General features: G+C 47.5%; 9 protein-coding genes across 19 annotated transcripts; 5 read left to right on the top strand and 4 right to left on the bottom strand.

Moving 5' to 3' along the window:
* Positions 1–9: 9 nt before the first annotated feature.
* On the top strand, positions 10–1,203 carry LOC138614192 (cytolytic toxin-beta-like). The gene has a single exon (XM_069687477.1). It carries the CDS (start codon positions 92–94, stop codon positions 551–553), a length of 462 nt encoding a protein of 153 aa, XP_069543578.1. The 5' UTR covers positions 10–91; the 3' UTR covers positions 554–1,203.
* Positions 1,204–2,555: 1,352 nt separating this feature from the next.
* On the top strand, positions 2,556–6,674 carry allc (allantoicase). Its single transcript, XM_069687459.1, has 11 exons — positions 2,556–2,770; positions 3,265–3,315; positions 3,477–3,564; positions 4,405–4,524; positions 4,661–4,740; positions 4,905–5,037; positions 5,111–5,266; positions 5,374–5,447; positions 5,740–5,848; positions 5,930–6,048; positions 6,118–6,674. Exons 1-11 carry the CDS (start codon positions 2,693–2,695, stop codon positions 6,295–6,297), a joined length of 1,188 nt encoding a protein of 395 aa, XP_069543560.1. The 5' UTR covers positions 2,556–2,692; the 3' UTR covers positions 6,298–6,674.
* Positions 6,675–35,901: 29,227 nt separating this feature from the next.
* LOC138614185 (transcription factor SOX-11-like) lies at positions 35,902–38,555 on the top strand. Its single transcript, XM_069687460.1, has one exon. The coding sequence runs from the start codon at positions 36,022–36,024 to the stop codon at positions 37,225–37,227; it is 1,206 nt and encodes a 401-aa protein (XP_069543561.1). The 5' UTR covers positions 35,902–36,021; the 3' UTR covers positions 37,228–38,555.
* A 5,462-nt stretch (positions 38,556–44,017) lies between these two features.
* On the bottom strand, positions 44,018–60,715 carry kidins220b (kinase D-interacting substrate 220b). Of its 3 annotated transcripts, XM_069687464.1 has the most exons (30): positions 60,530–60,715; positions 59,092–59,247; positions 58,731–58,829; positions 58,469–58,567; positions 58,130–58,228; positions 57,871–57,972; positions 57,329–57,427; positions 56,801–56,998; positions 56,609–56,707; positions 56,074–56,172; positions 55,665–55,763; positions 55,287–55,464; positions 54,956–55,120; positions 54,688–54,867; positions 54,440–54,605; positions 54,212–54,363; positions 53,344–53,633; positions 53,127–53,267; positions 52,707–52,944; positions 52,536–52,624; positions 52,272–52,416; positions 51,986–52,148; positions 51,708–51,886; positions 51,377–51,612; positions 50,212–50,331; positions 49,136–49,165; positions 47,344–47,481; positions 47,163–47,261; positions 46,772–46,993; positions 44,018–46,688 (listed from the first exon to the last, which is right to left on the bottom strand). In XM_069687464.1, exons 2-30 carry the CDS (start codon positions 59,221–59,223, stop codon positions 45,498–45,500), a joined length of 5,247 nt encoding a protein of 1,748 aa, XP_069543565.1. In that variant the 5' UTR covers positions 59,224–59,247; positions 60,530–60,715; the 3' UTR covers positions 44,018–45,497. The 3 variants fall into 3 exon arrangements, with proteins under 3 accessions (XP_069543565.1, XP_069543566.1, XP_069543567.1); XM_069687465.1 differs by lacking the exon at positions 49,136–49,165; XM_069687466.1 differs by lacking the exons at positions 49,136–49,165; positions 50,212–50,331.
* A 475-nt stretch (positions 60,716–61,190) lies between these two features.
* Positions 61,191–70,273, bottom strand: mboat2b (membrane bound O-acyltransferase domain containing 2b). 3 transcript variants are annotated; one of them, XM_069687473.1, is made up of 13 exons: positions 70,026–70,273; positions 67,561–67,706; positions 66,982–67,059; positions 66,223–66,318; positions 66,068–66,123; positions 65,925–65,979; positions 65,062–65,245; positions 64,519–64,711; positions 64,306–64,409; positions 64,156–64,220; positions 63,895–64,027; positions 63,640–63,791; positions 61,191–62,970 (listed from the first exon to the last, which is right to left on the bottom strand). In XM_069687473.1, the coding sequence occupies exons 1-13, from the start codon at positions 70,113–70,115 to the stop codon at positions 62,814–62,816; spliced, it is 1,509 nt and encodes a 502-aa protein (XP_069543574.1). In that variant the 5' UTR covers positions 70,116–70,273; the 3' UTR covers positions 61,191–62,813. The 3 variants fall into 3 exon arrangements, with proteins under 3 accessions (XP_069543574.1, XP_069543575.1, XP_069543576.1); XM_069687474.1 differs by lacking the exon at positions 66,223–66,318; XM_069687475.1 differs by lacking the exons at positions 66,223–66,318; positions 66,982–67,059; positions 67,561–67,706.
* Positions 70,274–70,996: 723 nt separating this feature from the next.
* cep43 (centrosomal protein 43) lies at positions 70,997–82,067 on the top strand. 6 transcript variants are annotated; one of them, XM_069687467.1, is made up of 21 exons: positions 70,998–71,272; positions 71,940–71,993; positions 72,065–72,119; positions 72,252–72,340; positions 72,986–73,123; positions 73,656–73,682; positions 74,762–74,818; positions 74,908–74,978; positions 75,152–75,213; positions 75,501–75,562; positions 75,698–75,760; positions 75,950–76,003; positions 77,266–77,465; positions 77,757–77,804; positions 78,601–78,660; positions 79,954–80,013; positions 80,386–80,516; positions 80,856–80,921; positions 81,142–81,175; positions 81,326–81,413; positions 81,502–82,066. In XM_069687467.1, exons 1-21 carry the CDS (start codon positions 71,189–71,191, stop codon positions 81,580–81,582), a joined length of 1,584 nt encoding a protein of 527 aa, XP_069543568.1. In that variant the 5' UTR covers positions 70,998–71,188; the 3' UTR covers positions 81,583–82,066. The 6 variants fall into 6 exon arrangements, with proteins under 6 accessions (XP_069543572.1, XP_069543568.1, XP_069543571.1 ...); XM_069687469.1 differs by lacking the exon at positions 78,601–78,660 and having other exon boundaries at positions 70,999–71,272; XM_069687468.1 differs by lacking the exon at positions 75,950–76,003 and having other exon boundaries at positions 71,002–71,272; positions 81,502–82,064.
* Positions 82,068–82,197: 130 nt separating this feature from the next.
* On the top strand, positions 82,198–87,614 carry ccr6a (chemokine (C-C motif) receptor 6a). Its single transcript, XM_069687461.1, has 2 exons — positions 82,198–82,731; positions 85,719–87,614. Exon 2 carries the CDS (start codon positions 85,731–85,733, stop codon positions 86,847–86,849), a length of 1,119 nt encoding a protein of 372 aa, XP_069543562.1. The 5' UTR covers positions 82,198–82,731; positions 85,719–85,730; the 3' UTR covers positions 86,850–87,614.
* A 1,109-nt stretch (positions 87,615–88,723) lies between these two features.
* On the bottom strand, positions 88,724–90,821 carry LOC138614187 (kelch repeat and BTB domain-containing protein 11-like). Its single transcript, XM_069687463.1, has one exon. The coding sequence runs from the start codon at positions 90,343–90,345 to the stop codon at positions 89,179–89,181; it is 1,167 nt and encodes a 388-aa protein (XP_069543564.1). The 5' UTR covers positions 90,346–90,821; the 3' UTR covers positions 88,724–89,178.
* A 7,835-nt stretch (positions 90,822–98,656) lies between these two features.
* Positions 98,657–119,721, bottom strand: LOC138614182 (kinesin-like protein KIF26A). 2 transcript variants are annotated; one of them, XM_069687457.1, is made up of 13 exons: positions 117,855–119,721; positions 115,316–115,508; positions 113,383–113,595; positions 112,207–112,300; positions 111,856–112,124; positions 111,068–111,251; positions 109,343–109,499; positions 107,845–108,007; positions 103,657–106,786; positions 101,753–101,943; positions 101,119–101,139; positions 100,164–100,314; positions 98,657–99,997 (listed from the first exon to the last, which is right to left on the bottom strand). In XM_069687457.1, the coding sequence occupies exons 1-13, from the start codon at positions 117,869–117,871 to the stop codon at positions 99,813–99,815; spliced, it is 4,968 nt and encodes a 1,655-aa protein (XP_069543558.1). In that variant the 5' UTR covers positions 117,872–119,721; the 3' UTR covers positions 98,657–99,812. The 2 variants fall into 2 exon arrangements, with proteins under 2 accessions (XP_069543558.1, XP_069543559.1); XM_069687458.1 differs by lacking the exon at positions 101,119–101,139.
* Between the last annotated feature and the right edge of the window lie 15,632 nt (positions 119,722–135,353).

The following is a 135,353-nucleotide window of genomic DNA, read 5'->3' as shown; positions in this document are numbered from 1 at the left end:
TTTCTCTCCATCAGATTTCTGTGAACTTGAACTGGACACAAACTCAGTAAACAGAAAACTCAAACTGTCTGACAACAACAGGAAGGTGACGATGGTGGAAGAAGATCAGTCATATCCTGATCATCCAGACAGATTTGACTGGTGTCCTCAGCTGCTGTGTAGAACTGGTCTGACTGGTCGCTGTTACTGGGAGGTCGAGTGGAGAGGAGAGGTTGATATAGCAGTGAGTTACAGAGGAATCAGAAGGAGAGGAAACAGTAATGACTGCTGGTTTGGATGGAACGATCAGTCCTGGAGTCTGTTCTGCTATGATGATGGTCATTACTATGTCTGTCACAATAACAGAGAAACATCCTCCTCCTCCTCCTCCTCCTCCTCCTCCAACAGAGTAGCAGTGTATGTGGACTGTCCTGCTGGCACTCTGTCCTTCTACAGAATCTCCTCTGACACTCTGATCCACCTCCACACCTTCAACACCACATTCACTGAACATCTGTATCCTGGATTTAGGTTCTGGTCATTTGGTTCCTCAGTGTCTCTGTGTTCTCTGTAGGAGGAAGAGTCTGTGGAAGTGACAGCAGCTTTAAATGTTGATGGTGGATGAAGTTTCTCTTTGGTTCACCGTTGAATCACTGATTGTGATGTCACAATATGTTTTGTGTCAGAAGTAGTGAAATGATGTCCTCACCTCTGAACTTTGACCTTCACTTCCATGTGGACAGATGAAGGTCAACTATGTGATAAAAACAGCTGTAAAACACTTTAGTGATATTTCTTGAAGTTTAGAGTGTAAAAATGTTTCATATCATACAACAACAAAATACTTCCTCAATCACAAAGTTATTTTCCAGCTTTACAGCAAGTGATTTTTCAGATGATGCTACAATACAATATTCAGATGCACCATCGTAAAGTACATTTCCTGAAACTCGTTTGTTCAGATCTGTACCGATGTATTTCTCTGTTTTACTGATCAATCATACTTTTGTTTCGGTGATGTCTTTTTGATTTAATGTTGCCGAGGCGATAGTTGCTTTCCTCAGCAGATCATTCAATGTGTAAAAAGGTCGACAGATCCAAGTTGCGTTAAAAGTCATTTTTCTTTGGAAGCTTCTCTTGTGCACACTGAAGCTTATTCCATGTTGAGGAAATGTAAAACACGATGTAAACAACGCAATATTAAAGCATTGAGGACAAACTGTGTATCAGTGTCTGCATTCCAGCAGTGCATTACGACTGTTTTACTTGTTTACAAAGACACCACAAGGCCTCTTCTTTAGCAAGAACAATACCTCAGAGGTGCCCCGAGGGTGAAGGTGTGGGGGTTAGGTCATTGGTGATGTACCCTGAGGTATGCCATTTCCATTGGACACTGAGCCTGTGGTCTCACGGCATCGTAGGACTCGTGGGGTAATTGCAGATGTACGTTGAGGGTCGAGGTAAAGGTGTCGGCGTCGGGACAAATGGACATCCTCATCTCTTCCACGTTAAAGGAGGTTTTTATTTTTTATTCTTAACTAGTTGATATTCTGTCATTTGGTCTCCAGGAACGTGAATTTCACTCCTCAAACACCAGAGTTGAAGAGATACGAAGGTTGTCTTTTTTCCATACCCTCGGTCCTGTTAAAAGTTATTGGAATTGGACTCGTCTGTTTACGAGGACGTAAAGTGGGGCTGAGGGTACGGCAAACCGACCGCCTCATTTCTTCCCAGATAGAGGCGGTTCTTTACATTTTTGATGTTGAACTAGTTGATATTTTGTGAGCCGAAGAAGAACCCGCAAAATCTGAATCACTGGTCCGACCCACATCTCACTTTCATGTTGAGAGGACGTTTGGTCCACTAAATCCCCTCCAACTCCAAATCTAGTAGATGGCAGTAATGTTCAACAGGAACAATAATAATAACCGATCCGTGGGTTGCCCACTAACCCTAAAGTTTTGAATCCCCTGTCCACGTGCCGAACTATCCTCGGGCAAGACACCCCGAACCCAGAGTCGCTCCCGATGGCGGGCGAGCGCCTCGGACGGCATCTCGGCGTGAATGTCAGTGTGAATGGATGAATGGGAAAACGAAGCGCCTCGAGACCGCCGAGTTGACAAAACGCCACGTAAGCGTCGACCATTCGTCGCACCAAAACCCGCGTGAACCGGTCCAGGTAATCTTCTGCGTTACAAACATGTAATCTGCTCAAACGTGATACTGCACTCGGGGACGGCGGCTTCGTAGACAACCAGAAGGAGAACCAGAGCCGGTGCGACAGATGAGATGGGAGACTTCATCTCGGCACGTCGTTCTCACAGTTGTGCGGTTGAAGTGGACCATTGAGCCCGGTGGATGTTGGTGTTGGTGTGCAGACAGCAGGGATACGTCGGTGTTATGAACAGGGAGGTACATGAGTGACAGCATGGTGTTTTTTCAGACACAGGACGGAGGCTGTGTTTGCTGTGAGTTAGCACACACACACACACACACACACACACACACACACACACACACACACACACACACACACACACACACACACACACACACACACACACACACACACACACACACACACTCACTCTGAACAAACAGCTGCTGTCGGCGGCTGAGCGGCCGCTGAACTTGGATTATTGCAGGGTGGACGCTGTCGGATCGACGGGAACCATCTTCGAGCTCTCAGCAGGAAACTTTGGAGAACCTGAGGATGGCAGAGAGGAGGACGGCGGCAGAACCCGACTTCCTGCAGTTTAACGATCTGGCCTGTGAGACGGTCGGAGGGAAGGTGAGTCGCTCTGAGTGCTTTACGCCGACTTCCTGTCTGTCAACGCGCTCCTCTTTTCTGTTTGCCTCTTACTAAATCAAACAGTTCCTCATTTCTCTCTCTGCGCTGAAACTTTTACAGAAGAATTTCATATTTTAGAATTTCTATTTGTTCATTTTAACTTCTTTCTTTTAGCTGACATTTTGTCTTTTACGTTTGATGTTGATAAATAAACTTGCCCTGCCACGCTGCCATGTGCGTGACTATCCGTGGTGTTACGGTCCGGGTGCTCGGAGCGACCAAAAAAATGACCAAAAGAGACCCGACTTCACCAAACGGGTCATTTAATAGACCGAGAAGGTGGAGTGATATTCTAGTGATGAGCCGGGTGTGTTGTCATGGTGATTTGAACACGTTCCAAATGTTCAGTTGACCAATCAGATCTCTGGGTCGGAACTACTTGTTGTGTAATCATGAATAAACCCAGATGATGAAGTGCGTTGCTCTTCCTCCAGGTTGTTTTTGCCACAGACGAATGGTTTGCTCCGGCCAGCAACCTGCTGAAGGTACGAAAACTGAAATGAGAAAATATCACGTCAGAACAACACGAGCGGAAACATTTAAAACGTGTGTGTGTGTGTGTGTGTGTGTGTGTGTGTGTGTGTGTGTGTGTGTGTGTGTGTGTGTGTGTGTGTGTGTGTGTGTGTGTGTGTGTGTGTTCGTGCAGAGAGAGCCGCCTCAGTTCATCGTCTCGGCCTTCACCGAGTTTGGAAAGTGGATGGACGGATGGGAGACGAGGAGGAAGAGGATACCTGGTTCGTATTCGTATTTCCCACAATCCCTCCTGCTCTCTGCAGGTCACCCAAGTCGGACCACGGCACAGAAAGACGCTCTCATCTTCTGACTCTTTACTTTTTACACAATCAAGATTTCCAATATATAAACATAACATATTACATCCAGTGTTGTTTATGAGAGTTCATCGACCCCTGAAGGAGAATTCACGTCCAGCAGCATGTCGACGAGGCAAGAAATCTGTAGAGATGTAAAATTATTTAAATGAAGGACATAAAAAAGTAAAAAAGTTCAATAAACACATTGTAATAATTATAAATTAGTGATAATTATTAATTGCATAAAGGAAATGCGCTAGCTAAACACCACGTAAGCGTTCAGGATAAAGTGTGAATAGTAACATGTAACGTAATATAGTTCACGATGTTATACATGTGCGTTGTATGTAATATACAAAACTCTTAGAAAATAACAAAACATATTTGAACATACAACATAAAAATCTGTCTTTAATATCCTTTAATTTATTCATTAAATTTGGTTCCAAAGACACTTTCTCTCCGCTGTGGACTTCCCCTCAGTCACATGACATTAAATCTCCTCGCAACGTCAACAGCACCCTCTGGTGGACTGACGCCTCTATTACACGGGATCCTCACTTTCCAGTACGTCCACGAGTGCTCTGGAAATAACCGTGACATTTGAACGCATCTCCTGTGACGTATCTTTGATTATTTCACCGGGAAATCAACGTGTCTTCATTTCCTCTGTTATAAACGCGTTGATTCTTCTGTCCAGCGGCAGCGTGGTGCAACGCAGTGAAAAATAAAAACACAATGAGTATTTCTATTTTCCCGAAGGTCACGACTGGTGCGTCGTCCAGCTGGGAGTCCCGGGGCTGATCCACGGCTTCGATGTCGACACGTCCTTCTTCACCGGAAACCACTCGCCTCACGTCTCCATCCAGGCCGGCTGTCTGGGTACCAGCTGCTCCGTCTCATCACCACTTCCTGTTTTCTATGTTAAACCTACCTGTTGGGTTTGCGTCTCTCCGAGTAGCCTCTACATTTAAAGACCACTTCCTGTTTCAATGACCACTTCCTGTTCCTGTTCCAGACCTGCTGCCCACCGTCACCCTGGAAGGAGACCGAACTGGCACGGCCGCCTCCGACACTCAGATGGCTGCTGTCGCCAAGGTAACACTGACATCCGTGCGATCGCCAGGGTAACAGTGAGCGGGGGTCACCGTGGCGACACTCGGCCGTCTGCCGACAACTGCTAGCCACACGGCAGCGAGTCAGACGCCGCGACGACCCTCGCAAAAACGCGACTGACGGCCGACCCGTGGTTTGATTGACAGCTGGGTTCGGGGGCGTGGCCGGAGCTGGTGTGCGTGTCGCCGCTGAAGCCGGGATACGCAGACAGCTGCCACAACTACTTCAACGTCACCTTTAACGAGAGAGTCACACACCTGCGCCTCAACATGCACCCAGGTACACACACACACACACACACACACACACACACACACACACACAACATTACACAGTATGTGTGTGTCCTCAGATGGAGGGATAGCCAGACTGCGTGTGTACGGTGTCGGCCGGAGAGACTGGGCGTCGGTCTCCACCAATCAGCACGTGGACCTGCTGGCTCTGACCAACGGAGGAGTCTGCCTCGGCTACAGCAACGCCCACTTCGGCCATCCGCGCAACATGATTGGTCAAAATCATCACCTCTAAATATATCTCTCGTTAAGTTACTGATGTTCAGTGAGCGCTGAACGCTGACTGGAGGTGAACACCGGTGACAGCCGTCTGTCTCTGCAGGTCTCGGTCGAGCTGCCAACATGGCCGATGGATGGGAAACAGCCCGCAGACTGGACCGACCCAAAGAACTGCAGGTTTGAACTCATGTTCAACTCACTCGTTTTCCAACTTTAAAACAAAGTCCGTTTTCCTTTGACTAAAATGAACCACCGTCAGAAAAGCTTGTTCTAATATAATCTCCAAAATGTTTCTAAATTTGCGCTTGATTTCCAACAACTTCCCTAAAATCTTCTCACTTTTTAAAAATGTTCAGTGTCCTGAAATTATAAAAAAATAAATAATAAATGTCCATGTTGTCTTCCCGACTTCACAACGACAGTCTAACTCTGCCGGGCGTTAAGTGTCTCCCTGCTGCTCGTCTCGCAGGCGGACCAGCGGGGGATCCTGCAGGTGCCCGGCTGGGAGTGGGCGGTGTTTCGTCTCGGCCGTCCCGGACTGATCGGCGGCATCGAGGTCGACACCAACCACTTCAAAGGTGGAGACTCCGGCCGGCCGCCTCTCTTCGTCCCGTTTTCCCTCCCGAACGCGACCTCACATCCGGTGTGTTTCCGTCCAGGTAACTTCCCGGACTCCTGCCGGGTCGAGGCGTGCACCCTGACGGCCGAGGAGGAGGCTCAGGGCATCAGGACCCGGTGGACCTCCGGGAACTGGCAGGTCCTTCTCCCCCCTCAGAAAGTGAGTTTTCAGCACAACGTTTTCACCCGCGTGGCGATCGACCTTCTTCACCGCCGTCTTCCCTCTCAGCTCCGCCCACATCACAGGCATCACTACGGGGAGGCGGAGCTGACGCCGAGCCGCCCCGTCAGTCACGTCCGTCTCGTCATCGCCCCGGACGGAGGAGTCAGCCGCCTGCGGCTCTGGGGTCGACCCGTCCCCGTCGCCGCCGCTCCGGCCAATCGGAAGAGAGCGGCGTCCAAACTGTGACGCGGCGGACGAATCAAACGTGGAGTCTCTAAAGATGTCAGAAAAACGCTCATCACTCTTTTAAAAAGTTCATTTTGAGTATAAATGATGGGAAATAAAACAAACAGCAGTTGATTCTGTTTGCCTCCAATATTCAGTCACATAAACCATCTGCAGGACTCCTCCCACTCTTTACCGTGTCTGTAAGAACAACAACAACAACAACAACCTGCTGATTTACTCTTCATTATAGGAACCTCTCCTCTGGCTACAATTTACCCACAATCCCCTGTGTTTCTCATTTATCTAGATTTATAAGCTCATCGGCCGCCTCTCAGTCAGCTGAGCGTTTCCTCTCAATTAATAACCTGAAATAACCGATCCGGAGGAGGAGGATCGACGACGTCTCCACCTGCTTCTTCTTCTTCTTCTTCTTCTTCTTCTTCAGAAATTAGAGATTTAAAAAAAAAAAAAAATCAAATAGGCATCGATCTCCCGGCTCATTGATTTCCTTTAGTTTCAGCTCTCTTCCATCTGTCTGTGTTTTCTGCCTCTTTCTCGTTCCCTCAGGCTCAAGGTCGACTTTAATCAACCTCAGACCCCCCCCCCCCCCCCACCACACACACACACACACCACACACACACACACACACACACACACACACACACACACACACACACACACACACACACACACACCACTACACACACACACACACACACACACACACACACACACACACACACACACACACACACACACACACACACACACACACACACACACACACACACACACACACACACACACACACACACACACACACACACACACACACACACACACACACACACACACACACACACACACACCTCAGTGAAGACCTGAATTAGCTGCATCATTTCACCCAGTGGGACGAGTTTCTTATTGTATTTATACTCTATTACTATTATTATTATTATTATTATTATTATTATTATTATTATAAACAGAACCTGCTGAACATGCTGTCACGGATCTGAATGAATACGTGGATACATGAAGTCCTGCGTGTCCCCGAGAGGCCGGCGTCCCTCTGAAGAAAGACGTCTGTTCGCTGCTCGCTCACAGCGCCGAGCTCGGACCTGACCTTTGACCCCGCCTGGGCAGCCTCAGCGGTGAGGCGGACGCGCGTGTCAGCCGCTCAGAGCTGATCACATTACGGCAATCAGCCGCCCTGTGTGGCCTCGCCTCGCCTCGCTGTGTGTGTGTGTGTGTGTGTGTGTGTGTGTGTGTGTGTGTGTGTGTGTGTGTGTGTGTGTGTGTGTGTGTGTGTGTGTGTGTGTGTGTGTGTGTGTGTGTGTGTGTGTGTGTGTGTGTGTGTGTGTGTGTGTGTGTGTGTGTGTGTGTGTGTGTGTGTGTGTGTGTGTGTGTGTGTGTGTGTGTGTGTGTGTGTGTGTGTGTGTGTGTGTGTGTGTGTGTGTGTGTGTGTGTGTGTGTGTGTGTGTGTGTGTGTGTGTGGACAGAGTAGTGAAGGTTTTCAGGAAAATGTGTTTTTAACACAAGAATTTTTTTCGATTTTAAATAAAACAAAATTGGACAAAAGAAAAAATATATAAAAAATGTATGACTTTAATGGGCGAGGAGCGATTTACTTTCTGATAAGTGAATTTAGAATAAAGGTGAATTCTGTCTTTGAAAATAATATTTTCCCAGCGCGGCTCTGACCTGCCGGTTTGACGCCCGTGCTGCCGGCGTCTCCTCGAACCAGAGCTTGACCCTCCCGAACCGGTCTGACGTTAATAAAGACGAAGCACGGAGAGGAAATTAAAGGCCCGCTTCCCTCTTCTAATGAGATCATATCCATCATGCTCTGCTCTTTAACCTTTTCTACCCCCCCCCCCCACCACATACACACACACACTTCTGCCGCCATCTTCACCTGCTCAGTTTAAGACTGACAGACTTCCTGTTTCCTGAAACTGTCAAAACAAAACGTGACACAGATGCAGGAAATGAAGGAAATCCATCCCGCAGCTGTCGTTAGTCGTCAGCAGGGGGCGACAGGGACGCAGGCCGACTCCCCCCTGGATGGAAAGGGTCCCTGGGCTCGGCCCTGTGGAGATTATTGCTCCGTCTGAGGGGGCTGAGGATATTACTTTGCCTCAGGCAGCACCTCGCATGCTTATTTCCCCCGAGACTCCCTGAATCACATTTACAACGACCGAAATCTGGTGAAAAGCGTGTCGGTGCGAATCCCCCCGAGAGACACGGTTTCTTAGCATAACGCCGAGCAAATCAAAACCCAGCGGGGAGGCGGAGTCAGCTTTCACCTCCTCCTCCTCATCATCATCATCATCATCATCCCACCACGGAGGGTTAAAAACAGGCCGTCGAGGTAACTTTAAGAGCAGTTTGGGGTTAAAAAGACAAAGTGAAATAAAAACAACCCTAACTTCTGCTGGAAGAACCGCAGACTTTCAAAATAAAACTGACGACTGCTTTTGTCCTTTATGAAGACGCCCGGATTGATCGAGAACTTATTCAGATCGGGACCTTCGACATTCACGAGACGACGTGTTTCCGTCTCCGATGGCGACCGACCGACCGTTTGGAAGTTTTTTTCTGAGTGTTGCGCCTGCAGTCGCCACCAGGGGGAGCCGGCCGACCTGCTCCGTGACCATCTGTATGCAGAACACACTCCGCCCGCCGCCTCCTCTGCTCAGCTCTCCGTCATGCAAGGCTGCTCGGGTCTAGAACACACACACACACACACACACACACACACACACACACACACACACACACACACACACACACACACACACACACACACACACACACACACACACACACACACACACACACACAGAGGTGTGAAGGCAACGAGTTCACCAGGATCGACATCCTTAGAGGAACTGGATCGATTCAACACACACACACACACACACACACACACACACACACACACACACACACACACACACACACACACACACACACACACACACACATACGCAGGATGTGTTTCCTGACACATAAACACACTGATTCATTCACTCTTTACGCAGAAACTCTCCTCACAAAGTACCGTCATATGTGTGTGTGTGTGTGTGTGTGTGTGTGTGTGTGTGTGTGTGTGTGTGTGTGTGTGTGTGTGTGTGTGTGTGTGTGTGTACACTTTGACCTTTGACCCTCTTGGTCAGATCCATTAGACATTAGAAGTGTAAAAAAAGACACGATTTGGAACGAGCTTCCTTAATGCCTCATTTTCGTCGTCGTCATCTTTCGCGTCTTCATCGCTTTCTTTTTTGTTGTCTTCATCGTCCTCTTCATCGCCTTCATCATCGTCTTCTTCTTTGTCTTCATCGTCTTCTTCCTCATCGTCTTCTTCGTCGTCTTCTTTTTAATCGTCTTCATCTTCTTCCTCCTTTTGTGGGCGGAGCATCAGCGCTCAGTCTTCGGCTGCCGAGGATTGTGGGTCGGAGCAGCAGCAGACAGAAGCACTCGACTGCAGCTGCTGCTGTGGGTCAATCTGTGGCGCTCGGCTGAAATAAGGTCTCTTATCTTTAGATTTGTGCTCCATCATCCGTCACAAATGCACTTCAGTCTCCTGCTGAACCCAGATCACATTTCTGTTTGTTTTTCTCTGGGCGGGTCGCGGCGGTGTGGGGGTCAAAGGTCGATGAGGAGAGGGGCGGTGTGGGGGATGTGTGGTGGGTTCAAGGCCACCGGGAGAGTCTGGGGAGGACTTAACAAGTCGCAGGGCAGGAAGAAGACGGAGCGACGGAGGCCCAAAAACCTGACAGCGATTTAATTTGTCCGTCTGGAGGATTTCAAAATAAAAGGGAGTTTACTGAAGGGGGACGGGATGAAGTCTCAGCCAGGAAACAGGTCACGAACATCCACCACAACAACAAGTCAGACCGACTTCCATCAGCAGCAGAGACAGAAAAGTAGAAATAAAAACCTAAAACTGCTCAAAGCTTCGACTCTTATTCTCTCGTGTTTGTTCCAACTTTTTTTCACTTCATAAAACAGTAAAAAAAAAAACACTTCCTCCAACCGCTGATTTCACAAAGGGACATGTGTTCCCCGAGTTTGTCCTGAAGGATGGACACACACACACACACACACACACACACACACACACACACACACACACACACACACACACACACACACACACACACACACACACACACACACACACACACACACACACACACACACACACAAAGAGTGAACATGTTGCGACTTGCATTGCTGCAGTCATACAATATTAAACACCATCAGTCGATATTCTCACTGATCTGCAGGGACGCATCAGCACTTTTCTGCCTGACACGGCTACACACACACACACACACACACACACACACACACACACACACACACACACACACACACACACACACACACACACACACACACACACACACACACACACACACAGACATTGAGATTGAAGGCAGACGACAGGAAACAGGTTAAAACAGGAAATAAACAAAAACAAGAGCCACTAAAAAGTGCAAACAGGGTTTAAAAACCCTGCCGTGAAATAACACCATCTAACCGTGTTTAGAAACGTCCTGATGAGAGCCGACTACTGGATGTGACGATGTTAGTTTTGTTCGTTACTGTTAAACACGGTAATCGTGTGTCCTTCAAAATAAAAGCACTGCCTCAGAATTTGTAAAGACAACCGCAAAGACAACGACAACCGCAGCGGCGTCTCAAAAAAGAAAAACATGTTCATTCCTCAAACCGCGACGACCACAACGTGTCCAAGACGTTAGCCAATCGGAGCCCAGAGTGTGTAACCATGGTGATGGTAATGACAAGCTAAAGACGTAGACTGTTTATAGAAAAGCCAATGCAGAAATGTCTTAAAGTGTAATACCACTGAGATCCACTAGGGGCTCCAAAAAAACTCTATAAAAAGTCAGTAAATGTTTTCCACAAGTCATCATGGTGTCATTATAGAAATTGCTTTATCATCGAGCTCCTGTAGGGGGCAGCAAAGGTTCCCAAAGCTGTGGAAAGATCTGTTTTAAATGGAGCCCAGAAGAAGAAGAAGAAGAAGAAGCAGTCAGACGGGATTTGTCAGCGTCTACAGGTGAACTCGCAGGTGTATCGACAGCCAGACGAAGCTAATCATCAGGAGCAGGTGGATCCATACGTCTCCCGACACACTTCAGTCAGCTGATTACACCGAGCGGCAGACGCTAATTATCAGCCGGCGAGACGCTCCAAACGAGCCGTAATTAGCGGAGACACAAACGAGCCGAAGGACGGAGACGGATGTTTGTTCAGCTCAGATTCTCACAGACAAAACTGATGCAACTGCAGACCAACTTCAAACGTCCGCTTCAGGGGTCTCGAACCAGCTGTAGAGTTACAGGAGTCCGTTTGTCAGCTGTCCGTGTCCCTCCGTGTCAGTCCACTCGTGGAACATCTGCAGAGAAGACTTTGAAGGAAATTTGTCCCCCAAACAAAAAAATGTAAAATAGGATTCTGAGAGAACACCGAGTTGTTGCCGTGACAACAGACGACGCGTCTGAAACCAGTTTAAAACCCGTCCAAAACACCATCTAAAATGAGCCTAAAACCGGGTTTAACACCGGTTCAAACCCACGTCTGGAAGCAGTTTAAAACAAATCCAAAATCAGGCCCTAAGTCCTTAACCCTAAGTCCAAGACTAAGTCTTAAACCAGTTTAAAACAACTGCAAAGTCCATCAAAAATAATTCTAAAACAGGGTTCAAAACCACATCTTAAGCCAGTTTAGACTGAGTCCTAAACCAAGTTTTAAAACCAGTTTAAACCAAGTCCACCCAAGATTGGTGTCATTTTTATTCAAGCCCCAGCAGAGTGACGAGACTCTGCGTTTTGTTTTTTTTGTTTTTTTCCGGTCACAGAAATTTGTAAAATATTCGACTGGACGATGATGAACAGAAACATGATGATGTCACCGTGAAGGTGACCTTTGACCCGTGAGTTTGTTTAAACTTCCTGCGGAATCACAACGACATGGTGGACAGTTGCGTTTAAGGTTCGATGTCACCAATGATTCGATCACTGAGGTGAAACGCTGAATTTCATGATGTGAAATGTGAAGCTGTGACTCCCCCCCCCCCCCCCCCCGTGGAGTCGATCAGTATGCCGAGCAGGTGTCACCTGTTAAGAAGCCGGCTGATAATTATTGATTGTGTCTCTTCATGCATGAGACAGTTTGGGGACGTTCCCCATTTGCATGCAGTCAAGGGAGGATTCAGGTCTGCTGTAATCTCTGCAGGGAAGATTTAATATGTGACACGTTCCTACTTCCTGTCTGGGAGGCTCCCACACGGCGCCATCGTCTCCCGACACGCAGGAGGGACCTGATCTGATGAAGGGTCGGAAACGAACTTCAGGTTTGTAGATTTGTCGTCCAAAATAAAAACAAAAAATGAATGGAGGGTTTTAAACTGGGTCTTTAGAGCGCCACCCTGTGGCAGCATTTTGCATTGCAGTGAATCAGCCAGTCCAGGATTTCACTAATTTTCTTTTGTGATTGTTGTGATCAAAAATTATTGATTGTGCAGCGATCTTTCTCAACAGTTTCTAGTTTTAAGTGAGTTTTTTGCAGTAAAATTGCGGAAATTACAAAAAATTTGCAAGTCAGGGAAAAGAGCAATGTGCTGACTTCCTGTGATAATAATCCTGCTGCACATCACAGAAATATTTGACTGGCAATATGTTTTTCTTTTCTTTTGTTTTCTTTCCCATCATAAGACCACATTTCACACAAACCCCGTCACTTCCTGTTGTTCCGGTTAGCGAGCAGCAGTTTAAAAATTTTGCAAAATTGCAAGCTTGCGCAGATATTGCGGCGATTGCTTGAATTTGCATTGATTATTGCGACCGTGATTTCCTGTAAAGAACTGTAACCTCGTCCAGGTGACGAGCACCAGGCGCACCTGGGCGTCGGTTAATGAGCCTCTTCCACGTAAACAAACTGTAGACGCCGGCGTTGTCACACCAGGACACACGGGGGGTTAATTAAAAGTTCCTCGGGGAGAAATTCGATCCTGAACTCGTCATCTTTTCTTTTTAATAAGGCGCTCCAAAAAGCCTCCGGCTCCATAGACTCCCATTCAACTTCTCTCATCAAATCCAAAGTGAATAAAATGTGTCCATCAGTTATCTCGGTGTTGTTAGCTAAAGTCACTCCTTCTTCTTAGTTTTCTGGAGGTCCATCTGAAAATAATCCCTCATTCATTAGAAAAGAAGATTCAAGAAGACCTGTTTTGGGGGGCGTGTCTGTTTGATTGACAGGCCTGTGGTGCAGTCAGGTTACAGCTATCGGTGGGCGGGACGTAGTATCGTCAGGTTTCCGATCAGATCGGTCAGATCCACCGCTGGCTCCTCCCCCAGCTCGTCCAAATATGGTCACTTCCTGCTCCAAACTTCTCTGAACTAGCAAAGATGGTGACGGACAGAATCTGAACTGGAGGATTCATAACGTTCACAAACCAACGATGACATCATGTTTTGTAAGTAAAAACATTTCGATGAAGAAAACCTCCTTTATATTGATGTGTACAGTCTCTGCTGTTTACATGTAGGTCTGTTTGTTGTTGTTGTTCTCTTTCTATGCCCCTCGCCCCTCCCCCTTGTTTTTATTTTCCTTTTATTTTTTGGGGTGAAAACATAATAATAGAAGAAACGTAACTGAAGAGAAAGCAGTTATAAAAAAATACAACATACATGGACGTCTGCAGCTCCTCGCAAGACCTTCAGTGGTGGCTGGTTAAAAATGCATTACATACATTAACACACACACACACACACACACACACACACACACACACACACACACACACACACACACACACACACACACACACACACACACACACACACACACACACACACACACACACACACACACACACACACTCTCTCTCTCAGTGTAAGTGTGCTGTGATGGGTTTCATACCTGCTTTAAGTGGCGACAGACTCTTAACATGTCACAACTAATATGTCAGACTGAGATTTATCATTTATAATGCAGGACGTTCTCTCGCTTCACACTCCATTTAAATAAATGATCGTCAGTGAAGGCAACCTCCTCCTCCTCCCCCTCTTCATCTTCTCTAAGCAGATAGATAAAATAACTGGTTTTTTTGACGCCGTCTCCTAAAAAACATCCAGATTCAGCTATAAAGCTCCGAGCATCAGAGACAGAATCAGACATCCAGTCGGAGTCTTCGTCAGTAGGTCGGAGGAAGATCTGAAACACCTCTGCTCATTGAACGGACAGCTGTTCCTATTATTTAGGAAACCCGGTATCACGGCAAAGCGTGAAATAGACACGCAGGTCCACTACAGCGAAGAAACGTGAGATAGCCATGTGTTGCGCTGTCGTGGCGAAAAACAACTGAAACCTTGAAACAAACGAAAACAACTGAAACCTTTAAACAAACAAAAACAACTAAAACCTTTAAACAAACAAATAAACACAATCGAAACCTTTAAACAAACAAACAAACAAACAAACACAAGTAAAAATACCAAACAAACAAAACAACTAAAACCACCAAACAAACAAAAACAAATAAAATCTTCAAACAAACAAAATCAACTGAAACCTGTAAACAACTGAAAACAAATTTTAAAAAATTAAAAAATTAAACCTTCAAACAAATACAACTTAAAAAACGAACCGTTTTCATTGTTGGCTACATTTTCTGATTCATATTAAAACTCATCTAAATTATTGTCGAAGCTGCTGCTGCTTCTACAAAGTTCTGAATCAAAGTCCTGAATACTTTTATGAAAGACAGATTTAATACATTTTTTGCCTCGTGTGTTGAAAACGCAGCTCTTCGGCGTGAACGCGTCCGACAGCTTTCTGAAGAGTCCGTGTTCGTCCTCAGGCGAGCCGACCAATCGCAGATGAAGTCGTCACCGCCGTCTACGTCTGGACTGACGGAGTCCCGCCTGGGGCCTTTTTTTTTTCATTTCCAGCCGGTCCGTCACGTGACAGTTTCTGCTCCATCCAGAAGACAGAAGTCATTTTGTTGCTCTGAAATAGAATAAAGAATACATTATTCATGCCGGGAGCCCTGGAGGAGCTCATTAAACTCCACACAGCAAACGCAGGAGACAGCCTCGTATTAAATGTGTCTCTGCTCGCCGAGACGAGGCGTCCTCGCTTTGATGTGTCGGAGGGAAGACGAAAGAATCAAACTGCTCCGAGTTTGAAGTCAGCACTTCTACGGAGGACAAAACACGACTTTAACAGAAAGGAAGAGATTTTAATGTAGAAAAAAAAATTGACTTTGTTTTAGTTTTTTCTTTCTCGCCCTGTTTCATTGAGTCGTTCTTTATCCTTTCGCTCGCTCCTTTATTTGCAGCGCACTTTATTTCTGTATTGTCGTTTTTTTCTGTTAATCTACGGTCGTGTAATTATTACTATTTTTTTGCTATCTTAATCTTATTTCTGTACCATTTTCTGAAAGTTTGAAAATAAGAAAAAGATCCAGAAGAAAAATCAAGAAAATTCACGAAGGAAATCAAATAAATTCAGGATCTATTTGTAAATATATGACTTGCTTTTGGTTTTCTAAAAATTCAATTTCCGCATTTTACTTGCAACTTCGATCAATAATTAATAGTTGTACAAACTTCTTCGTGTTGTGTTTAATATTTACTTTAAAGATAGTAAATTTCAACTTTTTGTTCGTCTTTTATTGTAACTACAGAATTCGTTTAACATAAAACAGATCATGCTGAAATTTTATTTATTGATCATTTTTCCAAATATTTCCCGAAAACAAACTTTGAGGAATTATTGTTGCGACTTTATTTCATTATAATATAATCGTTCGACTTTACGTAGAAGTTATATTTTTCTAAACATTTCCTGTGTATGTTTTTCTCTTCAGGCAACTTCCATGGACACAAACTTGAGGTTCAGTGTCTTGCTGAAGGACACTTTGGTCAGTGGACAGGAGGAACCGGGGATTGAACCACCAACCTTGCTGCAAGTGGACATTTTCTGAATGGAAATAATTTTGGAAAACTAGCCCGTTAATCATGTAAGCACTATGAATGCATTCATTAGACACATTTAAATGGTACATTTTACACATTTGTATCGTCCCTTTAGTTCTCATGTTTTATGGACGCACCTTGTTTGTATGTTGTCAGATTCGATGACCTTTTTATTCACTCATTTATCTATTTGTGATGTCGTGTTTTGTCCTCCGTACCTCGCCGCCGAGTGACTTAGTGTTCGCGAGGTGGAAACCGCCGACGAGTCGAGGATCCCCCTGACAGCCGACTCGGGGATTCTCCGTTAGCTCGGGGGGGAGAGGGGAGAGAGGGGGTGAACGGGAAGTTCTGGCAGCGGCAGGAAACATCAAACGCCGACCTGCCGGTGAACTTCGGTGAACTCCGCCGCCCCAGCGGGGGATATGTTCCTCTTCCTAATTAAAAATGCAGCGGCGTTTGAAGTGCTGCTGCTGTGATGCTGAATGTTTCACGATGATGATCAGACGGAGAAGAAATCTGCTAACGAGACGTTCGAGCACCGAGACGGTAACGAACGCTCAGCGAGTCCCGTCGATCAATAAATAAAACCAGGATGTAAAATTACACTTCAGATGTAACTTTGCTTGAGTCCAGGTTGGGTTTTATTGGGTTTTATTGGGTTTCATTTTCCGAACTGTGTTCTACAGGTGGAAACCGAAAAACATCCGGTTCCGGCCGAGACGGTGAAGACGTCTTGTGTCCAAACTGAAGGACTGTTGCTCGCTGACGAGGATGAAAACGGACTTTTTACCTTCTGGTCAGACTGAATTTCATAAAAGAAAATATTGTTGCATGTCCGCTAATCTGTCGCAGACTTGTATCCAGAACTCAACTCCAGAACCGGGCTCCTAAACTCTTCTCCAGAACTTTTTTTTATTTTTGTTCTGCCGGTCCTAAAACCAAATCCTTTTCTGTCTTTAACAAGCAATAGTTCAGCGGTAGGACTTGAAAAGTTAAAGTCCTACTGCAGAACCAAAACCAAATCTAAAACCAGTCTGAAACCAGTCTGATAGAAAGTCCAGACCAAGTCCTAAATTCAGGACCAGGTCCAGAACCACTGCAAGCCAACTGTGTTTTATTATTCTTGTGCTGCCGGTCTTAAAAACCGAACCTGTTTCTGTCTTTAACAAACAAGAGTTCAGCGGTAGGACTTTAAAAAGACAGAGACGGAGATACCAAATGTCCCCACATCTGATGACACCGGAGGAGGAGGAGGAGGAGGAGGAGGAGGAGAAGGAGGAGGAGAAGGAAGAGGAGTCTGAGTGTCGTCTGGTTACCTGCCAAACACACGTCAATGAGCTAACTAACCGAGCAGCTGCAGTCACACTGAGCAGCATTTGGTTGGCTGATGGTGTTTATTCCCGGTACTCTCCGTCCTGTCTGTTCATTTGGCTGAAATCCTGGATAATGAACACGACGTCGCCGAGCCGCCGCACGGAGCCGCAGCTGCTGACCGGCAGAGCGGCCGCGGGGACCCTCGGCGATCAATGAGCCGATCAATAAATCAGCGGTGGCCGTCCATCAGCTCGGCTTCGGTTCACGTGGCTCCACGTTTTTTAACAGCAGTTTGATGGAGCGGGCGGGTCGTCCTGCGCTGGCAGCGGTATTGATCACGTCTATCAGTAATTACTGATCCGCCTCCGACTGAAACAAACAAAACGTCCAGCAGAGGATTCCTGGTTTTAAAGATCTGCAAGCTGAAAAAAAAATCTGCTCTGTAAAGTTTGTTTAGGAAATCTAAATAAACGACCACACGTGGGGAAATAATACTTTCAAATACAAATAAACATGGGTCAGAACCACGTTTTAATCTATGAAACATTCAAATTCACTTTGTAAAATTCAGCAGTTTGAATCAAAAAATATTTAAATAAACAAAAATAGAAACCAAATAAAACAGAAAAAAAGGCATGTTCAGGACATAGGTATCTGTCCTGGTCCTGAAACCAAGTCCAGAACCAATTCTAGAACTATTCCAAGATCACTGCAAAACCAGTCCAGAACCAGTCTGAAAGAAAATCCAAAACCAACTCTAACGAAGTCCAGAAAAGGTCCGAAACCAAATCTAAAACCAGCCAGAAACAAGTCCAGAAGCTGGTTCAGATCCAAACCAGAAACACAGCAAAACAAAATAAGAAATGGAGCTTCAGCGGGAGACGGACGAGCGCAGATGTCAGGATCAGCTGTCTGTAACGACCAATGAGAGGCCTCGTCACGGCCTCTGACCTCATCGGCAGCGAGGTCAGCGGCGCCTCCGGTCGGACCAGCTGAGGTCCGAGAGGTCGGAGGAAGGTAACAGTCAGAGATCTGATCCCGTCTCTAAAGGATAGTTTCACCCGACAGAGATAAATATCAAACAATAATAATAAAGATAATGAATAATTACTGGCTGTTAGAAAATCGTGCCATCGAATCAAACTCATCTGATTCTTTTATTTGGGTTCTTTCACGGAAGAAAACCAAAGTTCGCGAGCAATTTGAAAACAAATTCTCGGTGGTTCGGACCGTTCGAGTCCAGGGGGGGGCGCTGCCGGCACGCTAGCCCCGCCGTGTCTTCTGTTTTATTTCGAGAGCGGTGACCTCACCGGTGAGTCACAGATGACATCAGCGCCTCACCTGACGGGACGGCCGTTACTCACGCAGGTATGTGCAGCAGCTGAGCTGCGTGGCCGCCGGCTCGCTGAGTCAGCGTGCCGTCAGCGCTCGGCTGCACCCGAAGACGAGCGGAGACACGTCGCGTCCCACATCCGGCTGCTCGTTGCCTCCCAGCCGAAGACACGACAGAGACTTTCAAAGGTTGGTGCAAAAAAAAAAAAAAAATCAGAGGTCTTGTTGGAAATCAGGATGTTTTCAGCTCCATTCGTTCAGTAAATGTTCACTTCATCGGATTTTGAGGGAATCTAACTGTCTCAGTGAGATTAGCATCAAATATTGGGGTTATTTTTTATTTATTTTTTATCAATAAAAGCCCCGGGGGGAAACGTCTGTGGAGGAGATCCTCGGAGGATCTGCGGTGTTGTCAGATCTGCAGATCCTGTTTAATGATGCAGGTTTTTTTTTTTTGTGCTTTCTGACTCCTCTGAAGAGGCAATGCATCAAAGCGACAGGCCAATCAGCAGCGAGCCGCTCTTCATCCAACATGATTAACTGTAATTAATCTGCTCACCGTGTGAGGTGTGAAGCGTGCCGAGCCGCCTCGTTTATCTTCATTACGTTAACCCGCGGGAAGACGCCGAGTCGCCGTCCTGCTGCTCGGCCGACCCGAAACATTCATCCGAGCTGATTTAGTCTTTTATGTTTTCTCGGGAAACAGGAAGTGGACTCTGAGGAGAGAAGCTTCGTTGGACGTCCTTTAGCTTCCCGCGGTCGACACCTTCACGTCGTCTTGTATTTACGTGTAAATAAACTCACCTGACGTGAGGAACGTATTTCGTTAAATCCAGACTGAGATCTTTTGTGGTTTCGGGGATCTGAACCGGAAGAAAAACCGCTGCGTCTCTCATCCTGCGACGAGAACCGTGGTTACTTTAGAAACATTTACCAGAGTGGATCGAAAGCTTGGACGTGTTTGTTTGTCGGACTCTCGCAGCCCAGATGGCTGATGAGAAAGTGGTTTTGTCGAAGGAACTGTTGCCGCTGTGGTGTCGAAGCCTTCGGATCGGGAGGATTTGATGATCCTCGGAATAAAACTGTTTTCATGCCGTCAGCGTTCAACCTGTGCGACACACACACTCTCACACACTCACACACTCTCACACACACACACACACACACACACACACACACACACACACACACACACACACACACACACACACACACACACACACACACACACACACACACACTCAGCTGCAGCAGATATATGGTCGCTGTAATAAAAGTGGAAAATGCCAGATTAAGTGATTTTTTTTTTTTTTTTATAGGAAGTCGTTAATTTGAAGAAGGTCAGAAGAAAAATAATTTAAATCGGGGCAGAATGAGGAACAGAGAGGCAGTTAATAAAGGACCAGACGAATGTTTTTACACCTGAAAACTGCTCGAAACATCTCAAATCTTCTTCCCTCCTGTAACAAGCAGTTTCCTGCCTGTAAACAGCGTTAACGTCGACAGTCCGAGTTTTTGAAAGCGCCAATGTTTCCCGCCAAGCGCTAAAAAAGGAGTGTTTTTATTTATGTTGCCCCAAATCCCGACGTCTGAAGTCGCTTAAGACTGGAAGGAAAAACTCTTTCAACAGGAAGGAAAACCTCCAGCAGCAGGAAGGAAAAAAAGCCCTCCAGGCGTGAAATGATCGCGAAGACCTGATCCTCAGCTCCGAGAGGTCAGAGGTCACACAGAAAGGTCAAAAGGTCAGAACATCCATCCTCGGCTCCGACACGCTGCTTCAGAGCGACGGCGAAGGGTTTGAAATCTTTTCTGTTCCTTCTTTCCTCCTCGTCTTCCTCTTCTCGACGACGAAGAGAGACGTCAGAGGAAAGTCAGATTCACGATCGAGGAAAATAAACCGACACGTTTTCTGATTCTTCAAACTTCGGTAAAACAGATTATTTGGTGTGTTTTAAAACGAGCCGGAGACGTAGCGGTCCTTTCAAACTTCAGGTAGCAGCTCGGTGAGACACCACAAACAGGAAGTGACACGTCAGGGCTGAGGTCGATACCCGTCCGTCCGTCCGTCCGCCTTCATCTGCAGCAGAATCGTGGGAAAACCGCCTCGGATCATCTGAGCTTCAGACCGGAGAGCAACAGGAGTTCGGATGGCCGCAGTCCGGCCGCCTCGGGGATGTTGGAGGCCGAATAAATCTTTATGAATCGATAGTTCCAGTCCTGCAGACAGCAGGGACGAATAAACAGGAACACCAGCTCCGGCTCGTTAATGAAGGAAACAACAGCAGCTCCTTCAGATCGATGGGACGCTTCACGCTCCACACTTTACAAAAAAACAAAAAACAGAAAAACCTGCCGGAGACTCAGAGACACGTCCGAAGAGTCGCTTCAGTTCGGTTCAACGTCGGGATCAGACACGAGAAGCTGCTTCATCGGCTGATCATCAGATCACAGAGACGTTTGACACACAGAGAGACATTAAAGATGCTCGCATGTCCTCCGGTTAAAGGGACAGTCCCCCATTTTAGGAAAACACGCCCATTAGCAAACGTGTCATCAGTCACATTTTCCTCAGCGATATTTTCGTTCGGCAGTCGTGTATTCCTCAGCGACGTTTCCGTGGTTTTCTCCAGCTGTTTGAACAGACCGTCTCTCTCTCCGTCCGTCCTGCTCGCCCCATTAAATCCACTATTATCCTCCAAATGAAGTTGGAGATGCCACGGAACAGAATCAGGCCTCTGGTTAAGCTCACAGATGTGAAAGCATCCCTTGTTCGCCCTCCGAGCGGCCGATGATGTCGGTCGGTCGATCGCGACGGTAACGGCAGCAGATGGAGCCGACTGTAAAAACCGTCGCAGGGTGTCGGGACAGATGTTGCTGATGTCCATTGGGCCGATCCATTATCACAACACCCGCCTGTTTCAGTCTGCCGCTTGGAGGACGTCCGGGACCGCCGTCATCATCGGCCGAGGCCAGAACCGTTTCCCCCCGACGTCTTGAAATGCTGCTGAGGAAGTGTGTGGATGGATGAGGGAGCGGGGCGGCAGTGATGAAGACGAGCGCACTCTTCATTCAGACTCACCGCTATAAAACCAATATTTACTGTCTTTACGGGGAGGAGGAGGAAATCGGCCTGCAGACTCGGGAGTAAATGTTTCCGTTAACAACCAACTGTGTAACATATGGAAACACTGCAGCAACAATAACCTGTAGAAACACAGACCACGTTATTCTGCGTCAAGTTAAATTGATCAACATCAGCAACGGAGTTCCACACGTTTTTGTTTTTGAATTTGATTTTGGGGGACAGAAAATCTTCGACACAGCCAAGTGTTCCTGAGCCCATGCAGTGATTTCCACCGCAGAATTGTGAGAGCTCACAGCTGACCAATATTTTTGTTTTTTTTGGCCAAACTCTGGAAATCGTCAACAGAGACCATTTGACATTCTTCAGAAGGTCGGTGATGAACCGGGCGACCTGTTGGGTCTGATTTTGGAGAACAAAACATCTTCGACACGCCCGCTTAACAGCCGAGCGTTCCTGAGCCCATGCAGTGATTTCCACTACAGGAGTTTTGGCTGCAGGAAACTGTTTTACAAATTTGGTTACACAAATGTTCAAAATGATCATTTTAATGAAAGTAAAAAAAAACGCGTCATTTCCTGCAGCATGCTCGCTGCTAACACGTGACGCCGCGTCTTTAATAATAAGCGTGTTGATTATAGTCATTTTTTTTTCTAATCAAAAGCAGCAGGGGGTTCCACATCCTGACATTTCTCCTCTCCCGTCTGATTTCCATTTCCAAACACTTCAATCCTGCACTTAAAAAAAAAAAAAAAAAAAAAAAAAAAAGAGCATCATTACGAGCGGCGACACGTCAAAGACGAAGGCAGAACAAAGAGAATCGCTGAGCAGATCCTGAAGTGTGACTGAGTGGGAGAGAATACTCGGGAGTTTACGTCCTGCAGGAGAATCTAAATATTCATCTTTTTATTTTTTTGTATCTAAAGTGTCTTTTGAGTCCCAGCAGGAGGAGAAGAAGAAGAAGCTGCTGTTTACGCAACCTCATTAAAGCACAGAAGAAGAGATGAAGGGGAAGAGTCTGCAGGCCGCCTGCTGGGCGAGTCATCGGCCTATCAGCGGGGAGGATCAGACGATGACATCATCGCGCTGCAGGACCTGGCGTCACCTTCGGTCACGTCGGTTTGAGCCGGAGGTTTCTGGGATTCGCTCGAGCTGACGATGAAAAACGGGAAGAGAAATTTTAAAAACGTGTTTTTTACCCTATGATGTCACATGAAGACTCGTTGGTTTCTGAGACCGAGATCAGGACCCAGAATATTTTACTAGATTTTACTGCTGCTGCTTTCATGTTTTCTTTCTTTATTTGAATTTGTTCCTTTACTTTGTTTAATGTTTTTCCTTCACGGACCGCGACGTTCTAATTGATCATAATAATTTATGCGAATCCAAGCAAAACTGACTTTATTACAAAAAAATAAGCGTTCATTTCCAACCGGCGAGGGTTGAGAGCGCTGTTGTGTCCGTGTTAGCGGTTAGCTCGGCAGTTGCAGCGACGTTGCGTCTTTGCGTCATCAAACTTCCAGCTGTTTTCAGAGGATGAATATTTCCTTCCGCTTCTCAGTGGTTTTTCCCAAAAAAGGAAAAGTAGAAAAAACAACAACAACAACAATAGCACTCGAACTGAACTGCTGATGCCGTTTGTTTTTTTTAAACCCTCACGGGACAACGTGGTCTCCCGGCTCCGTGGAAAGCGTTTATCTCCAGAACATAATGAGCTGCTCATAAAACAAAGCTCTTAAACTTTTATTTAACACCTTTTGTGTTTTCTTTGTGCGGAGCTGAGACGGCGTCTGCGATGAAAGACGAGCCACATTATTCCTGAACGCTCGGCTGCTCTCCGCCACACAAAGACTCCTCTCCATTATAAATGACTCCGCCGATGTGTAATTACATGAAACCCGGGGCTGAGGGGCGGCGGGCGGACAAACAGCACGGCGGCAGACGTTATTATTTCACAATTAGTTTGTTCATTTTTACCGGTGTGAGGAGAATGTTTAATAACGCTGCCGTCTGAGGAGGGAAGAGGAGATAATGAACACAATGCTTCTCCTGAACGGGCTCTTAATTAACTCAATGAGAATCATTAACACGTTCGTTCAGGGCTGCACACGTGTGTTTCTGAGATAATAAAAAAAAAAAGAAAAATGAAACTGAATTAATGGTGTTTATGGAGGCAGAGGAGGGCGATGAAGAACAGGAGGACAACGGGAAGATGACATGACCTCATGGCTCGGCGTGTGGTGATCGAACAGCGGCTCCTCCAACCGGAAAAAAAATCACGACGGCGCGATCAATAACCTTCGTGAGGAAGTGTTCCAGTGTTCTTGATCGACATCAGCACCCGAACGTTCGCGATTTCACCGCAGACCTGAAACCTGAGTAGAGAAACGTCAGAAAATCTTCGGCATGCTCATTTACAGCTCAGTGTTCCTGAGCCCATGCGGTGATTTCCACTACAGAAGTGTATTGTATGTTTTTGAAGGAGCACCACCGGAGGGCCCAAAGAAGGAAGCCTCGTCCCGCTGCATCGACTTTTTGGGTCAAACCCTAGAAATTGAATGGTGTTTTTTTTTTGTACCAGGTCGTAAACACGTTTATTTGTGCTGTGAAGTTTTGGCCGACTGACTGCTGGAGCTTCTCGTGAGACATTTGAGAAACTGCATGTTTTCGCACTTCTGCATCGGCTTCCTCAAAATGTGGTGAAACGTACACAGACAGATGTTTTCAGATGTTCTTTAATGTCTAAAAACAGAAGCTACTTTCATCGATAAATGTTCGATATTCGCAGCCGATAAAGTCGTCAATGATCCTGAGAGCGGCGTTTGTATTGATACGGACTTCCGTTTAATGAGCGGCTTGTTTCCGTGGAAACCAACTGTAGACGCTGGTATCCACACAGCAGGAGGAGGGGGGGGGGGCCGCTGGTGCTCAGAGTTAGCTGAATTTAACAGTCTGGTTTTTAAATTATGTAATTTGATCCTGTTTTTGTTTTTTTAATTTTGTATTAAATCCATCAGTCATCGTGTGGAGGTTTTCTCCCTGCAGCCCTGACTCATCATCACCTCCAGACTTCAGCTGAATCATCTTCTAATCGTGTTCGATACCGACACTAATGGTCCAACAGGAAGTCCTGTCCTGATCCATATTCAGGTTTAATCCTCTCTCTGGTTAAAAGCTGCTCATTGATCCACGGTGGTCCCGCTGAGTTTTCTCCCCCTTGTCCTCTTCCTCCTCCTCCTCTTCCTCTCTGGTTCACAGTTTCCTCCAGAAAGCTTTAAGACTGAACTCTACTTGTAGAAAACAAATGAAATAAATAATCTGTATATTCAGATTTTACTTAAAACAGGAGTGAAAATCTGCACAATCCATAAAAATACTAAAAATAAAGTCATTGATTTGAACTTTTTGATTTGGAGCTCGGAAAAAGAAAGTTCTTTAAATCTTGAAATAATAATCGTAAAATATTAAATACATATTGATTTTTTTAAATGTTAATCAGCAGGATGTTTTTTTTTTGTCATTTCAGACCGACTCCCAGCTGTCATGTCACAGAGGAAAACAAAGATGATGGGAACCAAATGGGATATTCAGGTAAAGTGAATTAGCTTTAGCGACGGCTAGCTGTACGACGCTTTTACTTCAGTGAAATTTGACTTTTTTTTTTTTTTTTTTTCTGCGACTAAAACCTGAAGTCAAGTCTGACTTTAACGCTTCATCTGATTCTGGAGAAATCACAACATGACGCTTTGTGTTGGTGACAGAGAGGAAACCTTCAGGGACCATTACGCCACCCCCCCGACCCCCACCCCACCCACCCAACCACACCCCTCCTCTCTCTCTCCGGACCCTCGCCATCTGCCACAGCTGTCGCTCGCCCCAACCGCCACTCTAATTGACAATGAACCCAAAGGCGCGGTGATAATTACAGCCGGCCGCTTGGCAACTTCTCCGGGTTTCAATTCCTCCTTTTCAGGATTCATCAGGCCCCATCTGCCGGGACCCGAATCTGGCATCTGCCTCGCCCCCCCTCCTCCCCCTCGGCCTGCTGGGGGTTTTGTGTTGGTGCTTATTAGCGAGCCGGCCTGTAACCCTCGGAGGTGAAGCGGCCTCGAGCAGAAAGACCGGCTCTGTTTGTTCAGCCAGAGAAAGTCGCTCGCGGAGAAAAGGCTCCTTGTGGTTTTCTCGTTTTTCTTTCTCCGCCTTCTTTTCTTCTTCTGCTCTTTCTTCCTCTTTTCATGTTTCTCTGCTTGAAGAAACCAGAATCTGAACAGCTTTATTAGCACAGTGTGTCGCCAACAAAGAGCTCTCTGAAATGAGTAAAAAAAAAAAAAAAAAAATCCATTTAGGCTGCATAAAAAAATAAATAACATCATCTCACTTCGATCTGATGTTGAAGTTTTAAAACGTCTTTAAAGTCAAAAATTGCTGCGGCAGAATCGGAAAGATTTTTAATTTGAGAAAAATCGAACGAGAAATCATTTTGATGCCGTTTGGTGTCATTTGGAAGTGATTTTATTCGCCTCGTCTGTTTTTGTCGGCTTTTTAGTTTTCGGTCCTATTTGCACTTGTTGTTGTTTTTTTAATGAAGTTTTCTTGTGTTTCGTGTGTTAGCGTCTCTTTTCTGAGGCTGCAGTGTGTCGAGCGCATCACAAATTAACCTCGAGGTCTTTACAGTCTGTACAACGTAGTTATCACCTCTTTTATAGAAGAAGAAGAAGAAGAAGAAGAAGAAGAGATGACATGCAACGGATGCAAAAGAACAAATCAAAATATACCCGAACAAAAATGAAAGTTTCCTCGTTGTACTGGTAGAAAATCTGTTTTTTAAGTTTTAAAGTTCAACGTTTAAATACATTAAAAAAACAACAACAACAACAACAACGGGTCATTAATAAATCCTCGTCTCAGGATTAAAGCTGTAAATTAATCAATTCAGTTTCAGATTTTAGTTTGTGGGACCCCCCCCCCCCCCCCTCCTCCTCCCCTCCTCCTCCCCCTCTTGCAGCAGCAGAAGAAGAGAAGCGTGTCGTGTGTCGCGGCCCGTCGGGGGGTTTGCTTCGGAGGAAGGAGAGTGTTTTGTTTCCTAAAGCTTCCTTTCTTCTCTGCTGCAGGCTGCTCTGTGTGCGTTTGAAGCCGCCTGCTGTTTGCGAACGCAACGCAGAAATCTCAGTCTGAACCAAAGTGCAGGAAAAAAAAGAGAAGAAAAACCTGCAGCTTCACTTTTGTTCCTGTTTTACTTCGGTCCGAATCGTTCCCTCGTCTCTGAAGCACATCAGCTGATGTTGGATCTTTATATTGAAACCGAAGCGTCATTAAATCCTCAATCTTACTTCAGTGTCAGAACGCAGAACATCTATCGTCCCTCACTTTCCTCGTCGTTCTGTACATATTTTCTGAAGGTGACAGAAACGTGATGACGTCGCAGTGAAGGTGACCTTTGACCTTTTGGATATAAAAACATCATCAGTTCAGTTTTTGTCGCAACTAATTGAATGAATTTTGGAGTTACATCCACGAGCGTTTTTTTTTTTAGTTGACCTTTGACCCGCACGAGCTAATCTAATCAGGTCACCTCAGAGAGCGTCAGGTCACGACGACGCGACGAAGCAACAGAAACCAGAACGGCCGTCATAAATATATCAGGATTTTAGTTTTGATTTTATTAAATCAAAGTTTACGTAAACGCGTTACTGCGGAAACAGATCCGGGATTAAAACCGGGGATTAGATGTATCGGCTGTACGGAGACCACGGATTAAAAATAAGGCCTGGGATCAAACCAGGTTTGGGACTGGAGGTTCCTCACCTGCACGCAGCCGACCAATCACAGTGAGGTGATGGTCTGCCTATATATATATATATAGATATATATCTATATATCTATATATAGATATATATCTATATATAGGCAGACCATATAAAAAAAAATATATATATACATATATATATATTATTATATATTATAAAAGTTGTATTAATGTGGGTTTCGATGTGATTCAGGATTTTCCAGCAGCTGTTGTGTGTTTGACCTCCTGCTTTGGGGCTCCTGCTTCTCCCCCTGAACGGCCCTAATCCTGAGGAGGAGGAGGAGGAGGAGGAGGAGGAAGAGGAGGAGGAGGAGGGTGGTGGTGAAGGACAGCCTCTACCCCTCCCCCTCCTCTTTACCATAATGGAGAGATAGGGATGGGGGGTTGGGGGGATGCAGCTTGGTCTCATTTCGTGTCTTTAGAAAAACCAGCTGCTCTGCTCTCAGACTGAACTCGGCTTCAGTCTGGACTCCGTTAAATCACGACAAATCGGCCGCCTCATTGTGAGCTTTTCCTGACGGTGGCGCTGCAGCGGGGGTCGATGACATCGTCCTCAAATCCGTCTCACAGTCTGCAGTCCCGGGTTAATCCTGAGTCTCTCAGAGGTTAATCCCGAATCAGTGCGATCCCTGTCGGTCTCAGGTTAACTCCCGGTTTAACGTCAACCGGCGTAATCCCTGTTTTGGGGATTTTGTGTCCCGGTATGTAAATTAGAGACACAAACTCGTCCGCCTTTATTCTTCCCGTTGAAGCCGACATGTCATCGTCTGATTGGCGGTTAATCACGACGGCCTCCCCCGTCGTCAGCAGAAATAAAGTCCGACAGCCAAATCCATCAGCAGCTCGTCTTCGGAACCGGGACGCCGTCGCGTCTTTGACAGTTTCTGTTTGGAGGCTGTCGGGGCCGATCGTCCCGCCCTCAATCAGACGCCGACCGCCGGCGTCGTCCGCCTCATTCAAACAGACACATTTCTGATTATCTGCACAGACGCCTGGTTTTGCCGCCTGAATCTGAAGCGTGAAGGACATTTTACCGCCGCGGAGCCAAAGAAGACATCAAAGACATATCTCATCACGACGTACTGTTTATGATGACGTCTCATGGAGGCGTTTTATTTTGATGGGCTCGCGTACAACTATTGACGAGATGATCAGAATCGGAGTTCCCTGCTCTCCTCCGTGACATCACACGGGACACAAACACGATGACGTCCGTGCTTCAAAGCTCTGAATAAAGGTCCGGGCTCCGCGGGGGGTCACGGATGACGGGGGAGAGAGTGGGAGCAGGGGTGACTCCCCCGCTGTGGAGGAGGGGGCAAAAAGTGGCAGCTCTCCCAGCATGCCTTGGAAAGCCTCGTGACCTTTTTTTTTTCTTTTTTTTTTTTGGAGGAGCTCTGAAGGTTGCCGAGCGCCTCAGAGCTTCAAATCTTATAAACGTTTCTCGTAGCTTCTGGGTGTGAAAAATAAGCCCGATGCAGAGCTGCAATACCACTGAGGGCCACTAGGGGAGTGCTATGAAAAGCCTCTGGCTCCAATAGACTCCCATTCAAGTAAAAAAAATGAAAAAACGAGTTATCTCGGTGTTGTTAGCTAAAGTCACTCCTTCTTCTTAGTTTTCTGGAGGTCCATCTGAAAATAATCCCTCATTCATTAGAAAAGAAGATTCAAGAAGACCTGTTTTTGGGGGCGTGTCTGTTTGATTGACAGGCCTGTCAATCAGGCCAGCAGACACATATGGCTATAATATTTACACACATCACACCTGTTTACTTTTCAAAAACACACGTGTGTATGTATACAAACATATATATATAATGTATTTAGACAGAATAACATAACGTGTAAATAATGAAACACTCAATACAGAATACATTATTATTACATGTGTTGACCCACACGTACGTAATTATAAATAGGCTATAACCTACATATCCATATATGTATATGTAGTTATAAAAGTACATATACACGTATACATGCATGTACTTTAACACACGTAGCCCACGTCCACCCCCTACCCCCCACCACGCCCTGTCATCACCATCACTGGTGTTGAATTTCAATGATCATCCATAATGCATGACGGGGCCGTTGCCGTGACAACATAAATCCAAGGTTACACAACCCCCCCCCCTGCATCTGATCCCCCTCCCCCCACCCCCCAACCCGCCCTACCCACCCCCCTTCCCGTCCCGACACATAATTGGTCGTTGCGGAAACCGGGCTGCTCTGAATTCTCCTCGTGGAGGGGAGACATCCATCAGACCGCCTCCGCCGCTAATCAGCCCAGTGTGGTACTGGGAGGAGCAGGAGGAGCATGAGGAGGAGGAGGAGGATGAGGAGGAGGAGGAGGGAGGGTGGGGGGGGATTATTTCCTGATTTTCCTGCTTCATTATTTATTGTGTGAATTTTAATGCAGAAGCTTCTCCAGACGCTGCTGCAGATTCATCGATAAATAATAATAATAATAATAAAATGATTGAAATAGAAACTTTAAAAAATTATTGTGTGTGTGTGTGTGTGTGTGTGTGTGTGTGTGTGTGTGTGTGTGAGAGGTCAGCCACAGGTGAAGGTCGGTGAGTTTTACCTGCCGATCAGCTGATCAGGAGTATTGATCCGGTGTGACGGGACCTCAGTGACCCTCCTGCTGGTCGATCCTGTTCACAGTTCAGTGTTTGTAACAGCTGCAGGTGTTTCGGTTATTCTGTCCAGCCCCCACCGCGCCCTGTTTGACCTGAGGCTGCTGCAGAGGTCAGAGGTCACAGCCTTATTAGCCGTGCAGTAAACAGACCTGAGGTCAGACCAGGCAGGTAACACTCGGACTCACCTGAGCTCGGAATCCACATCGGATCGGCGGTGTGAAGTGAACAGAGGTAAGAAGTCACCTGTTCAGGTGTTACTGCCGTTTAATTCTTGTTTTCATTTTGTATCAATGATTTGTTGTTGTTTGTTTTGTGGAAGCCGGCGGTTGTTTACATGCTGTGTTGTTGGTGTCATGTGATCCCAAATTTAAATGAATCTTTTCGATGCGACACGAAAAACAGAAATCAAACCTACGAACTCTGATCTGTCACTTCCTGTTACACACACGCATTCTAGTTTTCATCACTTCTGAGGACATCCCACTGACTTCCATTACTCTCCCGCCGACTTTAACCTCAAACTACTTGAATGATTTACGTTATGAGGACTCGTCTTCGTCCGCAGTTGGGAGGCAAATCCCCACAATGTCAATATGTAAACAGATTTACCTGTAGGTCCCCACTACATGAGTAAAACAAACACACACACACACCATTTCAGCCAATCAGCTGTCAGCCTTCTTGTATGCGAGCTGCTGTTGATAACATCTGAGCTGCTTCCCTGCTGCTCTGCACACACACACACACACACACACACACACACACACACACACACACACACACACACACACACACACACACACACACACACACATACACACACACACACACAAGGACCGTCACACCTTCTAAACTGCTGCTACAGAACTAAAAACAAACACCTTAAAGGGTCCTTTCACCCAAATGACTTCCTCCCGTCCCATCCTGCCTGAATGCAAAACATTTTTCCTCCGTCGATCAGAATAAAATATGCTCAGACTCTCACCACACTAAAGTTAGAAACAGCAAATATTTAAAACTTTAGCTTTAAAAATGACTGAAATGAAGATCCGCTTTTATAAAAAACAGCTGCTGATGAAATTATCGTTGATAAACTGGTTGATCGATTGAACTGATCTCAGACTGGAAGACTTTTACAACATTTACAGTCAGTAAGAGTAAAACCGTTGCTCTCCACAAACTAAGAAAAACATGAAACATTTCGTAGAAAGAACTCGTCTTTTAATGTTGACATCATGTAAACAGAGAAGTTGTGTTCATTTGATTTGTTGAGTTACTTCAACTCAAAATATCTCGTTTTCGTGGTTGAGTTATTTTGAGCTGAATGAACCATTTAAAGAAAGTAAAAGGAGCCGGTGAGCAGACTTCCCAGCATGCATTGTTACGCACTCTAAACTTGCTGAGTCTGCAGAATAAAACCGAACCAGAGAAAACATCATTTTCTCCGGTCGCCTGAAGCTTCTCATGTTTTCCAGACAGATGTTCACCTTCAGGTCCAACATCTGCACGTCCAACTGTAACCAGCGTTACTCTTTTAAAAACAACTGTTTCAGCAGCCGCTTTCATTTCAAACACAAACTTTATTCATACGACAGCTTTCGAACAGCATTTAAAACCAACAAATAAGTTCAAGCAACAATAAAAGGAAACAAAGAGTCACGTGTAGAAAAAGCAGAACAAAGCGTCATGGCGGCCCTTTTGATTTCAGTGGATTCTTTTACGCACGTTTCATTTGTAGATTTATTTTCAGCAGTTTATCAGTTGCTTTTATTCAACTGTGTTTCGGACACTGATTTGAATCATAAGGACAATAAACATCCTTCTAAATCTTTATTTTAAACGGATCGAGGTGATCGATGTGTCCCGATCGACTTCATGAACAGAGCGAGCTGCGAGGTCTCGCACAGAGAAACGCAGCTTCTTTTCAGACCTGCGGCGTGACGATCCAGATGCAAATGAAGCTGCAGTTAAAGAGGAGCACAAAAGGAGCGGCGCGCCTCTCTTTGTGGAGGAGAAACGGAGCGCGGCGGACAAACATTCACCTCTCGAATCGGAAACTCTGCTCGGCGTGTTTTCGAGCAGCTTCACCACGCCTCCTCCCGCGGCGGAGAAACACCAGCTGATGGTTGTTGTTTTTTTTACTGAAGTGAAGTCAGTAAACCGGCAGCTTTAATAAGCCTGAAAGGTGCTACGTTTTCTTTTATTTAAATATGTCATGTTTGACATTGAGTCGATTTAAAAACAATAAAAATAAAAATACCAGCAATAAGGCAAAAACCAACAGAATCTAGGCTATAACGCAGCTTAACTAATAATGAACTATTTAAATGTCAAATTATGGAAGATAACTTCAATAATATAAATAAACAAAAAGATAAAACTTTGAGACATAAAGTAGGCGGTTTGGCAACGCAGGAAGTCGTTCAAGTGGTTCAGTCGTAAAAACACCGTTGCTCGGGAACGGCAACGCGTACGACATCTAGAAGCAACGGGAGGCTAACAATTTAGCAAGCTAACAGGAGGGTAACGTCAAACATTTCAACATTTTATTCAGCCGTATCGGCTATTATCTAAGTTACGAAGACAAACGCTACGTGACTAAAATTACAATATATCAGCTGAACATCCAACCAAAAAATGAACCTCCATGACCTCCGACCTTTCTGTAAACGTCAGCAAACAACGTCACAACTCGTGAACTCGGTGGCTTATAGAAGAAGTTCTGACGTCGTGAACGCCACAAGAGGTCGACGTTCGCACGGAAATACGACCGGAAATGAAGGCCGGTACACCTGAATCTTCGTCCGCCACACCGAGCTGTTGGAGCTCATTCACATACGCCAATCGTGTTGAAGACTTCCAGCCTCCACCTCCTCCACTTCCTCCCTCCTCCTCCATACACGTTAAACAGGAAGAGGAGTTTTCAACACTACATGTGAGGAGCAAATCAACAACCGCAACAAACCCGAAACAGCAGGAGGTTATTTCACTGTTATCAGTCGTTTTATCTGTTTTCGCAAAGCACAAGTTCCATTTCTTTTTGTACGTTTGAAGACTTGACACCAGACTCAGATAATCCTACACAACATGTTTACGTTTTATTTTTAATTCCTTTACAGGAATAAATCTGGCCGTGGCGTCCCACCTGGCTCCGTTCTCGGTCCCATTTATTTTCCCATTTAGAAGCTACTGTCGGCTCTTTATATCATCTTGTTTTAATGTATTTGTGGATATTTTTACATATTTTCCTTTTTGATTTAAGAACAGAAATAGCGCACGTCACACAAAACCAACAACGATAACCACAACAACATCATCATCTCTGACAGCTGTGCAATAAGAATAAACACTAGATGCTTTGATTAGGAAGTTTTATCTTGAGAAGTATACTGCTACTTTCCTCGTCCAATCAGGGTCGGACTGAGAAGCCGGCAACCAATCGGGAGTGCGGCGCTCTCTGTTGTCATGGCAGATAGAATTGATTAGTTATAACATTTCCTGGCTTCCTGTTTCCACCTGAAGAGTTCTCACCTCTGCAGCGGCGGCTCGACCTCTGACCTCTGACGGCTCCCAGAACAACAGCCACATTCCTGACTAACTGCTGAGCTCATCTATGGTAGGCTGAAAGACACACACACACACACACACACACACACACACACACACACACACACACACACACACACACACACACACACACACACACACACACACACACACAGTCAATAGTCACATTAACAGCAGTGATTGTCCTCGCGGCTGCAGTTTGTTTTCACATGTAAAAGTCAGATTTTACAGCCAGAGGAGCAGCCGGCCTCCAACCAAACCCTGTGCAAAATTTTAACCGATTTTACAGAAAAAGAGTCAGATGACATTTCTTGTTGACATTAGGAGGAAAACGTATCTAACACGGTCCAAAATGTTGATACTGCAGCGTTATGAAGCTGCTTCTGTTTAGATTTAACTTTTCATTCCTTTCAGTTCCCCATGTAAACATCACAGTTCAACTGAGGAAAACACTAACAGTTACAGTTATACGCATAAATTATTGAATTATCTCAACATTAAACATGAAGTCTCTTTTTGGTTCATAAAACATGTTATTTTTCACAAGTCCAGAGTGAAAACCAATAGAAAATTATTTGCTTCTAATTTCATGATTTGGAATTTTCATTGTTTATTTTGTTTTTTATTGGGACATCTGTGCAGTGTTTTATACACAGTGTTTGACAGGATGCCACCTGCTTTTATTAATGTATTATTTATCATAAATGTGTGTGTGTGTGTGTGTGTATGTTTAATGTACCGTTTTTAGTCACTGCACAGCAAATGTCGTTGTACAAAATATTGTGCAATGACAACATTCGATTCTATTCTATTAAACTGAAACCATCTGATGTCTCCATGAAATGAACATGGGCTGTGTTTTCTGCAGCTCCATGCGGTGACTGCAGCGCCGCATGGAGCCGGTCTCCGGCTGTGGACGCCCTCTGTTGGCCGAGACCGGGCTGGCTGATCCGCATCGGCGGCCTCCGGGCCGTCTGAACACGCCAAACATCTGCTGGAAAAGAAAACACAGCAGTTTATCTCAGAGCAGAGTAACAGGACTGAAACCCTCCTCGAGGGCCTCCTGCTTCGGCCCTCAAGGATTCCTGGAACGAACTGAAGGACACCCAGAGGGGGCCCCCGGAGAGCCGGCTATAAATGACCCTTGAGAGGCTGAAGAGCTCTTGAACATCCCTGGAAAAATAATCTCAAATCTTCCTGGAATCTGCTGCCACTCCCACACAAAAACGTTATCCTGCTTAGTCCTAAAAAAATTAATTAAAAAAAGACGCTAAAATCAAAGTTATTGATTATATTTCACGTTTGTGACTTTTATTATCTTCTACTTTAAATTTAAGACTATCCCTGGTGAAAACACTTGATTTCATATTTGATTAAATTCTATTATTTATTGATTTTAATCGTTTTTAAAAGGCATCATGTGTCTGTATTTGAAATAAAGATGAATGTTTGCAGCTTTTCCTTCCAGTCCTGACAGGCTGAATTTGCATAAAAACTGCTGCCACACAAACGCTGCCAGCAGCAGGAAAACTCCTGCTTAAACGTGTTTACTTTGATCCGCAGGCTTCGTACGTATTGATCCTGTGATCCAGCGCCACTAAACACCGATAACAAAAACCTTTAGATATCGATTACGCTCACCGTAAGGATCCATCAATTGAATCTGAATTGAAGTAAAAGCCGGACGCCGGTGGGCGGGAACAAGGGGGGGGGGGACCTTTGGGCGCTGTGATTGGCTGAGGGTGCGGTGGAGGCGGGAAAGTTTTGGAGAAGCAGAGCCCTGATTGGTCGGGGGCGGTAACGTCTCGCGCTTGATCATCCGGTTAATACGACGCCGGTTTGCGGGTTTGAACAGAGAGAGAGATGCTGTCGGGCTGAACGGAGACCGGCGGCGGTGAACGAGTGAAAACACCGAGAACAGGGACAGAAAGCGGCCCGAGAGAATCACCGGAGTCCGGTTTGAAAGGTTAATCCGGACCATGGTCCAACACACGCAGCAGGCAGGGGCCGGAGTTAACGCCGGGTCCAGCGAGCCGACCGAACCGGAGGAGAGCGAGCTGCTGGCGGCCTCGGCGTGCAGCCCCGTGCCGCTGAAGCTGGACTGGTGTAAGACGGCGTCGGGTCACATTAAACGACCCATGAACGCGTTCATGGTGTGGTCCAAGATCGAGAGGAGGAAGATCATGGAGCAGTCACCGGACATGCACAACGCCGAGATCTCCAAGCGGCTCGGGAAGCGGTGGAAAATGTTAAAAGACACGGAAAAGATCCCGTTTATCCGGGAGGCGGAGCGGCTGCGGCTCAAGCACATGGCCGACTACCCGGACTACAAGTACCGGCCCAAGAAGAAACCCAAGACGGACGGCTGTGCTTTTCCTGCGGGGAAGGCAGCCGCTCAGTCACCGGAGAAAAGCAGCGTGAGAGCCGTTAATAAAAGCTCCGCCGCCGCCGCCAAGAAACTGTCCAAGTTGAAACCCAGCAAGCCGGCGGCGGGGCCCGGTCGGGGGGGCAGCCACCTCCCGCAACACCAGCACACGGACCCCCGGTACCGGTACGTGCTGACCACCAGCTTTAAAACCAGCAAACTCGTTAAACGGGACTTTACTGACGACGAAGAGGAGGAGGATGAGGACGACGATGAAGAAGACGAGTCTGAGGAGGAGGAGGAGGAGGAGGAGCAGCGGGGTTTTAAAGTGGAGGAGGAGGACGTGCCGATCCGGCACAGCATCACCAACGTGCCGCCCAGCCTGAGCTCCGCCGCCGAGCCGGAGGGAACCAGCCTGCACGAGTCATCCGGCCGCCTCTTCTACAGCTTCAAGAACATCACCCGGCAGGGCGCCAGCACCTCCTCCTGCCCGGGCTCCCTCTCACCAGCATCCTCGCTCCGCTCCGGCTCCACCTCCTCCTGCTGCGGGGAGGACCTGGACGACCTCCCCGCGGAGGGGGCCGACTTCACCCTGAGCTTCCTGGGCGGCTTCCACGCCGCCCCCGAGCCCTGGAGCTCGTCCACCAGCTCGGCCCCGGGGAACCTGAGCCTGTCCCTGGTGGATAAAGACCTGGACTCGTACGAGGGCAGCCTCGGGTCCCACTTCGAGTTCCCGGATCATTGCACCCCGGAGCTCAGTGAGATGATCGCCGGGGACTGGCTGGAGGCCAACTTCTCAGACCTGGTGTTCACTTATTGATCCCCAACGGAGGGCACCGTGATCATCACCCGCCTCATCGGCCCCCGGAGCCGGTTCTGGAGGTTGTGGAGCTCCGGAGCCAGTCAGGGACCGGGGCGGTGTGGCTGCTGCTGGCCGGGCTCCGAGCCCAAAGGTGGGGGGCCGGGGGGCGGGGGGGGCCTGGACTCTGCAGTGAAACAAAACACCAACAGGGTTTTATGGATTCAGTTTTTCTGTCGCTCGGGTCTGAACCAGGACCCGGACTATGCATTCCCTCCCAGACCCACAACGAACACTGATATCCGGATGTTTTATGCGAGTTTATTTGGTAATTTTCCGGGTTTCCCAGCTCCTTAAAAACCCTCACACCGACCACAGGTATGGCGGGAAACATGTTTTGATATTTACATAACCAAACATACCTCATATTTTTAACGATATCCAGATTTAAAAAAAAAAAAAAAAAAAAATATTTTCAGGCATATTTTTGTACAGTACAGGGAATGTCAGGCACTTCTTCCACTCTTCCTCTGAATATGATTTGTTACTGGGCATGTGAGGGTTCAAATCCCGGCCTGCCTTGTGTCGATGCCTTGCAGTAGTTCCCCAGGTTGTACAGAGACCTTTCACTGGTTCGGTTGGAGGACAGGAGTGTATATGTTGTGTACAAATAGTTGTGTATTTGGGTGAGTGACAGCAGGAGAATTTTTTTCGGTTGCTTCTTTTTTTATTATTATTATTATTATTTTTGTAACTTTGATGACGCACATGTTTGTTTGTTTTCTGCTCATTATTTCTGTGCAATATAAAAGAAGAGGAAAATAAAGGGAACATGTCCTTTATGACGAAGTCTGTATGTGACTCTGAATAAATCAGCTGGAACTGAGTCTGATCAGCTGCTCTGTCTCCTTATTGATCCTTTTAACAGGGCGCTGCTGATTGGATGTTTCATTCTGGGCTCTGATTGGCTGTTTGGTGGCTCCTTAGAGCGTTAGATCCTCGTGTTCCTGAGCCCCAGCTTTCTTTGGAAATAATAATGTGTACATTTCTGACATTTTGCTGCCGTTTGGACCACAGACTGTAAATAACTAGACACAAAAATGTACATGTTTAAATTTCCACGTTTGGATTAAAAGTTGAGATTCAGACTTCTTCTTTGCTCTCAAAATGTGTTTGAATATAAACAAATGTCTCATCGGGTCAAAATATTTAAGAACTTTTATCAACATTTTATATTTAAAAAAAAAAACCGGTTTCAGAAAAGTTCATGATTTTAAGAGGATTCATGTTGAATCAAAGGTTTTATGGTGTATTTTTGACTTTTTAAGTCACAATTCACATTTTTTTTAACTGCTAATTTTTACTTTTTGTTTGATAAGTTTAACTCAAACAATGTTTTTGTTGTTTTATCTGAATATTTTGTAATTTTTTTTTTTGAATCTCCATATCTTTCAGTTTCATCTCATATTTCTGATTTTGTAAATTCACATTTTGATTTAAAATAAATCCTGGAGACATTTGAGTGAAACGACAACTTCATCAGTAAAGCCGTATTTCGTTTGTCCTTTTGAGACGAAGCGGAACGAGCCGATCGTCTCTGGGCTGCGTCTCGTCTACCCAGAATGCAAAGCTGCGTCCCGAGTGGAAGTCCTCGGGGGTCGGCGGGTCACCGACTGTGAGCTCAGTCTGTTTTCACAACTGCTGCTGATTATCAGGAGGCTGAATCGAGTCTGAAGAGCAGCAACGTAAACTCTGCAGAGAAGAAGAAACCAGCAGAGTCTCGTAGCTGCGTTGTGTTTTTGTTTACTTTTGTTTTTGGTTTACTTTGTCGTCTTCACCGTTTTTGTTTGTTTTAATCTACCCGTGGTGAGTTAAACATGCGTCGCTGTTTCACATTATTTTGTTTGGTCTCTTTGTAGTTTTAAGTCGTTGCAAATTTTGCATCTTTTTGTAGTTTTAATCTCGGAAGTTTTGCATCTTTTTGTTTTGTCTCTTTGTAGTTTTGCATCTGTGTGTAGTTTTGCATCTCTTTGATGCTCCGTGCAGACTCCAGCTGATAAATCTCTGAAGTTCATCCCGTCCGCAGACTCCTGAACATTAAACTCCGTTTTTACACTTTGTCTTTTTTATGCGTTAAAAGTGGTTTAGAAGTGAAAACGTGACGTAATCCGTCTCCTGTCGATCTTCGCGTCCACGTCTCTGCTTCCTCAGACTCTCGCTAACGGCTCAACGCGCATTCGAAAGCACTCGACCCGCAAATTCAGAGACGGAGACCGAGCGAGTCCGGAGGAGCAGCTTTAATCAGCAGAGTTCAGGTCAACTTTACAGGACGTCTCCGTTTCTCTACCGGATCGGTCCGGGACGGTTCATGAAAGCAGTTCGACTTCAACAACGAATGAAACGGACTCGACTCGTATAAGTTGTTGATCGTTCAACAAAATATCCAGCGTCATTCTACCTGTTTGTTCTGCGAGCTGACGCTAATGTTAGCATTTTAACGTGAGCGACTTCTAGCCGATCCTCATTTAAATGTGAAAAATACACATTCAAAACTAGCTGGCTAGTGTGACCCAGAAAACAGCTGGCGTAATCAATATTTTTGGAGCAAGTTGATTGATAAATGTCATCAGCTGTTTGTACAAAAAGGCATTTAACTGAATTGGTTTCCCGTCTTTAGCCTAGCATAAAACTGGAAACCAGGAGAACTGCACGGAAAGCACGGGCAAACTGTTAGCCGCTTTAGCCACAGCTAGCATCACCAGCGATGTTTAGTCGACGTGTGGTAGATGAACAGTTACCGACATGCTGATGGTGCACACCTTCTTCTTCTTCTTCTTCTTCTTCTTCTTCTTCTTCTTCTTCTTCTTGTGCACCGAACAAGTGAAACAAAGCCTCGTTTTTTTTTTTTAACGGATGACACGACGCTACGTTAGCTTTAGCTTGGACCAAATATGTACAAAAATGGAGAATTTACAGGAAAGAAAAAAACCTAATGGTTACTCATAGAATATAGAGTTTATTCCTTTAAATAAGGTAAGACTTGCAATGACTTTAATTACAAATTTCAAGAAATAAATTGTTTGAAAATATGAAAAGATTCACTGAAAAACCAGCCAGTCATCACTGAACGTAGGAAGACGCCCGTAAAGGTGTTTTCTTTACCAGCCGACACTGACGTGAGCTCTCTCATGCGTCTCAGGGATTCGTGATGAGTTTTAAGGTTAAAGGTCAGGTGTGACATCATCATCATCATCAGCAGCGGTGTCAGCGACGGCTCGATATGAGCAGACCGTCGTCTCCGGGTCGGTTTAAAAATTTAAAAAAAAAAGCCTCTTTAAGGCCGCGATGACAGAAGAGCTCGTTTGAACGTCCAGCGGGAGACAAAGACTCAGTGTTGGACTCGTTGAGGTCGCAGAGCCGAAACCAGGTAGAAAATATCAGCCGACATCAGATACCAGGTTACGTAACTCACTCTTAGCTTTTAGTTTCTTTGAACTTGTCTCATTCGGTGTCTTGGCCAGGTCTCCCTTGAAAAAGAGATTTTTAATTTCAATGGGACTCTCCTGGTTAAATAAAGGTTAAATCAAAAATACCTGCGAGTATCATCACCCCAGCTCGGTACGCGCCGGATCAGCGGCTGAATATTCGCCTCGAACGCGATCATGTAAAAGTTGAACAGGCTCCAAATGTGAGGGTGAAAAAAATGTTTAATTCAAAAATCTAAATACAAGAAATTCAGACATAAAATGACAAAATCGATGTGGGTTTAAATCGTTTTTGTGGTTGGTTTTTTTGCCGGAATAAATTAACGAGAAATACATTTTTAAGTCTTTAAAAAGGTTTTAGAAAGTCGTTTCTATTATAAAAAGTCTGCAGACAGCAAAGTTAAACGATCGATAACTCTGGAGTCATAACGGACATCCAGAAATAAAAATCTACAACTTCATCATATCTTCTCATTCGGTCATTTGGTGTGTCGGTCTTTCATTTGTGAGGACTAAAACCTCTGGAAGGCACATGGGTCCTCACAGAGGTGGATGTACCCCAAACACACCTACAGCCTGAGGTCATTGGGGGGCGGGGGAGGGAGGGGGGGGGGAAGGGAGGGGGAGGGTGGACAGGAAGTAGGCGCTTGGCACCGTCTGACCTTGTCTGGTTTCAGAGTGTGTGAACCAGTTCATCAGAGTGAAGCAGAACTGGACAGGAAGCAGCTGAAGGGTTGTTTTCAAACAGGCGAGTTGTTGTTAATGTTTTGGTTTTTTGGTTGTTTTTGGTTGTTTTTGGTTGTTGTCGTTGTTTTTGGTTGATGGTTCCTTTGCTGTGTTAGTTTGGTTGTTTATGTTTTGTGTATTGTTGTTGTTTTGGTTTTTGGATGTTGGGTTAGCATCGTTTCGGTTGATGTTTTCTTTGTTGTTGTTTTGGTTGTTCTTGTTGTTTCAGTTGGTTGTTGCTTTAGTTGTTGTGTGTTTTGTGTATTGTTATTTCACCTGTTTTGGTTTTTGTTGATATTTTTGGGATGTTATTTGGATTCGCTTTGCTTTGGTTCATGTTTTCTTTGTTGTTGGTCGGTTGGTATGACGCTTGTTGTTGGTTGAATGGTCAGTTGAATATTGGTTGTTGGTTCATTGGTTGGTAGGTTGGTTGATTGATCGGTTGGTTGGTTGGTTGGTTGGTTGGTTGAATGATCGGTTGGTTGGTTGGTTGGTTGGTTGGTTGGTTGGTTGGTTGAATGATCGGTTGGTTGGTTGGTTGGTTGGTTGGTTGGTTGGTTGGTTGGTCGGTTGGTTGGTTGGTTGAATGGTCAGTTTAAAGCCGGTTGTTGGTTGGTTAATGACAACATCACCTGACCGACGGCTTGGTGGCAGCCGACTCTCAGAAACTCCGACTGTTGCTGTTTTCAGTTTTTATCTTTTTAAATTCCTTCTTGTCTGCAGCTTGCTGTACGTAAACAGCGCGTAATCAGAACAAAGCTGGATGTGTTTTCATGACCGGTTTTTCCATCCGGGGCGAAGCGAGCGGAGAGAATCAGCTGCTCTCGGCAATCAGACTCGTATCAGAAGACACTCTGAAACGATCGCTCAGTTTTCCATCTCCGCCGCTCTCTGATCAGATGTTTGGCAGCAGATCAAAGGGAACGTTAGCGCTCAGCTGGATCCTCTCCACCCTGATAAATCTGTGAAGTCTGCTCGGGATAATTGAGACCAGCACTAGTGCATTGTGGGTAATGAGAAGACGAGGTCGCGCTGAGGTCACCGAGGTAAAAACCAGCGTCAAAAATGTGAGAATCTGTCTGTTTTTAAAAGGCCCTTCAGTGTCTCAGTGATGCGCTGCAGGCCGGACAGAGAGGACAGTGGGAGACACTCAACACTTCCTGTTTGACAGTCATTCAACCGACTGCATGTCAATCAGGCAAATCAGGCATGGAAATATAAAAAAAATGACAAAAAATGAACAACAGAAAAAGAAAAAAGACCACAAAATAATTAGAATTGCACAAAAAAAACAAAAACGTAAAAAACCTCTGATGTGTTTTAAATCCTCTTTACTTTGTAACTTTCAGATGAATAAACAAATAAACAAACACATACAAAACAATCAAAACACTGAAATTCAAAAAGAATTGAGATGAAAATATTGATCACACGTTTGTGATCAGTAAAGTTTCTGATTCTGAATAAAACCTGATGTCACAGCTGACTGTTAGCAGGTCTGTGGCTCCACCTGCTGGACACCGACATATACACACATATACACAAAAACACACACACACACACACACACACAATTACAACACGCAAATACACACACAGAAATGTAAAACACACACAGCGTATTTCTTATTCTTTACAAAACATGAACAAGTATTTCCGGTAGACAGGTGACAGGTGAGCTGCTCAATCAAGCTGGGTCTTCAGGAGCCAATAGGCTCGCCTGAACTAATGAGTGACGTCAGCTCAGAGCCAATCAGCGCCGAGCTGAGCCTGCAGCTCAGACTGGACAAGCACGAGCGTCATGTCCATGTGTCCGTCCAGGTGTCCGTCCAGGTGACGTCCCGGGGCTCCTGCTGCTGTTCGGACCGGACTTTGACGTGTTTTTCTCGGTACTTACGTTCCTCGTGAGGCTGCAGGTCCATGAGAACCGGTCCCGGAGCTCCTGCCTGTGTTACCGGCTGCTTGCTGCCCGGCCTGCCGCCAGAAGGGTGGGGGATCCGGCGGCAGGTGACCGATTGCATCCTGGAGCTGAGTGGAGGAGAAGCAGCTCCAACAGAGCTCCACCTGCCAGGTAGGAGAGTCCGCGTGATATTGATCAGGTGTTTGATGGACAGTCAGCAGAAGTGGAAGAAAGAACCAGCTGAACTTCATGAACCTTTTATTTTCACATTTAAATTAAAACATTTGATATTATTCTTAATATATTAATATAATTTTTGGGGGTTAAAATTAGAGTTAATTTTCAAAATACTCCCATTTTATATATTAATATTTTGACTTTTTTCTTTATATTTTTTATTGTTTTCACCCTGAACACTGCGTGTGTGTGTGTGTGTGTGTGTGTGTGTGTGTGTGTGTGTGTATATATAATTGGATCATCGTATGTCATGACGTTGTGATTTGGTGCAAAATAAATTCAAGATGTTTTCTTCATCACAGACGACGTAATAAGAATGTTTTTGTCCTTCAAGATTCAATCCAGAACTTTTACTTTGAAAAACTTGCTTTTACTTTAAAGGCCTTTTTATTTTTACTGCCTCTCACTGAAATGAGCGACGTCTCTCTGATCAGTGATCACAAAATATAACCAGAGTCAGAAAACAGTTTCAACATTCAGACTTTTATTTTTTTATTTGCCTTCAAGTCGTCTTCATACGACGAGTCACATGATCACAGATGTTGAATCTACGAGACACCGAACTACAGCTTCACCTCATCGTTCTGTGGTTTTAACGACAAACGCGTCATAAAAATGCTGAATCAGCTTTTATTCTGAAGGAAACATCCTGTTTTTAAAAAAAATTGCACTTTAGATTTTATTTTGAAATCTGAGCTGAAACATTTTAAAGTTTTTGTAAAAGCTGAAACTGATTTATTTTTTTTACAAATTTAACACAAAGTCATGAATCTGATTTCAATGTTTTTGTTCCAACAGTCCTAAAAATATTCCTTTAAATCTCACGTGACGTCCGAGAAGACGCAACCGTCGACTACCGATCGACGACGATCGATTGACTCAAGAGTCGAGCTCAAAACGACGAGGTGAAACACGACGGGGTAATTCCACTTTAAATAAAACCTCCAACTTCCTGTTTCGACACGTAAAAACACCGAACGGCGAGTTAATACTGAACACGGACACCAATACTGACGGAGCTCATCGATCCGGTCGTCTCTGAGGACGTTAAACGCAGAAGAGACGGGGACGCGGCGGCTTTTTAACGTTTTGCATTTTGTTATCTTTCATCTTTTCCTAAATCGTTTTGCTGATCGTCGATCGGTTTGCTGGCCGTTTCTGTTCCTCAGATTTTTTTTGAATGTTTTTGCAAAAAAAACATAAAAAACAAAAAACACTTCAGCAAACTGGCGCCCTCTTCAGGAGGTTTATCAGTATAACACCGAAGAAGAACATCTGACGCGCTCCGTGATCTCGTGAGGAACCAGCGCCGTCGTGACATTTTACTCCGTGATGGACGGTCAGTACGAAATACGAAAAAAAGGATAAAGCGGCGCAGTTGTAAAAGCAGCTTCAGTTCACGTTCGTACAGGCGACATCAGCTTCTCTTCCGGCAGCGATGTTAGTTAACGAGGTGACTTAATGAGCTCCTGAACACAAATCGCGTCACAATACGAACATGCAGCAGCTTCACGCCTCAGGTTGATCTACTGTTACGGCTGTGGGGCATGCAGCTATCACCGTGGAAACGCCTAACACTGAAATTACACACCGATACTACACACCGATACTACACACCGATACTACAATCCAGCAGCAGCCGCTCTTCACCTCTTACGATTCAGATGTCATGTTTTAAATTTGAACCCAACGTCAGCTCACAGCTGATCATTTCATTATTATTATTATTTCATTACTCGTCGGGTGTTTTATTGACTAAGATTCAATCATTTATGCCGATCGGATCTTTCTCTGCTTCCTGAATGTTTTTACAACTCATTCATTCTCACTAATTGTTGAACTGTAAAGTTTTGGTGGCTCTTCGGGAGCTTCCGATCGGCTCGGGAGGTTGAAGGGCGGCTCCCGCTTCACTCCTCAGCGCTCACTGAATCTTTCGCCGTGAGGTCACAGGATGCTCTCGCGCTCCTCGCCGAAGGTGACGGTGTCGGAGGACACGGTGCAGATCTCCGGCGGGTCTCCGGGCTTCAGCCCCCTCTTCAGGTGGACCACCCGCACGTTCTCGTTGTTCGGCCCCGGCCTGGTGCCGGAGGTGGTGGTGGTGGCGGCGGTGGTGCCGGAGCTCGGGGCGATGATGACATCACTGGTGGAGGAGGAGGTGGGGTTGGAGGAGGTGGAGCCCTCTGCTGGCTGGCGAGGGCGGTTGCCCTGCTGGGCGTTGGTGTTGTTGTTGAGGGTGACGTTGCTCGGCGTGCGGTTCAGGTTGTAGCTCTTGGAGGAGGGCCAGCTCTCGTCGGGGCTGCTGGCCAGCAGGCTGCACTGGTCCTCGGAGCAGATGGACATGCGAGCCACCGCCGGGTCCTGGAGCCCGCTGAGGCTGCTGGGAAGCCCGCGCTTCCTGGCCAGGCTCTCCTCGTCCAGCTCGATCAGGTTGGCTCTCTCCAGCTGCGACAGGTCCGCCTCCTCGTCCTGCAGCGAGTGGTTGGGCGAGCTCTCGTTGGACCGCACGCCCGAGTCGGACGAGTCCTTCTTGTCCAGCATGGCGTCCGACAGGTAGTCCTTCCCCTTCAGCGCCAGCGAGCCGGCGGGCATTTTGGGTTCCGCCGCCTTCTTTCCGTCCTTCAGCAGCGGTGCGTTATCCGACTCCTCGGACTCCTCGTCGTCGCTGGTCAGCTTCTGGTAGCGCAGCCCCCCGCCGGCCTTCAGCTTCAGGTCGGCGGCGCCCTGGAAGAGCCCGCCTCTTTCGGCCGAGGTCTTGCGGGTCAGCACGGACTTGGAGGATCCGTGGTCGCCCTTCTCGTCCTCCTCCGTGATCGGGTCGAGCGCGTCACCGTTGGGGGCGAATTCGGTGTTTTCCGCCGCCGGCTTGCCGCCCCTCTTGTTGAAGGATTTGCGTCCGTCCTGCTCAGCGCCGTCCTTGCTCTTGTCGTCCGACGACGGCGTCATGAACTGGCCCGGCTGCGGTTGGACGGGCTTCTCCCCGTTGCCGCCGCCCATCTCCAGCTGCGCCATCTGGGCGATGTACTCCTGGTAGGCGTTCTGGTACTCGTCCTGCTGCTTGTCCGTCAGCTTGGCGATGTCGTTGGAGGACTCCTGAGAGTTCAGGCTGGTCATGCTGGCGGTCCGGTGAGCGCCACCCTGAGGACAGACGAACAAGTGAAGCTAAATATAAACTCAACCAAACCCGGCCGTGAGGTCGGAGGTCGTGCGGGTTCGTTTACCATCCACTGCAGGTTTCCGTGTCGCGCCGGCTCGTCCAGTCCCACGTTGCTCAGCTCCTCGAAGCTCAGGTTGAAGCTGTACAAGTCCGAGTTCCCGCCGCCGGCGAGGGGCGGAGCCACCGCTCGCCGTCCCGCCTCGACTTGACCGCCGACGACGCTGCCTTGCTCACTGGCAGCTTCCTCGTGCAACACCTGGTTCTCTACGTGGCGCATGTCCAGAACCTGCAGGGGCGGTAAATAAAATGATGAATAAAATCTGTTTGGAAACGTTCGCAACCATCAACCGTACGACATCGATACACAGATGACATCGTGTTATTCGTAACTAACGCGCCGACAGGTGAGCGAGTTTCGTCCAGGTAAAGGTGTGTTTTCTGTTTCGTGGACTCACCGTGGCTCTGAAGAGCTGCCAGTCTCCAAAGTTCATGTTCATCTCCTTCTTCAGCTCGTCGATGTTACACTGAGACAAAACTCTGCCGTTCACGTTCGCCTGAAAACAAGAAAAGGGAAAATAAGTTCAGTCCAAACTTCAAGTCTTTCTCTTCTACAAGATCTGACGTCGCCTCACTGACCTTCCTGATGGTGGCGCTGTACTGTCCCATAATGCTCTGGTCGATGCCCTCGATCTGCCGCACGCGCTCGCAGACGGCCTCCGTTGTCATGGAGCTGAGGAGGATGGCCGGGGTGCCCGACACCACGGAGGCGGAGCCCTGAACACAAAACGCACGCAGGTTCGATTCCCAGTAAAACGCAAAAAGCGTTCGATGTTTTGAAAATGTAAGTTTGTGAGTTGGATGAAAAAGTCAGCTACAAAACACGGGAAACAACCGCAGAACGAAGCAGTCGTACTGAACTCCGATGCGGTGTCTCTACGAGACAGAAGTGATGAAATTCTATTCTACGAGCGAGTCTCTGAAAAACAAACATCCAAACTACCAGCGAACAAAAGAAAGAGAGCGAACAAAGTCATCCCAGCTCGTTTTCAGCGTTGAAACTGAACCTCGCACTGAACATTGGTTATTTTTTTCCTCGTTGACCTTTACAGTCTACAAGGGTCAATTCCTGTTGTACACGAACAACAGGAGGAAGCAGCAACCTTCATAAGGAAGTGTTCAGAGTGTCGTCTCTTGATCAACATCAGCAGCGACGTTAACGTGACCGCTGGTAACGTGAACATTTGTGACTTCCCTGTTTCAACGTTTCAAGAGGGGGCGGAGCTTCACCGTCTGAGACCGAAGAAGAAGGCGCGTCAGGTCAGGAGACGCCGGGTGAGTTTTATTTGTGTCACCGTGAATTCGTCCCCCAGAGTCAACACCGAGTTCCCCTGGGACCTTCTGAGGCGTCTGAGAGAAAACATTTGCTGTGAACCACCTGAACTGTGGCGCCATGGCAACAGGCTTCTCCCAACATGACAACACGCCCGCTCACAGCGAGTGGAAGGTTTTGTTCCCCAGAATACGATGTTTCTCTGCTCCGGTTTCAGGTCTACGGTGAAAAATATGCAAATGTTCACGTACTAGCGGTCACGCTAACGTATTGATGTTGATCGAGAGACGCTGCGTCGCAGTCAACAGGAACAGACTCTGAACTTGTTGATCGACCCTCGTATTTTTATTTCTACGGCTGAAGTTCTTTCTTTGCTTCAAAAGCTTCATCCAGAAATTGTGGGAAAAGTAGATTTCTGTCACGTATGAAAATCACGTTTCCACAAACTTTTTAATGGTGTTGTTACATTTTTAGACGTCTTTACTGATTCTTACATCAGATGTCTTGTTTTTTTCCTCCAACAAAAATATGAAATTAGAAAACTCGGGTGTCGTACGTTCAATAAAGAGCAAACACGAGTGTGGACAGTCAGCGACTGTCGGGTATTTACATTTTGCTTCCTGCAAAAATAAATCCGCTAACATTTATTCTAACATTTTGACAGTGCGGGGGAGGGAGGGGGAGTTTTTGGAAACAGGGTCAAAGGTCAAACCGAAAGTGTCAAAGGTGAGCGGATCAAACAGCTACTCTACTGAAGCTACAGGTGAGTCCAGGCAAGTTGCATGCTGGGAGGTGTAGTCGTAGCAACACGTCGCCCGACATGTCCACAGCATCCGGCCGAGCTCCGCCTCCGTCTCCCCGTTTCACAGCTCGTCGAAACACGTTCGAAGCTCGTTTAAGACGACGACAAACGTTCGGTTTCACGACCACAACGCGAAAAGATTTGCAGCTCAAACGGCGTCAAAGTTTCGGAATCACAAACGAAACTTGACGGAAACGAGGCGTCGGAGGAGCAACGGTGGAAAACGCGAGGAGACGTTTGCTGTGGACATTTCAGGTTTCGTCTGAAGGAAGGAGTCACGTTAAGAGTTCAAATACCTGCTTCCTTTTTATAGATGAATTCTTACTCTGCAGACAGTCGGACAGACGGTCAGACAGACAGACAGACAGACAGACAGTCAGACAGTCAGACGGACAGCGAGACAGACAGATGGGGAGGAAAACATGGGGAGAACACAGGTGAGCAGCAGGAAACGGTCAGCAGCAGTTTGCGGTTTCAGACCGGAGGAAGAAAGTGAAACCAAAATAACGTTCAGTGTTTGAGCCGTTTCCCCGGGCGACACGCCCAGTCACCACAGAAGAAGAGACGGGGGCGAGTACAGGAAGTGAGCAGCAGCAGAAGAAGAAACTAGACAGTAAAAGCTGTGACTCTGGTTTTTAAACAGGATGAAATTATGACCAAAATCTTTACTGCAGCAGAAAAACTTCATAAATGTGAATTATATGTGATAATAAACTGAATATTTAGGTTTTGAACTTTAGTTAGACAAAATAGGACATTGAAATAAATCCAAATACCCCCAAAAATACAGCAATTAGTGACATAAAAAAACTGACCTATTCAAATAAACTGAGGTAGAAAAAAATGATAATAATCACGTTATATCATGTAACGGGTATAAAACTGGTTTATAAAGCAGCTGTAAGCAGAGAAACACTCAATGAGCACTTTATTAGGAACACCTGCTGATTCATGCCGGGATCCAATTAGAGTCAAATATCAAAAACTGAAATCTGACAGCACCAGACTCCATTCAGAATTTTGCGAATTTAAGATTGACTTAAAGATAAAATGCTCCTTTTTTTTTTTTTAACCTTTTTTTTAATTCAGTCTTCAGTTCCAGACTCCACTCAAAATGTGTACCGGTTTTAGACTCGTGTGCAGCTGCTTGTGTTTAATTCTGTAATTCAAACTTTTTCAGATCCCGTCCCGTGCCCGTGAATCTAATCAATTGTTATTAATCAATAACAAAATCAAACCCAGGTCAGTGTTCGTTTGCTGTTCCTAATAAAGTGGTCACTGAGTCTACAGGATGGATGTTACCACGGTAACCTAGAATTGATCGGGATCCGATCGACCGTCGCGTGTTCGGTCAGCTGGCGGTCGTACTTACAGCAGCGGCGGCGGCGTCTCGGCCGAAGGAGCTTTTAGGATGCGGGCGTAGATGAAAGAGTGGTGGGAAGGAGGCCACCAGGGGGCGTGGCAGCTGATAAAGGTGGTGGGGGAAATATGGCTGAGGGGCGGGGCAGAAAATCAAAATAATGTTCATGGAGGTGATCGAACATTACGACCGAGTATCGGGGCCACACAGGGAAAAAAATAGAGGAGGAAGATATTTTTTTCAAATTGTGACAATAAAGTCGCAATATCGAGAGTAAAAATTAAAATAAATCCTCCTCTCATTTATTTTCTTAATGTGGCCTTAATACTCCGTCTTGGAACGTAAAACATAGTTGAACAGTGAATAATTGCTGCCACACGAACTTAAACGACCTCTGAGGTCACGTCAGCGCTTGTTTGTCTTTAAATTCTGCTGCCGACTTTCGGACGTCTCTTTCAGATGTTTATTTCTATTTTTAGACAATCTTTTAAATTTTGTCATTTTTAAAGCAGCAATGTCAAATATTTGCTTAATAACTTTCTACGTCAGACAAAACAATGTATTTAATACTAATAAAAGACTAATAAAATTCTATAAAAATGTTCCTTTTAAATGACCCCAGCCGAAGCCCGAACACCTGACTGAGCAGGTGAGGCTCCGAGCGGAGGAGCTCGATGACGATTGGACGGCTGCCTGTCAGCTGATTGGTGGATTGTGTGTGACAGCAGAGATTCCCAGTAAAAACAAAGAAATCAAATTAAGTCAAAGCAAAATGACAAAAACACAGATGATGAATGTAACTGAAGCAGGAGGGCAGGAAGTCACCTGACCCGATGACATCACGGCGCCACCTGCCGCTCCCCAGGTGAGCAGGAAGTCACCTGACCCGATGACATCACGGCACTACCTGCCGCTCCCCCAGGTGAGCAGGAAGTCACCTGACCCGATGACATCACGGCACTACCTGCCGCTCCCCAGGTGAGCAGGAAGTCACCTGACCCGATGACATCACGGCACTACCTGCCGCTCCCCCAGGTGAGCAGGAAGTCACCTGACCCAATGACATCACGGCGCTACCTGCCGCTCCCCCAGATGAGCAGAGGGCGAGTCGGGGAGAGACTGTGGAAAGATCCACCTGTCACCATTGACATCATCAGTGGGCGGGGCCTGTACTCACCCTGTTGTAGAAGGGGTGCTGCGGGCCGGCCATGCCGCTGTAGTAGCTGCTGTGAGGCTGCGGGGAGACCACGCCCCCTGCTGGTGGGTTGAAGGGTCCGTTGAAGGAGGCGGAGGGCGAGCAGGTCGACGACATCTGACTGTAGACCGATGTGGGGCGGGGCTGAGGCTCCTGCATGGGGAGGGGCGGGTACGAGACTCCGCCCATATTGATCTGCTCACGGGCCGCACGAACATCTGGATCAGAGAGAGAAAACATCTGGATCAGTAGTATCTGCAGTACTCCCTGCAGTGTTCGTAGTAGTATCTGTAGTACTCTGCAGTATCTGTACCTGCGATGATCTCCCTCAGTTTGGGGTCCAGGTTGACGGTGCACGGCAGGAAGGTTCGGATGTCTCTGGCCGTCAGGACGGGCGTCCGTGACGACAGAAAGACCTCGAAGCCGCGAATGTCTCCGTCGATCTCCAGCAGCGGCTCCACGTCTTTGGTGGTCGGGATGTTCTTTGACACTCTGTGAGACAACACACACACACACACACACACACACGCGTCAGCTGCTGTTTCCCAGGCTCAGGTCAGCGCCACCAACAGCCACCGTGTGACCTCTGACCTCTCGTAGATGGTCTTGAGCGTGGCCAGGTCGGGGACTCCGTCGGTCTCCTCCAGGTACAGGATCAGCCAGGACGTCCTGTAGGGCCACTGCTCCGTCAGGTTGATCCACGACGCCAGGCGGTCCCAGTTGAAGCTGATCTGATTGGCTCGCAGCAAACGACCTGCACACACACACAGAAACAGGAAGAGGCGGGGCTATTTACTGCGGCGTGACCCGGTGCCGGCCTGAGCAGGTCCCGGAGGCCGATGAAGAGGGGGACGGCGGTGGTGCTGATGAAGGTCACCTGTGACGGAGACGATGTTGAGCAGCCTCCTCATCACCTGCGGGCTGATGTCACTGAACCAGTCCTCCGTCACCATCAGCTTCGTCAGGTCGAACGACATCTGACGAGTCACCGAGCGCTGCACCTGCCGCCGCCGGTACGTGTCCTGCACACACACGGGTCACATGACCTGGTTACATACAGGGCAACTGAACCAGGGGGCCTCAAGGGTCACGGGACCAATAAGAGGGACCAAAGGGACCAAAGGGAGATGAAGCGTCTCACCCGGCGGTTAAGCGCCGTCTTGCTGCCGAACTTGGTCAGTTCTCCGAGGCTGTGCTGCGACAGCTTCCTGTCCAGCTCCTCGTGCCACCCTGCAGACGGGCGCACAGAGAAACGTGAACATCTTCCCAAGGTGAACGCGTGTCATAGTGTCACGTGTGTTGTCGTGGTTACCGTCAGCGCTGGCGGCGTCCCCGTTGGCGGGCGCGGCGGCGCACATCTTCCGGGCGCTGGAGAGTCCGCGGCTGTTGAGGAAGACGGGCAGGTGCACGATGTTCCTCATGTAGTCGTGGCCGTTGATGTTGGAGTCGCGCAGGACGCTGTTCAGGTTCTGGTTGATGGCTTTGATGATGATGTGCGGGTCGCTGGCGAAGATGGAGATGAACGGACCTTTGGAGAACAGAACCCGCACCTGCAGCAGGAAGACACCCGCCGGTCCTTTCAAATTAAAACGTCTCCATCGTGGGGACGAGAAGAAAGCGGCGACCGATCGAGTCCATCGAGTCATGATTCTACTGAGGTCTGATGAGTCACGAATCATCAACACAAAAACGACTACAATGTGAATGGAGTCTGGTGCGGGCGTCTCCTCACCGTGTCGAGCATCTGCAGGACTTTGTCCTGCTCGCACGAGTCCAGCCCGTCGATGACGACCGCCAGCCTCGTCTGATGCTGCGTGAAGCCGTCGATGGTCTTCGCCATCCTCGCCATCAGCTCCACCTCGTTCTTCAGCACCTGCGGCGGGAAAACCCCGGGCGGTCAGTCGAACCGGCGAAAAGACGCGCCGCCGGCATCGCCCGCGACGACTCACCTTCATGAAGCCCTCGCTCTTCAGCTTGTGCATCCTGTTGGCGGCGCTGTGGAGCCTCTTCCTCTGCGAGTTCAGCACCGAGTCGGTCACCTGCCACCACGTGCGGCAGTTCAGCAGCAGCGCCAGGCCGACCACGCTGCCGATGCCGATGAGCACGGCGTTCACCGTGCGGTTGTCGCCGTCCACCCTGAAGACGGCCAGCAGCGCCATGCCGGTGAGCAGGCAGGCCAGCACCAGCACGAAGAGGACGAAGGACGGCACGCAGCACGTCTTCTTCCACTTCCTCTTACCTGAGACCACCAACACAGAAGAAGACGACGAAGAGTTATGGTGTGTGTGTGTGTGTGTGTGTGTGTGTGTTTTACAAGCAATGTGGGGACTCAACACAACGTCATCATGACATTTTAGCGTGAAGGTTTAAGGTGAGAAGTCAGTGTGGACTATTTATAAAGATGGCTGCCGTGGCAGAACATCTGGATCGCCCCCTGCTGGCCTGTTGGAGTGCGGGTCATAAGCCCCGCCCCCTCCATGTTAGCAGATGGCAACATGAGCCAGACTTTGACAGTCTGGTTTCTGTCATCTTGTCTCGCTGATTTAAGTTCATGTTTCCAATCAATTTATTGATCAGTTATTTGATGTAGTAAAACGGGTGGAGGTGGTGATGATTGACAGCCGTGATTGACAGCTGCTCTGGATAAAGTAGAAGTGCGGCTTCTTTAATGAGTCGTGCGACTGATCTGTTCTGAACTTCATCAGTAACGTAATGATGACGGGGGAGGAAGTGATGTCGTGACAGAACGTGGTTCAAGCGTTGGTTCCCGGGGTCGGGCGCCAGACGCCTCGTGACCTCGCCGAAGCCGTGTTTTACCCTGCGTCTCCTCCGTCTTGAACACTCTGAAGAGACGCGTGGCGAGGAAGCCGAACTCTCTCTCGCAGGCGTCGGACAGCGTCGCGATCATCTCCGCCATCGACGTCTCTCCGCCGACGCTGGACAGCCGGTTGTAGTCCGTGAACAGGAACCTGCGGGGGAGACGAACGCGTGACATCAGCGACGGCGTCGCCGCGTGACGTCGCCGACGACCGGAGCGGGCGTTACCTGACCGGCAGAGCTCGGGTGCTCTGCTCCGGCAGCTCCGGCGGGTTGACGAACATCAGCCTCAGCAGCAGCTCCAGATACCCGATGTGACGGGCCAGACGGGTGCTGAGGAGCCACGCCCACGTCCAGCTGTCGCCCTCCCGCCGCCCGCCGAAGTACACAACCACTGCAACACACACACACGTGGATTCAGACTCCGCCCACCAGGAGCAGAGGCCCCGCCCCCGGCTGGGTCGTCATCGTCTTACCGAAGAAGAGGTAGAGCAGCGCCAGCAGGCTGAGGGAGACCGCCATGGCGAGTTTGGGGTCGACGGTGAAGCCGAGGACGATGGCGACGGAGCTGCAGAGCAGCAGAGACAGAAAGACGACGAGCCACGAGAACTGGAACAACGGCTCGATCTGCTGCCCGGCAAACGTCTTCATCTCATCTGAGGAGGAGGAGGAGGAGGAGGATTCTACTGAGTCATGATTCTGCTGATGGAGGAGGAGGATTAATGAGCGGGTGCGAGGACTCACCCTCCAGCTTCTTGAGCAGGAAGGACTTGCCGCTGCCCCACTGGGCGTACAGGCCAACGCAGATCGGCGGCTGCATGGTCGGCTCGCTCAGGATGTCGGCCAGCGCCGAGCTGTACAGGTCGTAACCCAGCATGTCTCCGTCCGTCTCCGTGGGCGACAGGTGACCTGCGGAGGGGGGCGGAGCCGCAGCAGACACGTTACAGGGCCACTCGGTGTCAACGTTGATACATCGACTATCGATCGTCCACCTGATCGGTCAGTTTGTAACGAACCGTCTACACGCGATGATCAAGAGATGCTTTTATTTTGAAGGCGGACAGATTGTACGTACGCGCTCCGAAGATCTGCGTCAGGATGCTCTTCTGGTGGCTGCAGTCGATGTTGTACGGCGTCTCTCCGGCCTTGTTGGGTCGGTACAGCAGCCGCCCGTCTTTGGGGTTCCTGAGGAGGAGCTCGGCGAGGCGGCGGCTCCGCCCCCGGATGGCGATGTGGAGGGGCGTGTCCCCTTTCTGGGGGTGAGAGAGAGAGCGGATGTTAGCGGGGGAGGAAACGAAACTCCTCGATCGGTTTTGGACCAATGAGTAGAAGAAGAAGAGTCGTCCATCTTTGAAGAAGCAGCTCTGATCAGTTTGATCGCCTTCGCTGTAGCTGCTGTTCACAACCTGCTTTTATTCTGAAAGGCTGGCGGCTGTGTCCTTTAGGCTCTCACCTTGTCGACGGCCGACACCTTGGCTCCCTTGTCGAGCAGCAGCTCGACGATCTCGATGTTCCTCATCTTGGTGGCTTTGATCAGCGGCGTCTCTCCGTCCTGAGGCGGAAAAAAAACACACCGTCACACTTCCTGTTTTGTATATTCTGCGTCCTGATTGGTCCGCAGTTAACTGACGGTTAGCTCGACGTTCTGGTGACACTGGCGCAATCAATATGATCACGTGATGTCGTGACGATGTCAACTTAATGATGTCACGCAACATGACGGTATGATGTCATCACGTGCGGCTCCTTCGTGAGAGGCGTTCAGGGACCGTCGTACCAGATTCGTACCGAGACGTGTCGTTTGCTTTTGATGCTTTGGACACCTTATCGCCCAGGAAGTGATGTCACAGCCGAGGTCTCACCTTGGTGCAGGTCTCGGTGTCCGGGTTGCACTGCAGGATGTCTCTCACCATGGAGGCGTTCCCCTTCTCGACCGCCCAGTACAGAGCCGTCTTGCTCTCCTGGAGAACGCAGCAGAGTGAGACATCGTCAACAACAACGTAACAACAACCTTTGATTCTTCTCGCCGAGAACTCGGAGATCTGTTGTTTCTGTGAAGCCCCGCCCACAAACCTATCCGTGTTTGAGTCCTAATATCTCATGAATGCTGGAGTTATTTCCAGAAGGACCATCAATGGGAGTTTATTGGAGCCTCTGGTGGCCATCGGTGGTATTACACTTATAGGGCATTTTATTTACAGTCTGCGTTCCAAACATCATTAAAAAGACAGATTTAAAGGGTTAAATGTTCATTTCTGGCCGCAAAAGGTCAGAAATGTATAATTTACAAATTTAATTTGTCGAAACAATTTTTTTTTTCTTCAATGTTGCAAAAATCTGGACTTTTCAAAATAACAGCGTATTATTTGCCGCGCGTCGGTAACAAACGTTCCTCACCTGTCCTCGGATGTCGATGTCGGCGTACTTGTGCAGCAGAGCCCGGACGATCTCCACGTGGCCGCCCCTCACCGCTCCGATCAGCACCGTGTCGCCGCTCTGTGAAACAAAACAGCTTTAGCTGTTAGCGCCCCCCGCTGGACGCCGTACGTTTACGTGGTTAAAACACAACCCGAGGAACTCCCGTCTCACCCGGTCCGGGATGTTGACGTACGTCCCCGCGTCCAGCAGGTCCTGGACGATCTCGGTGTAGCCCTCCTTGGCGGCGATCATCAGCGCCGTGTTTCCGTCCTTGTCGGTCATGTTGACGTTGGGGTTCCTCTTCAGCAGCTCCTTCACCACCTCGGTGTAGCCGCCCTTCACCGCCACGATGAGCGCCGTCATCGAGTTCTGGACGGGGAGACGAACATCAAACCGGGTGTCGTGTTTTGTTTTTTTTATTCTTAAAAACTCTCCTCGTGTGGAGCGACAGGGGGAGTTCTTCGTTTCTGGCGTCTACGGTCCGTTGCCATGGAAACGAGCGACAAACGCAGCTCTCAAGAATTATTGACAACTTATGAACGAACACATATGTGAAGTTAGAGGTTTATCTAACTTTTTAGATTTTAGTTTATTTTTAGATAAATAAAATTTTATTTTATTATTTTGGAAAAAAAAGGCTTTGGGACGGTCGGATGGACCGGGCCGGCGCTGCAGGTGTCGGTGTGTGCAGGTCGTTACCGCCCCCTCCTGGTCCACGTCGGCGCCGTTCTCCAGCAGGTGCATCACGCAGTCAAAGTGTCCTTTCCTGGACGCCCAGATCAGAGGAGTGGTCCCGTACTGCAACACACACACACACACACACACACACACGTCGGTCACTTACTGATAAAGTTACACGCGACTTCCTGTATTTGTTTCAAAGTAAAAGCCCTCCAGTGTTTCATACACACGTGAACCTTTTCTCTCATTTTCTGACATTTCGTGTTGCTGTGTTGTTGTTGTTTTTTTGTGTGTATCATGCTGTGTGTTGTTTTGTGTTTTTTTTTGTGTGTATCATGCTGTGTGTTGTTTTGTGTTTTTTTTTGTGTGTATCATACTGTGTGTTGTTTTGTGTGTTTTTTGTGTGTGTATCATGCTGTGTGTTGTTTTGTGTGTTTTTTTTGTGTGTATCATGCTGTGTGTTGTTTTGTGTGTGTGTGTATCATGCTGTGTGTTGTTTTGTGTGTTTTTTTTGTGTGTGTATCATGCTGTGTGGTGTTTTCAGGCTCTCTGCTCGTCACCTTGTCAGAACAGTTGACTTTGGCTCCGTTGTGCAGCAGCAGCTTGACGATGTCGGCGTGTCCTCGACCTGCAGCCCAGATGATCGGATACACACTGTACTGCTGTGAGGAGGAAGAGGAGGAGGATGATGAAGACTCAGCGTAACGATCACAACTACACCTCGGCACATCACTGTATGCCGGTACATATGTACGTGTGTGTGTGTGTGTGTGTGTGTGTGTGTGTGTGTGTGTGTGTGTGTGTGTGTGTGTGTGTTACCTGTCCTGTAGTGTTGGGGTTGGCTCCATGTTCCAGCAGCAGCTCGGTGACCTCCACACGACCTTTGTAGGCCGCCCACATCAGAGCTGTCCAGCCTCCCTGTGACACAATCACAAACAGGAAGTGACCTCACACTGTGTGTGTGTGTGTGTGTGTGTGTGTGTGTGTGTGTGTGTGTGTGTGTGTGTGTGTGTGTGTGTGTGTGTGTGTAAATATTTCCATGTACACGAGTTGAACGTATAAAAACGAATTAAGAAGAAACATCCAATCACAGCGTCTGAACTGTGTACATGTGCTCTGTGGTGCGACTACATTTCCCATGAGGCTTTGCGCTCCCACCATGTCTCTGTGCTCGATGTAGGCGCTGTTCTCCAGCAGCTCCTTGACCACCTCCAGGTGTCCCTCTTTAGCTGCCGAGATCAGAGCCGACCAGCAGTCCTGACGACGCAGAGAGAGAGAGACAGACAGACACGCCGCGTTACCATGGAAACAGCAGCCACTCAGCAGCCCTGCCCGTCTCCTAGCAACCACACCAACCCCCACCAGGAGATGGAGGGAGAGAGAGAGAGGACAGAATCGCGGGCGCGCTCGTTCTGCTCACCACGTCGTCCAGGTTGACGTTGGCTCCTCTCCTGATGAGCTCCTGGATGATCTCCAGACTGCCCTGCTCCGCCGCCAGCATCAGGGGGGTCTGACCGTTCTGTACGCAAACACAGCAGGTAAACAAACAAACGGATGTAGCGGGTAAACAAAGAAAAACAGTAGGTAAACAAATAAACAGCAGGTGAACAAACGGAACCAACAAACACAGAAAGCAAACCAATAATCAAACAGAATAATCATAAAAACAGGAGGTGAAACTAACACTTAACACTTCAAAAAAAAAAAAAACTAAATCAAAACTAAAAGCTGCAGACAGACGAGCCGACTCGTCAGAAACGGCGGCGCCGAGTTGTACGTACGTCGCTGCGTCCGTCCACCTCTTTGAAGCGGTCCAGATGAGCCTTGAGAGCCGACAGGTTCTCCTCCTCCACGTAGCTGAACAGGTTCTGGATGGCCAGAGTGGTCATCTTGATGGACGTGGTGGTGTCCATGTCTGCGGTCCGGCGATGCGCCCTCTGCTGGCACAACACGGGAAACACAGCCGTCACTTCCTGTCCTCCGGCGCCACCTTCGGGACGTCGGAGCGGAGGGGACCGCGAAGCGGCCCGTCCGACATTAATCTGGATCTTTGGCACCGGCGCCACCGTGTGGTCGGTCACGGAGATCGTTTGTTTCTGTCATTTGCTGCAGACTGACCTGCAGCCTCCGGGGGAGGAGGGGGCGGAGACAGAGACGAGGGTTGGGGGGGGGGGGTGCGGGTTGCCTATGTGACATTTCTAAAAAGCGGTGGGCGACTGAAAGTCTTCCTTTAATGTCACGGCTGCCTGATGACTGATAGCGCCTCCAATCTCCTTCAAACACCGACGGTGAGATGAGGCTGCTGTCGCCATGACAACAGCCTCCCCATCTGGATGGAGGTGAGACGGCTCAAGTTTCCCTCCAATTAAACCCCAATTTGGATCTGAGTAACGTGCTCCTGTCGCTGTCACTCAGTCCTTCTGTCTTCTAGAATCAATAACAATCATAATAATAATATTGATGCAGCTTTGTGTGTAAATGTGTGCACTGACTGTGGAGCTTCAAAATAAAAGCTCAATCTGCTGTTTTGATCTTTTATTGGTGCTTTATTGTTTGGAATCATGTGCACGTGTGTAAGTTATTACATTATTATCATATTATTAATAATTATTTAAATGGTTTTTTTGCCTTTATTTTCATCATTTAAATTTTTTGTTTGTTTGTTTCTATCTATTTATTGATTGTTGTTACCGTTAAATTAATTCTGTATTTTCCCCATCAAAATGTGCAATAACACACACGTGACATCGTGTCAGTGATCATTTTATTTCTTTTTTTTGATCGATTTGATCCGTTTTTTTTGTTTTTTTTTAAATCAGATTGACAGCCACTGCGCATGTGTCAAACACTCCCGTTTAATTTAATAAGAAACGACACATCAAATTAAAATGAACGCATTTGTACGGCGCCCGTGTAACCCTATAATAACAGTATGACGCTGTATTATGTTTTAAATATAAAGAGCTTAGTTTCAGGCCCCGCCGCCGAATGAACACGTGAATCGGCGTTAAGCTGAATAACCTTCAGTCACTCACTCGTTCACCGCCTGCGGCCCGAAATCAACCCGATAAACGACGTGAAACCTGTGAAACCTGCAGAAATTAAACATTTCATCGATGCTCATCTTTTTCTCATCGAGTTTGGCCCGCAAGTGTCAATCAAACACGAAGCGACGGAAGGAGAAAAGGATGCTCGACGGGAAGAGAGGAGGGCGTTCACCTTCAGGTGGGAGTCCGACTCGGTTCGGGCGGTGCGGGTCCGGGTCCGGGTCCGGGCGGGGGTCGGTGCCGGTCGTTGGGCGGGTGTCGGTGCGTTTCTTCGGCCTGTGCGTCGGATGACAGCTCGCGCTCACTCTCCATCCCCGACGACAGCAGCCATCTTTGATCAGAACAACAAGCGAATCACGGCCAATCACAGCCCGCCCCGCGTCAAGCCAGCCGCAGTGAGGCCGTCACTTCCGCTTACAGCTGCCAAAATAAAAGCGCACGCTACGGCAGCTTCCGGTTGACAGGGCTTTTAAAGGTACGAACTCCTCTCGTTACAAACGTTTATTTTTACGTGTTGATAGTCTCAATTGAGACGTGATTTTCAGGCAAACGGCCATGTTTTGTGTTCAGGTGTGTCTTTACACGTATGCTGTGTGGTTGAGCCCCGCAGGTGACTTCTGGAAACATTATTAAGTCAGTTTATCATCTGAAGAGTAAATTAAATTAATGATTAACAGCGAATAGTTGGCAGGAAACCAGGCTTGTTAATCAGGGTTTAAAGTGCAAAACAGTTTGTGGTAAGTGCGGTCTTATCTCCGGAGCCGAACCCAACCCTACTGTGTTTATCATCACGCTATAATAATCACATACAAACACCTTCACAGAGTCAAGTGTCAAAAACAAAACAAAAATCCAGGGTTTAATTACATAATGTACAAAAAAACACAAACATGTAGTCCGTATCAAACCTGCAGATCGGTTCCCCGTCAGAACCACCGCGACGCGTTTATCAGCAACGTCTTCAACCAGGAAATAATAAACACGACACTGAAGAGTACAAACATGGAAAAGACACGGGTACATTTTAGAAATGGGGTTTTCCTGACTGTGCGAAGAGGACACGACAACAAACACCAAGCAGTTACTGATGGGAAATCATTTCAGAATCCAAATTGCCGGTGCTGCGGGAAAATGTTCATGTACGCAATTACGATGGTGAAGCAACGTCTTTTTTCTTTTTTTTAATACTGCTGGAATAAGAAGTTGGTGCGGAAGAATTTTAACAGTTCTACTCACGAAAAACAACAAAGAAATAAAAATAAAACTCCAATCTGGAAACCGCGTTCTCGACCAAACTGTTCTATTTTTTTGGGTCGTAAGTTGGCCGGTTTTGTCTGTTAAACTTAGTTTGTACCAAACTTGTTTCAATAACTCAATGCAAGTTGTTTCCCAACTCAAACTTTTCTGTTCAGCGTTGAAGCTAAACCGTTATCCGAACCAAACGACCCAAACACAGAACTAACTCAAACTAGCATTAGCCGCTAAACTGAAGCGTTGGCTTCTCTAAACCCGATTATTTTAGCTTCCAAACTCAACCCAACTTTGTTGTTGTTTGTTTTTTTTAAGCTTCAGAACTTAAACCCTCAGCTGAGCTAATCGACGCTAACTCCTTTCTGATTTCTCCTTTTTTGTGGAACCATTTTTTTTTTTTACTGCGTTTCTGTTCACAGATTTAACATTTTCAGAAGTTTTCCCGCTTTTTCAAAACATCTTTACAACAAAACTTCTTAATTCCAAACTTCACGTCCGTTTGGAATCAAACGACATAAATAGCGACCCGACCGAAACCCGGCATCTACAGATCGTAAACGCGACGCCGCCCTCACCGCTGGCACATCAACAACAGTTTAAACTTTCTCTCCCCGCAAGGTAACATTTTTGTTGTAAAAATAAAAAGGCGACTGAGTGGAACAAATATTGGCACATTCTCCACAACAAGTGAATACTGTGAAGTGGTCGAACCCATCTGACTCGTAAGATCAACTCATTCATCGTATGATAGACTTTTCATTCATTCATCTACTTCCTCCTCCCCCGTTCATCCTTCTCGTCCCCCCCCCCCTCTCTCTCCCTTTATTCACTCATTCATTCCTGCATTTTCGAACAGACAGAAAGAAGATGGAGTCCATTTTAAAACACTACACAGGCGGCCATGACAGTTCAGGGCAGTTTGTATTGATCCACACGCAGCTGCTCCACACGAGCTTTACAGTATGTATTTATAAAGATCCCTCGTAACTTCGCAGATGTGTCTGAACCTGCCCGTTTGAGTACAGACGCTGTATCCTGGCAGTCGAAATTCAGGGCCCGTTTCCGTATCCATCGTCCTGCGAATACAGACAACACAGTATTGATCCTTCTTGCGCCCCCCCGAGTCAGCAGGAAGATCCCTGCGATTTGTTTTGGCCTCCTCGTCCCTCGTCACGTTCCCACGCGATCGTTCTCGGTCCTCGGCCTCATGTGGATTTTTCTTTCTGGCTGCAGTTGGCGTCCGCGACCTCCAGGCGGCGCTGGAGGCCCTTCTGCTGGTCCTTGAGGCGGAGATGTCTGGGCTTGACGGGCAACGCCACGGCCAGCAGGATGCAGGTGAAGTGGAGGCTGAAGCACCAGGACCTGCAGAGAGGAGGGAGGAGGAAAGGGTGAGGAGGCCGGCAGGTCATCCTGCGTGCGCGACAGCTGCTAGAACATCTGGACAAATAATCAATACGGCGGTGAATTCTGGTTCAGTTGTGCTTCTGTTAGTCCTCCTGCATTAACCACCTCGAAGCCAAATTCACGGGAGCTCAGAAATGTCTGAAAATTAACATCAAAATAAGCATCTGTTGATGTAAAAAGTGGAAATTAGAGTAGTCGATTACGTCCTAAATTAAATGTGAGGACTCCAAAAAAATGAACACCGACTAACAAAACAATAACCCCAATTAAACCTGACTGGGACAGTTAAACCTGGTTTAAAAAAATCAAACCTGAGCTAAACCTGACTGATACAAACTTAAAGGAAGTGAAAGGAAAGGAAATCTGATTGAAAATTAAACTTGATTGAAGTTAAACTGAAGATAAATCTAAGACCGACTTACAAAAACCTGAGTTAAGCCTGAAAATTACACTAAAGTTGAACCTGACGGACTCAGACAGTCTGACAGTCACGAAGTTAAATCTGAGTCATGCACACAAAAATAAATAAAGCCTCAGTTAAAACTGACCAGAACAAAGTCCAAACTAGTTTAAACCTGACGGACTGAAAACATCCATCTTGGCCTTAAACCTGATTGATTTACTGACCTGTAAAACTTTATCGACGGACCCACGGACAACAGGACAAAAGGCACCACCGTGTAGCAGATGGCGATCTGAGTGGCCGCCCACGTGATGACATCATAGACCAGTTTGTGGGTGGGAGAGTGCAGGAAGTGCGGCCGAACGTTGTGTCTGACCTGAGAGGACGAGACTTTCATTCAGTTCGGCGGCAACTTTTTAAACGTGACAAAGAAAAACGAGCGCCAGCCGTTTGAGGTCGCCGGCTAACGGTCAGCTCACCGCTCTGGCAGCTAGCGTGATGACGATGCCGGTGAGGAAGGTGAGGTAGTATCCCGGGTAGGCTCCGTGCCACATGGCCGACAGGATGAAGGTGGCCGCCGTCGGGTGGTAGGGACATCGCTCGTAACACACCCTGTCAACCAGAGGTCAAAGGTCAACGGGAGGAACTTTGCGGAGTTTTTCACTTTGGGAAGTCAAACCGACTTTGAGCAGAGATGAATCACAGAATAAACACGAAACAGAATGGATGCGTGCGGAGACCTTTTGAGCCAGTGTGCCGTCTGAATGTTCCAGTTGTCCAGGAAAACTTTGAAGCTGGTGGCGAACTGGAAGCAAACAGAGACGGATCAAAAAGACCTGCAGCGACAAAATCTTTTTCACAATAAAAGCGGTCGACGTGCGGCTCCTGACCTCGATGTTGAGGATCCTCAGGTTGGAGATGAGGTCCCAGCGAGGAGAGCCGTCGCCGTCGTAGCCGTTGAAGCCGAAGCCGGCGGCGTTGTTGATGGCGTCGGCTGTGAGTTTGGGGCGGGACGGGTCAAAAACATTAGGACTATCAGCAACGTCCGCTTCGGGACAAAGCGAGGAAGCAAAAGTCCTCGTCCGGGTTTTTCGGTCACTCACCGAGCGTCCACACAAAGTAGTACTTGGGCCTGGTGGTCAGCATGGACAGGTACAGGTACACCACCTGGGCGTAGAACGGTGTGTTGGCGATGAAGTCGTCGTCGATGTTTCGCTCCACGGGGAAAACCTTACACACCGACAGAAACACCAGGAGGCAGAAGAAGGAGGTGGCCACTTTACGGACGACCTCCACCTGAGGAGACACATTCAGTCGCGTTTAGTTTTCTTCTTGACGCAGAGCCCCTGGGTGGCTGTTCATAGCATAGGTCATAAGCCCCGCCCCCTCAAAATGTTTTTTACCAAATCAATCAGTTATTTGATGCTTTAAAAAGGGTTCATGTGGTGATGATTGAGTTTCCTGCTTCAAACTCATCTGCTGTATGTTTTTTTTTTCTTACCCGTTTATTATTGTAACCATGACAACAACAACAAAAAATCCTCTACCAAAGTACTTAAAACCAGCATCTCTCCCTAAACCACAGCTACAACCGGAGGAGCAGAAAACAGTTGTGCTACGTCAGAGGAGGCGGTCACGTGACCTACGTTCGGCGAGGGCTCGCTCTGCCTCGGCTTGCCGTTGGACTTCCTGTCGGCCTCCTGGTCTCTGTGGCGACGGGGGTCGCCCTCGATGAAGGCGATGTAGTCGTTGTAGGAGCAGGTGGGTCCGGCCAGGATCCCCAAGAAGTTGCAGTTGTAGCTGAAGTACTCCAGCAGGCTGGGCATCCTCCTGGACACACAAACACACCGGCTCAGCAGGGAATCTTGGCGACACTAAGCCCCGCCCACCACAAACAGCCCCGCCCTCATCTAATAAATGCTGGAAGTATCTTCAGAAGGACCACCAGGATGGAGTTTATCTAATGACACCATAATGACTTATGGAAAACATTTACTGACTTTATATTTCAGGAGAGAACTTGATGTTTTTTCAATGGCAGTCTATTGGAGCCTCTAGTGGCCCTCGGTGGTATTGCAGTTTGGGGCACTTTTGCATCCATTTTTATTTACAGTCTGTGGTCCAAACGTGTTCAAACGGACAGATTTAAGGTGTCAAACGTTCATTTCTGGTAGCAAAATGTCTGAAATGTACAAATGTAAAAAAAAATAACCCTTTTTTGCATACGAAAAAAATCTTGCAGGTAAATTCAGAATTTATGTGGAAACACCAGAAAGATTCAAATCATCAGGAAGCAAAATGTTTTTGCAATGTATCTCAAATCTGACTTTTCAAAATAAGAGAGCGTATTGACCACAAATGAGCCCCGGCTTCTCAGTCACTATACTTTTTGAATGGGAGTCCATTGGATCCAGCCCCCTAGTGGCCCTCGGCGGTATTGCACTTTAAGGCTTCACTTTTCAGACCCAGAAGCTACAAGCATTTTCAACAAGGCCGCTTCCAAACAAACCTGATGGCCAAAATCTTCTGTCCTGCTGTCAGATGTTCCTCCTTCCGAGCCATTCCTGTCAACATAAAAAAATAAAAATAAAAAGAGAGTAAACCGCAAGTCTGAGCAGCAAACATCCACCGAACAACAAGTCGGACGCTCACCATCGTGTATTTCGAATGCCAGGCTGGTGATCTTCTGCGTGATCACCATCATGGGGCTGCAGAGAGAACGACAAGAACACAGAGCGTGAACGTGAGCGCGAAGAGCCGTAGCGTCACGCGCGAATAAGCTGCGGGAGCGGCGGCGGCTGCGTTACCCTGTGAAGTCGGCGGAGTACATGCCGTAGTCGAAGACGTAGACCCGAGTGATCTGACACAGACTCAGGTAGCTGAGAGCCACCAGGAGGCAGTATCTGCAACACGGCACACAGGACGTTATCAACGCGATGGGTTAATGAGTGGACGGTTTAAGCTCCGCCCACAGTGGGACACAGAGATCAGAGGACAGAAACACACAGCAGAGACTCTCACACTGAAAGCTGGAAAACAAACAGCCGCTCACAAATTGAGTAAATGACATAAAATACAATATTTTCAGCTGGACCGCAAAAGCAGGGGGGCGGATCTATAGAGTGTCTGTCACACAAGTTACACTGCGACTTTTCAAATTAAAAGCCCTCCAGTTTCCCACAGGGTCCAGCTAGGACAGGTGGTTGGTCCCAATCGAAGGGGAACACTGGATTTAATTAGTCAAATCTGATATTTGAATGATTCACTTGACAATTTTCAAACCAGTTTGGCCACACAAGAGTTGCTTGGACTGCAGTAGACACATGCTGTTATATTTATGCTGTGATACAAAATGTGTGTATCAGTTTGTTATTGTTCCCATAAAAGAAGCTTATTCAGCTGGTTCGGGTGGAGCTCAGCTGTGTGAATCAATGTTACTAAACACGAGGAGCTCTCAGGGTAAAACAAACAAAGGTCGGAGACTCCTGCTGTAACGAGACGTTCGATCCAAGACCGTGTTTGTTTGTTTTTTCTTTACAGGGACGTGACGGCGGTCTGAAGCTCACTTGTGCATGTGCTCGACTCCGGTCAGGATCATGATGCCGTAGGTGAGTCCACTCTGGAGCAGGAAGTGAAGAGCGTACCTGCCAAACAAGAGGCAACACAGAGAGTCACCTCCAAAACACCAGCTGAACGTCCGACGCAGGAACTACCAGGAACCAGCAGGAACTATCAGGAACTACTAGGAACTATCAGCAACTACCATGAACTATCAGGAACCAGCAGGAACTATCAGGAACTACCAGGAACTACCAGGCACTATCTAGAGCTACCAGGAACTATGAGGAACCAGAATCGAACTTCTGTGGGTATTTTCGGCCCAGTGCACCCGTCGGTCCACCAGAAGATTCCGGGGAGACTGAGGTTCGAGTCGGCGGGAAAGTGACACAGATCTCTTTCATCTGGGAACCGAGGTTCAGAAAGCATCGAGGATTTCATCAGAAAGGTCTTTCGTAAGCTCGGCACGGTGCGCTCTGGTGGACTGACGGGTGAATTTACGGCCTAGTTTTCCCCTTGAATTACATCGAAATCACCCTTTTTTATGCCGCCTGCCTCAGAAAATCCAGCGTCAGAGTCGGTCTTACCAGCCGAAGCAGAACAGAGCGAAGTAGAGTCCCAGTAGAGTCGCCACCACGTGTCGGATGAAGGGACTGGTTTTACTGGGATGGAGGAAGAGGCGAAACCAGAAGGCGGAGATCAGAGCACAGAGCTGACACACCACAAAGTTCACCTGCAGACGGGACGGAGGGAACAAAAACACACGACAGTCGATGAGCCGGAGGAGTCAGCGAGGAGGAGCCGGAGGAGTCAGCGAGGAGGAGCCGACCTCCGTCAGGACCTCCATCAGGAAGCCCGGCAGTCCGGATCTCCACCACGCCCGATCTGACCGGAGACGCTGTGGCTTTCACTCTGTTCACACTCGGCCCCTTAAAATCAGATCAGGACTTCTTGCAGGTTCACCAAATTAAATTCAAGACTCATTAAAGCCTTTTAAACAATTTAACCTTCAGCCGGAAGAAGACGAACAATGAGACCTGCAGTTATCTCGTACAGGAATTTATCGACATTTGTATCTCATAACTGCAGATCGTATGATAATCATGTATCAAGACGGTCAGCGAACCTCCGACCCTTCGAGCTCCTCGGCCTGCTCGGGGATTTATGAGGTTTTTTTAATTAAAAAACAGGAATCAGTTAAAAGACAACAACGGCAAATAAAACTGTTCCATGCAGACACAAAACAACAATAAAGAGACACAAAACAACAATAAAGACACAAAACAACAATAAAGAGACACAAACAATCCGAGTATTTACACGGTGTTTGCAGTGTTGCGTTCAGCGGCATCTGATCCGTCTGCGAGGCGACGTGTCGCTCATGAATAATGGACGCCGTGTAAACTGAGCGATTACAGTCGAAACTCCACTCAGGAGAAAAACGGGCGAAGCATCGAGTGACGTTATCCAGTGACAGACGGAGCTCCTCAGAAACCGAGCCGCGACTGACGGAGGAGACAAAAACCTCCAACGCTGCTCTCTGCGGGGGGTCAGGGGTCAACTGCGACGTTCCCCCGACGGGAAGAAGCAGCTTGTTTGTTTGTTTGTTTGTTTGTTTGTGTCAGAAGTTCGTGCTGCCGACCGGGACTCAAACCCCGCGGCCTCGGACACGACTGGTCTGATGGACGCTGATCATGGGGACGCGGCCTGGCTCTCGGCCAATCAGAGCGCGGGAGCGTCTCCCTGTTACACTGCTGACGGAGTGTTTTGTTTCAGGTAGAAACTCCAGTCGAACACATGGAATCTGTTTTACTTTGTTTGTTTGTTTGTTTGTTGTCCGGACTGAATGTTGACAGTTATAAGTCCGTTTTTATCGACGTGTTTGTGGTTTTCTGAAACCTTTGCGGTCAGTTTTCTTTTCTCCCTCCTGCAGAGATTTGATCTTGTTTGTTCACATCAGAATATATAAATCGTTTTACATCCTGTCTGTCTTTTTATTTTCTTCTGTTTGTTTTTCCTGCTTTGGCAAAAAAAAAAAAAAAGAGAAATATTAATCTGAAAATTATTTTCAAAAAGCAATCAGCAGTTTTGATTCGATGTGAAAGTTTGTTGTTTTTCTTTGACACATTTTGAATGTTCTTTGGACAAAATAAGACATTCAAGGATGTCAACTGGTTTCTTCATTTAAAATCTGATTCATCAATAATTAAATAATCAATTGTTGCAGCTCCAGAATCCAAAATGAAGTAGAAAATGAAAAAGTAGACGTGGACCTGAGGTGGAAGTATCAGGTAATAATAACAGAAACAAACAGTTATAACTCATCAATGATTATTGATTGATTATTTATTTATCGGTTTATTGATTGATTGATCAGTTGGGCTATGAGAGCGTGCAGGTGCCTCGTCTGTGACGACACACGCTGCTTCACCTCAGCAGGACTCACCTGAAGTACAGGTGAGTCTTTCTCGACCCCACAGGTGGATCTGCCGACCCCGTGGAGGGGCCCCGACCCCGCATGTTGGGAACCACCGCACTCTCTTATACTTGCAACTGCTGCCGATCAGGATCAATAATGAGGTTTGTCACAGATTACGTGTTCAGGTCAATCAGCAGAAGTTGGATCAGTGATCGGACCACCTGTCTGATCGGAAATGATCACATCTGATTGATTAGCTGTCCCTCCTCCTCCTCCTCCTCGGGGCTGATGGATGAAGAGGATCTCCTCACATCAGCTTTGTGGATCGTTTGATCAGGATGCAGACAGATCTACATCCGGTCTGAACCCCCCCCCCCCCCCCCCGCCCCCCATGCAGCAGAACCAGAACAACGGACCGCGCTGCTACACATCACACACCCCGGGCTCGAGGCCTCTGTCTCGGACAGACCCTCTTTACTCGCCCCTCTCGGGCCGCGGATGCCGCTGCTAGCCGAGACCCGGCAGCCGGTCCCCGCCCCGGAGCTCCGGTTCGGCCGCCGCCGGGCTCAGGGGCTCGGCCCCCGGGGGGGATGGAGGGGGGTGGTGTGGAGGAGACGTCCCGGCGGGTCTTACCTGATCCAGCGGCAGGTCGGTGATCTCGCTGACCGGCTGCAGCAGGCTGGAGCCGGTGCAGGCCGTGGTTCGGGCGTCGTCATCGGCCATGGCTCCCCGTGTGCGCGGCCGGGTCTGCTGCTTCTGAGTCCGGCGGCGGAGGCTCCGTGATCCGCCGGCAGTCCGTCCGTCTGTCTGCGCGTCCTCCTCTTCTTCCTGTTCCTCCTCTTCCTCCTCCTCACTCCGTCGGTCTGTCTCCCCCTCCTCCCTCTGAAACACCCCCCCTCTCTCTCTTCTCCTCCCCCCCACCCCCCCACATCCATCTCATCGGTCCCTCCTCCTCTTTTATTTTCCTGTTCTCCTTCCTCCCCCTCAGCCCTCCTCTTCATCTCCTGTCCTCCTTTCTCTTTTCTTTCCTTTATCCTTCTCATCCCTCCACTTTCTCCTCTTCTTCCTTCTCACTCCTTTTACTCCATCTTTCCTCAGTCTTTTTTCTGTTTTATTCCTCCTGTCCTCATCTTCTTCATCACTCCTACCTCTCCTCCTCCCCCTCCTCCTCATCTGTCCATCTTTCTCTTTATTTCACAAGTTAAAACTCTTTTTTAAAGACGCATTTATTTTGTAAACCAAACAACAGTGCAGATGTTTATTTGTTTATTGTTTTTCTCTGCATATCTCTTCGTAATAAAATGAACAGTGATCGTTGGTTTTTGCTTCATTTGTATTGACGTGTGAAGCTCAGGGCCGCTCTCGCCTCGTGCAGGGCCCCCGAGGGGGGCCAGGGTTTACTGCTGCAGAACAACAGCTGGTCCTTCACCTGCCGGACCTCAGGAGCCCGAAGTGACTCAACTCACAAGACAAACGGACACCAAGTAAAATGTGAATGAACACTGAACTCAACAAGCAACTGTCACTGAAATAAAATAGTGTGAAAATCTAAAACAAAGTAAAAAATCTGGAGTGAAACAGTTTTCCTCTGCGTCATCCGGTCCGGCAGGTGGCGCTGAACACACACACACACACACACACACACACACACACACACACACACACACACACACACACACACACACACACACACACACACACACACACACACACACACACAGAAGAAGCGGAAGTTCCGCGTTGTTTGTTTTGGTCTGTCGTCTTGACAGCAGTTAGCAGTTAGCTTCAGATCAAGCATGTCGGCTGCGGAGGACGACACGGAGCTGCGGGACCTGCTGATCCAGAACCTGGAGAACAGCGGAGTCTTCAACAAGCTGAAGGTCCGAACACCAAGAACGGGGCTCCGTTCGAGGCGGCGAACCGGGCCGCGAACCGGGCCGCCGAGCTGAGGCTAACGCTGGGCTAACGCCCTGTAGCGCGTCGGTGCGAGGCTGAGGTCCGGTGACAGCAGCTGGTGACGGTTGTACCGGAGCTGTTAACGGACTTTATTTTAATATTTGTTACCGGGGTTTACTTGAGGGTGTTTTTGGTTTCCTAACGGAAGGATAACCGTGAGCTTTGGTTAGCTACGCGAGCTAACGTAGCTCTCAGCTACTGTTTGGAGTGCTGGTTAGTCAGCTGGTTAGTCAGCTGGTTAGTCTGTGGTTAGTCAGCTGGTTAGTCTGTGGTTAGTCAGGACACGTCTTCCATGTCGGAGTCTGTTTTCCGGCAGCAGAGCAGCAGACCGGGCCGGACTCACTTTTGAGGCCCGGTGAGAAGCAGAGTTTTCCCCCGGTGAGAATCACCTGCAGCTGCAGGACTGCGCAGGCGCACGAAAAAAAAAACTACCAGACTACTGTAGAGATTTATCAGCTGGTTTAAAACATTTTTTTTAATGACGTCATCCTCGTTGTCAGGCTCATTAATTCTGATCTGTGGAAGCCATTAATGTTTGACTAGACGTGTGTGTGTGTGTGTGTGTGTGTGTGTGTGTGTCTCCCCCTGCAGGCAGAAATGAGGGCAGCAGTTTTTCTGGCCATGGAGGAGCAGGACAAGCTGGAGGTGAGTCCGGCTATATTCACAGGTCTTTCTCTCCCGAAGCTCTCGCTGATGTCCAACTCTCTCCTCTTCAGAACAAAAGTTCGCTCGTCAATGAACCCCTGAAGAAATGTCTCAACACCAGAGACGGTGAGTCCTCTCGTCTCTCCGCGTCTTTAATTGTGTCATCTGTCCAGCTGGAGGAGTTAGTCCTCACCTGCAGGAGTTAGTCCTCACCTGCAGGAGTTAGTCTGGTTCTGATCCGGTTTTCTGTCCCTGCAGGCCGCCTGGTCGCCAGTCTGATCGTGGACTTCCTGCAGGTCTTTAACTTGGACTTCAGCCTCGCCGTGTTCCAGCCGGAGATCAACTCGGTGAGTTCCTGAGCAGCCGACAGGACAGCGATCAGCTTCATCCTATCAACCAGACCGGTTCTACCTGGACCAGAACGCCTCTGTTCACTCGAGCTCCTAATTAGAACGTGTACACTCTTAAATCCGGAAAAAAACAAAAAACAAAACGGTCTCAAAACTGGGTTTTGAAATCGGTGAAGGAGACACGACCAGTAAAGTTTGTCCTCGGTCTGATTCGGTGGTTTGTGGATGTGAAACTTCAATCCCGCTGACATCACATCTCATCCTGCGGAGGAAGTCTCACACATCGATGAGGTTTCATGTGAGAGGAGCAACGGGTCATTTATTTATGTCCAAACTGTCTTCTCCCACATGCAGAATGTGTTTGGTGGTGCGTTCAAGGACTCCGATTAGCCGTTAGATCAGGTGGTTGAAATAAACCCACGTGCTGTGATGATGGAGAGGAAATACAGACGCAGTAAAAACACTGAAGTCTGACTCTGTGTGTGTGTGTGTCTGTGTGTGTGTGTGTGTGTGTGTCTGTGTGTCTGTCTGTGTGTGTGTGTGTGTCTGTGTCTGTGTGTCTGTCTGTGTCTGTGTCTGTCTGTGTGTGTGTGTGTGTGTGTGTGTGTGTGTGTGTGTGTGTGTGTGTGTGTGTGTGTGCAGCTCAACGGTCTGGACAGTCGGGACCTGGTCTGTAAAGAACTGGGTCTGTCTGAGTCCGACCTGAACAGGAACTGTCCGGTGCTGCTGGAGCTCGTCAGGAGAGGACGACACCGAGACAGACCGGCCGTCCCCGGCGAGGTGAGACACACCTGTCCAGGTTTCAGACCAATCGTATCTGTCAAAAAAGAGTTTTGTTGTTGACTTTTAGAGAGAGGAGACCGGAGCCAGAATACAAGTTTAAAGGTTTAATCAGCAGTTGATTAATGTTGTACAAGAGGAGCGTTTCAACAATGCACCGACATCATGTGGTTACAGAGTGAAAGGCTCAGAGTATGAGCGTTTACAGTCAGTATTTATATGTCTCTTGTGGACGTGGTCCTCGTAGACTCAGACGATACATTTCTCTTCAGGCTGAGGCCTTCATAATTATCTATTCGATAAAGGGCCTGTTATTGACTACTTGATGAAAATAACAAGTTGCACAGCAGTGAGCCATCTCTACACGCACAAAGAGTTGTTCGAGGACGTGTCTCCACGTATTTTACCCAATAAGAATGAAATCCTTCCAACAGTATCAGGTCCTGAGGCTGATGTCACTGCAGGTCGATGACGTCACATGGAAGCAGTTAAAAACAGTAATATTTGTTCATTTCTCTGTTTGTGTGAACAGGGAGACAGAAGTGGAAACGTCCCCAAGGTGAGGTGTGTGTGTGTGTGTGTGTGTGTGTGTGTGTGTGTGTGTGTGTGTGTGTGTGTGTGTGTGTGTGTGTGTGTGTGTGTGTGTGTGTGTGTGTGTGTTTTTGATCTGGGTCATGGTGTGTTGTGACGTCAGGTGGTGTAGTTTTGGTTTCCTGTTGATCTCAATCTGTCCTGGTTTCTGCTGACAGATCAAAATGTACACACAGTACTACTGTTATTACTACTGTTGGTACTGCTCTTAGTACTACTGTTAGTACTGCTCTTAGTACTGCTGTTAGTACTGCTGTTAGTACTGTTGTTAGTACTGCTGTTCGTACTACTGTTAGTACTCCTGTTAGTCCTACTGTTAGTACTCCTGTTAGTCCTACTGTTAGTCCTACTGTTAGTACTCCTGTTAGTACTCCTGTTAGTCCTACTGTTAGTACTCCTGTTAGTACTCCTGTTAGTCCTACTGTTAGTACTCCTGTTAGTACTCCTGTTAGTCCTACTGTTAGTCCTCCTGTTAGTCCTCCTGTTAGTCCTCCTGTTAGTCCTACTGTTAGTACTCCTGTTAGTACTCCTGTTAGTCTTACTGTTAGTACTCCTGTTAGTACTCCTGTTAGTCCTACTGTTAGTACTCCTGTTAGTACAACTGTTAGTCCTCCTGTTAGTCCTCCTGTTAGTCCTACTGTTAGTACAACTGTTAGTCCTCCTGTTAGTCCTCCTGTTAGTCCTCCTGTTAGTCCTACTGTTAGTACTCCTGTTAGTCCTCCTGTTAGTCCTCCTGTTAGTACTCCTGTTAGTACTCCTGTTAGTCCTCCTGTTAGTCCTCCTGTTAGTACAACTGTTAGTACAACTGTTAGTCCTCCTGTTAGTCCTCCTGTTAGTCCTACTGTTAGTCCTCCTGTTAGTCCTACTGTTAGTACTCCTGTTAGTACTCCTGTTAGTACTCCTGTTAGTACTCCTGTTAGTCCTACTGTTAGTACTCCTGTTAGTCCTACTGTTAGTACTCCTGTTAGTACTCCTGTTAGTACTCCTGTTAGTACTACTACTGTTTCATCTTCACTTCTTCTTCTTCTTCTCTCCTTCCTGCTGCAGGAAGTGTCTCAGAAACAGATCGCACTCGCCCGCAAGACGTTTGACTCCTACGACAAGGTGAGCGTCCGGTTACCTGAGTGTGATGTCATCAGTCTCCGACCAATCACAGACCTCCTTCTTACCATCGGTTCTTCCCTCCCCCGCAGGACCGTAGCGGCTCGGTGCCGAAAGAAGATCTGACGAGCGTCTTCGCTGATTTGTTCCCCGGTTTGAACAAGTAGGAACGAGTCAGGATGTTTGTCTGTCCGTCAGATTCTGTCTGATAATGAAGATGATGATGATAAAGATGAGAGTTAACTCTGTTTGTTTGAGCTTGGTGATGGTGATGGTGATAGTGATGATGATGGTGAACATGGTGATGATGAAGATGTCCCCTCTGTCTGCCTGCAGGAACATGTTGGAGCGGTTCCTCGCTGACGAGCTCAGAGCTGCTGACAGAAGTTTCTCTGGAAGTAAGCAGGGAGTGTTTTGGTGGGGACTCCACACGCACACACACACACACACACACACACACACACACACACACACACACACACACACACACACACACACACACACACACACACACACACACACACACACACACACACACAAAGCAGTTCAGGTTTCGGTCACATAACCGCGTGTCACACCTGCAGCCTGCTCTCTGTGCTCATGAAGCCCATGAGATGTTGCTGAAAGCAGTTCAAACAAGAAAAAAAAACAGTAAGCTGACATTTGTTTGTTTGTTTGTTTGCAGCGGTCGACCTGCAGTTCTTCCTCGCAGCGTTCAGGCGTCTCTTCACTCAGTGCAGAAGCGTGGTGAGATTCTGATTATTGATTAGTGACGCTGTTTTGACCTCCAAATGCGTTGAGAGGTCGAAGGTCAATCTGGATTCTATTGAACGTCACTCGGATTCATCAGAACCACAACGCTTGTTTGTCGTCTCCGTCCAGGTCGTCCCGGACTCGGACGTTGGTCAGCCTCGCGGCCGGAGTCCTGCAGAGAGAGTCAGCAAGGTACGTCGGCCGCAGGCGTCGCCTGGGTCTCTGTTAGCTTTGGCTCCGCCCACCTGTCACTCGCAGCTTCAGTTTTTCTTCACCGTTGTCGTTGCTGCGTTCGAGTGGTTAAGTTCTTCCTGTTATGTTGGCGTGTCGACAGAGTGCCAGGTGTGTAGCGCTGATAGTTGCTGTCCCTGTCGTGCACAGATCCCCAGATATAGAAGCCAGAATCACAGAGGACAGAGTCAGACAGCAGCCAAGGTAACAACATGTAGATCAGCAGACAGACTCGCTTCATGCTAACACTCACCCTCCCGATCAATTCTGCTCACTAACTCCGATGTTCGGACGCTGCTTCGACCTGTTCTCCCTCTAACTTCCAGATCTGAATATGCAGAAGTGTCTTAAGCTGCAATACCACCGAGTGCCACTAGAGGTCGGCTCCAAAAAGCCTCCGGCTCCATAGACTCCCATTCAACTTCTCTCATCAAATCCAAAGTGAATAAAATGTGTCCATCAGTTATCTCGGTGTTGTTAGCTAAAGTCACTCCTTCTTATTAGTTTTCTGGAGGTCCATCTGAAAATAATCCCTCATTCATTAGAAAAGAAGATTCAAGAAGACCTGTTTTTGGGGGCGTGTCTGTTTGATTGACAGGCCTGTGGTGCAGTCAGGTTACAGCTATCAGTGGGCGGGACGTAGTATCGTCAGGTTTCCAATCAGATTGGTCAGATCCACCGCTGGCTCCTCCCCCCACTTCCTGTTTTTGTTCGTCCTGTTGGGTGGATGTCTTATCACATGACGTCCGCAGCAGTGTTTTTTTTTTATCCTCCACCTCCACCTGTCCTGTGAATCCCATCTGAGAGAGGCTGAAGTCCGTCAGCAGCTTCAACTAGAAATCTGTCGTGAGACGTTAATCGGTTCCTCCAGGAGATCGCCGCAATCGACGCAAATTCAATCTCCACAATGTCGGTGGCAGCTTGGAGTTTCCGCCAAAAACTGAAGCCATGCTTTAAGTATTTCAGACTTTCCAAAATAAAACTCAGCTAGGCTCCACCCCATTTCTCCTCTCACTATCAAAACAAACTGCCGCTAGCTCACCGGAACAACAGGAAGTGTGAGGAAATATGTTAAATGAGTTTTTTCCACTTCCAGCTGTAAGAGACTGAACTTTAGTTTTTTGGTGTTAAATGAATGTGATTTTAAAAAAGCATCTAAAGCTTTTATTTTAACAGCCTGTGTAGCCATTTTTCTTTTTTTTTAATTTCCTTAATTTACCATAAAAAACTCACTTAAAAACTCCAAAATGACATTGTAATGTTTGAGAGGAGACGCCGAATCAAACACTTTTGATCAGAATAATCACAAATAACCAGACTGAGATCACGGAGGGTCCGATTGACGTCCAGCTGATTCTCCTCTTCATCAACGCCTGCTTTCATTCCAAACTTTGTAGACGACGTAGAAGAAGCTTTAATGACAGTTGATCTTCATCCTCCTGAACCCGCTCTGTGTTGGTCTGCAGGACTTGGAGCGCCTCGGCTCTCCGGTTAAAGGAGACTTCCAGCAGCAGGTGTCCTCGCCCGGCCCGAGGAGGGAGCGTCCCGACTTGGACCTGGAGGAAGAGGAGGAGGAGGAGGAGGAGCAGGGAGGCGGCGGCGGTCCCGACGATGGAGACTCCTTCTTTGACGACCCGCTGCCCAAACCGCAGAAGACGTACGGCTGGTGAGTGCCGCCGACCTTTGACCTCACAAAAGCTCCAGCGTGTCGATGTCGGTCGTATACTGAAGTCAAAATGTTCAACACATGCAGCGGAAACCTGAAAAATTACATTAATATAGTTCACAAAATAATTTTAAGAAAATGTCAGAAAAATATTAATTGAATATCCACCCAAAAATTTTATGACAAAAAAAATCAGAATGAAAAGGTAATAAATATGAAGAAAAGGAATGAAGGCTGACGGGATATTTGTCTGTCTGAGCTCGTCTCTTTTGTTTCTCTGCTGCTCTGAAGTCAAAGTTCTCCGTTTGGAGAAAAGGACTCATCAGAGAGGACCAAGGAGTGAGTATCACAATATCACAGTATAACAATATCACAATATCACAGTATCACAATATTACAATATCACAGTATCACAATATCACACGATCACAATATCACAGGATCATAATATCACAGTATCACAATATCACAGGATCATAATATCACAGGATCACAGTATCACAATATCACAGTATCACAATATCACAGTATAACAATATCACAGTATCACAATATCACAATATTACAATATCACAGTATCACAATATCACAATATCACAGGATCATAATATCACAATATCACAGTATCACAATATCACAGTATCATAATATTACAATATCACAGGATCACAATATCACAGGATCATAATATTACAATATCACAGTATCACAATATCACAGTATCACAATATCACAGTATCACAACATTACAATATCACAGTATCACAATATCACAGTATAATAATATCACAATATCACAGTATCATAATATTGCAGTATCACAATATCACAGTATTACAGTATCATCATATTACAGTATCACTATCCTGAGAGTGTGATCACTGACAAGCCCCCAAAAATGTTTTAGGTCAGATTTATGCAGAAATACAGAAACGCTCAGTCATGTTGTGTTTTAAGCTCCTGCCTGAAGGCGGGGCTCTGTTCCTCCTGTGGGAGTCTTCCTCTGTAGTTTTGGCTCTCCTTCCTATTTCCTGTCAGTCTGTCCTGGACTGCAGAGCTCATTTCTCACCTGTCCTCATCTCTCACCTGTCCACCTCTGTCCCTGCTGTCCTCTCCCTCCCTCCTCACCCCGCAGGGAGGACAGCCTCTCTGGGCCGCCCGTCTCCCCCATGAGACGAGGCCACAGCCTCAGCGAGTGAGTGTGCAACGCCTCGTCTCGTCCAATCGGACGCCATCCTCGGTTGCCTCCACGTCACATCCGTCAGCTTCACAACGTTCTCACACGCAGAAAAAGACAAAAGCAGCGGCTGCGGCTTTTTTGTTGTTGTTGTTGTGATCCTTCTATGCTATGCTAACAGAAGCTAACAACTAATGCCTCACGTCCCGCTGCTTTATTTTTCTGTTGATGTTGAACTGCGTTTAAATGAAGCAAGTCTTCATTTGTCGCATGAATATATTTAGAGGTCGATTCTAAAGATTGAATGAATTCTAAAATATCACGACATTTATGGGGAACAAAGTTTCTGCGTGAAAACAAGCGATTTAAAAAAACAAAAAAAACATCCATCGACACAATTATGACCCACGTGTACTTTTCACGCCGTGGCTCGGCCCAGCGTCACACTGACACGCTGCCCTCTAGTGGACTGTTGGTGTATTGCACCCTCTGGCTGCACAGTCCCATGGTCTTAACTCGCCGTATCCACGGCAACGCTCACTTCCTGTTTCTGTGAAGTCTGTTCACCCAAGTAACATTTTCAACAAATACTTTCACTCATGTTGATGTTCATTAAACTTCCTCTAATGATCAGATTATTGATCAAATTATTGATCAGCTGATTGATCGGCTCCTGGACCTCCATGTTGTGTTTCCTCTGTGAATGCATGCGGTGATGTCAGTCCCGCCGTTACATCCACACATTGATACTCCTCACTGATTGATCGCTGATCGATCAACTGACACTGACTGGGCGTTGTTGTCGTGTGGGTTGTCTTTGATCATGTGAGCATCGCCTGATGAACCTGTGCGTCATGGCCGCTGTGGGTTTCCCAGCATGCACCGTGGGACACCGTTAAAGTCCCAGAGTTCATCTGTGAGGTGAGGAGAGCTGGCAGCTGCTCGGCTGACCGACATGCTCTCAGAGACCTGGAGGAAGTGTTCACGTGTGGCTCCGCCCCCTCTGGGAGGAGTCAAGATTACAGGAAGTCGGTCAGCGCAGCAGCTCCGAGCTTCTTCTTCTCCTGTTTGTACGTTCATGACAGGAGTCGACGGTAAACTGTGCTGATGGCTGCAACTCTGACGACAGCGACTCTCGACATGTTGGCTCAGCAAATAATGTGGGCGGAGCCTCAATCAGCTGATTCTGTCAGTGACACACAGGTGTTCCACTGCAGGTGCACGACGACTGTCTGAATTTCCTCTTTTATTTCTCTCTTCCTCCCCCCTCCTCCTCTTCCTCTTCTTCCTCCCCACCCTCCCCGGTCTCAGTCTCTCTCTCCTGGCTGCCGACTCAGAGGGCGAGCGAGACGATCCTCTCTCTGAGCTCAGGTGAGCTGCAGGTGGACCTCTCTAATCAGTTTGTTATTGGTGATGAAGGGGATCAATTATTCCCACATCGAACAGTCAGAGTCACTCACCAGACTCCATGTAAGTTTTGTCCTATTTAAGACGGGTTGGTTTCATGCGATGTTTTAAATCTCGAGCTCCTGTTGGACTGAAGGTTTACCACTTCAGAGACATCTCAGGACGTTGTGTCAGCGTCTTATTCAGCCTGGGATCAATCAATCGTTCAGATACTTAATCAATAGTTGAGCCTCCCGACAGAGAGAGAAAAGTCTGACAACGGATTTGTGAGTCACAACATTTCTTGTGCCGGAGCCTAAGAAATGTCCAGTAAAAGAAATGTCCTCTCGTCCTCAGGAAGGAGGAGATGTCCGGGGACAGAGGGAGTCCAGCAGGGTCCCTGTCCGAGGCCCCGAGACCAGCAGCAGCAGGAGGAGGAGGAGGAGGAGGAAGAAGCAGCACGTCGGAGCCCAACCACAGCAGGAACGGTCAGTGTGATGCACCAGACTCCATGTGAAATTTGTCTTATTTAAGCAGTTTCACTCTGACCGCTGCAGCCGCAGCCTCACAGGTGGATGTGGTTTGAAAAGCTCTGCAGAAACCGCAGAGTCAGCAGTTTTCTGACAGAAAACTGCATCGCACTGCAGAGGGGACTCTGCAGAGAAATGACTCTTATGATTCCTGCGCTTCTGTTTTTCGATTAAGAGCTGCAGCCAGTTTGAGGTAAATAATATGATCCCAAACGTGGGCGGCAGCGCTGACGTCATCTGTTCCTCCGTCTCCACTCTTGAACCGGGACGTAAAACACGCGTGTCTCTGTCCCGCAGGAGCGTCCAACTCCAGAGAGAGAGGCTTCAGGGCGCCGGGCGAGCGAGCCGGCTCTCTGCATTTAGGTGGGAATCGCAGCCGACGCAGGGAGGAACATCCAGATGTTCCACAGCTGCAGTTTGAAACACACAAACACAAGGCTTTTTTTTTCGATTTCTTTGACGGAGAATTTCATGTTTTAGTCATTGAAAACATTTTATTTTGAAGGTGTGCCCGGAATATGAATGATTTTTATTATTTAATTTATTCGTGTGACGAATTAACTCTTAAACTTTGTTCCCGCAGACGACGACGTCGACTACGACGACGACTTTAACAGGTGAGACTTGTGTTGCGTTCACAGCGCTTATATATTCGACCATTGAATGTCATCTGAAACGCAAACAAACAAACAAACAAACTCGGTTCCTGTGCGACGGGACAGAAACAGGAAGTATCAGTGTGACGGTCTGCTGTCGCTGTGTTTCAGTCATCGGTCCGACCTCTCCAGGAGCGAGCTGAGCATCGGCGAGGAGATCGAGGAGGTTTCCATCGAGGGTCCGGACTGCAGCGATAAGGTGACGTGAGCTGTGGCGTCCGTCCGTCCGTCCCTCCCGCTACTTCCTGTTTCCGCTCTGTTAACCTGACCTCTGTTCTGTTGTGCAGTTCGAGGAAACCACTCAGGACCTGAGCGTCTCTCAGCTCAGTCAGAGTCACGGAGCCGACTACATGGAGGACGTGCCCTGATGTTCCCATCATGCACCTCTTTGTACCGTCATATTTAAGTCTGTACAGTTTTAATGAACCAAAATAAATTTAATAGTTGTAATTCACTGCTCTGAATGTGTTTTCATCTGCAGTTTGTTATTGTCTGAAGGAAACTTCAGAAACGACAACAACGGAGACACAAAACAACAACAGTTTACCCGTTTGGCCACGCCCACTGGTAAAACCCATCAGATGTATCGTCTCACCACGCCGGATGTATGTGGCACGTTTCATGAGGTTTGAAGCATCCTTTGACCTTAAACATCAACTTCCTGTGTCACGGCGAGCGAGCCGTTTGGCCACGATTTAAAGCAACTCGTAGTTTCATGGCGAGACGCTCAAAATGGCCGCCTCTTTACGGGCACACGCATCGACGAAAATGAATTATTTTGATAAAATTTAATCTCAAACATGTTTTCTATCCATAGAACCTAAATTGAAGTCAATCCGACAAAATCCCTCGAAGGAGTTCGACAAAGTTCAACGTGTCAGAATCGGCCAAAATGGCGACTAAATTCAAAATGGTGGACTTCCTGTCGCATTGACCTAACGGTGTAATGTAACTTTTTTGTGCATCTCGGTGTGATACACGTGTCCACCGGATTTCAGGAATTTAGGTAAATGTGGCCGCCGGGGCATCTCTGTAGGGGGCGCTCTCGAGCCATTTGGCCACGCCCACTCGCGACTCCACTAGAATACGAAATTTTTCCCCGGGAGACAAATGTTTATCTACTTTCATGAGTTTTTGAAGATGATAAAGCCTCCAAAAAGGAAAATCACTTTACGTAAGGAGAAGAAGGAACGAGAAAAATAATTCCTTGAAAAACAACAGGGCTTCTCACCCTGAAAACCAGACGGGCCTGTCAGACCACGTTCCTTCGCGACAGGCCCGCCTCCTGTTTTACCTCATGAAATTGAACGCATCACAGAGGTGAAGTTCAGGTGGTGTCTTTGAGGGAAGCTGAGCGAAGGAGGTGAAAGAGGAAGGCTCGTTTCAAACACACACATTTCCCTTTTAACAGCATTGTTGTCAGTGTGTGATCAGTGTGTGTCGCAGCAGCACCTCCTCCTCATCATCATCATCATCACCACCACCACCTGCAGCATCTCCGGCCGCCCGGCAACACCGTGAGTTTTATTTTAAATATTCCGACTGACACTTCTTGATGTTTTTACTTTCATCTCCAAGTATTTGTTTCTCTCTGTGACTGTTTTTTATTATTATAAATGTTTGGATGCTCCGGTTTTCAGCAGCAGTTTGTGTTTTTCAGTCGTAGACGGAGTCTGTGGTAACACGCCCGATTCATGAGATAAGATAAGGCGCGTTCCTTTAAACACATTCGCTTCGATCTATTTTTAAATCACAAAATGTTTTATTTCACAAACCACAGACGAGCCTTGACTGACTTTCAAAAAAAAGAAAAAAGAACCACGCAAAAAACAGAAATGAAACAATGTGAAATGTCAAACTTTAATCTGTAAGAAAAGTCGTGTTTTTAATGGTTTTAAGTTTTGACTCACAAGTCTGACTGATCGTGAAATTATATTTTAAATGTTAAATTTACACTTTGTTCTATCTAAAAAACTGAACTTTAAAACCGGAAATTTAAAAACGGAGTTCTGAAACCTGAACTTGAAAACCTTTCTAACAGAAGTGTAAAATGCAGATGCGGTGCAGGTCTGTCTGTCCTGATTCAGACCCAAATGTCTCAACAACTATTGGCTGGATTGTGATAAAATGCACTTTCAGACGTTCATGTTTCCCTCACGATGAATTTTAGTCCCCTGACTAACTAGCGCCACCTTGATGTGGTTTATGAGCGAATATCTGCAGAACAAATGATGTTCACATTAGCGTGCTAAAAAACTACACAAATTTGTGTTAGCATGCTAACAGGCTAACAGATACAATCTTAACGAGCTAACAGATACAGTGTCTAAGCGTGCTAACGAGCTAACAGACAGAGTGCCTTAGCGTGCTGATGAACTGTCAATAAAACTGAACCTAAAGCAGAAACAAAGATTTTTTTTACAGTTCCTTAAACGCCTCGTATTTCCACTTCGTACTTCTGCTGCCGGACACGCCGTCAGTCCGGACGGCGTCAGATTGTCCCGTAAGACTTCCTTTATTTATATATTATCTTCATCGAATGCACGAGCTGAGTTGTAAAACTGATTTTTTTAAAAAAAATTTTTATTAGAATCAAAAATATTTAATAAAACCAACTGTAGAAGAATGAATTGCTGAATACAGCAGATCTGAAGAACAAATCACACTTAGAAAAACACAGAGTTAATAGATTCTAACGCGACATGACATCAGACAGATATTTGGGCCGCAGCGAGACATCGTTCTTTATTCATTTCTTTGTTTCTCACTCGTCTTCTCTGGAACTGGGTCACTCAAGCCCCGTGACCTCTTTTCTGCAAACTTCCTCCGACCACAAACTCATACTCTCACACCTCCGACGCCTGCGGCGACCCAAACTGGAGGGTTTCCAGCAGCTCGACCAGCTCCTCATTTGAATACCTGACGTCTCCTCCGCTAGACTGTCCTCAATTCACTGACTGTAAGCAGCTCGTTTTACATCATCAACACCACTTTTAAAACAGAGGCGGAGCCGCTGCTGTAACCACAGTTACCGCACCTTAGGTTGGAGGAAGTATTCAGGTGAAGAGGAATTGCCAATACAACAAAGCATCAGGACAAAAAAAAATTAGAAAAGAATAATACATTTAATTATATAAAAATATATATAAAAATGTATTGGTATTTAGAAATATATAAATGAATATGTACGGAACGAAATTAACAAAGACGTGAAAATGCTTCTTATTATTCATTTATACTTTGTGATTCCACCTCATATTTTGAAATGTATTTACTTAATTTTATACTTCCACATTTATGTTCTTACTCTTTCATGGATTCATTCTTTTTTATGACACCCGCGTGACTCCAGAGATTATTCACACTACAGAGTACAAAGTACTTGAAAGTAAACGACCTTAATAACTTCCCGTATGCAGACGACAGTCAGTCAACGGAAAAACAGATTTATACCGGTAAATGTACATTAATACGTTAATTATTCTCATATTGTAAGCAACCGACTGGAAATTTCACTGATATAGCATAATTAGCATATTTAGCATAAATATGACAAACTTACAAATAATAAAAGCATTTGGAAGTGATGCAGCCACCCACGTTTTGTACTTATCGATATATACAACAACAACAAAAATTCAATACCAAATGAGTAGCTTGTAAGTATCGAAGTATCGATCCCGCAGAATCGATTTTTTTATCGCCGTGAAATTTGACATAGTTAGCAGAACATGTCAGATTTAAAGAAAAATTGTCTATTGAGATTTATTGAGATTTATTGAGATTTATTGAACTTACGTTCAAATCCAACAGAGTTTTGAAACTGAATGTCCGAGTCATCAGATTTAAAAACGTCCGGCAGGACGACGGCTATCAGTTATTGATGTTTAACATTTATAAATCGAAGTTTGTAAAAAAAAAGAAAAGTGGTTTGTTTGTTTAGAATCACCAGAAATGACGAAATCTCTTGTTGTTGTTGTTGTTCATGGTGTCCTGTCAGCCTACCAGGGCCGGACAGTTTATTTAGGTTAGGTTAGGTTAGGTAGTCACTTTATTACTTTATTAATCCCCGAGGGGACATTTTTTCGCTACATCAGCATACAGGAAGCAATAAGATAATAATAGAATAATAGAAAAGCAATAAAAAAAATTTAAAAAATGTAGTTTGAGTTTCAACGAGGTCGTGAACAAGAAGAGCGCCGAGTCGCCGAACTGATCCAAAACATCTCCGGAGGGGAATTAGAAACTTTTGATTTCACAGATTTGTTGTCGATCACTCTGAGAGCTTCAGTTGAATGATGACTTGTTTCACCTGGAAACAAACGGTAGACTCCGGCGTCCACACAGCAGGGGGCGCCGCTGCACAGAGAAACCAGCACCTATAAATCTGACCGAATAGCGGAGACCTTTTCCTCCTTCGTCGTGTGTCCTGTCTTCATGTCTTTTCTCTTGCCAACCTTCACGTCAACCTGCTTCGAGTTTGATGTCCAGTCTGTGTCCACAGCGAAAGAAGAAGATGGAGGAACTGATGTGGAACCATTCGTATTATTTGTACAACTACACCGACGACTACGATTTTGAGCCACCTTGTACTTACGAGAAGACCCAAAAGGTGGAGCATGTGCTCGGCCTCTACGTCCACTCCGTCATCTGCGTCCTGGGCCTGGTGGGCAACAGCCTGGTGATCGTCACCTACGCCTTCTACAAGAGGACCAAGTCCATGACGGACGTGTACCTGCTGAACGTGGCCGTGGCCGACCTGCTGTTCGTGCTGGCGCTGCCGCTCCTCGTCTACAACGACCAGACGTCGTGGCCGATGGGGCCGGCGGCCTGCAAGCTGCTGCGCGGCTCCTACAGCGTCAACCTGTACAGCGGCATGCTGCTGCTCGCCTGCATCAGCGCCGACCGCTACGTCGCCATCGTCCAGGCCCGCCGCAGCTTCCGGCTGCGCTCGCTGTCGTACAGCCGCATCATCTGCGCCGCCGTGTGGGCCTTCGCCTTCCTGCTGTCCGTCCCCAGCTTCTACTACTACCACTGGTACGAGCCGTCCCACTTCCGCATGATCAACGAGACGTCCCAGGGTCCCCGCCAGTACATCTGCGAGTTGCGTTTTGCGGACACCGGCACGGCCCTGATGGCCAAGGTGGCCGTGCCGAGCACCCAGCTGGCCGTCGGCTTCTTCCTGCCGCTGTGCGTCATGATCTTCTGCTACGCCGCCGTCATCGTCACCCTGCTGAAAGCCAGGAACTTCCAGCGGCACAAAGCGGTGCGGGTGGTGCTGGTGGTGGTGCTGGTGTTCATCGCCTGCCACCTGCCCTACAACGTGGCGCTGCTCTACGACACCGTCGTCATGTTCGGGCTCCGCTCCTGCGAGGAGTCGGAGGCGCTGCAGATGGCGCTGGCGCTGATGCAGTCCTTCGCCTACCTGCACTGCTGCCTGAACCCGGTGCTGTACGCCTTCGTCGGGGTGAGGTTCAGGAACCACTTCAGGAGGATCTTCCGGGACCTGTGGTGTCTGGGGAAGAGGTACATCTCCCCGCGCCGCTTCTCCCGGGTCACCTCCGAGTTCTACGTGTCCACCATCCGCCGCTCGGTGGACGGGTCCAGCGACAACGGCTCCTCTTTCACCATGTGAGGACGTCCGGCCGGCCGGTAACTGGAGCTGAGCCGCAGGCCTGCAGGTCTCCGGGGTCCAAACCGGACTCACCCGTGAGTCATTCCGCAGTAATGTGGTCCTCAAATCGAGGCGACGCAAGATCTGTCTCATTGGTTTTCAGAAAAAGAAACGAGACCAGAAAAATGCTGCGCCAGTTAATGTTTTGCTTTTCTCATTTTAATTGTAAATTTCTCCTGCAGTTGTTCTTCACCTATTTTTTTTCTCCGTGTTGTGTCGCTTTCTAAATTCACGACGAGTGAAATGCAGTTCGTAGAGCCTCCCTGTCCTTCCTGCAGACCCGAGGCAGCTGATGATGTCGTGGGTTTGACGCGTTGCCGTCGTTCATGTTCGACTTCTACCTGAGAAAAATGTTTCCGTGGAGAAGGACTCTCTTCTGCTCAGGTTCATGGAAACTTTCCAGAGAGGGCGACAATCAGACTGTTTCCTGTCCTCGACCAGTCAGAAGCCTCCAAAACACAAGTTGGAAAAGACGGTGGTCTCACAACCTTGTTTCAGAAAAGATGGGACGCTTTGTAAATGTTAACAAAAAATGAACCTGATGATTTGTAAAATCACGTAAACCCGCACTCATTTACAGAAAGAGTATTATTAACATGTAATTTGTATTAAAAGCTCTGAGACGCTTTAATATCTCTTCTTTTTATTACAAATACAAAATGTAAAGTTAAATGTTTGAAAGTCCTGCTGAACATCTGTTCTCAGCTCTGAATCGACTTTTTGTTCAGGTTTTCCTGGACGTTTGTTCGGATTAAGAATCAGGAGAGTTTCCTCAAACTCAATATTATCTTTATCTTTATCAAGTTTCCTGTTTGTTTCCTTTTTGTTTCGTGTTGGTTTTCTGTTTTGTTGTTGTTGTTTGTTTCCTGATCATTTCCTGTTTGTTTCCTGTTTGTTTCCTGGCCCTTCTTTGTCTCCTGCAGGGCCGTGAGCTCATGTTGGGGTCGGTCGAGAAAAGAAAGAATTGATCGACTGCAGCTCCAGAAACTCTGAGCGCTGCAGCTTTTTGCACTCAGTGATTAAAAACTGTATCAGCATTGCAACACATTAATAATCCAGTCACATATGGAGCACGGCCTGCAGGCTCACACACACACACACACACACACACACACACACACACACACACACACACACACACACACACACACACACACAATCGCTGCAGGATATTATAACAGTGTGAGTGTTGGCTGCTAAACTGTGTCACCATGCAGAGGAAATATGAACGAGACTCTCTGTGCTCAGATCATAAAGAGTTCAGTCACTGAGAACACTGCAGCCTCACACACACACACACACACACACACACACACACACACACACACACACACACACACACACACACACACACACACACACACACACACACACGTGAGTCTGTTTGAGTCCGTTTTCTCCTGTTTCTGTAAAATTATTTAACCTTTTTTTAAAGTGAAATGTTTTCTGTGAAGCGTCTTTAAAGATTTAGGTCTTAGACAGACAGACAGATCGAATGACAGACAGACAGACAGACAGATGATTTTATTAATCCCCTGAGTTAAATTAAAGAGCATTGGGGTTTTTGAACTTGGAGGAAATATCAAATTCACCAGATTTAAACTTTCAGGTTTTAAACATGCGTGTTGTTGTGTGACGTTGTTGTTGTTGTTGTTGTGTTGTCGAGGGTTTATTTTTGTGTGGTTGTTGTTGGACCTCGACGGGTCCTGAGTGCGTTCACGCCTGAACCTTGGCCGGACCACCAGTGACGTGATCACCTCAGGACGGATCAGATCAGACCCGATGGAAACGGCCTCATTCACTCCAAAATAAACTCACGTGTTCAGGGAGAGTTTTTATCTTATTTTTATTTATGAATGAAATTCATCAAAGTGCAACGATGACAAAAACCTGCTGAAAGCATGACGGATTATTTAAAGGCTGATCAGGTTCGTCACTGTGACGTCACGTTCCCATCAAAGTCTCCTCCGAGTTCTGAAACGGAACTGAACTAATCTGAAGTTTGAACTTCGATGACGAAAGAAATTCATTTTTTCAGGTTTCAGTTTTTCTGACGGAAACTCGAGGCCTCGTGAATCTGTTTCCATCTGAAACAGACTCTCAGCTGCTCAACTAAACGTCCCCCGCCGCCGGATTCGAACCCACGACCTCTCAGCAGGAAACTAGTTACCCAGAAATGTGCGCGTCATACAGCAACAGGTGGAAAACTGCCATTCATGGAACTTCAAAACAAAAAGGCACCAACCGAAGAAGACACAACGTATCCCGGGTCAGATTGTCCCGGGTCAGATCATTTGTCCCGACTTACAGTCAGGACAAACGGCACCAGAGCCCCTCTGGCCTCCACCGGGGAGGGCAGCACCTCCGGCAGGAATCCTTCCCGCTCCTCCCGCACCTCGAACTGCAGCGTCTGGCTCCGGTTGACGCAGTAGATCCGGTCCCCGAGCACCGCGCAGCGGAACGGCAGCGGGTTGTGCAGCGGGAAGGACGCGGAGCCGAGCCACACCTTCACCACCGTGTTGTACTTGTACACGCTCACTCCCGCGCGCTCCCGGTCCACGTCGAAGCGGTACACGAGGCTGCCGTGCGCCACCATGTCCGTGGACCGGCGCCGGCTCTCGTTGAACGGACACTCCTCCCACTCGTCCCGGCGGGAGTCGTACCGCAGCAGCCGGTAGAAGAGCGAGCCGCCGGACACAAACAGCTCCCCGCCGCAGGAGGTCGCCTCGTGCGCAACGGCGAAGGAGCCTTTGGGCAGCGGAGCCACCGGACTCCACCGGTCCGCGCGCGGGTCGTAGCGCTCCACCGTGAACAGACACTCCCCACCGACGGCGTACAGGAATCCGTCCATGGAGACCAGCCGGAGCTGGCAGCGGGGCTGCGTCAGCGGGCGGATCTGGCTCCAGAGGCCGGTCAGCGGGTTGTAGCAGGAGACCCGGTCCGACGCTTTGGAGCGGCCGTCCCCGTGCGCCCTGATGCCCCCCGCCACGAACAGGTAGTTGTACATGGTGCACATCCCGGAGCCTTTAGCGGGCACCTCCTCCGGCAGGCTGGTCAGCACCTCCCACCGTTGAGTCTCCGGGTGGAGGTAGAACACCTGCCGGTGACTGGAGTCCTCCGGGGCTGCCAGCAGCGGGCTCTGCGGCCGGCTGTTCTCCCGGCTCCCCCCGCGGTCGCACACCTCGCTGGTCTCGGCCGCCGCCAGCACCTTCCTCCCCTCCATCCTCCGCGCCAGGATGTGCTCCCTCTCCCCGGCCGTCAGCCGGCCGTAGAGGGATGGAGTCCGCAGCACCTGCAGGTAGTGGCGGCTCATGTAGCGGTAGACCTGCTGCTTCACGCCCTCCGCGCCCTCCCGCTTCGCCTTTGTCAGAATCTCGTAGCAGTTTTCTGCGCTGATCTGCTGCGACATGTCTTCAGCCGCTGAGCCGCGGTGCGGACAAACATCCCCGGCGAACATTCTGCCTCCGGACCGGCGTCTGTTCCGGACGTGTTGTGGATCAGATCGATCAGACTTCGGTTCTCAGCACAATAGACGCCCAGTTCTCTGCTCTTTATTCTGTCTGTCGCCACAACTTGTTCTTCCTCCTCCTCCTCCTCCTCCTCCTCTTCTCTCTCAGTCCCGTGTGATAAACGTCTCCGGGTCCTCCATCCTCCGCCGGGGCGCGGTGGCTGCCGGTACCGGGCCGTGTCTCCGGACACAAAGGCTCTCAGTGTGGACTCTCTCGTCCGCACACTGGACTCTGTCTCTGTTGACGCCCCTCCGGCTGTGCGGGCGGGTGGAGGGAAGCTGTCCTCTGCGGAGAACACTGAGCAGCGCTGGGTTCCGGAACCGCCGCAGAACTCTTTGTAGGAGGACGTGGAAGGTCCAAACCACATGTATTGTCCTGTTGTCCAATCAGAATCTTTTCAGTGCAGATTTTTCTCTGAAGAGTCACTTTAGTTTTAATCTGAAACAAACAGCTTGACGTCACGTGGTAAAAAAAAAAAAAAGAGGGTCGAGATTATTTAAAATAAATGTTCCTCTTTTATTTTATAGAGACGAAGACACGAGGACTTTAGTTTAATACACAGGACATAAAAGTCTTTTGAAATACACAGAATAATTTAAATCAAATAAATTAATGAAAGTGCAACATCCTCTGATCACAAAATCAATGTCTGACGTGTGTCATCCTGTCTGTCTGACTGTCTGTCTGTCATCCTGTCTGTCTGACTGTCTGTCTGTCTAATCAATAACAGGTTGCAGAACAGCTAAATGTCTTAACAAACGTCTCCCTCTGCAGGAGAAACCTGAGAACTACAACTTCATCATCCTGCTGATCAGTGAAAGTCACATAAAAAAAAAAACCGTATCATTGAATGTGCCAAACATTTTAAAAAGTCAAGTTTTTTAAATTTCCAACAGTTCGTGCGAAATCTGGTGGAACATTTCACAATTAGGTTAGCAGGCAACAGAGCAGTAACATGATGTTTCTGTTGTGGAAATCACTGCATGGGCTCAGGAACACTTGTGAAAACCATCGTCTGTGAACACAGTTCATCGCTGCGTCCACAAATGGAGGTTAAAACTCTCCAAAGAAGAAACCAGATAGAAACATGATCCAGAAACACCGCCGTGGGCCCGAACTCATTTAAGATGGACTGAGGCGAACTGGAAAACTGTCTTGTGGCAGAACTTTGGAAGCTAAGTCCAATTTAACTTTTAAACCGAAGATTTCTGATTCAGAACCAGAACTTTCTGTGACACAGTAAAGAGACTGAAACCTACGAAACTGTGAGATTTATTTGTGTACAATCCAAATGATTGTATTCTCCGTTCAAAGATATTTTTACTGATAAACTTCATTTTTGATTTCAGTGTGAGAAACTAAAGAACTGAAACCTTCATCCTACTGCTGCAGGAGGCGTCCGAGACCTGCAGGGGGCGCCAGAGACCTGCAGGACGAGTCCGAGACCTGCAGGGGGCGCCAGAGGCCTGCAGGACGAGTCCGAGACCTGCAGGGGGCGCCAGAGGCCTGCAGGTGACGTGCAGCGCTGCAGAACTCCTCAGAACACCAGGACACTGATAATATTAAAAATGTCACTGAATAGCTTCCAATCAATCATTCAATCAATCAATCAATCAATCAGAACTTCAAAAATTAAACAGTTCCACAAACCCAGTGAAATAAAAGTGGCAAAATTAAATCAAATAGATCAAATGTCTTGTAGATAAATTAAATTTAATAAATAAATTAAATTAAAATCAAGTAAATACTATTGAAATAAATTTAAACAAATTAAATTACATTAAAATAAAACCACTAATTCATGAAAAATACACAAACAAACATAAACATAAACAAATAGGGCATCCGTTAAAAGAGCCAAAACAAATGCGACGTTTTTATTTCCCCGTCAGAAGATCGATTGGACGTCTGTTGTTGAGGTTTTGGTAGTAAATGAACTCCGTATAAAAAACGACTGTTTTTAACTCCACCTGTCTTCAGTCGTCCTCCTTCATCCTTCATTAACGTGTCGGAGCTCTAAATGTTTCTGACCCTGCAGGTCAAAGGTCAGAGTGCCCTCATCCCCCCACCCCCCCTCCCTCCAAACAGCTGATAGGTCATTATCTCCTGAACCAAACTCCATTACAGCTCTCATGAATATTAACGCAGCTCGGCTGAGTGAGGAAGAGTCAAACGTGATTAGTGATGAAGAGGAGGCACGAGGGAGGAAGAACCAGAGACAAAAAGAGAAACAGGAAGCAGAAATTAATATAAAATATTCGACGGGTTTTCACCTCAGTCAGAAGTTTCAATCCTGATAATAATAACAATAAAAAAAGACAAGAAGAAACACCAAAAAAAGAAACCAACCAAAGTCTGTTCAGTATTTAAAACTCAGATTTTATTTTATTTGAATGCCCTCTGTGATTTTTATCATTGCAGATAAAAAAATAAATAATGTTATTATATTTGATTAAGTTTTATGTATAAAAAGCAGTTGAGTGTAAAATAATCCGAATTGAAAGAGAAACAGGAAACGGATTTCAACTTGTTTTGTTTCATCTCTTCTGATTTTTTTTTTAACGTCTTCTTTTCTCTTCACAGATTTGCTGATGAATCAATAAGTCAGTTTTCGCTCTTCGATGACTCAGCTGGACGTTTATTCAAATCAAAACCGTTCTAATTTTAACCGAAGTGAGGAGGCGGAGGGATTTTATGAAGCTGCTGCTGAGCACTTTTAATCACAGCGAGGAGAGAAAATTCAATTAGCCAATCAGATCAGGTTTCATTTCTTTAATGAAACATGGCGGCCGTCAGGAGGAGGAGGCGACCTGCAGGCTCGGCTTTATTTTCTATCAGCGGGAGGGACGAGGACTTTCACCTGGAAAACGAAATCACGCGGAGTTCTGAAAGATCCCGCGTGATTTAAAATGTGTCGTTTATTTTAACCGCCTCGCGTGAAGAAAAGACGAAACGGAGCCACATAAATGACTTGATTTATTAATTATTAAAATCTGTGAAAAGACACGAAATCTATACGATTTATAAAACCTCTTTGTCACACTTCCACCGACGGGAGTTTTTTGACCTTTTAGACTGATCTGACCCAAAGCGTGGCTATGTCACGCTTTCCTGTAGCGGACGGGCGTGTCTATTTCACGCTTTGCTGTAAAACCAGGTCGACTGTGGGTGCTAAGCTAAAGTGCTAAGTGAGGTTTAAAAGTGCACTCTAAAGAATCTTTTTTTTTTAATTTTTCCAGGAAACACATCACGAGCAGACTTCCTGGAGCAAAGTGAAATAAATGGACCAAAGCAGAGACGGTTGACGGCAGCGGAATAAAAGGAGTTGAAGTGAGAAACACCGGTGATGCCGAGGCGCCGTGTTAACGAGGCGTCGTCGGCGTGTTTTTAACGGGTGGGCGTGAAGCACGGACGCTTAACAAGCCCATTAAAGTCCATTAGTGACACAAAGGTTGCGCGTAAAAAGACGCATTTTACGTGACTCTTCCTTGTTGCACCATAAAATGTGCACTTTTAAATCTGAGTCAGGGTTCAGTCGGAGTCCACGACAGGTCGGCATCATCGCTTTTTCTTTTTTCTGCCAGAACTTTCAGTGTGAACAGACGATGAGAATAATCAGAGAATGAATGAGTCGTTGTCCTTTGCTGCAAAACTGAAGCCCAGTTTGAATAAAAAAAATAAATAAATAAAAATAAAAAAAGGCTTATTTCTTATTCTAATTAGTGAAATAATTTTTGGTCATTTTTTTTTTAAATGTTTGATTTTGTGGCGGATTTTCGCAAAACTGTTTTTTTCCCCGTAAAACTGCAAAAATCTCATTTAAAAAAAAAAAAACCCGACCTGATAAAGAATAACGTGTAATGTTTTCCTGTCATAACAATCCTGCTGCATATCACAGAAATATTTGATTTGTAATCTTTTTTATTTCAGTTTTGAACTTAGAGAACCGTGGGGCTCAAAGTTAGAAAAAGTGACGTCGCTATACGTTTCAGAACTCGTGGATCTGACCCGGTGACACGTTCCCTGTAGCGCCACCTTCTGGACAGACGGTTTTCGGCGGAACTCATTTTCCCCGACAGAACAAAGCAAACGACCGCACCTGAAAGTGTTCTGTGTGTTCAGTTTTTATCGGGTGAACGTGCTCGCAGATGGACTCCATCTTTGATTCTGGGACTTCGACACCGGCGCCATCTCAGGAGCTAGACGTGACCATATTTGGACGAGCTGGGGCTCCAGGCATGTCAATCAAACAGCCCCCAAACACAGCTGTATTTAAGGCCTAATATTTAATCAACGGAAACATTTACTGACTTTGTATTTCAGGAGAGAACTTTTGGAGCCCCTAGTGGCTCTCAGTGGTACTGCACTTTACGGCTTCACTTTTCAAGATGCATTTTTATTTACAGTCTACAGGTTCAAACCAAAATAAATTTTAGTTTCAATGCTAATGTAACCAGAATAATTTAATCTGGGATCTTAATTATTATGTTTTGGAACTATGTTATTGTCCCCTTAAGGTCGACAGGTTGTCACAGCTGTTCTCCTCTGTACACAGAAAAGTGCGAGGAGAGTCAATGTTTTCTATAATATACCATCTTTGTTTCTCCGTGCACAGAGATGGATAGAAGTGATCATCCATGTCTCAATAGAGGATGTTTGTTTTTCCGTCTGTAGGAGTTGTGAGCAGGAAAAGATGAATCAGATTCCGCTAAAGAAAAGTGAACAACTTTAAACTGAATGTTGAACGACGAGCCGTTGAAGAGCTGCAGTTTCACCAACAGATCCTTCGAACTTTGAACATTTGATATCCTGGTGAGTTTATTGAAGTTCAATGCTTTTTTTCTGTTGCTTCGTTAGCAGGAATGCTCGACGATATGTGGAAGTAAGTTGTGTATTTTGCAAAAACCAGTCAGGATAAATCTGAAGGGGAAACAAAAAACATTCCTGAAGATGTAATGATTGTAATTGAATGCCTTGAGTTCTGTATGTTCACTAATTAGTTGTTATATTGTGTGTGATGTTTACAGCCATGCGGGTTGCAGGTCCAGTTGAGTAAATTGAATTAGTAATGAACTATTGTCCTGCACATGTGCAGAGGCTGTTTTTTTTAATATCTTCTTGGTTGGAACCAGAGGTACCGTCCATCCACCGTCCTGCCTGCCACCACTCACCCCATCTTCATCCATCTTACCGTCTACCTTCACCTGAGAGAATCTTCATCTCAGCTGGACATCACAGTTCACCTGGAGTCCATTTCACTGGACATTGTTGAGCACAGGTGTGTGTGTGTGTGTGTGTGTGTGTGTGTGTGTGTGTGTGGGGGGGGGGTTGGAGACGAAATGCCCCACCCAAACGTAAAGCCACACCCCTTAAACTTTACGTAGCCCAACAACTGTCCGTCACGTCGGCCGTCTTTGTTTTCAGTCTCACGCAAACATTCTGGTTTGCAAAGTCACTGAAAACCGGTTTAGAAAGATATGAACGGCGCCTCCGGTGGTAAAAAAAATAATCAGCTTTACCGTCGGTGTGACAGTCTTCGGGGACGAGACCTGTTTTTCTCAGCTGTTTTTCTTGTGTCTTTGTTGCTCAGCGTTTCCCGCCTCTGCCTCCGTCGTCTCTGCTGCGACTGATTGCAGAGTCACCTCCGCTCCGCTCTGATCTCCCAGTTTCCCTGCAGACTTCCTCTCTCTCCTCCCGTCAGTCTGAGATCAGACGCTGCAGCAGGATGAAGACGTCTCAGCGTTCGCCTGCAGCGGTGATAACTTCATGAAGACTCGTTCTACGTGTCGAGCAGCTGGTCCTCCATGACTCACTCATCTGTGAAACTCTGCTCATGTTTCAACACGGTTTTCCAATTCTGTTTGTATTTATTCCAGTAGAGAGCTTCAAATGAACATGAAAAATGTTGGAAAACAAAAACAAAAAATCCATCCAAAAGCCCATCTGAAACCGGTTTACAGCCAAACCAAAACTAAGTCAAAAGTCAGTCATAAACCAAGTTTGAAGCTAGTTTAGCCAAGTCCTAAACTAACTCTAAAATCAGTCCTAAACTAACTCTAAAATCAGTCCTAAACAAAGTCTAAAATCAGTCCTAAACCAAGTCTAAAATCAGTCCTAAGCAAAGTCTAAAATCAGTCCTAAACCAAGTCTAAAATCAGTCCTAAACCAAGTCTAAAATCAGTCCTAAACCAAGTCTAAAATCAGTCATAAACTAAGACTAAAATCAGTCCTAAACTAACTCTAAAATCAGTCCTAAACTAACTCTAAAATCAGTCCTAAACCAAGTCTAAAATCAGTCTAAAATCAGTCCTAAACCAAGTCTAAAATCAGTCCTAAACCAAGTCTAAAATCAGTCCAAAGAGGCTCCAGTTTCTCTGATAGAAGTTGTTTCCAGACTTGAAGTCGTTTGGGTTCATTATTCAACCCGACTTCAGCCGACAGTTCGGAGGCTGCAGCTTCTGTTTCTGAAATGATCGTCGGTGTGGAAAGTGACCGATGCTGTGATCAGAATCGACTCAAACAGAGACAGCAAGACACCAAGAGGAGAAATCACCTGCAGCAGCGTGAATTATTAACTCTCATGGATGTTCCTCTAACGACTCCCTGCAGGCGTCCGGAGAACTGACACCGCACAGGGCATCAATAAACCATGAGTCTGGTTTCTGGACGGAGGAGGAGGAGGAGGAGCAAAGGGAGACGTCTGAGCTTCAGACCGAAGATCAGACGATGTTCAGACTGAGAGGAGATCGGCCGAAATACAAGAAAACAAAACAACAAATCTCAGATGATGACTTCATCTCAGACGCAGTTTGTGCGTTTCACTGGACAAGAAATCTTCAATTCAGCTTGTTCAAATCTAAAAATGAATTCACAGGTCGGTGTGGTCGAACGCTGGAAATTCACAACAGGAAACGTATGCAAAGTGATCTGGGTTGGTTTTTAGAGTTGTGTTTGTTTCAAGTTGTTGTTATTTTTTGAAGGTTTTAGTTGTTTTGAACACACACACACACACACACACACACACACACACACACACACACACACACACACACACACACACACACACACACACACACACACACACACACACACACACACACACACACACACACACACGGGTGTTTGCAGTGTGTTAATTAGCCAGCCCTTTTGTTTAATTTGTTTCTCTGTTGTTTAATTTATGTTCAATTAACAGCAAAGACACTCATTAATATTCATGAGCGTGCCCCACCCCCTTCACAGAAACCTCCCTGCCAATCAAAAAGGACAACACAATTAAGTTCTATGAGCAGAAAATAAACGAGGTGTGGAGATCACGGAGAACTCGGACACACCAGAGTCTGTTCATAGTTCTTGATATTTTAGAAGCCGGTGATTTGTAACGACTGTTGATCAGTTTAACTGAATGATGATGATGAAGATGATGAAGGTAGAGACTCTGCTGGTTTTCTGTCAATCAGACGGCAAACAGGTCGGGAGACAAATACTAATTAAGAGCCATCAGAGAGAGTGAGGAGGAGGAGGAGGACGAAGAGGAGGAGGAGGAGGACATATTGTTTCCTCCTCCAGCTGAACGACGGCTATAATTCACTCACAAATGAGTCGATGAAAAGCCACTTCATCCTGGTTGCCATGGCGCCCAGAGGCCCCTCCATTTGATGGCGGAGGAGAGGTTTATATTTAATGTTAGCTTCATGATTGCTTGGCGGTGGCGCTGCTCATTACTTCCTGACAACGTCCCCCCCACCCACCCTCCTCCCTCCAGCACACCTCCGGGGGGGTTCGTGTACCAGCAACCCACTCTCTCCGTTCATTCAGCCTCCATGGCAACGGTTGCCGATGGCGAGACCCGGAAACCGTCCCCATCTCCTGCCCCGTCGTCCTCCGATGACACGCCTTTACTCTCACACAGGGGGTCAAAGGTTAAACGTCGCAAGGCTTTTCTACTCTGGCAGCTTCCCGCTTGGTTTCCTTCCGTTTATTACACATCACACTTTTAAGTTTTGCTTTGTTTTTTATTTTCTGTTGATCGACTTTGTCAATTAACTGATTATTTCTGTTCCAGTATCGACTGTCTGGTGGCTCTGCATTTGTTTTGGACACACACACACACACACACACACACACACACACACACACACACACACACACACACACACACACACACACACACACACACACACACACACACACACACACACACACACACACACACACACACACACACACACACACACACACACACACAGGTAGTAGTCTGATCTCTTTATTGACATGAATGACACTCCTCCTGCACGTCTCCGTTCTGTTCTTTACAAATAATTAGAAAACTGTACAGTACAAAATCAAAGTGAAAAATGTTTGAATTTAATATTAAAGGTCTCAAATCAGAAACTTCACTTAAAAAAAAAAAAAAAAAAAAAAAAAATTCTTCTTCTAACAAAAATCAACAGTCACAGATAAAAAATAATGGAGCAAAAACGTTTCATGCAGCAACTTTAAAAAAAACCTGAGAAGGTTTGAACGGATGAAGAGCGACTGCGGAGTCTCCGTCACTCAGACGAAGCGACTCAACCTTGAACCACAGCGAGTGAAGCTTCGGGTGTTCGACTGGATGAAGCTGCAGCAGCTGCTCCGACGCCGACGATGTAACTGTGACTGTGCACCAAAGTCCAGTCAGAAAACAGCAGATTTTACACGTCTTTTTCTTGTGTTGTTCCTATAGCAACACCACCTGAAACCACAGTGACGTCATCTTCGATAGCTCCGGAAGTGTCTGCGGCTCCTTGTTAGCTCGCTGCTAATCGAGCGGTGAATAAAAAAATGTAAATAAAAAAAAAAATGGCGTCCGCCGTCGTGGCTCGACAGGTTAACGGCGGCGGGCGACACGATTCTCTCCGACCGATCACGGCTCTGCAGCGCAGTTCGTAGTCACGACGGAGCTCCGACAGCTGCTGCTCCAGCAGTGCATTGTGGGAGTTCACGCTGTGACACCGACGGAAAGCCTTAAATCAGACAGATTCTCAGGCAGCTTCTGAACTGTCAAACAGACGTTTATCATCCGACGTACCGATGTTAGGTCAGGTACCGATGTCGTCCCATGCTTCACGCCCTGACTGAGGTACAGAGTGAGACTTCTTCTTCCTCTGAGGAAGAGGAGCTCCTGATGATCCGGAGACGGCAGAGACACCGACAGACAGACAGGCAGACAGACGTGTGGACACTGTGAGACAGCCACGATGTTCATTGACCTTCATCACTTCTGCTCCGACGTCACGTTGCATAATCAGAGTCAGAGGAGCGACAACGAGGCCGTCGAGAAGACGAGGATAAAGGTGTGACATGAAGGTTAAGGCACTTCCAGAGCTGTCACGTGACCTGCAGACACAGGAAGTCGTCCGTGCGTCCGTCCCTCTCACACCTCCACCTCCTGCTGTCCTCCCTGCGCCGCGGCGGGCGTCGTCACGGCGATGTCGAAGCAGGTCTCCATCATGACGCGGGACTTGCAGAGGTTGACGCAGTACTCGAGCTCCGCCGTCACCTGAGCCAGAGCCTCCAGGTACTCCTGGGACTCCCGGTCCAGGTCCTGGTCCACGTCGACTGCAGGGGGGAGGGAGGAGGGGGAGGAGGAGGGGGAGGAGACCGGTGAAAACACGAGGAGGACCGGGCTTCATGTGGATGGTAAACATGGGCCGAAATATAAAAAACTGAATTGAAATGATTTGTAGTATTGAACCTGAATAACTGCTCTTCAGCCGGTACTCACACTCGCCGCTCCATTTGCTCGGGTGGAGCATCAGGCGGCTCTTGGCCTCCTCCAGCTCCACCTTCAGCCGCTCGTGTTTGCTCTTCAGCTCCCTGATCTGCTGCTGCCGCCTCTCCAGCATCCTGAGCCGGGCGTTGAAGTAGAGCAGACCCTGCGGACCGAAACACAGTCAGAACCGCAAAAACCCGCCGGTGCTCCCGGCAGCGTCTCTGTGATGTGATGCAGCCTGCGGCGCGCCGGGACGTTTATACAGACCGAGGGGGGGCGGGGGGAAGGGGGGGGGGGGCAGGGAGGGATTACCATGAGCGGGACGAGGGGCCGCCAACCCGCTCGGAGATTTCAATCTGTGTCCACTGCTGGATTTAATTAGGAGCCAGCCGGAGATAAAATTAGCATGGGGCGCTAATCTGCTGGCTGTCGACTTAATCTGCAGGACAAACGCTCGCAGGGGAATTAAGGACAGTCGAGGACGAGCAGGTGTCAGAGAGGAGGATCAGCGGACGCTCTCTGCCTCATTTAATTACATCCGTTTAAAATACAGGAGAAGAAGAAGGCAACGACACACCTGCGACTTTAACGAGAATGAAGTGAAGTATGAACCGATTCTAGTTTGGGGGTCAAAGGTTAAAGTTCAAGGTCACTGTTAGCCCACAATGAGCGTTACCCGTGAGTCGGATATCTCAGCAACGCCCTCGAGACAATGTCTTCAAATTTGGCACAAACATTCACTCGGACTCAAAGGTTGAACTGATTCGAACTGATTCGAAAAAAACAAACCACGTCGTGGCCATTTTACACATTTACATCAGATCCTGAATGTGTGACATGAATCTCGGCTGATTGTTCAGATCTTCTGAGCTGTCGGGACTGAAGTTGTGTTTGAAGAATCTACGTTTTGGAGTTGGGAACTCTGGTTGAAAATGAGTCCGACTGAAGAGGACAGGAGGAAACTCACCTTCTCTACATCGTGGAACGGCTGCAGGGGAGACAAGAGGAGAGCGTTCATGAGACACTGTCACAGATGAAGAGCACATCGTCTTCCTCTAATTGAAAATAAATCAGAGCTCCTCTCTCCCCTCGACACACGGTTCACCGCTCGGCTGCTGAAGGTCAACGCGGATAGCAAGCAGCCGAGCACGACCTGCATCCCTCCTCCTCCTCCTCCTCCTCCTCCTCCTCCTCCTCCTGCCGTCACTCACATCCAACCCAATTAAGACTAAACTGTAATCAACTCTGCACTCAAGTCAGCTGCTGATGAATCTGATCTCAGGCTGGACGGGTGACGCGAGGCCGCCGACGAAGAGGAGGAGGAGGAGGAGGAGGAGGAGGAGGAGGACTGGCGTGTCACTGAGAAATATCTCCACTTCCTTTCTGACTGTTTGAGTTTTGTAAATGACTTGACGAGGACTTTTTTGGCCCTCCATCCGCCCCGACCTCCACCTGCAGCTCAGACAGGCGGAGCTTCATTGAAAAAGCTCGTCGCCTCTGAACAGGGACGACGTCGCCACTGAAGACGCTTGAGTGACACGCCGTGATCGGACCTGACTGTTTACCACCGTCGGTTCATGGATGTCGAGTCTGCTGCTCACCTCTGACTCCGTCACCACCTCCTTCCTCCTCTGCAGGCGCTCCACGTCGTCGATCTCGTACACCTTTATCTCGAAGGGCTCCTTCAGTGCGCCGCCGAGCGGGGGCATGTCCACCCACTGCCCCCCCACCCGCCTGCCCAGAGAGGAGGGGTCGGGCAGCGGAGCCGGGATCAGCCGCCGTCGCAGGAAACCTGGAGGAAGAGGAAGAAGACGAAATACTGGACCTGCTGAAACTTGATGAAGGTCTAAAAGACATGATGGCCTGGAAGAGCCGTCATTTTCTAAACTCGGACAAAGTTCTTGTATTTGGTCTTGAACACCTCAGAGTTCCTTCCAGGCTGGACTACTGTACTAAAAACCAGATAACAATTAGATAATGTTGCTGAAAACCGGCTTCACTCAAATGAACAAACAGGCTTTCTGTTTGACGAAGCTTCTCGAGCTGCTCAGGTGACCCTGAACCGTCCTGCAGGTCTCTGGAGCTGCATGGTTCTGACCCACCAACAGTTCATTGTCTCTCTCTCTCTGCTGGTCTTTTCTCTCTCTGCTCTCCCCTCAGTCGAGCCAGTCGAGGCAGATGTTCTCCACCTCCTCTGGAGGTGTCTTCCTGTTAGAGCTCACGATGAACCGTTGGGTTCCTCTCTGATATTTAAGGTTCTGGTGTTAGAACTGTGTTAAAGAACCCCGATATGACTGATAGTTTCCGTTTCCTTCCACCTAACACGTGTTCCTTCCTCGTTGTCCGTTTAGGAAGCAGCGTTTTTTTTTTTTTTTGTGGAATCAGTTTGTAAATCACAGCTGGATGATGAAGAACTCCTGAACCTGACAGCAGCAGCAAAAAATATATATATATATACCGGAGGACAGCTGACGGCGTTCATTACTGTTGATGAACTTCACCTTCCTCTGTCAACAACCGTTAGAGGTGCCGAGCAGGTTTAACACGCCGCCGTCAACCCAACGACCTCAGTTTTATTTTTTAATGACGCAGCTGCTGTACGACTTATTTTCACGAGTAGAAGTACAAACAGCATCGCGGCTCTGAGAGAGGACCTGAGTGAGGAGGAGGAGGAAGAGGAGGAGGAAGAGGAGGAGGAGGAGTGTGTGTGCGCTGTGGAGTGGATGTGGAGGGTGTGTGGGTGATAATTGGAGTTGGATATGTACGCCGGCTTCATGAAATATTCATGAGGCAGAAAAGAAGCCGAGATCCCCCGACTGATGGCTGGCGGATCACACCGGGGCTGATTCCATATGCATCAGGCCGCCGCCGGCTGCAAGCCACAGGAATCACAATCAGCTGCTGCTCAGCCATCGTCCCACAACACGCTCACGGGTGGAGGCGTGTTTGTACAACAACGCCGGCTGAGGGGTGAATTCACACGCTGAGATGGGAAGAGGAGTGTGTGCGTGTCTCTTTTCCCGTCATCTCGCTCTGATGGACGACCGCAGGAAGCCGTGAAGACGTTCGTCACCTCCGACAAACAGCTGCTGAACGTCAAAACATCAGAGCTGTGATGACATCAAACCTCGTTTCAGTGGTAAAGATGGAAAAGTGATGCGGCTTCTTACATCCCTCTGCAGGAGCTCGTATGTCTCCTAAAGCCCAGAAATATCCGAGCTGCGATCCATCAAGAGGAGGACAGAGGACGCTAACGTGCTTTAGCAGCGTGTCTCCAGAGGAGCGCAACATCGCTAACATAATAAACGCAAATTTATGTTTTAATGAGTTTTGATGAATTCGTGCGCACGAGATAAGTTTATATCGAGAGACAGACTGCGGTCAAGCCGGCCGTGAATTTCGCTAAAAAACAGCTAAACTCAAGTTAATAGCTAACGTTGCCAATAACCTGCTCGTAGAGCTGGCAAAGAGCCAATGTCACTAAATGTCTGCGACACGGACTCACCGTTTCCTCTCTTCTTGGGCGATTTGGAAACTCTGCTTCGGTTGGACGAGGACGCGCCGCTCTCGCTCATGGAGTCGTGCGCCGAGGAGGTGCTGCCGGTGGTCTCGCTGTCTCGGATCATGCTCTCGTAGCCGCTGCTGCCACCGCTGTGGTAGAACAGGGCGGTGCGGCCCATGGCGGGCGGCAGCTCTCCGCTGAGGACGCTGCTGTTGTCGCTGCCGTGCCCGCTGCTGTAGCGCTGCGGCCTCCGAGGCGCAGTGATCTTGCTGTAAGGTGACGGCAGCGGCGTGTTGAGAGGCGACCCGCTGACGCTACTCGTCCCGCTGTCGGTGCTGTCGCCTCCTGGTGCTCCGAACCCCCTGCTGAGCTGCTTCCTTTGGCTTCCGGCAGCTAGCTCGCTAACCCGGCTGTTAGCCGCCCTGCTGATGACCTGCTTCGTGCCCATGACGGTGCCTCTTCCCGTCTTGGCTGCTGCACCAGAGCGGGCGGGGGACTTGCCGGTCGGCGGTAGGCTGGCATTGCGTCCCGCCGCTGCGTCGTTAGGTTTTGGAGAGGAGCTCAGGCTCTTGGAGCTGCTGGCCGACAGCGTTCGAACCTTCAGCCCACCGGAAACTGCTGCTCGTGAGCCGCTGCCGCCTCGGACCTGCCCCGGTTTGTTTACAGCTGCAAAGACACCGGGAGAAAGTTGGGAGGAAGAAGCAGACGTAGAGGCCGGAACTCCGAGTCTCGGCACTGATCTGTTGGACCTGCCGTTGCCCCCTGAAGTAGCACCGCTGCTCTCTCTGAACACTTCGGGTTTGGCCCCGGCCGAGGTTTGACTGTCACACCTCTCCAGAGACATCAGACTGCCGAAGTACCTCGAACAATCTGCTTTGGCCCCTCGTGTCTTCAGGCTCGAGGACGTCCTGGCAGAAGCATGCTCGGTTCTTAAACTCGACGTCTTGTGGCTGAACGAGTCCGCCCGGAGCCTGACGTAGAATTCCTCCTCCGAGGCTGATGTTTTCGGGAATGACGACTTTCCGCTGTCGCTGCTTGTTTTTAAGGCACTTGGCGACAGCGCGGCCTTCGCCTTTGTTTCTTGGCTCGACTGTCTGACGGTCGGAGCAGGTGGAGAGACGATTCCACATCCAGACTTGGAGATCAAGCTGCTTTTTTGTCCATTGGACTTTTTCCCCAGGGATGAAAACCTCAGCGTACCCATCCCTGAGGCAACTTCATGGCCCCACTTTGATTCAGAGGTCTGGGGGGTGGAAACAGTTCCCAGGGTTGTTGCGCCCCGGGTGAGTTGTGGCAGCTTGATGAGAGTATCTCCTCTCCTGCCGCCGGACCGCTCACAGCCATCCACCACCCTCTGAGTGGAAGAGGACATTTGTGCCTTTGGTGGCCGAGGTACGCTGTTGCTGTTCCCTCCAGACTTCTTCATTGTGCCACCTCTCCATGGCTTACCTGCAGGGAGGCACTCCACCTCTCTTGGATCAAGCTGAAGCAAGAGGTCATCGTGTTTGCCTTCCTGTCTGCCGCTGCCCACAGCTGCAGATGAGGTAGGCTTGGTTTTCCTGGGAAGACTGGAGTAGGAGACGTGAATCTGGGCTGAAGTGGTCAGGGTGGTACCTCTCGCCTTTACGGAGCCTTTGACAGAGGCTCTGTTTGAGTCCGGGGAGGGAGGGCGCTTGGTGAGAGAAGGTTTGTTTGGGGTAGCAGGGTCACTGTCCAGCTCTGAGAAATAAATGCCGCTGTCATTCAACGAGCTCTTCATCCCATGCTGCAAAAACGGCTGTTTATGAAATGTGATTGGTGAGGATACATGTTCTGTCGCCTTGTGTTTCTCCCTCAAGTGGAGGCTGCTTGTCGAATGAACACCTTCATCTGCTCCGAATTCACTTGGCCACGAGTCAGCAGAGGACTGCTTTCTGACATGTTGGGAAAACAACATTTCCCGACAGTCGGTGCCACCGTCAGCTCCGTGCTGAGACGTGTAAGCGTCGTACTCATCGTTAATGCTGCTGATGATGCTGACTGGGCGAGAGCCGGAGGCCTGCGGGGAGCCACGACTGCTGAAGCTCAACAGGTTGGAGGGGCGGCCGTTGTCCGGGACGAGGCTGAGAGGGAGCTCCTCTATGACCGTGAACACGAGCTCATCCTCCCCGTTCAGCTCCACAGGCTGCTGCAGAGTCACCGTAGTCCTCAGAAAATCCCTGTCCAGGCACCGTCCTAGCAGAGCTGCCCGGAGGCTGCTGGCCTCCGTGGGGTATCTGCTTGTGTGAGGGGTTCCTTCCACGTCAGGCGACCCTGGAAGATGGCCTTGCCTCAGTGCTTGTTGACTCATACCGACAGGGGGGGTCCGGCTGAGACTCTCTGCAGGCTGAGATGCTGTCCTGGATGTTCTGGGTAAGGATGGCGAGCACGATGGCCGGGGCACGCCTCCTCTGAGGTAGACCTTCTCTCGCACCACAGGCTCGAAATCCTGGGAAAAAATCCCACCTGGCTTTCCCATACATGGCTGAGGGGGGGTAACGGAGAGTTTCTCCCCATCTGCACTCGTCCGTTTGGAAGTCTCCATGAGGCCCCCAGTCGAAGGCAGCTCGGACTGTTCCTGATCAGGTGGGTTTGTGCATGTTGTGATCTCCGACGACGTCTGGGAGGAGGTCCTGTCAGGTGTGGGTGGAGACGTTGCCGCTGAAGGTTTAGTAGCTCCATCTTGAGTCTTAAGTGCTGCTGCTTGTGCTGCTTTGCCCTCCGTGCCGATCGTGGCCGGGCCCTCGCTGCCATCGATGCAGTCAAGTCTCTCCTGCAGTTCTGCAAATGTGTTACACTTGAAGTGATCTCCGTCGGACCGGGGGGCGTCTCTGACTCGCTTTTTGTTCAGAGAGGGAATGATGGGAATGAAGGAAGGCGGGCCCTCGTTGTCGCTCAGCTCTCGGTCCGAGACGGCCGTCCCCCCGGGCCCGACGTAGATGACGGTGTCGCAGGAGTGCTCGCTGCTGGAGGAGTAGTCGGGGTCGCTGGAGAGCAGCAGGGGAGTGTCGGGGTCGAGGGCCACGGTCCGAGGGTGGATGGGCCGAAGAGGAGGATGTCGACGAGACGGGCCTTCCTCGCAGGAACTCTCCCCTCCGGACGAGCTGGAGGCGTACTGTAGATCAGAAGGAAATAATGCAGAATTACCACACCGAGGGTACCTGAGGGATCACATCCATCCCTGCAGCTCAAGTCGTCAGGACAGTCTGAGGTTAAATGTGCAGCCCGGATTAAAACGAACGTCAATGAGACGTATATGCCTGTAATTCCTGTTTGTGGAATGTGGCTTTTCTAATCTATAAAACACAAATACAAGCTGTCAGTCTGCTTAATAAGGGTGAAAGCCTATTGCATCTCTCCACAGAGACTCCCACAACTGTGTGAACACTGGTATTGATCATATGTCATATCACAGGGGGATAAAACTCCCTGAATTATGACCACACGAGTCGCTGACCTGATCATGCAGATTTACATTATAGACTGGAATGTTTTTACCGTCATCGACCGCAGGAAATCGGCGAAGACCAAATCCCAAAGAACAATCAGAAAACTGCTCCATTTTGATCTAAAACTACAAAAAAGACTGAAATCTGGATGTCCCCTTTGAATTTGTGCCAAAGTGGTTCAGTTTTAGAAATATTGTGTCCTCTTTTAAGAATCTTTTTCCTCAGATTTCAGATTTTTTTTTCTGCTCTGTGACCTTAGATGTAACTTTGTGGGCACGTTGAGCCCAATGTTTTACATTTTCTGCAACATTTTATTCTCAAACAAGACAAATTTTCTCTTAAATATTCCCTCAACTCCTTTTTCTTTGGCCGGATTAATAATCTTCTGTTCAAAGATGACAGCTTCTGAAAATAAATTAAGAAAGATTATGAATTTATGACGACCTCTCAGACATCAGATGTGGGTTTTTTTTTTTTTAAATGTTTTGGACAAAATCGGTCAATTTAACCTTTTACATTTTTTTTTTAATGAAATTAGTGAACCTTTAACAAGACCTTTAATCATTCTTTTAATGACAAACAAGGCACGCAAACATCAAGTGTCCTTATCTATATTGGAATCAATTTATAAGAGACGACACTGTATGGTTCCATCAATAAGCAATACTTGGTCTCTTGAACGCTGCTGCATGGAGCTTTAGAAATAAAACCCCAATAAAAGCACCTTGGATTTCTTCTTCCTCATGCGGTGGATGCGGGAGGCGAGCTGCACCGTCGTCAGCGTCTCCATGTAGCTCGCCGGTGAGTCGGAGATGTGGGCGATCATGGTGGTTCGACAGTTGATGTTGCCCAGGGATTCGCTCAGCAGCATGGTGAGCTTGCTGTCCCTGAATAATACATCAAGAAAACCCCTCGTTAGATGCAGCACGGGCCCGAAGAACCCCACAGGATCCCAGAAACCATTCATTACAGCACGCAACAGAAAGGAACCGCAACGAGCTCTCATTTCACATTAATGAAGCCCACTTTGAACTCCATGCCACATGTGATCTGTACTCAGAAACGGAGTGAAATGTTCATGAAATCCCGCCTTTGAACAGACCTGGTGTAAAGCTACAGTACACGGATCAAATACTGAATTTCCATACTACAGTCTGAGCTCCTCCTGGTTTTATGTTTTAACCCCCAACAGCAGAGCTGAGACTGGGCCTTGTCCTGACCCCAAACTGTTCTCAGTGAATCCTTTGGAGTTTTTCTCTGTCTGTGAAAATATCGAAGAGGATGTGACGTGATAACTTCATAAATTTCATCTTTGGCCCCGAGTCCTTGTGGCGGCTCCACCGGTGCTCCAACAGAAGTCTGGCAAAATTCTCAGTTGATTCAGTGGACAGACGCCATGAGACACAAATTCAGCTTCATAAACAACAAAAACATTCACAAATACAGAAACACTAACAGAGAAACGTCCGTACAGTCGGTACCAAGCGGCAACCAGAAAGAAACACAGACAGTTCAGAGGGTCACATCAGTGTAGGGCTGTGTATCGTTCAAAAACTGTCAACACTGATACCTTGACATCAATACCGGTTCCTGAACGATGCTTTTTTTCAAATCGAAATGTCATGAAATCCACTTTAACGAAAATAAAATTACACATTACGTATATTTAGTGTAGAAAACGAGGGGTTTAACCCTGGTGGTTTCTTTAGTTGGTGCATTGAAGTATCAAAGTTCAGTAGCCAGCAATCGATCCGTGTGAATGATGGAAGTCCGTCTGAACGTTAGTTGGCAGCAACAAGAGGAATCTAAACCCTGGCGTGTTCTCCACTGAAGAGTTCCTGACATTTTACTGCACAAATGTTGAGTTGGGATGAAGTCAAATGGAAACCAAACATATGAAAGTGAATGCCAACATCCTGCCCATGCAGAATGAACAGCCTCAGACCCAAACACGAGGCAATGAGCCAAACAAAATATAAAAATACAAGCCAGAGCTGCACAGAATGAAGCAGGTCAATTAGCATTACAAAGTGATTTATTCATCAACCTAAACAGGCATTCAAGACTGACTGAAAGCTCATTAAAAATGCATTACACGCTGTCTGCCCCCCTCCCCACTCTTTTCTGTCCTCAGAGGGATCCTTGGTCCATCTGTTGTTTGGAGCGCCGTGACCTTTGACCCCTGTTGAGTTCATTAAAATGCCCAGAGCGTGATCTCGTACCTGTAGGGAACGTGCTTGGCGCCGTTGGCAAGGGCGAGGACGACGTTTCCCAGCGCGGACAGAGACAGACACTGACCGCCGCCTCCTTCTCTGGTCCGGCTGATGTCCGTCTCACAGCTCCCCAAATCCAGGAGGTGGAGACGACTCCCACCAGACACTGGGAGACAGGAAGAACGGATGGTTTTCAAAGGTGATAAGAAAAAAAACACCTTTTTAACTGTTGAAAGGGTCGGTTGGTTAAAACAACAGTCAATTCATTGATTAGTTTATAGACAGAAACATAATCAATGCCTATTGTAATAATTGATTGTCAGCTTCAAGTAATTTATCTGGTTAAAAAAACAAAAAAACATGACAACACTTGTTAAAGGAATCTCCTTAAAATGTGAAAAAAAGTCAATGGACCCTGGTACGTTTTAAAAGAATTCATCAAGCAAAGGAAAGGTCAATACAACCCCCGAACACAGAAGACATCTCAGCATTACTTGAGACAAGACCAACGAGTCCCGAGTCAAAACTGGAAAATACCAAGTCCGATATCTAAACTAGATTTAGATCTTTTACTTTATTGATCCCACAGTGGGGAAATTCGGTACAAAGTCCCAAGGTGAATCTCCTGGGAAGTCCAACATGTCCTGAGTCCAATCATAAGTCAAAACCCAAGTTAAGACTAACAAGTACCAACAAGTCATTTTCAAAGTAAAGTGCTGAATCAAGTCTAATGAGTTGAGTCCCAACAAGTCCAAAACCCAGGAGTCCTGCCAGTATGGGAAAAGCCAAGTTCAAGGCAAACAAGTCCCTAAAATCCAGATCAAAGTCAAACGTTCCAATGAATCAATAATCTTTGGGTTCGGGAGAATACTAAATAGTTACAAGTCAAAAGTTTAAGGTCAAAGTGCTGCTTCAATACTTTCTGGATTTTGCAGAGTCTTGACTCCACAACACTATAAATACATTTATGCATACATGGGCTGTGGATGCGCTGAAAAATAATTCATGCGAATGAGCGCCCGTTGCATCTTTTGACAGGACGTCTGAGCCGCTGAAATAAATATTCAGCCGGATATCTCGTTGCTCATTTCATTAATTCAGAGTAATGATGGCGAGAACGATGTAGCGCCTGCATCAGCAAGATTTACAAAGTGCTGAGGGCGGCGTAGTTTTTACAAACACCGCAGGACAGCGAGCCGTCAGGCCTCATTAGCTCATGCAGATTTATTCCGGCCGCGGACGGACAAGCAGTAAAACACGAATAACCGCGGCGACGTCTCCGCGGTGACAGGTAGACGTGGGCGGAGGTTCGCGTAGCCTCTCCTGCTTTTGTAAATGTTCCTGTTGAGAGAGTCAGCGATTCGACATGAAGCTAATTAGCAGCCGCATGTTTTGGTAATGAAAAGCAGAGGGAGAAAAAAAAAGAAAAAAAAAAAAAAGAAGAGCTAATCGCTGAAGTTTCACAGCTGCATCGCTAACGGCTGGTTGGATTTCCCGCCTCGGGAAGAGGGGGTGGGGGGGGGGGGGGAGCTGCATCCGGAGCCCGCTGAGGTGCATGAGGTTCATGAGCTGATAGCTGACTGAACAGGTTGTGTTCATTTCTGTCACATTTCCCTCCAGTTCAACGCAGATCATCTTCCATTAGCAGCAGACTCTCTGACGTCGTTGCCTCCTCCTGCTCCGCCTGCTACACATCGTAGGCTACAACATAGTGTCGTTTTAAACTGGACTAACTTGCCGCCTTGCTGCTCTTGTCCAGCCTCTCCTGGAGGAGGTGCAGGGTGAACAGGAAGTGGGAGTTCCTGCGGGCCTCCTGGTCGCTTGGCTCCCGGCTGCTCCTCCTCGCCGCCAGGGCGGCGTCCAGGAAAAACGCCGCTCGCTCGGCGCTGATCGCCCGCACCGCCGTCTGGTTCTGCAGCTGAATATGGAAATAAAACACAGATTACGAGGACAATATTAAGTCAGAAGATCTCATTGTTGGAAGTACAGTTCCGAGTCTTTGATTTGATACAGAACTATTGTTGAGACGTCCTGCTCACATCGTCCCTGCTGTCGGACAGATGCTTTTCTGATTAAACCACATTTTACCCCCAAATTAAGTGTTGACTGAACCCTGACTGAAAGGAAACATCGCGTCCCGTCATCATCCAACCGTCTGCGGCTCCACAATGTTCTTTCTCTTCCTTTTCTTTTTTCTCACAGATAACATAAGAGAGATAAAAGCTAAAATAAGACAGAATGAGGTTTGATGTCTGCGCGAGGAAGAAAAATGTGGACAAAGAAAAGGAAAATTAAAGTGAGAGGAGATAAAAAATTAAAAAAAAGTGGCAGACAGGAGGAGCCCGGGGAGATGAAACCGACTGAATACGAATAAGGAAGGTCAGGACTAATTGGACAGTTCTGGACAGCAATGAAGTCCCCGAGGTGAAGAGGAGGTCAGAGAGGAGGAGGAGGAGGAGGAGGAGGGAGGGAGGGAGGAGGCGAAGGGAAGGAGGCGAGGAGGGCGGTGTGTTTTTCTATACCTGGGAACCACAGACAGGATCTTCTCGCAGGGACACCGCGGGCCCCGGGACCTCCTGGTGGCCCCCCGCTGAGGAGGCGAGTTCAGCCAGGAGGTCGGTGAGCGTCTCCTCCCGACCGGAGATCTCCACCGCCGACACTCTGACCGAGAAACGAGCTCCGGCCTTCTCCGAGCGCTCCTCGATCACCTTAAACAGCCAGGAGATGGCCGTCGGAGCCACGCCCAGACTCTGAGTGGAGCAGTCCCGACCAATCATGGTGTACGTCTTACCTGGCGGGGGCGGAGTCGACGCAACAATGACACGATCCGTCCAAATCAAAGTGTGCGAGATTTAACTGTAGCGTGCCGTTACCCAGGTTAGCGTGTCCGAAGCAGAAGATGCAGCCGTCCGCTCCGTTCACCACCGACTGGATGACCTCCGCCACCGTCCCCGAACACACCTCGGCCTATCAGAGGAGAGCTCCAATTAGAATCCACCAATCACGTTGAGTTGTGCATACAGAACCATATGAAGGCTGAAAACAGTTCTAAAACTGAACTAAATACAGCACACAGAAACACTGAGCTGCTCCGCTAGCTCAGTCTGGTTGTAACTAAGATATCTGATGAACAAAGATATCGATGGACTCGTGTTTTTAAGATTTTCGCATTGTGTCGTGCGTTAAAACCAAACCGGTCAAACGAGCTGCTGCTAGGATTTCACGGTACGGGTGCTCGGAGACTAAAACAAAAAACCATTTTGCCAAATGGGTCACATTTAATATAACAAGTAAAAACAACATTATATTGTACATAATATGAAATTCAATTCTAGTTATATATTCCCACAGAGAAGGAGTGATATTTCTAGTGAAGAGCAGGTTGTGCTGATTTGAACACATTTTAAATATACAGTTGACTAATCTGTCCAGCGCTGCTTTACATGACTCCTTATCATGGACGTAATTTGTGTCCCGCTGAGCTCTGTTCTGTCACTCAGATTGACGCTGATTGGTCACGTCTCATTGTGACATCATGTGACATCATGTGACATCATGTTCTGTCACGCTGATCAAACGCGTTGGTTCATTCAATGTTGTAATCTGATGAGGAAACGAGAAACCGACGGATCTCCAGTGTTTGAGATAAATAACAAGAAGCTCGCTGCCACGCAGATGAAACGCACACAGCAGGAGTCGCACACACACACACACACACACACACACACACACACACACACACACACACACACACACACACACACACACACACACACACACACACCTCTGCTGCCGTGTGTCTCTGGGGATGGACGACGTGTTGCCGAGGTGACGCCGCTCTGATGAAGAACTCAATCTTTGTCCGCGTGCCGTGAATTTGTATTTTTTCAAACACAGAACTGTGAAAGTTTTAGTTGCGTTAAAGACGGCCGACGGGCAGCTGGGGACGGGTCTCCTGCGTCTTACAGTGTCACTGAACCGTTGTCCATCATCAGACCGACCTGGAGGAAGTAGGACGTTATTAACTCGTTGTTCGGGACTCGTCTGACCTGTGAAGCGTCCTGACAGAAGACGGCGTCGAAGGTGAAGGTCTTCGGTGCGGAGGCCGACGATCGTCTCTGGGCGGCGGCAGCGGAGGCGTGTCCTCCGCCCGGTGTCTCGCAGAGAGTCAGCTGCTTCTTTCTGCCGTCCACCTTCAGGAAGGACATGGACTCCGAGGACTCGCTGCTGTGGACCGAACAGATCCGGACCATCATCCTGACCTGGGACACAAAGGAAGTCCGCGTCAGAGAGGCAGGAGGACATTAGATTTAAACTGGAGTCATTTCTAATTGTCGGTTTGCGGTTGTTTATCAACTGTTTGTTTGTGGTTGTTTTTGGTTGTTTATTGTCTCTCTGAATTTGTTTATCATCTTTTTTGTGGTCGTTTATCACATGTGGTCCTTCCACGTCATTCTACTGCACACTTCAGGGGGCGGAGTCTAGCCTGGCTCTGCCTCTGGCTCCACCCCCCAAAAAAATCGGACTGCAGTGGAACGACGTGGACGGACCACATACGATAAACGACCATTTGTTTGGCCCCCGCTGATGTGGAATCTCCTGCTAAGATGTCCTGAGCTTTTCCTCTCAAAATATTTCCACATCAGAAGAAGAAAAATGACTTTTTAAATCTGCAGTGCAACGCCTCAGCTCATCTTTTCAGTGTGTCAGGAGTTCTGTTTCGACTGAAATCAGAGAGTTGGACAGAGTGGGGATTTAAACTGGGAACCTGCTGACCTTTGACCCGCAGCTCTCAGCGGTGCGATGGCTGTTTATTGGTCTGCCGGGAAGCTGCTGAGTCGGCAAGGAGGAGGTCAAATTTAACGCCAATAACAATCTGAGGCGCAGCAGTTTTTAAACGACGTGTCGCTGCGAGCCGGCGGAGCGAATCATCAGCTCGTCAGTCACCTGCAGCCTCTTTGTATTGTGCTTTCTAAAGCTGTGCTAACTCACAGCTAATGCTAATGCGACAGCTACGCCTGCTGCTGCTTCCCAAAGCTTTAAATCGATCACAGTTCCTTCAAAATAAAAATCCTTTCCACAGTTTTATTTTCATAATTAATGGATCATTCTGGTTTATTTCAACCCGTCCTATCTCCCATCTAAGTGGATTTAATGGAACATGCTCACTATGATTTTGGTAAAATATGGTTAAACATTTCAAATGATTCTTTAAAATATATTTTTTTTATATTTTAATGAGAAAAATCCCAGAAAAAGTTTTGAAGGACGTGCTTCTAGTTCTCTGCAGAGGACTTTTCTCTGTTTATATTCTGACACTAGTTTGTTCGGAGGAAGCGAGTTTCACCTCTTTACAAAACTCCTGCGGCCTCGACAGGCTTTTATTGTGAAAGAGTCACAGGAAACGCATTCATCACACTTTAACCTGCCGACCCTCCGCCATGGCAACAAGCAGCTCTTACAGGGTCGGTGGAGGTTAAGAAAATGACTCGTCATCCACTTTTTTAATTTTTTTTATTGCAAAGTCCTACAGTATCCCACAAATATGGTTCAGATGATGCTGGATTCTATACATCTATAAAAAGATATCTCTGCTGACAATATTTTATGGCAAGATACATGTAAAAATATAATATCACAAGACAAAATTATTTTTCTCTTGATAAAAAGGCTATAATATATAGAAAAAATTTCCCCTCGGGGATTAATAAAGTAACTACCTAACCTAACCTAATATAAACAAAAATCTTTAAGTATTATGAAATTAAATGATGAAAGATTTGAATAGCCCGGACTGCCTGACAGCTCTTATTTTGACAGGAGTCAGGAAGTTTCTGTAACTTTGAGCCTCATGATGGATCTTTAATACGACTGTTTTTTTTCCTTAATTTGCAATTTTAACTTTTCCTTTTAAAACTGCATCACAGACTCCAGCAGCAGATCGGATCTCCTTGCAGGGCATTCTGGGTGATGATGTCCTACCTTCCCCATCCCCGGCGTGTCCTTGACCTTTGACCCGGCTCGAAGGAGGCATGGCGGGACGGCGGGTGGGGAGAGCTGCAGGGCCCCGCTGAAGCCCCCGGTGTACAGCAGGGGCCCCGGGGCCTTATCGGGCGGGGAGGGGGGCCCGGGCTGGGACTTCTTCCTGCGGGACAAACTGAGCTTCTGCGCGGCCCTGTGGACATAAAAAAAAAAAAAAAAAAAAGATTGGGGCTGAAAGCTGCTGCACAAACACACTTCAACAGCATAACCTTTGACCCCAACGTTTTCATCGGTATTTGGCAACTGATTGGATGAACCACCTGTCAGTCACGGTGATAGAAAAGTAGGCCCATGACTGGTGTGATAATAACCAAATATTTAGAAGTATGATAAGAGGCAAAACAAGCCAAATGAGAAGAGAGTCTCCATGCTCCCCTTCTCTTCCTCTTCCTCCTCCTCCTCTTCCTCGGTGAGGGGCTCAGTGAGTCCAATCAGAAAACAGAGCGTGTAATTTCAGCTGCCATGAAGGACGGCAGAGAACAGCCTCCGGGAATTCACCAAGAGACCGTCGAACATTCATCACCAACAAACTCAGGAAACACTAACTGCAGTGCTGCAAGGTGAACCTGTGTGTGTGTGTGTGTGTGTGTGTGTGTGTGTGTGTGTGTGTGTGTGTGTGTGTGTGTGTGTGTGTGTGTGTGTGTGTGTGTGTGTGTGTGTGTGTGTGTGTGTGTGTGTGTGTGTGTGTGTGTGTGTGTTTGTGTGTGTGTCGGTAAACTGCTGATATTTACACTTCATTGCTGGGTGGGTTGATTCCACATGAAGAGAAACAATGTGAAGTAGATTCTCGTTCAGGTGCAGTAAAACGTGGTGGTAAATGTCAGTGTTTTGTGGTTTCTCTTCACCCTCCCCCCCGCTGGTGTTCACCTGCTGAGGTGTGGAGTCGAATGAAGTTTAGTTTTGTGCTGCTCACAGCATTTAAACACCGTTCATGGGGATCATCCACTGTTCCACTCGCGGCTGCTGCTTTGGGAGAGAGTCGATTGGGTGAAAACAAAACGCAGGAGATCGAAGGGGAGAACAAAAACTGAAAAAAAATGACCTGAACTCATCAAACTGCAGCTTAGACACCACGACTCAGCCGAACGGAGCTTATCTGGATCTGCAGCAGAGCAGCAGAGAATGTTAACTAATCAGAACTGAAGCTTCAACATGAAGGCTCGCAAAGCATTCTGGGAAAGTGTGAGGCAGACACAAACACACCAGCCATTGGCTATGAAGTTGAAGTCAGGGAGAGATCAGGGCGGATGTTGTGTGGTGTAGTGGCCAACATTCCTATGACCACGTATGGCGTAACCACGGTATGGCGTGAGCAAGGTATCATATGGGCAAGAAATGTGGTAACTAAAGTATGGTGTGACCAAGATATGGTGTGACCAAGATATGGTGTGACCAAGGTATGGTGTGACCAAGGTATAGTGTGACCAAGATATGGTGTGACCAAAGTATAGTTTGACCAAGATATGGTGTGACCAAGGTATGGTGTGACCAAGATATGGTGTGACCAAGGTATAGTGTGACCAAGATATGGTGTGACCAAAGTATAGTTTGACCAAGATATGGTGTGACCAAGGTATGGTGTGACCAAAGTATAGTGTGACCAAGGTATGGTGTGACCAAGATATGGTGTGACCAAGGTATGGTGTGACCAAGATATGGTGTGACCAAAGTATAGTGTGACCAAGGTATGGTGTGACCAAGATATGGTGTGACCAAGGTATGGTGTGACCAAGATATGGTGTGACCAAAGTATAGTGTGACCAAGATATGGTGTGATCAAGATATGGTGTGACCAAGGTATGGTGTGACCAAGGTATGGTGTGACCAAGATATGACGGGACTAAAATCCTGTTTTTAGGTCTGAATATTGTAGGTTACCGACTGGACATACCATCATGGAATATGAACACGTGGAATCAGAGAGAAGAGAAGGAAGCAATGAGTCACCCGTAGATTCCTTCTACAAACTTTGACTCTACAATATTTCAACTCTGGATCTACCTGAAGAAACCTCGCGTGGCCCAAACTGTGTCCATGTCCTGCACATCCCATCACTTGTGTGTGACGTACGGCTGCACCGCACTGCCTTCAGTTTTTATCAGGAGAGGACGATGCGAAGACCAAGACAAAGGATGTTCCCAACCTTCTGTCTTTATGTTTAGTCGTGTTCAGTGAGCGGATTCATAGGAACAGGTGAGGGTTAATAATGTGTCTGTAACGCCACAGACAGCTTTGAGTTTAACGACCTCAGAGGCTTTTTTATTTTACAACCCAACATAAACGTTAACGCTCCCTCTGCTCCGACTAGGAACTCACTTTATGTGTTGAATCTCCACCTTTATTTCCCCCCGCGAGCACATTTCCTCCTCCGGTTTCCTACCAACACCCTTAAATCTGAAGCTTGTTTCGAAACAGATTAAAAAAATAAAAGTGACATTCATTTCTTGTGTCTGTTGAAAAAAAAAGATGATGTACTCACAGTTCCTTCCAATCCATTATCTGCTCAGAGTTCTTCGACCTGAAGAGGAACCGCGTCCGAACTTGTTCTCATCCTCATTCACCATCGTAGAGATTTACTCCAGCGTGAAGACAGGAGGGAAGGAGGCTCTGAAGGAGGGAAGTCCGACGGGCATCATCGAGGAGCTTAAAGGTCTGAAATGTGGCCGAGAGAAAGTTCTGCACGGGGAGCGAGTTCTCAAGACGGAAGAGATTTTTCAGCTGTTCGATCCAAAATCCCAAAATCCTAGAGATCTGGTCCGAATCCACCGACAACCGACGGAGGGTGAATCGTGCTTTTTAGTCCATTGTAAATTGCCTGAATTCAACTTTTACCATATCAGTGAAGCAGCTGCTTATCCAGATGTTTCCCGTTTTAAGAAGCATTCCAGAGTCCTTAAACTCTCTGAGGTTCTTCTTGGTTCATCGGTCCAACAGTAGAAACGCATCAGGAAACTCTTCATCGGTCCACCGACTTGTCTTTAAATAAACCGACTGAGCGCCGCGGGGGAATTCGCCGGTTGCAAAATGTATTTGTGCTTCTTCCAGCAAACCTCCGACAGTACCGATGTAATTTGAAGATCTCCGTAAACTAGCCGAACATCCGTCAGTTCTCTCATGAGTTTTTTCTGAATGTTTTTGTCTCTGCTCGTACGAGTCGGGTATCGGTGAGTGGCTGCTTTTTGTCCGGCGGTCTCCGTCTCAGAAAACATCAATGAAAATTGTATTCTTAAAAGTCTCTGTGTTCATCTGTGAACTCAAATCCAGGTGGTCACCAAACTCCTGAGGAGAGTTGGGGGATTTAATGACTTCCGCCGAGACATCCGATGAGCCGATACGTACTTAAAAGATCAGTAAAATGCTTCTTTGTCAGTAACTCATCAGCTCTGTGAAGTGGAAGTCGTTCTTCTACGTATTTGTCTCCATGATTTCAGTCCAGATTCAAACGGAAAACATCTGGAACCAGCGACATTCGAGAGTCGGTCTCATTGGTGTTTGCGGTATTTTGTAAAGTAAACATCACATCACTGATATGTTCACGCAGTTTGATCCACTTTCCTTTCTTTTTTTAATTTCCTCTCAGAAGTCCATCCGACTTTGTCGTTGAATCAGTTCATCTAAATGCGATCGAAGTTGTTCTCACTGAGAGTCTGAAGGATTTTTGACAGTTTTCCAAGAAGATAGATGAATGTTTTTCCTTTAATTTGCAGTAAAACATCTGGAGGCTGGTGGTTCACCTCCTCGGTGAACTTCCATCTGTGTGGTTGAGTTTCCTCTCCGACGTGACGTCGCTCCGGCGGCCAAAACTTTTCAGGGAAACTCGAGCCACGAAAAAAGAAATAAAAAAAACCGAGTGAAGCTCTGCAGGGATTCAGAAAATAATCCAGCCGTGTTTCCATGCAGCTGCATCCTCCAGCCCAACCCTGCAGACCCTCCACCTGTGCACCTCCTCCGTTTGTCCCACAGGTAGACCTTCCTCGCTCCTCTTCCTCCTCCTCTCTCACCGAAACAGCCTTCTCATTCTGCTTTTCCAAATCCTCCTCTCACCTCCACCTCTTTCTCTCTCTCCCTTCACCTCCTTCCTCTTCACCCTTTTGCTCTTTTCATCTCCTCTTCCTCCTCGCGTCTCTCCCTCCACATCCCTTTCCCTTCTCCTCTCACCACCTCATTTCCCTCCTCAAGTTTTTCTCCTTTTCTCTTGTGCTCCATTTCTTTCATTTAGCGTCTCCTCATTCCTCCACCTCTCCTCCTCCTCTAACCTCTCTCCTCTCCTGTAGATCCTCAGTCTGTTCCTGCAGTATCGCAATGCTGTTCCTCTCCACCCCTCCTGCCTTCCTCCTCCTCCTCCTCCTCCTCCTCCTCCTCCTCCTCTCTCTCCTGGAGTTAGATGGAGGGATGAAAGGCAGCGGCGGCAGTAAAGGAGGAATAAAGGATCCAAACAAGAGGCAGGAATAAACGAGTGAATGAAGAGCGGCTGGATTCCTGCGTCTCGCTGCTGTTGTTGCCGGGAAACACTGGCGGAGCTCCAGCCTCCCTCCTTCCTCCTCCCTCCTCCTCCTCTCCCTCCGTCCGTCCGTCCGTCTGCCTCCCTCGACCCCCCTCCTCCTCTGCCTCCTCCCTCGCTTGCCCCCGCTCCTCTCTCTCTTTTCACAGCCCCGCCCTCTCGCCGTGTCGACACACAACGGCCGTGAAAACCACTGTTTCCCCCCCACACACACACACACACACTTGACATGCCACATGAATACTTCATGAGATGACAGACACCCCCACTGCTGGACTTCAAAGACACTGAGCAAGTGTGTGTGTGTGTGTGTGTGTGTGTGTGTGTGTGTGTGTGTGTGTGTGTGTGTGTGTGTGTGTGTGTGTGTGTGTGTGTGTGTGTGTGTGTGTGTGTGTGTGTGTGTGTGTGTGTGTGTTGTAACCTTGCTGAGAACCTGCAGGTTGGACGACTGATAAGAAACAACAGATTTGCTGATGGAGAGCAGACGCTGTAACTTGAGCTCCAGTAGAGCTGCAATCATTAAACAATTAATAAATTCATTCATTGATAAAGATAAAATTCATTCAAAAATAAATCTGCAACTATTTCAATAATTGAATTCAAAATATCCGATTGCACCTAGTTTCATTGACGTCAATCCATCAGAAAAAACAAAGAGTAAAGTAAAAAGAGACCCTTGAAATGCTTCAGAAAGTCTGATGGCGATGAAGCGGCGAGGTGTTCTGAGTGACGTTCAACGTTTCAAGAGGGGTGGAGCTTCACCGTCCAAGACTGAAGAAGGCGCGTCAGGTCAGGAGACACCAGGTGGGTTTTCTTTAACGTTGGCAGGTTGTGTCACCATGAACTCGTTCCCCCAGGGTCAGACTGTCAACACAGAGTTCCACTGTGACGTTCTGAGGCCCCTGAGGGAAAACATTCGTCTCCAACATGACAACACGCCTGAGGAGCCACAGTGCAGAAGAAGAACCAGCGGAAATCACTGCATGGGCTCAGGAACACTCGGCCATAAGCAGGCGTGTTTTGAATGTTTTCGGTTCCCCGTAATCGGATGTTTCTCTGCTCCCGTTTCAGGTCCGCACCGAAATCACAAATGTTCACGTACCAGTGGCCGCGTGGTGTGAAGAGTTTTACTTCTCGCCTGCTGCTGTTTTCAGGGGACACTTTAGAGTGCAACACACACAGAGTAACACGTGCAACAGACAGATGATCGGTGATCAGAGGAGCCGATCGATGCTGCGAAAACTCTATCATCTCTGCAGAGAGACGCTCTGATCCGGAGTGTGAGCGCGGGTCGACAGATCCATAACCAGGCCAGTCCGGATCGATACTCCGAACCAGACACCGATCAATACCAAGACAGGGAATCTGTCAGAGTTAGCCTGGCGAGGCGAAGCTCCACGGAGGAAACTGACTCCAGACCAGGTGATACCTCTGTTATAATTCTGCAGGTCTGTGAACCAGAAACCGGGCCGGGAGCAGGTATTAAGTGGGATATCAAAACAGGTTGAACAACATCATGTTTGGGAGAAGTTAAGACGTCGGATGTCGTATTTCTTTATCCGGTCTCTGATCCATAGAGACTGAAGTCGTTCAGCTGGAACATTTCAAAACGTAGTCCGTTTCGGTTTGGTCCACTAGAGGACACCGCGTCAGCATCTTGTTTTGCGTCGACTGAAAAAACAAAAAAAAGAGGTGCCACCGGGTTCACTAAAGATTCCTTTTAAAGAAATCCACGTCACCTGCATTGTCTAAAAAGAAAGTTCTCAGTCAAACTGTGACCTCAGAGCTGCTGTCCAATTAGAGGAGCTGACATCAGTTTGGACCCAAGACGTCATCGGTGGCTCTTCAGGCTGATATTTGTTCTCATTGCTTGTTGGTGTCAGCAGCTCCACTTCCTGTCACGCTGAAAAATAACCCCATTACAGGGAGGCAGCCGGCGTTTTTTTGGGAAAATATGCTAAGTTTGAAGAAGGCTGTTGTGCCGTCTCTTTCTATATATAAACGTATCTCATGCACACAAATTTATCAAAATCATGGGAACGAGTTGGATCTCCCGCGCTCAATATTGTTAAACGTGGCCAGGCTATGAATATTTTTTTTCTCGCTCCCGGGGATCTGCAGAAAAAAAAAAAGGCAGCAGCTGACTGCACATCTGTGTGACTTTTGGTGTCGAGCATAAGGAGGCGTCAGCAGAGGACATAAAGTCGTGGCGTGAGGTGAGGAGTCGTCCCAGTATGAAGGTAAATCTCACGATTACTGGGCGGTAAAAATCCAGAGAGGCGTTCAGGTGGGCAGCAATGAATTAAAGAAAGCAGCGGGCGTCGGCGCTTCCTTCAGGCTTTCATCTGGTAAAAACTCCGCAGTCCGGAAATAAAACATCCAGGTTTGTGTCTCAGCAGGACGGCTGGCTGACGGAGGCTTTTTAAGCCCGCAGCAGACACTGTGCATGTGGGTCACATTATTCCTGAGCTCTCCTCGGGCAGCTCGCTCACTTCCTCTCATCTTCTGTGGGTGATATGTGAGCGTGGCGCTCACAGCGGTGGCAGGTTTGATTCCCGGCAGAGCTCCTCAGGCTGTTTCACCTCAAATTAGACCGAGGCACGTTTTAATGGCGGGTTTTTACACCTCCGCTGAAGGCTCTCCAAAGCTCAAATCTATCAGCTCTCCAAAGCTCAAATCTATCAGCTCTCCAAAGCTCAAATCTATCAGCTCTTTAGTTACTAGAAAATGCAAAGGAACAAATCCATATTCATCAAATCACTTTTTGAGGGGTTCTATAAACAAAAATGACAATAAATGAAACTGTCTCTTTAATGAGCTACTGTCACAACCCCAAAATGCTCAGAGCCCAAAGTGACACCTTCACGCAGATTAATTTGTTTCACCAAACAATTCAAACCTCAAAATCATTAAAAATACGTTGTCTGGAAGGTCCTTGATGTGGTTTTAGAGGTCTTTTGGACTGTCCTAGAGGTCACTGTTGAGGTCGTGGAGCTCTTGATGTTCCCTGACATGGTTTCAGACGTCCTACAGGTCCTTTAAAAGGTGCCAGTTGCGCCTTAAACACCCTTAAAAGGTTCTGATGTTTCCAAAACATCAGAACAAAAAGTCTAATAACAGAACAAAGTGGTGATGCGTCTGTTGGTCACACCTATAGGACAGGACAGGTTGAGCATCCTTCAACCTGTCTTTACCGTCACTATGGTTACAGCCTCTGTGCTCTTATTGGGTCACATTATATAAGTTGTCATTCCAAAAGGAGGACATTTTCAGGTCAGGAATTTGCTCGGGACGTTGTGAGGCGTCCAAGACGTTGACATCAGTTTGTCCACGTCGTCCCGCCTTTCGTCTCTCAGGCCGGGCTGATATCTTGAAGTCTGAATCCAGCACACGTCAAATCGTTTTCACACTATTACACGGAGCTCTACGCGTCCAGTAGAGCAGCTCAGAGTTGCTGCTCTGTGTTCAGTCACTTTCTTGTAACTTTTCAAAGTCAGCAGCAGCAGCTCTGATTGTGTTTCACTGACATCAGACCCTGCACAGTCAATCAGCCCGTTGGTCGCTGCCGTTTTCAGGTCATATTTTGGTGCATCGCTGCGGCTCGTCGAGGCGTCTGCAGCGGGACCCCAGACTGATGCAACCAATCCCTGCAGTCTGAAGGATTTAGGAGAGACGCTCTCCTGGTCAGGACGTCAATAGAAAAGCTCGGGCTAAAAGCCAGAAATCCACTTCGGGGAACTCGACTCTCCTCACTGGGGAGCTAGATTTAATTTTCACTTCATTTTGGGATTTTTTTACCGTAAAAGTCTGAGCTGCCGAACAGAGCCATTCAGAGGTTGATCACAGACGACTCCACCGCTGCACCAGTTCACCGAGGTGCATGAAGGTGAATGTAGATCAGAGGATGTGGTGATCAATAACCAGAACACTGATTTCTGAAACAGCTGAGCCAATCACAGATAAGCATGACGACAAAGCTCAGTAACTACGAGTAACTACCCTCAAGCTAACAGGCTAACAGGCTACAAGTGACGAGTCCTGAAGTCGGTCTGTGTCGTAAAGGTGTTTTTGGTGGCCATTACTGGTATCGCACATTCAAGAAAAATTTTACGAACAGTCGGAGGTTTTGAAGTCACATTTGTGAAGGTTCATCTCTCATGAGCAAAGCTGCCAGGTTTGAAACCGAAGCTTATATTTCGTCTTTGTGGATCTGGATTTCCACCCAGAGGACGGCGAGGAACTCTGAAACCAGCAGCTCGGACCTCGTCAAGGCCGCAGCCTGTTCTCGTCCTGTCGACCACCTGTATGATGTTTAACATGAGATATAAAAACTAAAAATAACAGAAACGCTTCGTTAAACATCAGGTCAAAAGAGACGAGTGTCTGGGAAAGCAGGAGGAAATGTTGATGGAAAGACGCCAGAAGCTGAGAGGAACACGAGAGTCCAGGCTTCCTGCCAAAAGACAGCGAGGAGTCGACAGTTGGAGATTCAACAGGGGACGACGGCATTAGCATAGCGATATGAAAACAGCGCAGAGGAGCGTGGCTTATTACAATATGGCGTTTTTATTTTTTCACTCCATCTGTTTGTCAATTAGCATGTTTCCACGTGCAGAAATCCCCCAACAGGAGGAGTTCAGTGGAGCTGCAGAGGATTAGACGCACATTAGAAACAGATCAGCGCTTTCTTTTGTTTTTTATTCTTTTTTTTTATAATCCTCTAAATATGCTTTTATAGGCTGTTCTTCCACATAACGAGTTTTGGGTTTGTTTGGTGCACAAATATCACTGCAGAAGAAAATTACAAGTTTACTAATTTCTAGTTTGTGAAATGTTCCCCTTTTTTAGACTTCTGATTCAATCTGATTGGAAACCTGACGATACGACGTCCCGCCCACCGATAGCTGTAACCTGACTGCACCACAGGCCTGTCAATCAAACAGACACGCCCCCAAAACCAGGTCTTCTTGAATCTTCTTTTCTAATGAATGAGGGATTATTTTCAGATGGACCTCCAGAAAACTAAGAAGAAGGAGTGACTTTAGCTAACAACACCGAGATAACTGATGGACACATTTTATTCACTTTGGATTTGATGAGAGAAGTTGAATGGGAGTCTATGGAGCCGGAGGCTTTTTGGAGCCGACCTCTAGTGGCACTCGCTGGTATTGCAGATTAATGCACTTCCTCCTTTTTCAAATGCGGAAGCTACAAACACTTTTATATACAGTCTTTGGTTCACACCGGGCTGACTCGGGTCGGGGTGTTCGGCTGGTCCAGTCGGTCTGGATGATGTCATCTATTCTGTTTAAAAGCTGTTGGACTTCCGTTGTAATTATTAGTGACAAACCCTGCAGAGACAAAGACCCCCCCCCCCCCCCCCGCCCCGCTCCCCTTCTGAACTGATATGTATGCATTAGCTGTTGCATGCTGTTCATGGTACAGAGAGCACAGAGGACAAAGTGCCTTTCAACAAAGAGAAGAAGAAAAGATCAGAAATAACTGAATAACTGACCTACATCTGCTGTGGGCGGAGCCTCCCTGCTGTCTCCACCCACAGCCGACTGATCGCTCACTTTAATAACAACTCAACAATAAAAACCTGCTTCATTGAGTTTTTCTGCAGAAGAATTATTTAATTGTGTGATTTCACACTTCAGTCCTAGATTAGAAAAACCCCCACCAGAGAATCAAATTAAAGTGGAGAGTAAAACCTCCTCAGAGGTTTGGAACCACACGCAGCATATTTTTTTAATTTGAGCTCATCAGAAGTTACAGCTGCTCAGCCAACTGTTTCAGAACCAATTACACATCCCGTTAGCTCCCGAGGACGAAACGCTGGAAGTCAGATCGACTCACAGTCCTGCTGACGGGAGTACAGATTGACCGACTGAGGTTTATTACAAACCTGTAAACCGACAAGACGCCGCCACACGTCTGTTCAGGTAAAACTCAGGTGTGTGAGATCGATTCCTGCTCTTCAAGCTGGCTGTGAATTGAACTGCAAGGCACGTGTCGCTATAGTTGTGCGGACCAGTTTTGGTTATAAAACCATATTGATGAGGACAAACACACATTGTGAGGACATTTAGGTCGGTCCTCACAACTATGAAGTGCAATTAGGGCTGATGTAAGAAGTATTTTAAGGCTAGGGTAAGGGTTGAGGTTAGGCACTTACTTGTGATGGTTAAGGTCAGGGTGAAGGGCTCAGGAATGCATGATGTCAACGAGTGTCCTCACAAGTACAGGCAGACAAGTGTGTGTGTGTTAGCGTGTGTGTGTGTGTGTGTGTGTGTGTGTGTGTGTGTAGCGTGTGTGTGTGTGTGTGTGTATGTGTGTGTGTGTTAGCGTGTGTGTGTGTGTGTGTGTGTGTGTGTGTGTGTGTGTGTGTGTGTGTGTGTGTGTGTGTGTGTGTGTGTGTGTGTGTGTGTGTGTGTGTGTGTGTGTGTGTGTGTGTGTGTGTGTGTGTGTGTGTGTGTGTGTGTGTGTGTGTGTGTGTGTGTTAGCGTGTGCGCTCGGTGGGGAGCTGCAGTCTAATCGAGCCTTCAAAGATCTTCGGATAAAAGCAAAGCGACTCTCAGCTCTCACCTTCCTCTGACAGATGCATGCTGGGAAAGTCTTTGAAGTGAACGCTGGGTAATGCCAAACCCTGAGATGCGACTGAAGGGGCCTCCGCTGATCGGCCAGCAGGGAGGAGGCGTGAGTTTACCGAAGCTCTGCTGTCCATTTAAAGACTTCCCGTTTCATTTTCACCGCAGCATCTCAAACCTGCGGCTCTTCATCCCGCCAGTGAGATCCAAATTCAAAATGAGTATTTATTTTACATAAAACACATCACTGTGATATGTTGTCTATGGTCTATTTTCAACTTTATATGATTTTGAAAATCCTACAATAACTGTGACCCACTACAACCTATGACTTCATTCAGTTACAGCTCGTTGGTTGAAGGAGTGCTGCGTTCACTGACCTGGTGAAGAAGGCGGCTGCAGCAGACGGAGGCCGGCTCGTCTGGGTGGCGACGCTGTGGGCTGCTGGTTTAACGGCGACGTCCAGTGTCGAGCTCTTCGCCGTCATGTGACCGCCGTCTGACGTCAAACCCTGACATGAGACACAGAGTTCAGACAGACTGGATATAAAAGTGGACATAGGAGGAAGTGCCTTAAGCTGCAATACCAGCGAGTGCCACTAGAGGTCGGCTCCAAAAAGCCTCCGGCTCCATAGACTCCCATTCAACTTCTCTCATCAAATCCAAAGTGAATAAAATGTGTCCATCAGTTATCTCGGTGTTGTTAGCTAAAGTCACTCCTTCTTCTTAGTTTTCTGGAGGTCCATCTGAAAATAATCCCTCATTCATTAGAAAAGAAGATTCAAGAAGACCTGGTTTTGGGGGCGTGTCTGTTTGATTGACAGGCCTGTGGTGCAGTCAGGTTACAGCTATTGGTGGGCGGGACGTAGTATCGTCAGGTTTCCATCGTCGCGTCAGATCTGCTAGCTCCTCCCCCAGCTCGTCCAAATATGGTCGCTTCCTGCTCCAAACCTCTTCGAACTAGCAAAGACGGCGACCAAAATCCGAACTCGAGGCTTCACAACGGACGTTAACAAACCGTCGGTCGCTATTTGGTTTAGCCTAGCTTAGCATAAGGACCGGCAGCGCAGGGAAACTTTTCCGAGTGAGAACATAAAAACGCCGGTCGACTTTTACGGTCGATCAGTCACAAACCGCAGACAGCAGCTCACCGCTCCCAGAGGAGAACCGGCCGCTGCTGCTGGTCCGTTAGCTCGGCGCTCCATCCGCTGCAGGACCAGGAAGCTCCGGACGAGGACGTCATTAAGTGATTAGCTGCGGTCATTAGCCCGATCGCTGGCGTCCAAACTTCCCGGTCTGCTCCATCACAAAAACAGCTGCTCGACCAAGAACTGAAGGCTGTTTTCCGGCCCGCTGTGGCTAATGGCTAATCCTGCTAATGAGCGGACAGCCCAGAGGGACTCGATGTGTTCGGTCTGAAACATTCACTTCATTTGAAGATGTTTTTTAGTCCATCAGTTTTAGAGCACTTTAAACACCAGTGACTGTTGGTTTTCCACCGAGTTAGAAGTTGTTGAATTCTGGAGGATTTCTTGCTGCATCTGCTCTCATTCTGTCAGAATGTGGAGCTCCTTCCTTTTTCCTGTTTCTTCTCTGGGTTTTCTGGTTAATTTCTGGGCTCAAATCTGTGGCCCGGTTACGGTGGATTATCCTGGTAACAAGAAGCGGTACACGGTGGGGGTGGGGGTGGGGGGCAACCTCGGCCAGCTAACAGGATTACACATAGCGCCGGCGGCGGGACGAACTGACCGCCGGCACCGAAACACAAACCTGAGAAATCAAACATGGACACGACCAAAACATCAGCAGCAGGAAACAGGACGGCCGCAGGTTCACTGGACAAGTTGCAGGAAATGAGGCACACATGATGTCTGGGTTTGGTTTCAGGTTCGTCTTGGTTTGAAACTTTGGTTTTGCTGGATTGATTTGGGTTTTTATTTTGTTCCACTTCAGTCGACACAATTTGGTGACGGTTGTATTTAGTTTTAGTTTTCGGAGGTCCGTTAAGTCGGTTACACTTTGAACATTTTGGTTGAGTTTGTTTGTTTTGTTACGTTTGATTCTTTCTGTTTGGTCCGTTTGGCTCGTTACGTTTGCTTCGGTTCGTTCGCTTCGGCTCGGTTCGACATTCACAACAATAACTTACCATTGAGTGCTGAAGTTCAGGTCTGCAGCAGGAGACCCTCCACAACCCCTCCAGGTAGTGGTGCGCGTTGATGGGGAGCGGCGTGACAGTGGCTAGTCCCTTGGCTCCGCCCCCACCCAGGTAGGTGCTCTGTACTCCGCCCCATCCCCACGGAGCCCCGCCCCCCTGCTGCTGCTCCTCGTACATCGTCCGTCTCTGCTGCTTCACCGGCAGCTCGTCGCCCACCCAGCTGCCCTCCGAGGCCGGGGGAGGGGGGCGGGCGGCGGTGGAGGCGGGGCGAGGCGTCATCTCCCTGCTGACGCCCAGAGCCCGCCGCAGAGCGAGGCGCCTCAGCCGCTGGAAGGAGGCGCCGCACACCTCACAGCGGGCGTCGACAGTCGCATGGCGGCCGCGATGAGGCCACTGGAGGCGCTGGAGCTTATCGTAGAGGAAGGAGGCGTAGGCCGGGTCCTGGGGGGGGTGGAGAGGGGTAGAGATAAAGACAGCTGTAACCATGGTTACCGTACACCAAGATAGAAATGGCAGTAATCATGGAAACCGTACACAAAGACGGAGACAGCTGTAACCACCGCAACGTCCACAAAGATGGAGCCAGCTGTAACCACCAGAACGTCCACAAAGATGGAGCCAGCTGTAACCGCGGAAACCGTACACACAGATGGAGACAGCTGTAACCACGGAAACCGTACACACAGATGGAGACAGCTGTAACCACAGAAATCGTACGCAAAGACAGAGACAGCTATAGCTGTAGCCGTAGACTTTATGTCTGAGTGACTGCGATCACTTGTGTTCTCTGTGAAACGACAGTTATTTATATTACGGAACATCTGCTGAGGATTTTTAGCAATTAGACGACGACTTATTTGATCTGTAAAATGTTTCACGTTCCAGTTTTCTAAAAAAAAATTACAGTCCTGGAGCTTCAGAAATGACTCCAATGATGATTTCTAATCAACTCAAAAAAATTAATGAAAAAACATTTGAGTGAAATCAATGCAACAATCCTCGTGTCACCTGTTTAAAACATTTTTTTTTAAATTGTTTTGCAGAAAAAAAACAAAAAAACCAATTCTGCAGCTGATAAAAACAAAACGAGTCGTTTTCTGGAACATTTGGACGTTTTATGATTCAACAGCTGCTCAGATTCATTCATCCTCGCACACAAGAAGACATCTATCAACCAGCTGACACACACACACACACACACACACACACACACACACACACACACACACACACACACACACACACACACACACACACTCAGGCAGCAGCAGGACATAAAGCCTGTCAGTATCTGTGGAAGCAGTCAGATTTACAGTCGGGTGTGTCGGGATGTGACCTCCTGTCGACACGAGTCACTGATCATCAATGCAGGTCGGCACCCTGCGCACGCACACACACACACACACACACACACACACACACACACACACACACACACACACACACACAGTAAAAGTGAACTTGTTATGTCGCAGTGAAAAAAAAAGGAAGCAAGACTCAACAGTTTGAAACGGTAAACTAATTAAAGCAGCGCCGACACACTCCTGATGTTTCAGTGAGGATTGTTACATCGTCAGTCTACTCAGAGTTTATTGATTTATCAGTGTGAATTAAAATCTCTGTTTGGACAGAAGTAACGACTGAAACATCCAAAAGAAACAACTGACAGCGACAGGAACCGCTGATCAAAATAACAAACCTGCTTCACTACTTTGAGGTCAGAAACAAGCTAACAGGAAGTTACCTGGAAGTACAGACCTAACAGGAAGTTACCTGTATATTCAGACCTAATAGAAAGTTACCTGGATGCTGGGCGCTAACAGGAAGTTACCTGGATGCTGAACAGGAAGTTACCTGGATGCTGGGAGGCCTGTAGTCTTCCTCCTGTTTGACGCCGAAGCTGCTTCCTTACTTCAGACCTCTCCAACTGCAGACCAGCTGTCTGCCTCCCTCTCTGTCCTTTAAATCTCTTTCTATTCACACACGTGACAGCGGGGCGTCACAACAGCCGCGACCCTGAAGCTGACATCACTTCCTGTCCGGCCCTCACAGCAGCCCCCCGGATCTTCCTGTCATTTCTTTACTTTCTGTTTCCACAGTATAAAGTGGGAGGACTTCCTTCTTCTACTTCTCTGTTGCCAGTGAACTTAATATATATTATTTGTGTCCTGACGTTTGACAACCCAAACAACAAACAACATCACCGATGAAGATTGTAAACGGCCGCAGAGAAGAAGAAGATGGTGATTTCAAAACCACAACAAAAAAGAAACGTATTGTGTTTAAACTGTGATTAACTTTTTTTCAAAACGTGAACTGAACCCTCGTGATGCAGATTTCATTTCCCTCCTCCGGAGTGTTTGTGTTCAGTCTGCCGACTCCTCGGAGACTCTTTTTTTTTTCCTCTGCAGAGATCATTTTCATCCCGGCTCGCATTAATCACCACATTAACTCCACTGCTCTGCATGCGAGACACTTTAACGTCTCTTTTTAAAGTGAGTTTGAGGGCAGGAGCCCAACTCGCCTCCCTCAGCTCTGATTATCTCGTTAATCACCGGCAGCGGCGCGGAAGTCGATAGTTTGTTTGGAAGCTGCGGGATGAAAGTCTTTTCATCTCGTGTTTTTTTTCCGCAGCACTGACACACGCCGACGTTTCCCAACCACGAGCGAGAGTTCACGGAGCGGCCGGGGGAAACCCACCCTCCTCTTCCTCAGAGGCGCTCGTGAAGCTCCGCAGCTACAAAGGCGCTCAGATTAAACGCCCGTTATCTCGGCCGTCCACGTCAATCATCCACCTGCGAGAGTCGCGCGGCGGGAGGAAGACGAGCGACGAAGGCCTTCGAGGTTCAACAGCAAAGTAAAAGATGCAGATCTTGAAATCGTCTCTCGCACAAAGTGAGGAGGGGTTTTTTTTCCTCACAGGAAGGTTTTTTTCTTTCTACTGTTTGATGAAGGTCTGAAATGTAAACTTCATTTTGGTCTTTCGTTGGTTTGCACCAAACGAAACTCCTTCAGACCTTCATCGGAGGCAGTGAGACGACCGTATGAGCCGAGAGAGAAAAACTCGTTCCTGTTTTAATTGCCATGAACTGTATTACCACTGAGGGCCACTAGGGGCCGGCTCCAATAGACTCCCATTGAAAAAAATCATTGAGACGGGTGAAGCTGCGGCTCATTTGTGTTTAATATGCAGGAAATGATAAACTTCGTAAGAAACCAAACAACGGTTAAATCCTTGCGTTTGTGAGACGTAACTTTGCTTTGTGGAAATAATAACGTATAAAATGTCGGACATTTTGCTTCCAGAAATGATCGTCTGACACCTTAAATGTCTGTTTCATCACGTTTGGATGACAGACTGTCAGAGGAAAGAAAAAGAAGAAAAAAAGGATGCAACAATGCCTTTAAGTGTAATACCACTGAGGGCCACTAGGGGCTGGCTCCATAAAAAACCTCCAATGGACTCCCATTCAGAGAACATCAGCTTCTCTCTCCCGATGTTTGCAGCGAAGCCAATCGATTCTCTCTGACATCACCTGCAGTTGAATAAGTCCTTTACGAAGCTGTGACCAGCTGATCGAAAGACATTTGTGTGTTTTGTGGACATTTCTGTCTCCGTCCGAGGACTTTCAGTTGAATGAAAACCTGAACTCATGAGAGTACAGAGTGTAACTTCGATCTCCGATTGCTTTCCGCGTCGCCTCGGCTCTCTTCTCGTCCATATGGAGCTCGGTTCAGAGCCTCCGGGGGCTCCCTGCCTGGGACGCTAACCGGACTCCTGACGCTCGTTAGCGTAGCGAGGACTGACTCGGAGCTCTGGACTCGTCCGCTCCCCGAGTTGCTGAGCGGCCGCGTTGAAGGTGATGCGCGGAGACGGCTGCAGCGGAGCAAAGGGAGGCAGCGAGGACACAGCGAGAGGGGGACCGGTGGTCGAAGGTCGGACCACAGACTGGATATAAAAGTGAACGTAGCTTCCGGCTGTGAAAAATTAGGCCGATGCTGAAGATGTCTGAAGCTGCAATACCGCCGAGTGCCACTAGAGGTCAGCTCCAAAAAAACCTCCTCTCAACTTCTCATGAAATACAAAGTCAATCAAATTCTCCACGAGTCCACTCTCCCAGATTAGTTTTCTGGAGGTCCATCTGAAAATAATTTCGTCATTTTCGTTTTTTGGGGGCTTGTCTGTTTGATTGACAGGCCTGTAGTGTCAGTCAGGTTCCCACCATTTGTGGGCGGAGCAAAGCGCCATCGGGGTCCCAATCAAGGTTGTGTCAGATCACTTGGCTGTGACTCTACCCACCTGTCAGTCAAAGCAGACCCACCCTTAATTCTGCAGAACCTTCAGCCATGATCCAATTTTAAGTTGGGTTCAGGTTCTAGGAAAGAAGCAGGTCTTGGTTGGACACTGACTGACCACATGGACCCGAGTCGTCCTCTGTGACTCCGCCCCCTCCGCACCACTTCCTCCTGTTGTCACTTTTCATTTCTCCGCTCCTCATGATGAACTCGGTCATGTGTCGCAGTCTCTGATTAATCTGCCCGATCGTTCTAATTAACGACATGAGGAAGGTCAGTGTGTGTGTGTGTGTGTGTGTGTGTGTGTGTGTGTGTGTGTGTGTGTGTGTGTGTGTGTGTGTGTGTGGTTTCTGTCACTTTGTTGTTTCAGAGCATCTTATGTCTCCTCATTAGCTTTAACACTAATTAGTGACGGGATTATTTTCACATGGACCTCCAGAACACTAATAAGAGCGACTTTAGCTAACAACACTGAAATAATTTGTGGAAAACATTTCTCGACTTCGTATTTCATGAGCAGTTGAAATAGTTGTCTATGGAGCTGGAGGCCCCCAGTGGCCCTCGGTGGTATTGCAGTTTAAGGCACTTCCGCATTTGTCTAATTTTTCAAACTCAAAACATACGTCCACTTTTAAAAAGAGTCTGCAGGACAGCTTAAGCTCCACCCACGCACCATTTCATCTGCATGTCGGATACTTTTCACCACAGACTGGTTGTGCTCTTATGGTTTAAAGGTCACGTGTTGCATGTTTTGTGTGAAGTGAGATGTCGGTGAGTCGTATATCTGTGGCAGAGTATCACCGGTCTCACTCCTGCTGCCGCCCCGCATCAGGAACCAGCTCAGTCTGGACTTGATTTGCTGCCTTTGACAGATCTGGGGTTTCCTTCCAAGGAGGTGGAGCTTCATCTGCCCTCCAACACACACAGCGGTTTTAATCCTCAGTAGGACGCTGCTGCTCAGGCTTTCACACACGGACAACCTGTCAAGAGTGTCAAACCTTTCTGTCTCTGCGTCCCTGCGTCCCTGCAGCATTCAGACAGGAAGAAAGTCACAAAAGGAGTGAAATCACCTAATTTAGGTACATTAGAAGAACTTTGAAATGAATATTGAAAGTATAAAAGTGGACTAAAAGTCCTGATATTTCATTTTCTGTTGGATCTGTCCATTAACCCAGGAACAGAACAGAACTAATGCAGCAGCGCCCCCTGCTGTGCAGATAGTGATGTGTGCAGTCTGTTTCCAGTTGAAACACGTTGAACATAAAGTTTGTTTCAAACAGACGAAGCTCTGAGAATTATTGACAACTTATCTGCCGGTGAATGTTTTCAGTTTCAGTCAGTCACAAATTAAAATGTTTGTTTTACCAGCTTAACATGAACACTTCAAATGAGATGAAAACAAGAAGGAAACCATTTTAAAGACTCTTATTCTGTGTGTGTGTGTGTGTGTGTGTGTGTGTGTGTGTGTGTGTGTGTGTGTGTGTGTGTGTGTGTGTGTGTGTGTGTGAGCAGACGAGCGAGCAGTGACTGGATGACCGACTGGGTGGGTGGGCGAGCGAGCATGAGAAACACAAAGAGAGAGAGAGAGAGTTAGTGAAGTCAGATCAGTGAACAAATCGCAGCTACAAGTTTTTCTGGAGCACGAGAGAGGCTCGGCCAAGCGGAGCCGTGAGCTGCTCTGACGTTCACGCTTCGGTATGAAAACCTGACAGACGAGCTCAGCGTCAAAAACCCGCCTCGTACTGCGGCGGTGTGCCGAGGCCTCGCGCTCCACCGCCTCTCTGAAAACCCAGCACCAGGACAGGAAGTGAGGGACGCCTCCTCACGATGAACTCAAAGACACCTTGCAGCAAAAAAAAACAAAAAACGAGAGAAGCTACATTACTGAAAATGGAGGAAGTGAAAGAAACCAACAGAATCCAAAGTTCACTCTCTCTCCTGCTTCGAATGAATCGAGTCTTTTAAATATCACTGGAACAATGTTTGGACTCGGTACGAAGTGACGCGTTGCTCTAATTCCTACACTTCTGTCCGTAACTTCCGATGTAAGAAATTACATTTTCAAATAAAACATGCCAAGATCCAGAGACTGAACTTCAAGTAGGCTCGTTTTAGTTTGTCTCGGAGTGAACGGTAACCGAGCGGCTGCACGTGAAGACCGCATGCTTCCTGCTGAGACGGATACCGAGGTGTAAACGGACGACCCGATATCACGGAAAACCGGCGAAAGAGGGAATAGGGAAGTTCAGGGAGACAAAATCCCGAACTCGAACTCCATTCCTCTCGGCTGAAAGTCCTTTGTACTTCGTCTCGGTACGTCAAATCACATCACATGACCAGCCTCCATGAACGTACGTGTTCCCGTAACGTGTCAACGATGCTTCTCCTCGGTGGGCAGCTGCTGTGATACTGGGCTGCAATGGAGAGCAACCGGCGC

Source organism: Brachyistius frenatus, unplaced genomic scaffold, assembly GCF_029030835.1.
Source record: "Brachyistius frenatus isolate BFR_SWC_R1_liver_20210118 unplaced genomic scaffold, ASM2903083v1 Contig_465, whole genome shotgun sequence".
NCBI classification, from domain to species: domain Eukaryota; kingdom Metazoa; phylum Chordata; class Actinopteri; family Embiotocidae; genus Brachyistius; species Brachyistius frenatus.
The sequence above is the reverse complement of the archived record's forward strand: the minus strand, read 5'-3'. Positions and strand labels throughout refer to the sequence as shown.

Excerpts from the sequence above, each read along its gene's own strand:
- mboat2b (XM_069687473.1), bottom strand. The coding sequence starts at position 70,115 with ATGGCCGATGACGACGCCCGAACCACGGCCTGCACCGGCTCCAGCCTG. Across the intron at positions 67,060-67,560 it reads GCTCTGTTCTGCTTCGGCTG|GTACGCTCTTCACTTCCTGC; the intron begins GTAAGACCGACT and ends CTTGTTTGGCAG. Across the intron at positions 63,792-63,894 it reads TCACGCTAGCTGCCAGAGCG|GTCAGACACAACGTTCGGCC; the intron begins GTGAGCTGACCG and ends TCGTCCTCTCAG.
- LOC138614187 (XM_069687463.1), bottom strand. The coding sequence starts at position 90,345 with ATGTTCGCCGGGGATGTTTGTCCGCACCGCGGCTCAGCGGCTGAAGAC.
- LOC138614192 (XM_069687477.1), top strand. The coding sequence starts at position 92 with ATGGTGGAAGAAGATCAGTCATATCCTGATCATCCAGACAGATTTGAC.
- allc (XM_069687459.1), top strand. The coding sequence starts at position 2,693 with ATGGCAGAGAGGAGGACGGCGGCAGAACCCGACTTCCTGCAGTTTAAC. Across the intron at positions 5,267-5,373 it reads CCATCCGCGCAACATGATTG|GTCTCGGTCGAGCTGCCAAC; the intron begins GTCAAAATCATC and ends CTGTCTCTGCAG. Across the intron at positions 5,448-5,739 it reads ACCGACCCAAAGAACTGCAG|GCGGACCAGCGGGGGATCCT; the intron begins GTTTGAACTCAT and ends CTCGTCTCGCAG.
- ccr6a (XM_069687461.1), top strand. The coding sequence starts at position 85,731 with ATGGAGGAACTGATGTGGAACCATTCGTATTATTTGTACAACTACACC.
- LOC138614182 (XM_069687457.1), bottom strand. Across the intron at positions 112,125-112,206 it reads CTTCGGACACGCTAACCTGG|GTAAGACGTACACCATGATT; the intron begins GTAACGGCACGC and ends CGCCCCCGCCAG. Across the intron at positions 100,315-101,118 it reads CGTTCCACGATGTAGAGAAG|GGTCTGCTCTACTTCAACGC; the intron begins GTGAGTTTCCTC and ends TTCGGTCCGCAG.
- LOC138614185 (XM_069687460.1), top strand. The coding sequence starts at position 36,022 with ATGGTCCAACACACGCAGCAGGCAGGGGCCGGAGTTAACGCCGGGTCC.
- kidins220b (XM_069687464.1), bottom strand. The coding sequence starts at position 59,223 with ATGGACACCACCACGTCCATCAAGATGACCACTCTGGCCATCCAGAAC. Across the intron at positions 58,830-59,091 it reads AGGTGGACGGACGCAGCGAC|AACGGTCAGACCCCCCTGAT; the intron begins GTACGTACAACT and ends GTTTGCGTACAG. Across the intron at positions 55,121-55,286 it reads GACGCAGATCTTCGGAGCGC|GTCACCTGTCGCCCACGGAG; the intron begins GTACGTACAATC and ends CCCCCTCCGCAG.
- cep43 (XM_069687467.1), top strand. The coding sequence starts at position 71,189 with ATGTCGGCTGCGGAGGACGACACGGAGCTGCGGGACCTGCTGATCCAG. Across the intron at positions 73,683-74,761 it reads GAAGTGGAAACGTCCCCAAG|GAAGTGTCTCAGAAACAGAT; the intron begins GTGAGGTGTGTG and ends TTCCTGCTGCAG. Across the intron at positions 80,922-81,141 it reads AGCCGGCTCTCTGCATTTAG|ACGACGACGTCGACTACGAC; the intron begins GTGGGAATCGCA and ends TTGTTCCCGCAG.